This window comes from Leptosomus discolor, chromosome 19, assembly GCF_034619465.1.
Source record: "Leptosomus discolor isolate bLepDis1 chromosome 19, bLepDis1.hap2, whole genome shotgun sequence".
Taxonomy (NCBI): domain Eukaryota; kingdom Metazoa; phylum Chordata; class Aves; order Leptosomiformes; family Leptosomidae; genus Leptosomus; species Leptosomus discolor.
In genome coordinates, this window is record NC_141409.1 from 3,790,604 (window position 1) to 3,930,504 (window position 139,901).

The following is a 139,901-nucleotide window of genomic DNA, read 5'->3' on the forward strand; positions in this document are numbered from 1 at the left end:
CTTCTGCACCTGCCTGCATTAAAGGCAGCAGCCCAGAACCCAGTATCTGTGTCTTTCTGTCCTCCTTCTCCAGGTTCTGTGAATATCAGTTCCAGGGCAAGGAAGAAAGAGAATTCCTGTAACCAGCCATCCAGCTTGAGTCAGACTAAACCCTTGCTGGTTTTTGTGCTGTTGTCATAGAAAAAGAGCCGAGAACTTAGGAGCCAATTGTTATCACTTGTAGTTTTAATATTTTTATTTTCCCTCAGACTAGCATCAGTTTGCTGTGCCAAAGACGTGTTGTTTGATCAGGGTTAACAGAATTAAAAAATGGTGAAATGTTTATAAAATCCTACTGGTGAGTCATTAGCAAAGCGATCTGATGATTAAGAGTGCAGGTTTCATATTGCCACTTTTTCAGTCGCATTTGTAGGAAGAAGCAATTAAAAATCCTCAGAAGAAATATGTCTCGGAGCATCTGTTCTTTGTCTTTTATTAACTGTTGACTTGTATGAGGCTATGGAAGGCGCTGACAGATCCTGCAGTACCTCTCTAACTCTGAAAATCCATGTCCCTGTCCACTGTGAAGGCTGGGATCTGCTCTCTTCTGGCTCTGGCAGCTGTATTTCCACTTTCCTCTGTGGCTCCAGATCTGTTTGACTTCCTCGGAGCTCAGGAAGGAAGCGCTGCTGTGAATGAGAGAGGGAAGAGAGAGATCTGTCTGCATGTGGTGTTTATTCCCCTGCACCGCACATGAAGCCTCATTCGAGCTGTCAGAGTCACTGGGCCAGAGTTACTACTGACTTGTGAACCGAAGCCTGGGTAGCAACAACAAAACATCTGGTCCAGTAGGTCATAGCCAGATTTGTTACCAGCCCACGGCCTGCTCCACATGAGCACTGTGCTCTCTGTTTAATCTCTAACAAATAATCATATAATTACAGAGGGCTTTTTACAAGCACGCTCCTTGAAGAGCAGCCAAAGGGCAGAGAGGGGAATCTGTTTTCCATCTCGCCTGTCCTGGCAGGACATGGGCTTTGGCTGAGGACAAGTGTGTGTGGAGAAGCACCCCTGCAATTAACAGGGTCCTGCTTGTGGGATCTGAAGACACCAGACCCTGGGACCTCAGACCCAACTTCACTAGCCCTGTGTCTAAGTAGTTCCTTCCACTTGCAGATGCTTGTGGCCTGGCTGCTACCTGGGAGGCGGGGGATTGCTGTATCTTCTGGATGCCACAGGAATTTTGGACCATGACCCTGTGGCCTGTTGTGGGAGCTGCTTGGCCTGATCTTTGTTTGGCCTGTGTGTGTGAAGTTTGATGTTTCCAGTCCTTGACTACCCTTTTAGCTGGAGGGATCCCTGCAGCCTTTGGGCCTGTACGAGGGGAACGCAGATCACTGTGCTTTCAGTGAAGCTCAGAAGTTCCTTCTAAAAAGCCAATAATTGCAACAAGTTGAACGCACAGTTTTAAGTCAACCCTGATTTACTGTAACAAAACAATCATCGCTGACTTTCTGTGATGCAGTTTGGAGATTGTGAGTTCTGGGTCAATGGTGAGGGTGGGTTTTCTGGTTTGTCAGTCAGTTGCACCATGTTCCAGGTAGAAGAATGGGGCGATTGGTGCTTCCAAGGAGCCTAAAGAAAGGTGATCTTCGGCGTTGCACTGTGCCCTTGGGTCTGCAATGAATGTAAATACTAACCGGCACCTACCACCTCCATTTTTTAAAATCTTTTTAGCAGAGGCCTAGGTTGTCATCCAACAAAGAGGGAAACAGGCCCTGAGTAGCGGAGTGACATAGTCCTGCTCCTCACTGCCTTTGCTCCAATAATACACAGCTTGAACGAGTAGGAATGCTGCAGCAGTCAGGCTCACAAGGAATGAAGGGCTCAGTGACTACTCCAATATTCTGGGTTTTTCTTCCAGCCCAGCTAGCCGGACTGAGTGCCTTGGACTTGGAGTGGAGCTTGGCCTCTATTCCACCCTGTTTTCACAAAGGAGTTGCAAACCTTCACGTGCTGCTGCTGCTTCAGAGTGAGATTTTTATCAGTGCATCCGTGGCTCGGCTACATCGCCGTTCCTTTTGCATCTGCTTAAACTGTTGTCCTCTGCACGGGGTTCTGCCCCGCCAAAACTGGGGCTTTGTACCCCAGAGCTTGCTTTTCATTTCCTTCTGCTCTTCAGAGCCTGCCTGAGTTCTACCTCTCTGATACTATCTCAGGTCCTGCTTCCCTCTCACTTCAGGCTTGGGGAACTTTTTTCCACGCTGCTTCTTTCACACAGCCTCATCCGTATTTGAGATACTCATTTTTGTAGAGTTGTCTGGAAATGGTAGGAGAGATACACGATATATCTGAGGAGTGCTGGCTGGTAATTAAAACCCTTTGCAGATCAATGGACAACTCAAGAAGGGGATCAAGGCTCTGGTCTGCAGGTAAGGTCTGTTTCAGCACCCAGGTGTGATAGCCTCGTATACGTGTTTTATTGGCTTATCTGTCTTGTCCTGATGACTGTCGAAGTGTGCAACAGACCAGTTGTTAGTTGCTCCAAACCCTTAGGAGCCCCCGGGGAGTTTGCTGTAACTGCTGCTTGACTCTGCTGAGGGTATTTGCACAAACTGAAGGTCCCATGCGGGTGCTTCTGCTCCCACCTAACCCCTTCAGGACAGCACCGAGGCTGTGCCCTTGGGCTGAATTCGTGCCCCAGCACAGGCTTGGGGGCAGAGGGGAAACGCCCGCAGCTTTGTGGGGGATGTTGGGGCACTCTGCTGCTGGGGGGTGTCCTGTACCCCCTGTAGCCCTGTACCCCGCGGCCGCCAGAGGGGCCCTTCAGCACCACAGCTACCTCCCACCCTCACAAATTGGGCTTTAATCACCCCAAAATCGGCCTTTCTAGTTCCTTTTGTGAATCATTTGTCGAAGAACTTACTGCTTGTGACTAGTCACTGAGATGTTTGGAAACGAATTGCCGTATTAAGGGCTGTTGGCTCTAGCAATCACTCACGGGTTCTTGGCTTTTCTACCTTACGTAGTATTTAAGGATGATTTGGTGAATTTTTTAATAAAAAATTATGTGTTAAAGTTCAGGTAACTTTTTTAAGACTCAAGAAGACTTTCAGACCTAGGCAATGTTTGCCTGAGTACTGAGGATGGTAAAAGAGCAGAGGCAGTCTGTTGGGATTTTAAAAGGAGCATTAGTCAATCAAGCTGTAATGTTAAGCAGGTTTTTTAAATTATTTTGTATTGTTAAGGTGCAGCACCTAATACAGAACTAGGAGTAAGTTGTAATGGGTTATCCTGCCACTCTTACCCCAGTAATTTCTCTCTTTGGTTTTGTGTAAAAAGCCGCTCTCCCCGGAACAAAGGAGTCACGTTGTCTTTACTCATTAAAAATTGCATAAGTATAAAATATCAGTGTTGTCTGTAGTCTAAAATCCCTCGCTACATATGACTTGTGCCATACATCAGAACCCATCTCCCGCAGCCTGGCAACTGTCTCCGTTGCTATAGGAACGGCTCCACTATCCTTTCACGGAGAACCTCAAGTATTGCCATTTTTGTAGCTGCTAGAACACCTCCAGTCCTTGGTTGTTTCATTCACTTGTTCACTCCCATCCGTGAGATCTTCTCCTCCCAATTTAGAGAGTTACTCAGCACTTCTGGGCTCCTAAATGAAAGAACATTAGTGAGCAGACGGAAAGTCACACAGCACTTTGAGGTTCACGTTTGACTGGGACGTGGATACTGCTGTTGGGTTTATTTAACGTGCAGGCACCCTGTGTAACTAACATCCGCTAATGTGCATTCAGTTGGTACCGAAGAGAAAACCGTCAAAACCCCTGGCTTCTGCGCACTTGTCCACGGTGTTATACCAAAGGGCAAAAGTTTCTGAGAAACATCTCCCCTCAAGTGTTAAACCCACAGGTAACATAACCCGAGTTAGCTGAGAAGAAGCTTTCTCCTGATAAGTTTATGGTGAGGTTGTGTATTGTGTGGCTGTCACGCCTGCCCTGGAAGAATTGCACTGACCAGCATGTGGAACCCCGCTGCATGTTAGAGAGCAAGCCCAGCGGTCCGTGTGTTTATGTAGGAGCTGTGGAGTTGAAGATCATGAGGGTCGTTGTATGTGCCTCGTCTGGGCCTCCTTTTCTGCAAAGAACTGGCACTGCTCCATGGAGCAAAGGTAGGTTGTTCAATCTGCCTTCTTGCTTCTAGATGATCCTGATAACTAGATAATTGTTGAGGGCTTCCAGTTTCACTTTTGCAAAGATTTCACTGGAATAACTTGAATTTTACCTAAGATGGCCTTAAAAAAACAAAGGTAGATACAGATAAAGCTTGATTTTAAATAATGAAAAAGGGCATTTTTCTTGTTTGATTTATACAAGACCGAGCTATGCTTTTATCCTGCTAGAAATACCAGGCACGTGTATTGCATTGTGTCTTGGGGCTCTCCATGGGGGAAGGAAGGGCGAGGCTGAGGGGATCTGGTATCACAACCAGATCTCAGTTGAGCAAGATCCTACGCTGCTAAACAGAAAGGGGTGGAAAGGCTGGGAGAGGAGCTGTGGTGTGGAAAAGACTGGAAGCTGGGGTGCCAGGGTTTTCCTGCATATCAGGTACCCCACCAGAGCTTTACCACTGGGAAAACAGCAGTTGAAGATTTAGGTAAGGGATAATAACAAGGAGAACAAAATAAGAGTGTGAGAAAAGTGAGCAGAAGGAAGGATTTCTCAGCTGCAAAATACTCAGCAACACTCCCAATCACCATTGGCTCAGCGCAGCCCCAAATCCTGAGATGCTGGGAAGAGACAGCTCGGAGATTCCCTAGTCATTGACTGGGGGGTTTAATTTATTCTTTGCAGCCAGACAGTGCTCCCGTTGCCGACTTGCGGGCACAGCAGCCAACTCTCCCCCCGCCGCCAATCAAAGGAGCGCTGCTGAAGCGGGGCTGCTCCTGCGATAAAAGTGTAGGAAGCTCATGGCTGCGGAGTAATGCAGACAAAGCCCGAGTGAGAGGGAGACAAAAGGGATGGAGTCCCAGAAGATGTGATCCACCCCGTTAAAGGAAACGTCTGTAGCCTCTGCAGCTGTGTTTATGCTGCTTCACGCAATAGGCACCAGCCTCTCATCCCCCCGGGAGATTTTTACAGCGTTAATTCACTCTGCACAAGACTCAGCCTGCAAGGCTCCTCTTCAGCAGCGACCTTTCCATCCCTCCAGCTCCCCCCGTTCCCGAGAGCCCTGCCCGCAGGAGCTGCACCCCTCCGGCTGACCTCCCGTGGCTCTCGATCAAATGTCACCTGTACCCAATGAAGCAGACCCCGAAGTGCCACGAATGGATCCCAGGATTCTTATTTTCCTTCTCTACGTGATGATCCTTCACGAGCTGGTGAGTGGCTGGATGGAGTACCAGAAGCAGATAGCCAAGCCGAAGAAGCAGGCGGGGCCGGTTTGGTCTTCTAGGTGAGTTAATTGCTATTACCCTTCCAAAAGGTGAACAGCTCAGGTACGTTTCGATGGGGATGATTGTCTTTTGTGTACGTACATCGGTCCTTGTAGCCGTGCGCGCGTGTGTATCATTTGTTGCGTATTAATGCACAGAGGTAGGATTAAGGTCTTTAATCTTTTCAGCCTGTATTGTCTGAACATACTGTGCATTTGACACACTCACAGATAAACATGCCCGTGATTTGGGGTTGTTTTTTGTGGAAATGTGCTGTAACTCAGCGTATTTCGTGTGACTCAGGGTCCCAATCAACGTATCTGGAAGAGAAAAATGTAGGTAGCACAAGGAGCTACACTTCGTGCATGATCTTCCTCAATGAGGCACAAACCTCTAGAGACTCTTCGCAACCAGAGTGTTTCATGTTAAATCACTACCGTGCATGTCACTATCTCGCCGTCTCCTCCCACGCTCTGGGCTGTGCCCACTACACTAATCCCTTCCTTGTTTTCTGCCCAACAACAAAAATGAGCTGGTGAAATAAGGACGCAAAAGAAAAAGTCTGCATGTCCTTAAAATTCAGATATGTTTCTGCAAACATTGTTTACATCTTGTTCGCTTGTAATGTTTGGGGTGATGGTGGTCTTGATATTGCTGGGGGTTTATAATGAGAGCTATCCTGATCGCTGTCCATCAGCTGGGTGATTAGAGACTCGCACCCTGGGACCCAAAATTCACCTCCTGCCAGATCTCGGACAGTGGCATACCAACACCTTGTAGCTTTGGACCTAAAAAAAAAAATGCCTGTGACCCAGTTTGCTCTAGGTCTGACAGCTGCAGTGGGAGCACGCAGAGCTCACAGCTCGCTCCTTATCCTAATCCTCTGACGTGCAGCAATCCCAGCCGCAGTTACAGCCCCGCTGTGCTCGGTGCTGCACATGCACACCCCGAAGGTGTCTCCACAGATGAGACCACCAAGAGAAAACCGTGGTCAAGGATGCACCCATGGCTTGCTGAAAATCAGTGGCCAGCAGATACCAGTCTCTTCATCTGCAGCTCAGGGAGAAATTCACTGGCTGAATTTCCAGACCAGTGAAGCTGAGCTGCACCTTGCCCTGTCTAGTTGTACAAGTGAAATGATTAGCACTGGGAACACAGCCATGGGTGGAGACAGCTCCAGTGCAGAAATAGCTTGAAAGCGATGGGGCTGGCCGGATTATAAATGAGGTTAGAGGCAGATTTCCTCACTGTCTTCAAGGAGGAGCGCAGGGAGGTATTGGACAACAACCTGCACTGAGGTCTGAGGAACCCCGACACTAGCAAAACAATGCAATGCAGAAAACCCAAAGGAGTAATTTTATTTACTAGAGGCCACCGAACATCTTGTATCAAGCAGCCAGGATCATGCTATAGGACTGCATCAGGTCAGGAGCACCACAGCACAAAGCCAGCTCAGAAGTGAGGTTCACACCAGTTTGTTTAACGCTGGGCCAGGTACCATCTGTCCATGGCAGCCTGACCTGAGCATCACCAGTCTTCTCGCAGCCGATACAGCACCAGCACGAGAGCATGAAGAAAGCGGCAATATTGGATTCGATTTAATTGACAGAAAATGACACTACACCCCCACCCGCACCAGACTGAACGTACGGGTCTGGGGCACCCAGCTGAGCTCCGCCCTGCTGTCAGCGGTGGTGGAGTGTGGCGGCTGCTGTGCACGCAGCCATCGAGCTGCCTCTCGCTGCTGGGTACCATCTCTGGTATGAGAGCGAGGCACTGGTGCGATTCTAGATCCCAGGATTATTGACTTTTAGGAAGGATTTGCAGACATTGCCAAGGAAGTCACCCATAAAACTTCCTGTGAGAACTTAAAACTGAGATAACAGCAAGGCAGACGTCCTTGGAAGAGCTGGATGTAAGGCCACCTCGCTTCCCAACACAGCTTGGAACTGGGCCAGTGCTGTAGAGGTGAAGCTTCACCTCCTGCCACAGGGCCTGAGCTGCCACATCCCCAGCCCATTTGTTAAAAGTAATTAACTTGAAAACCAATTAGGAAATTAAGTTATAAAGCAGCAAGCTAATTAGGACATGAGAGAACTGTCTCTTGACTGTACCCTCAGCACAGGCAGGGATTTCAGGGCTCTTTCTCCTTTTGTGGATGTTGAATAGTAACAAGCTGTGTTGTAAAGCAGCTTTTTCTCACATTCACAGCTTTTCCCCAGCTCTGTCTTCCTCCGCTCCTGGAGTGGCTGGCGGCTCCCCCACTCCCTGCCTCCATTCATCAGCCACTTCTGGTGTCCCACGTGGCTTCTGCTCTCCACCAGCCTTTCCTCACTGTCCCTCTCCGCCGTGTATGGGCACAGGGAGAAATGATATCTGGGTGATTTTTATTGACAAACCCACTGGAGATCACAGGAGGAATGTCTCTGAGCAGGACCTAGGAAGAGGAGAGATCTTTAACTGACAGCCCCAGATATCACTGTCGCGTGGCCCTTTTCTCAGGGATGGGGAGGGGATGTGCTTCACCCCGTATGAATTTCACTGCAAATTCCTACAGACACTGTTGTGCCCCACATCACCCTTTGCACTGGCAGGAGAGTGTGCACGTTCACCGCACCAGTCTTTCGCAATCTTTGCAAAAGCTAGATATAAAAATGGGTAGTGAAGGTGTTAGCCAGGAGGAAGGAAAGAAAAAAGCCTGGGACACGGTGCCTAAGGAGAGTAGAAATGCCCAGGGCAAGTGGGCCTGAGCATTAAGTCATCCCAGAAGAGCCCTAGGTGAACACAGCCCTGCTGGTCCTGCAGCCGAGCCAGCTCTGCTAGACCATCCTGGATGTCTCCACACGTGGTGTGGCTGATCACGGTGGTTGGTTCATGGCACACCCTGGATAACCCCCTGAGAGAACGTGGGCTGTAACAAGGGTGGCAAAAGCCCGAAGAAGTGCTAGGTGTGCATGACGTTGGGTTTAGTGGTTTCAGTGACCCAACTGGCCAGAGGAGACGGTCCTTGGGGCTCTGACAGGCTGTTTACGGGGTCCTGAGCTCATGTTTGTGCTCTTGTCATTTAGCAGCTGTTTCCAAGACCTCCAGTAGCTGGGAGAAGGAGGGTCCCCATCACTGCTTCAGGTGCATAGGAGAGGCTCACCCCTGGGCTTCTGCTGTCCAGGCACCTTGAGCATCAGGGGCTGCAGCAGAATTCATCACTGGCCCCCCTCTTGGCAGCAGCAGGGTGGTGAACTCCGTCCTGCTGACCAAATTTCCCTGTCCTTTTAGAAGCCTCTACTAGATGCAGGAGATATGCCCTGGCTCTGACCCACACCAGTAACGATGTCTCGCTTTGTTCCTCACTAGCAACGCCACCAGATCAAACCACTCCAGCTTCTCCAGACCTCTGGTCCACTCGGTGCGCAGGGAGAGGTACAGGGACTGGAGGAAACCGGGGCGGATCATCCGGAAAGCGTGAGGATGCATCTGCTGGGGAGCGTGGGGAGAGATTGCTGCGCCAGGGGCAACCATCCCTCATGAGGTCTGCACCGACTTACCACCACTCAGCAGCAGCTGGCATGAGAGCATCCTCCAGGCACCGTGATCTGCAACCTGCAGCTTTCTCCTTTGCCCTGAGCCTGGCATGACCGAGAAGGAACGAGCCCCTTCCTCCTGGGAACCCCTCCCTGCGTGGTGAGGAGCTGGGGTGGAGACATCTCAGCCAGCAGCAGGATGGCTGGAGGTGGGATGAGGCTTTTGCCACTCAACACAGCAAAGTGGCTTTTCTTTCTTCTTCCCAAAGGGTCGAGTAGACGGAGAGTAGATTTCTTGGGAGAAGAATGAAATCTGCTCCTGCATGGGCAACCCTGGGAAGCTTCCAAATGGAATCGGTCTCCTCTCCTTCCGCCCAAGAGCTGTGTGGCTGGTAAGCAGCATTTCCCAAAGTGACTGGAAAGTCTTCGGTGTCCAGTTTGTCACCATTCCCAGGAGAACTTGCCTCCACTGGGGCACCCAGAAGTCCTACCACTTTGGAAATGCTGACTCCCTGCTAAGTCTGATTCACCGGGAGTCTGTATGTTTTTTCTGCTTTTCTTCACCCTTGTTAAATGAGTTACTCCAAGGTGGAAGGAGAAAGTGCCCTGAACCAATGACTCAAGAGTTATGCCACCAAATGCAATGTGCTGCAATGACCTTGTAATTAGATTTCTTTGGAGCGTTCCCAGCAGTCGAGCCAAATGTAAGAGCGACTTTCTAATGAGCAGATAGATGAGAAAGGAATACAGTATTGCTCTTTTATTAGTCTGCAATTTAGGCATAAAATTAGATTTTTAGGGCCAAAAGTCAGTTGTTGCATCCGCCCCACGCAGCAGTGGTGTGCAAGCTGGGAATCGCTGAGCGCTGTGGGGATCCTGACACCGAGCTCCTAACAGCAACTGTCCATGGCCGAACTGCCTGTCTTATTTGCTGAACATAATGTTTGGCTCAAACACAGCCTGTTTTTCTCTTTGCCAACCATTTATAAGCCTGACTCAGGCTCACAGGCACATTACCCAGAAGTCGATAGGGAAGGGAGTCAGAATAGATTATGCATTCATTATCCAGAAGTAGCCACCAGATACATTTGCGCATTTGTCTGCTGCTCAGTTGTTTGCAAATTGTTCCTGTCGGTTGACACTGTGTTTGTTCAGTCACCCCGGGCAGGAGTCACCTAGCCCAAGGCAGAGCTCTGCCCCAAGCTAGGTAGGCATCCAGATCCCTGTGCTGCGAAGAGGAGCATGTGAGGGGCTGTGATTTGTCTCCTTCAAGGTTAAACATCAAAAGAAAGCTGGTGAGCTGTGCTCCTGAAGTGCCCAATCCTCTGTCCCAGGCAGGCTGGGTAACTCACTCGGATGTAGACCTTTACAGCCAGGGGGGATGACGTTCATGCCTTGTGTTTGGATGTTTTTGAAAGAGGAGGTAGGAGTAGCAGTTACCACGTTCTGCACATTTCAAAGCATAAACTCTCTGCAGATGTGCCTCAGCTCTGTGACACTGTGGCTATTTCCTGAGGCAGCCCCTGCCCCCTCCCAATAGATGCAGGTACATCCACAAGTAACAGAGCAACAAATGGAGAAGGTGTTGGAGGAAAAATACTCAGAAAGCATTTCGGGGTGGTGGGGGACTTTGCTTTCCTAGAGTTGAGTCTGCCCTGGTCTTACAGGGGATGTGCAGCTGGATGCGCTTCTGCTTGAGCCTGCGTGAACTTGTTGGGAGCATTTGCTACGCAGAAAGTGTTTAAATTAGTTACTGCAGTGGGGCAGGAGAGGACTGGCCTCTCTGCACAAGCTGGGCTCCCAGCCTCAAAGGGGCAGTTGGACCTGAATGGGGCAGGCAGATGTCCTGACTGCTGCGTCCCTAAGGAACGGTGGAGGGATGGGAATGCCTTGCTCTGCTGATCACATGCTGGATTCATCCCTGTAAATATTGTTGTGTTTACTTCTAATAAACTCTTTTGTATGTACGGTGTTTAGCTTGTCTCCATTCTCATTCAGGCCTTGCATCTCTCTCTACTGCTTTTGGCTTTCACAGCCCGGGAGCCAGCAAAGGCAGTGGCTGGAAGCTACCCCAGAGGGACAGCTGGTGGTGCAAGGGGTGATTCAGTATAGCTAAAAACATCTTTGATGATGAACTTATAGCACAAATGTTTGTTCTCTCACCTTTATGCAGAGGAAGGCATGACTGCAAACCAGAGTCCTGTTTCCATGGTTGTGGGCTTGGTTTTGCTTTTGTTTTTGGTTTTGTTTTGCAAATATTCAGGGTGCCCTGAAGCTCTGTTGGAGAAAGTCCTGCTCAAGCAACACTCCTTGTGGTGGGAGCTTAGGATCCACCAGTCTTCAGTGATTTGGGCTTCCAGAGACCTGAGGGAGCGATGCAACCCAACAGCCTGGGTCCAGACGCCCTGCGGGCACTCACCTTCCAGTTGGTATTTGCACAATTAACTGGGTTGACCCTGGGGTCCAGGCTAACAAGGATGCAGTCAAGGGTGGCCAGCTTGCATCTGTCTGCTGAGGTAACCGAAGTCCCCTGGGAGGTTTGGCTCTGATTCTGCACTTTTCCCCCACTGTTCCCCCGTAGCACCCTTGGACACACATTTACCTGCTGTGCAGGGGAGGAAGGTGGTGACTCAGTGAGGAAGGGCTGTGCCACGATGTCATGATACACAAAAATAACTCCAAACAGGAACTCCCAAGAAGACACCCTAAGTACTGTAGCCAGCACCATCTCTGACACAAAACCAGCGCAGCCGCTGCACTGAGACCATGCTCTTTATTATTAAAAAAAAAGGACCCTCCCCCCAATAAAAGAAACGAACCCAGCACTCGCTGTAAGCCCTGCCGCAGCCCCTCGCCCCAGGCCACCATGTGCAGCGCTCCTCCTGCGTGGTGCAGTGGCAGGAAATCACCACGTGTGGCTTCAGACCACATGAGATGAAGTCCCGGGGTGGGAGGATGTGGGGGCCGTTGGCTCTGCTCTACACAGACTCCATGGGCGGGGGGCTGTACACTACACCACGCTTTTCTAAGAAAAGTTCCTTCTTGGCTTGAAATGGTTCAGAGAAGTTTCCAGCTTTTCCATGACAGCCAGTGAGAGCCCCGATCGCCCTGGTGCCGACTGCTAGCAGGAGGGTTCAGAGAGGTTTTAAAGTACCGAGTTTTGACCATCTGTGGAGAAACCTTCCTCCAGGGACTGTTTCCATCTGGTCCCAAAGAGGTCACTGGGATGGAGCATGAGGATTTCACCCTCTGGTAACTGGGCTTTTAATCTCAGCTGTGGATGTTGTCCTGCCTTATGAAGCGAAGGGTTTCTACAAGTTGGAGCTGGCGGCAGCGAGTTTCAGGATTTGGGCTTGGATCAGAAGACTGCTGGAGTCAACACACCAAAGAGCATCTTCTGACTATCTCAGCAAAGCCCTTTGAGGGTTTTCTTCTGCTTGGGAAAGAAGCAGGACAACAGTTTCAGAAATTCATTTTCTGACCAACAGTATGGTTCTTGTTTGGAGTATTTGGTGTGACTCGGGGACACATCTCCCCATCCCGATCTTACGATCCCTCTGAATCTGCAGCTTTTACTGTGCCAGAAGAGTAAACAGCACCCCAAAACTGCTGGATTTAAATGCTGCAGCTGAGGTCTTGGGCTGGGTCAAACCAGAGAGCTGAAGCCCTCCCTTTAGTGTCCAATTCTACCTTTGTGGTTACAGTTCCATTTATTAGTGTTTGCAGTACCTGGAAACCACGACTGACTGCCCAGCTCCCCCACTGCTGCTGCAGTCACCGATCTGCTGGCACTCCAGAGGTTTGCGGGAGCGGTGTCGCCTCAGCCCTGCTGAGCTCTGTGCCCCTCGATGCTTCCTGCTGCGGCCGGGCCCGGCTCCCTGGTGCTCCGTGGGGGTCAGGCTATGTGCTCCTCCTCAAAGCCACCACTTCACCTGCACCCTTGACTTGTAGGGACTGTGCTCCACTCACCGGCAGCTCCCAGACCTTCTCCTGGTGAGAGCAACCCCAGAGGCTTCTGCTTGTGGAGGATTTTGAGTAAAAGCACGCTGTTCTCAAATCAGCTGCTGCTCTTCCTGCCTGCAGTTCTCTGAGCTGCTGCAGTTTCACTACCCAGCTCTCCTTTCCACCATGCAACCAGGGGTTACCAGAGCCTCTTCCTGCCCATCAGTTCTTCTCTCGGCGAGTCTGAAGGAGCTCGGGTGCTTCCACTGCTCTGCCACCAGCAGCACCGTGGATTGACCCCCGTGGGAGGACGGGTAAGTCCCCCCTGTGGCTGCATGCAGTGTTTTAGTCATATTGTTTTAACAGGAATCTGTTTTGAAAGGCAAAACTCTCCGTGGATGTAATCCCATGCAATGCTGTTGAGGTTTTGTAAGGGCTGAAACAGGTGAGGTGGTTTTTTTTTACATAAAGAGTAAGTAAAATCCCTGTGGTGCTCAGAGATGAAGGGCTGGTGGTCCCAATTCCTCTCTTTCACATCTAGATTAGCTCTGATTCCACTGCGGTAAGTGTGTGGCCAATGGCTTGTGTGACTCGCCTTCAGGGCAGACTGAAAATTAACTCTTTTTTTCCTCCTGCTTTGACTTGTTAAGTTAAAGCAGATTTCAAATTTTTGAGTAATTCTTATGTGTTTTCTTCTTGCCGCTCAACATTTCCCCTCTCACTCAGAACAAGGAGCCCAGAACAGAGCAGTCCAGAGGGCCTGAGCAGCCTCGGGATGCTACAGACCCCATCCGGCTGCAGGGCAACACCCGCCAACCAGCCCAGGCGTTGCTTTCTACACCTATTCCCTGGACCCTACTTCCAATACATATTGACCTCTTAGATGCTTCAGGAGTTGCCACTGATTACAGGGGCAGTCCCTCATCGTGCTCGTGTAACTCCAGCGCACCCTGCTCCTTGGCAGGGAGAAGTCAGGACGAGCAATGTTGGCCCTCCTGACCTTCATGCTGTGACAGCTTTGCTTCAGGCCTACTTCAGTACATTCCCATCATCTCATTCGACCAAACACTAGTTAATAAATGTCTTGACACCTCAGGTCTATAAAGCCCTCCCTTCTAAGTGTTAGTCTCTGCTAATTTCCTGATCTAATTTCCCTCTTGATGTCACTTGAAGGTAATTTCTGTGGTTTCATTGCCTTTGTTTTTAAAGGAGAAAGTCGTCATACTGCATGGCTGGCTTCAAAGGTGTAACAGAGCACAAGGTGTGGGAAGTGTGACTCTGAGGATGGACAGAGGAGGAGGAAGAAACTGCAGATTATATCCATGAAGATCTTGGCGCTGAATATCCCCTTTCCCCCATTCAGGCACAAGCTGGAAGGTCACGACAGTGTGTGATGCAAACATGATAAACCACACCGTGATGACCACGGGCTGACACCTGTCACGCTGAAAAAGAGCGATGAGTCCAAAGCAAAGGCAGCACGCTGTAGCAGGAAGAAAAACACAGCAGCTTGCCCATGCCAGCAGAATGCAACTTGTGCCTTGTGCTGCCACGTGGGGAACAAACCCAGACTTTGCAGAAGTCCCAAGAATCACAGCCAGGTTGAGGTTGGAAGGCACCTCTGGAGGTCATCTGGGCCAAACCCCCCGCTCAAGAGGGGCCACTCAGAGCTAGCTGCCCAGGACCACGTCCGGGGCAATGGATGTCCATCGCCATAGTCCTTCTCCAGACTAGACTGACCCCATAGGCCTCAAGAGGTGCTACAGACGCCATCCAGCTAGCATGGCCCAAGGCACTAGATCATGTCCATTGCCGTAGCCCCTCTCCCACCAGACTGACCCTCTAGGCCTCAGGGTCCAGTGGAGCTGTGAGGAAAAGTTGGGCTGAGCAGCAGGAAAAGGGGGAGAAAGCAGCATGAGTGGGGATAATGATGGCAGCCTGTTGTGGTTTGAGCCCCGCTGCTCACCCCTACCCCATCCCCTGAGGGATGGGGAGGAGAAAACACAACCAAAAGGCCCGAGGGGCGAGACCCAGCCCAGGGGGGGCTCACTCACCAGCGATGGGCACGGGCAACAGGCAGACTCAACCCGGGGACAACAGCAGCAATTTAATGGACAACCGCCACCATCAAGGACAACGAGAGATACAACCAGCTCTGAACAACCACCCACCTTCCCCCCACCCCTCCCGCCTTCCCGGGCTCAGCTCTGCTCCCTCTTCCCCCCAGCAGCGCAGGGGCAGGGAATGGGGGTCCCAGCCCGGCCGGCACAAGGGCTCTCCCTGCTCCTTCCCCCGCAGGCAGAGGGGCCCTCGCAGCCCTCCCCTGCCCCACCGCGGGGTCCCTCTCCCGGCAGACATTCCCCCGCCCACCGCCCCAACGCGAGTCCTTCCCGCGGGGCCGCAGCTCCCCAGAGCCGCCCCAGCGCGGGGCCCTCCCGGGGCTGCCGCCCTCCCACCGACGGGCGGCTCCAGCGCGGGCTGCCTCGGAGCCACGGCCTGCTCCGGGCCCGGCCCCTGCTCCGGCCCGGGGCCCTCCGCGGGCTGCAGGGCCACGGCTGGGCCGCCGCTGGGCTCCAGGGGCTGCGGGGGCTCGGCCGCCCTCGTACCGCGGGCCGCAGGGGAGCCTTTGCTCCGGCACAGCCGCCCTCTGCCCCCTCACTGACCCGGGTGTCCGCAGGGCTGGGTCTCTCCCGTCCCCTCCTCTCCTCCGCTCACCAACAAAGAACCAAACAACTCCTCACCAGGGTCTTTCACTCTTAAACAGTTATTCGCAGAGGCGCCATTGATCTGGCCTTGGCCAGAGGCCGGTCTGAATTTGGAGCCGGGGGAACTTCTCGAAGCCCCTCACAGGAGCCACTTCTGCAGTGGCCTCCACCACTGCCAAAACCCCGCCAGACACCAAACCACCACACAGTCGCACTGTTAATAACACTCGAACTCTTTCTGTCATTGTCATGTCTTTATTTTCTGGGAGAGTTGGGTTTCTGAGTACTGGGCAGACCCTTCTGGTCCCCGTGAGGGTCAGCGCATGGCCCCACTGTTGGCCTGGCCCTCCTTTTGCCAGCTGTGGGGCTGCCTTCTAGCATCACCGGTGGGTGGCTTCTTGGTGGATGCAGCAAAGGCCTCGGAGCTGGTAGTGTTCCTCTCCAGAGGGCGCCGAGGCCTCCGACGTGAGTAGCCCTTGCCCTGGCTGGGAGCAGAGGCACCTGCCACAGCCTCCCTGGGCTCCTGGTGTTGCTCTTCTTGCTCCCCTGGAATGGGAGCGGGGATGGAAGGGGAGCAGCCGGGACTCCCGCAAAAAGCAACGGTCGAGGCACCTGCTGCGGCAGCGCTGCTGGAGGGGGCTGGTCCAGTCACAGGCATCCCCCCTCGGGAGGCAGCGGGGCTGGTGCTGGTCACAAGGTTATGCTTCTGCCACCTCCTGAGGACAGCAAAGCAGATGAGGTCCCCGGGTCTCTCCTGCAACCACCTGGCAGAACAGGACTCCCCACAGCGCAGGAAGCGGTAGGCTCTACTCTTGTAGCGTTCTCTGGTGAGACCAATGAGTCCTCGCACGAAGGCTGTCGTGTGGCTTTGGAGGTGAGCCCGCAGCTCCTCGACCAGGTGCTCTTCGTGCAGACCCAGAACGAGCAGGGCGCTCAGGATCATGTGTTCCAGCATGAGCACTTGAGCACACACTTTCCCAAAGATGCGCCCCAGCTCCTTACGCACCCAGGGCCACAGGTCCAGGAGGAGATATGGGAACTCCCTGAAAAACAGTCCCCAGTTGTAGGGATGAAGGCTACTCATTAATCTCCTCAGAGAGGGCCGGGGCCTTCAACATGAGCAGCCTCTGCTCTGGCTGGTGCTGGCCATGGGGCTGGGCTCCTGTGCAGTGGAGCTGATGATGCCCCCAGGGCTCTCCTGCAATCCCCCGCTACGGAACAGGAGGTGATGGGCCTCCCTCCTGCACTGTTCCATGATGAACTCCATGAGTCTTTGTACAAACGCTCTCACATGGTTTCCGAGGTTGTACTGCAGCTTCTCGACCAGCAACTCTTCCTTCAGACCCAAGATGGGCAGGAGGCTCAGGATCATCTTTTCCATCATGAGCACCTGAGGACAGGCTTCCCCAGAGATGCGCCCCAGCTCCTGACGCAGCCAGGGCCGCAGGATCAGGAGGAGATGTGGGTGCTTCTTGAAAAGGAAGGCCCAGAACCTGGCGAGAAGGCCACCCACAAGCCCTGCACGTGGATTCCATATCATAGGTCGACGTACAGGGAACTCTTCAAATTTGTCCCCCTGCAGCAGGTGCCAGGTGGAAGTCACACTCATGGTGCCCTCATCTGCTGAAGATTGTCACCCACCCTGAGGATGGAGAGCTTGGGGAGGGATTCCTCCCTCTGCTTAGGAAAGCGTCGGGGTTGGGGGGTCCTGATCCCATCCCAGGCCATTCCCCACTCCCAAGGGCTGCATCAAACTTGCCCCCCTCCCCCTGCTGCTGGGGAAGGTGTGGGTGTGGGATGGAGGGTGATCAGCAGCTGCAGCTGGAGGTGGGAGGTGCTGCCCGAGGAACCTTGGGACCAGCTCAGGGATGCTGCCTGGGGCTGGGCAGAGCTGTGGGCCCCTTGCTGTGAGCACCTGCCTGGTAAGCGCCGAACATGGTGTTATTTTGGCTTTCTGCAGAGGCGGGTGATGTGGGGAGGGTCAGAGGGGGTGCCCATGGTGTAGCTGGGGCTCAGCCGGCAAGTACCCCAGGGGACTGGCACTGTCCCACCAGCCCCAGCGTAGGTGTCCCAGCACTGGTTCGAGGTGGTAGCTGAGCTCCTCAGGGCCACCCAGCACTGCCAGCAGTGAGGCGCTGGTTCCCAGCCTCCAGCCTCCCTTGTTTTTCTAGCTCCACTCCCAGGTGGAGGCTGGTGGGGCTGCCAGGGATGGCACATGGATGGCTCCTGAGCAAGGGACCAAGAGGAGGGTCCACATCCATGGCCCACCTTTCCCCATTGGTCTCTCAGGATTTGGAGCGCCCTGTCAACAGTCCCCTCTAAACCTGTTGGGCCAGGGCTTGGTGGCATATCTTGATGGCCATGGGGTTGTCCCTTCCTCAGTAGGGTGCTCTGAGCAGTATCAATTTGGCTCCTGTGGGGATGACATTTCTGGGTGAAACCCCACTGGTGGTGATGCCACAGCCTGTAAGTTCCCCTGTGTTATGGCATGTTTTCCCAGGCTCTCCCAGTGGGAGACTGGGCTGCACTGGCTCTGCTGGGTAGGGGCTGCTTTCTTCCCACCTTCCCTCCCTCCCTGCTCCCTCCTGCCCAAAGCTGGGTCAGGTGTGAGCAAACACGGAGGGACAGGCAGGCACACACCCCTGCCCGAGGCATTGCTGGGAACAGGCTTCTGCCCTGCCTGGTTGGGAACGGGTGGTGCAGACCCCATTGTGGGGGGTGGTGGGGCCATGAGCCTCCCCTGGCTCTGGGTGGGCACCCACAGGGGGTCCCCCCCAGGCAGGATCAGGGCTCTGGGTCTCGCTCCAGACTGGGGCTCATCAGGTTTTGGTGTTTGGGGGGGTTGGATGGACACCCAAGGGGTAAGGATGACACTGCCACTGCGGGATGGGGGAAGGTGTCCCTGTCTTGAGCTGCCCTGGCTCCTGCATCCATCCCTCTGGGCCACTCTCGTCTTCCTCCTGCCTGGCCCCTGGGAGGCTGAAGCAGGTCTGGATCTGCACACGGGGCTGTCCTCAGCCCTCACCGGGGACCCTCTGCACACCAGGGCTGCCACCACCCAGCCTGGTCACCCCCGCCAGGGCAGCCTGAGCACATATTTACTTCAACGCAATTAAACGAGGAGCTGTGTCCTTCCCACCCTGCCGCAAGTAAGAGCGGAGGTGGGGAATACTGGAGATGCCATAGTTGCGGGTGTGTCCCTGTCCCCAAGCCAAGTGGGACATGGCTTTGCTGGCTGGGTTGCTCTGGAGTAGGGCTAATCCCCACAGAGCCGCTGGCTGGGGAGGAGAGGGCCAGCTGGGAGACCCTATTTACCTCGATACTGTAATTTCTCCTGCTCTGCACAGCACTCGGTCGTGTCGGGACAGGGCTGTGGCTTTCCTGCTCTGTGCCTTCAGTCTTGGGGCAAGGGGGGCGCTGCGTTCAGCCCAGGGTGCTTGCTTAAACCAGCGAGGAGGAAGAGGGGAAAGGCTGGGCCTTGGGGTGCCTTCCTCGTCCCCCCATCAGCTGTCCCTGGGCCGGATCCTGCATCGGCACCATCCTGCTCCCTGGATGCTGGCGGTCCCCAGGCAGCCGGAGCTGCTTAAAAATGGCAACAGATGACAAACTGCTGCGGTTCTTGGGGCAGTTTGGGTCAGCTGGTTGATGCCAACAGCAGCAGTGTCTGGCAGGCCAGGTTGACCAGTGCCGTGCCTCAGTTTCCCCCTCCATGCCAAAACCACCTTGTGCAGGGGGGGGTGTCCACTGGCCGCAGTGCCATAGGGCCCCTCTCCTGCTCTGGCTCATTAGTCCTGCTCTGAATGTGTTCCCCGTGGAAACAGAAGCAGCTGAAGTTCACCTCTGCAAATGACGCTTTGGGATGGGGAGGGAAAAGTGTCAAAAACTTCCCCCATTGATTTTTGCCTCCTGGATGACTCATGCTCAGCAAAGGCCCTTTGCTGGGCTGCAGGTGCTGCACTGAGTCATTCCTGCATGGTGTGGGCGATGCCAGGGCTCGTGTGGCAGCTCCAAAGCCCTTCTCCTGCAGAGCCCTGGTGGGGTGGCTCCCTGGGCATCATCAAAGTGTCCTGAGATACTGCTGCGCTGTGAATAAAACGGGACTGGCGGGGAATCCTGCATATCGGTGATGCTGCTTTGTCCAAGAAACTTGCTCTCCGGTTCCCAAACCCACCCAACGCTGCAGGACCTGCGCCCGCTGCAGGGATGGGCTCTTGCTGTGTCTAACCATGGCCAAGCAGAGGGAAAATCCTGTTGATGCTGAAGCAGAGCTCTGCTTGGCCGTGCTGTTTCTCTCCTTTCCCTCTGGTCGCTGCTGTGCGTCGCTGCTGCCCAGGCTCCTGCAGCTCCTCAGCCAGTGTTTGGCCATGGGCAGGACTTTCTGTTGCTGGTCTGGCAAGTGCCAGAAAGAAAATTGTTGCAAAGTGAAGCCTATTGGGGAGGTGCCTGTCCTGCATCCCTCTGCCTCATCCCCGCTCTCATAGCAGCAGGTTTTGCCCACAGGCAGTAAACCCCCTTGTGCCAGGAGCTGCTTTAAGATCTCCATTCACTCTCCTTGCCTTCGCAGCATGGAAAACCAGGAATCCTTTCCCTGAAGGTGCAATGGGATGGATGGATCCTCAGGCAGAAAGAGGCTGAGGTCCTCGAGGATGAGTCAGGATGTGCCCAGGTTTGGGGCAGGGGAGCTGGGGGCTGTGGGGAGGAGACCGGGCACTTCCATTGTCAGGGCCTCTCCTGGCATGGCGTCACCATTGTGGTCCCCCCGACGTCCCTGATGTGCCATCAGCCGAAGCAGGCGATGGAGCAGCTGGAGAGGGCTCAGCGGAGGGACAGTGTGTGCAGGAACAGGGGTCGGGTCTGGCTAAAAGGGGCAGAGAAAGACCCGGAGGGTTTGTCCAGGGCTGAAGCAGACTCTCAGTCCCACAGGACACTAATTTCAACTTTCCTCTGTGACTTTTTCTACTCTGACTTGTCCTGTGGCCACTTAAACCTCTAGCTAAGAGGGCAGCAGAGCCCCTGCCTTTGGCAGCAGCTTGGGCTCAAGCAAAATGACACCTGTAATTAGACCGTTCCTGCCACCACACTGGGAGGCAAGTGACCCGTTAGGGAGCACTGCTGGTCCCAGGCCACTTTGTATTCATGAGCAAGGAGTAATTAGTCACTTTGCAGCCTCACAAGGCCGGCGGGTGGAAGAGAGGGTTGATTTAAGGTGTAACAGCCTTGCTCTGGCCATATGGGGAGGAGTGCAATGGCCATCAGACTTGGAGACGCCAGGAGAAGGGGGTAGAAGCAATAAGTCTGCTCCTTGCAAGGGGGTTTTACTGCCCAGTTTGGGGAAGCTGAAGAGAGAGGTGCTGGAGGCGTGTTTTGCCCCATCGTGGAGGTAAAACAGGGAAAGGGAGTGGGGCTGCAGAGAGGGGCAGGGGTGGCCCAGGGCGATGGCTCAGGGTGTTAAGGCCGGCTGTGCCGCCTGCTCCAGTCGGCACAGGTTGGTTCCCAGGGACTGGCTCTGATGTGTCTGGGTGTCTCCAGCCATGCTGGGGTGTTGTACCCCCGCTGGCTGGGCTGGAGGCTCAGACCTGGGGTGCAGCCCCCCTGCTCGCACACACATGGGGGCTGCCAAGTATGGCTGTGCCCGCCCTGGTCTCGGGGCTCTTCTGCCTCGCACCATCGGTTTGACATTTTGGTTTCGGACAAATCTAAAGCAGGAGAAATCCATAGGCACGATGATGTCCCCAGTCCTGCCGGGCAGCAAGAGCCTCGAGGGGCAGGTGATGATGGGGGGCTGTATCGGCAGCTCACCTCAGGGAGACGTTCCCAAGATTCGGGCAATGTAAGAAGTCTCGGTACCGATCTGAGGGGGTTCATGTTGGGGGCGTGGGATGAGCACCCAAATGGGGCGATACGTCTGGGGTGGTGGTTGCTACTGAGAAGAGCAAATTTGCGTTGGCTTAATCTCTGCTGGGAGGGGATGGAAGCCAACATGGATGGGGATGCTCTGCTAGGGAACAAAAGTAGCTCATTTTTAATCAATCCACTGGCAAAATGGGTTAAACTAGACCAAAATGAAGTGCTAGTGGGCCTTTTCCCCCAGGGAAGGGAGTTTCTAGGGCTGGCAAGTTATTTTTAAATTCACACTAAAGCCATCCTGAGAGGGCTTCTGGTTTTAGCTCAGTAGGACATGAAATGAGTTACAGACTCTGCAAGTTCAAACCACGCTACCCAAAGTGCTCGAGCACAAGTGGCTGCTTCACTCTGGGTTAACTCAAAGTCAACTTTTGCAAGAATTTCCTTTTCCTTTGTGCAAAAAGCTGCAATAAGCTGGCAATGAGGTGTTTTTCTTTAAAAAAATCAAAGCTTTTGACCCTCAAATGTCTACCCAGCTGCACTAACAGCCTCAGACGCTACACAGCACCTCTTCAAGGCAGCCTTATTCTGTGTATCCAAGGCCAAATCCTGCAAACCGTAAGAATTGCCTTTAAACTGCTTAATGAGGTTTTTTTGTCCTTTAAAGTTCCAGCTCCTGAAAACACGTGATGGCAAGGAGATGACATTGCTTCTGCAGAGAATAGCACTGGTTTTGGGTAAGCACCAACATATCAAAAACCACTGACAAAACCCCTCCTCCTATTTTCTTGGGGAAAAAACCCATCATGACTTTGGCAAACAAAGTCACGCTGGTTTGAGTGCCCGGGCTGGCATCAGTGAGGGCTTGATGTGAGCAGTGAGGGAAGTGAAAAAGCTTTGCATTTGTGTAAGACTGCAAAATCAGGTTGCCAAACAGGATATAGGCTGGGAAACCAGCTGGGCGAGGAGGCTGCGGCGAGCTGGCCGTCTTGCTTGGGTGCTTCGTTTGCCGGTGCTTATAATCCCATTTACGATGAATGGGAGTTAAACTTTTCGGTGGTTCACTGCTTATTTAGAGACTCTGCTCAGAGCACTTTGCTGCTATGGCAGTTTTGAGGCTCATTGAGGTTTAGTTTTGCTAAAATAAAATACTGTCGGTCTAAAGGCCCCTGGCTTTGCGTCCTGGGAGGCTGGCTGGAGCCCAAGGAGGGATTTAACAGGGCGGCAATGGGACCCTTAGTCCTGTCCCCAAAGCAAACAGCTACAGAAAAAGCTGGGAGCTGGGCAAGACCCTGGGGGGACAGGGTGATGTGGGAAGCTCTGACTCATGAAGAGATGAGAAGGAACTACCCCCCGTGAGTCACATCTTGCCGGGCCCCTCTCAGCAGAAGTCACAGGGAAATCGGTCCTTCTCAATGGCCAAGACACCCTGGGGTGCCCCCGGACCCACCAGCTGTTCCCCAGCGAGCTGGGGCAGCCCTGGTCTGCGACTGCTGCAGGCAGCCTTTCCTCCCCTGCCTCTGGGCTGGGGGTGACCCAGGGGGAGGCTCAGGGGAAATTTAGCCTGGCATTTCCCCTATCTAATGAGTTTTGTGTTCCTACTTGTGCCGAGCCGCGCGGTGCTGCTCTTCCTGGCCCGGCAATCTGCAGCTTGTAGCTGCTTGGCTGGAGATCGGCCCCTTTCGCTTTGGCTTCCCAACGATGTGCATGTGCTCTACGTCCCCTTCTTTCCCCTTAATTTCTTTTCCTGCAGCCTGAAGTGACTGCCAGAGGATTAAAAAGTAATTTCAAACAAAAACTTTGCAGCAGGAAACTGCTTGGGGTTTATACCTGGGGTTTATTCTGTCTGTGGGCTGGAGGAGCAGGGATGCTCATGGGCTGCATGAGGATGCTCATGGCACCCCATGCCCTGTGCCCCTGCTCTGAAAGCCCATTCTGCTGCCTATTGAGAACAACCTTGCCCTAACAAATGCACACACATCCCTGAAGCTGAAAATAACCTTCAAAATAATTTATAAGAGCTTCCTTCAAAGAGACTCCAATGCACCTTCTGTGCTGAGAGGGAGCTTGGGCTTTTATGGGCAGCTCACACCAGTCCTGCGAGACTGGAGGGGAATCACGGGCTTTGCAACGGGGTTTCTCTGTGACCTTGAGCAAGTTCCTCGCTCCTCAAAGTCAGTAGGTGTTGCAAGATGTTGTTTTCCCGTTGCCAAGAGGAGACCTCCCTTCCCACAGCGGCGGCCCAGGGGAGGTGTGAGTGTGGGCAGGCGTCCTCCCAAACCAGCTGAGCAAGGAGCTGCCAAAACCAGCCCAAGTGGCACTTGGAGGAAGGGGCAGAGCTTCACCCCGCTGGCACTGAGCTGCTCCAGGATGAGTGCTTTATCTCTGCTTATGAAGGTGGAGAGGCAGCTACACTTGCCCTGGCCCAAATACTCCCTTGCGTGTGTGTGAAGGCTGAAGGACAGCAGGGACCTGCCTGAAATCCCTCCGTGCCTGGTTCAGAGCAGGGTTTGAAGCCTCCACTGTGCCCAAGGCAAGCCCTGCCCTGAGCTTCCCCTGCCTGGACTGGGCTGGCTCTGGCAGACCTGGAGCCACCAGTGTGTTGAAGCCCTCCCAGAGGGATAGCAGAGGAAAGTCACAGTTTGGGGTCTCCTGGGCTTCCTTCGAGGTAGGAGTGAGCAGTGTCCTGGCTGGGCTCTCCTGCCGCTGGCTTTGCCAGTGTGCGTGGGGGTGAGTCTGAGCGGGAGGGTCTCAGCCTTATAGGAGGGGCACAGGTTGGTGCTCGGCACTTTGGTGGTCACTGCTGTACTGTTCGAGCTGGGGCTGTGGTTTCCCCAGGCAGTTCTGGTGTGACAGACATAAAGAATTAAGTGTATGCATATATCTGTGTGTGTGTGTATGTACAGGAAAAGGTGTAGCAGCGCTACTTGCATGAAGAGAAAGTGGTTTGGGTGCAAACATGTAGACATAAGGAGATTTGCTGTTGCTTAAATGTGTTTTAACTGTAAAGGGAAACTGTCAGTTCAGCTGTTTTGTAGGAAAAGTGTAAAAGTGAGCGTGTGTTTGGGACAGTGAAATGCCAGCGCAGCCCCCCTGGGCACGGTGCTGGGTGGTCTCTGCTAAACCCTTCAGCACTGATCTGACCCACCTCAGCCACCTCCTGCTGCATCCCAGCGCCCCGCAGCATCCCCAGCCAGTCATTGCAGACCCGCTGGGTCGTGCACACCCACCCACGGGCCTTTCTCCACAACGTCCCCCTCATGTTTCCTCAACCACCTCTTCCTCAGTGGTGCACGCAGGAGAATTCCCACCGGCTCTCCCCCGCAGCCCCTCTAATCCCTTTATGGTGTTTGTGCCGGGCTCCCCCGCGCCGACCCTGCTCTTTGCCTTCCCTCTAATCTCGCCATCAAAGAGTTTGGGCAGGAGACAAACCACCAAGGGTTGTTCGGACCAAACCCTGGGAGAGGAAACGCTCTTGCCTGGGATTCTGTGGTCCAGGGTTCCGGGGGATGCTTTTGGGGTTTAACAACCAGGGTGAAACCCCCTCGGTTCTGAGCAGCATCCTGAACCCTGGAGGATAATTTAGAGTGAAAAACCAAACTCTCCATCCCAATACCTCTACTTTCCACTGTGCCCAGGGATGTGGGGAGGGACGTGACCACTAAGGCTGCAGGGTCCCCAGCCCCAGTCCCCTGCCCTGTTGTAGCACTGGCTTGTAGCAGGGGTGAAGGTGTTAAAAGTCACCCCAGGAGGTAAGTTAGTCCCTGTTTAACCCCTTCTTGGTAGAGCGCGTGTTGTTACTGAAGTTTTTCAACCTGAAAGTTTGCTAAGGCTTTCACTATTGCTGTGAAATCAAAGGCTTTAATAATGTCTTTGGTGTATTTTGGCAAGGCTGAGAAATGCTTGGGCTGATAAAGTCCCAAAGTCAGAGAGATAAAATATGAAAGTATTTAGGTCTTGGCCAAGTCTTCTCAGAAAAGCTCTCTGGGCATTGCTGGCTGCATGTTGATGGCCATTACCTGAAAAAGAGGTGCTGGCAAAGGGAACGGCCCTGCCACATTCTGCAACATTGCCTGCAGCTGCCAGGCGATCCCTGTGGGTACTGGGACAGCATCTCCACTGCTGCAGCAGCGGTGATGGTTGGTCCGTGCTGTAGCAAGGAAGCAGAATCAGCTTCTCTTCCCGCTGTCCTTTATCTTGAGAAACCCCTCCGTGCCATGCCGCAGCTCAAAACTCAAAATGGCCTTTAGCAAAGTCCTCTGGAGATTTAATCTGTGACCTTTTATTTCTGCAAGGACAGTCCTGCTCCCTTCCTGCCTTCAGCTCCTCCGGCCGCCTGACCTTGGGCCAGTCACTGATTCCCCTAGCCGGGTGCCTCGTGGTGGTTAATATTTACTGTACCTGGCGCGGAGGGGAGCGAGCAGGAACCTGCTGATTGCACAGACCGTGGGCTTGCTTGGGGGATGAAATATTATTCCAGAGGCTCGAGGATTCAGGTGTGAATTGTGCTCGGCGTTGTTAGTGTCACACAGCGTTGATGCTGGAGTTAGACTGTGGTGAGGTAAGACTTGATCCCAAGAAAAACTGAACGAGCAGGTGCCCGACACTATACGGCAGCAATACTTTCCTCTGCTTACTAAAACCCCTTTTGACATGAAAAAATTCAGCATCAATCATATATTTGGCATTTGGGCAGGGATGGGACCCTGGCCATGCGCCCACAGGCTGGTGTCGTCCCTGCTGCCCCCAAACAGCCGTAAACACGCGGTGTTTGCCCTCCCGGGGAGGGTGGGCTTTGACCGGGTAAGGGATTATCAGTGTTTGTTCTGTCTTCCCGATTTGGGTATTTTGGTGCTCAGCGGTTCCAGTCATTCACAGAGGAGCTCTGCTCCCCAAACCAAATCACTAGTGAGCATTAACACAGCCTGATTTTTTTTTTTTTTTTTTTTTTTCATTTCCCCATGGTTTTAAGCCCACTTGTGCTTTGGGGTGTTTCTGCACAGCTGAGGACACCCAGGAGGAAAGCTGGGGCTTTCGTTGGGAATAAAATCAGGCTCTCCCATACCCAGCTGACTCAGGGAGGTGCGAGGTCTTGGCCAAACCCTGGCATCTCATGTGAGCACACTGTGGCTGGTCCTGCTGCCTGCTGTGAAGGGCACAACGCATCAGGCTCTGGAGAGGTGGCTCACCTCTCCCCGGGCTGGGCTTGTGATGCTTCCCAAGGGATGCAGATCCAGCTCCCTCCTCCCTCCTTTTCGTGAAAGTTCAGCATCGGCCCCTACTTCGCCAGCCCCGAGGCCAGTCCCACGGGCTCCAGCTCCCCAGGCAGGATGGGGACGGGTGCACAGAGCCAAGGCAGAGCCGCGGATGCCTCCACCGCTTGCGTCGTCTCGGCCGTGTGTTGCAACGCCTCCGGGAAACGCCGCTGCTGGGTTGCACACCCAGGGGTACATTTCCTCCTGCGCTGCCCTGCCGCTCCGCTTGGGATGGTTTCCAAACAGGAATGAGGAAATGCTGAGCTTTGCAACCACATTTATGGATGTGTCCCTAAAATACCCCAGAGAGGGAGGTGGCTGCTTTCGAGCTGCACCCCAGTTTCAGCTACAGGAGACCCTACAGGACCCCCAGGCAGCATCAAGGACATGAGTGACACAGAGGAGACCTGTGCAGCTCTGCCACCGCTGCTCTGGGGAACCTCGGGCCTGTCCCTGGGTGCCGACCTCCTTCGCACAAGCTCTGCGCAGAGCAGCGCCCGCGGGCAGTGGGGGTGAGTGACGTCTGGCCAGCCCGCAGCCTGCTGCCACTGATGTCACCGCCCAGGGACCAAAATTGCTGGTTAAGTTTTGCTTCTTGCTGCCAATCTCATTTCCTGGTTCTTGTGCAATCGCGGGTGCTTTCGGGTTTCTTCCCAGTTGTTTATCCTTTTGCAGGACCAAAACACCTTCAGAAGAACAACAGAGCTGGAGGTTTGGGGTTGGTGCCCAGCAAGGAGGTGTGATGGCGGGCGGGGGGGGGGGGCAGTTGGTGGGTCCATGCCCAGCGAGGAGCTGTTGTGGGAGAGGGGCATTGACCGTGAGGGAGTGATTTTAGCTGCTCTGGTGCAGATGTTTTACTGTTTTAGAACAAAACATTCCTGGGGGTGAGTCAGGCAGCCGCAAGCATGAGTCTTCCTTAAGGACTGGGGGAATTAGCAAAACCCCAAACTGCTTTGGAGCCAGGTCATGCTTTAAAGCCTTTTCTCCTCTTGTAGCATTGAAAAACAGCTTAAAAACTGAGGCTGGAGAGTCACGGTGCACTCTGGGTTTGCTGGGGGTTTATTTATTGTCTTATCCTCCTCCCAGGAAAAAAAAATCTGAGTATTCGAGATAAGAGCCGGAGGTGTTGGCGTGGGCTGTTTGCGCTGCTCTGCGCTGGCACCCAGTTGTGCACTGGCACGTTTGAGCTCTGTCTGCTCTAACACATGTGAACCCTGTAACACAGTTTCTGTGGGAAACGGAGAAGGTAGCAGCCCGTTTAATTAACTGAATTGAGATTTGGGTTCGGCTTGATAGCTGGAAATTGCTGCTGTATTGAAATAATTACTCAAAGTCACACCTGTTGGCTGAGGGTTTTTTAGCTGACTGTAAACCAGACCAGAGCCATTGCTGCATGTGGATAGTTTTGGGTTTTAAAGGTACTTAACTAACTTAAAAAGGTAAAAAATCGCCCTTTAGCTCAGCAGTGTATCGATACGAGGGGCCAAAGTGGGTGATTTCAGTGGTTTTGCTGGTAGCTCTCCCTGCAGCCCTCAGCCTTTTGTTCCTTCAGAGCCCGGACACCCGGGAGGCAAACGCAGAGGGGCTGAAGCCAAGTGGGCAGGAGTCATCCCTGGGGTGTCCAGCACAGGGTGGGGGGGACAGGGGCGGTGTTCGGGGTGCCAGACATCTGGTGCCCCTGTCCCCAGGGATTGGGTTGTGTGTGTCCCCATGGCTGGCCGGGCACCCCGATCCGTTCCTAGGCATCACAGCTCCGCAGGGCATGGTCCCGGCGAGGCTTTTGGGGGGCCGGGGGAGCGCACCGTGCCGCCGGCCTCGCTGGCCCCGCGCCCCCCAGCGCTGCAGCCAGGCTTTGGGGCAAAACACCCGCTCGTGTGTAAGAGGGGAACCCGCCAGAAACAAAGTGCTGGAGGGAGGACACACGCAGCAAGGGGGCGGGAGGTGCTAAATAATATTTTCAATAAGGAATACTTGGTATTTTTTAATAAATAACAAGTTATTTAGCAAATAACTTTTTTTTTTTCTTTTTAATAAAGGGCTATTTTAACACTGTGACGCTGTTTATAAGGAGCAATATTTTGACAAGAAAAGTCACGCTCGACGTTTCCCACCGGTAACCCCCGGGGCCGGGGCCCTTCGCGCTGCCGCCCCGGGGCGGAGCCGCCTCCGCTCCGCCTCCCCCCCCGCGCGGGGCGGCCGCGGGGGCGCGTATAAAGGGCGGCGGGTGCGGCCGCGGGTAGCGCTGGGGCCGGTGAGCGGCGGGGCCGCGGGTTCGAGTCCCGCGCGGGGCCACTCTGCTCGGCGGGGACGGGGGGCGGCCGGGCCGGAGGTGCTTGTGCAGCGCCGAGCGGGCGGGGGGAAGGTTGGGGTGGCTTGTTTTGGGGGGGGGGGGGGGGTGATGCTTTTTAAACTAAACGGGGGGAATAGGCGGGGGGGCGATGCCGCACTCACCCGCGTGCCCTCGCAGGGCCGTCGCCATGTCGGTGTCGCACAGCTCCAGGCTGAACAAGCTGGTGCGGGAGCAGTACATGAGGCTGCCCCAGGACGGGCTGGTGCAGGTCACCTACGTCTGGATCGACGGCAGCGGGGAGGGCGTGCGCTGCAAGAGCAGGACCCTCAATAAGGAGCCCAAGAGCATCGAAGGTAACGCTGCTGCTTAGCCCTCTGGGCAATGGGTGGCATGGTGGAGGGCCCCGAGCATCGCCGGGGAAAAGCTCTGGGGTGCTTTGGGCGGTGGGAGTTGGCACTCGCTCTCCCTGGTTGTGTGGCACTGGTGATGCCTGCTGCGGTTGTCTCGTGGGGTTCTGTTGAGCGGTGGGGTAAATACCTGGCCTGCATCACTGCGGTTTGTTAATCCGTAACCTCTGTCATTAGCGCTGGGTGGGAAGGGGAGGATGAGATCCTCACCTCTTTCCACCAGGCAAACACGCACAGAGACTTGTTGGCATCCGGATGGGGTTTGGCACAGGGAAGCGAAGTGGCTGGGGCTGATCCTGCCTGTGCCCCGGTGATGCTGGAGGGCTGAGCACACTGACACTTGGGGAGCACTGCTGGGCGCCGGGGATGTGCAAGAAAACCTTTGTGGCTGTTGTCCCGTGGCACTCTGTGCCCTCTGGGTGCTCCATCCCGGGTCTAAGCCACCAGCACTTGGCATGATCCCTGTGAGAGATACCTTTCCCAATCCCGCTCCCCACTCTGTCCCCCTCCTGCCTCACAGATGTCCCCGAGTGGAATTTCGATGGCTCCAGCACGGCGCAGGCAGAGGGCTCCAACAGCGACATGTTCCTGGTGCCCGTCCGCATGTTCAGGGACCCTTTTTGCCTGGACCCCAACAAGCTGGTGCTCTGTGAAGTGCTGAAGTACAACAGAAAACCCGCAGGTGAGTACCTCCAACGTGCACGGCCCCTGCTCCCAAGGGTCACCCTCTTATTATTTAGGGTGCCATCTCTCCGAGGGGCTGCTTGCTCTGGACTGCTGCCACTGCGGAGCAGTTCAGCACCAAGCACTTGGCCTGAGGCTCCAAAATTCAAGTGCTGGTGGCGGCAGTTGTTTACAGGAACCTGTTTTCGTGGTGCAGGGCGAGGAGGAGAGCAGCGAGACGTGGAGCTCGCGGCGCTTGCCAACTCGAGTGTGCCGAAGGCGTCACCCGGTTTTTGAGCCCGAGCACACCCAGCCCCTGGGGCTGCGGGGTTACCACAGGGGAGCTGGAAGCAGCAGGGATTTTAACGTGCTGCGTTTGTGGCCACTGCAGAAAAGGAGGCAGAAGGTGCTGGGGCAGTGCAGGCTACCTCGGGGTGACCTTTTGCAAGCGTCCCCGCAGCACGCCGGCGCTGGGTCTTATCGCTGCAGGCAGAAGTCTGCAGTCCTGGTGTCTGTCCTGTCTGACAAAGCCCCAGATCGAGGAGGGGGAGCCGGTTTGCAGGAACATGCCGAGGGCCTCCCAGAGGGGTTGTTTGCTGGCAAACAACCGGTTATTTGCCAGAAAAGCGGGGCCACATCCCCTCTGGCTGTGGGGGAGGGAGATGGGGTAATGCACACATCTGCCTGGGAGAGGAGAGGCTGTGGGCAGCGATGGTGAAAGACTGGGCTGGTTCCTCTTCAAACAGCGTCATGCCTTTCAGCTGTGGGGGAAACGTCTTGGTTGAGTTCCTGCCCAGCAGCTGCTCTGCACTGGAGCTCCCGGTGCCGGAGCTGGGGCAGAGAGCTCAGCCTAGAGTACCCAAATAAGAGGGCTGTGCTCTCCAGCTCTTCCCAGGGTGGGTTTCTGTGGATATTAAGGGCTGTGTGGGCTCTGGGAGTGGGAATAATCTTCCCCCCCTTCTCCCATCAGTGCAAGGGAGATGTCACTGCTCCTCTCCAGCCCCATGCTCTGGGCATATGTTGTAGTGGCTCTGGGGTCTTTTATTGTGATTTAAAGGCAGAATTTTCGGCCTGGAGGCTGCTTGTCCCTGTGACAACTTTTTTTTAGCCTTCTTTTCCCCCACTGTTTCGATCCAAGCTCTCATTGCCCTTGCCTGGCATGTTGTCCCATGCCGAGGTGGTTCTCTGATATCTGTATCTTCCTAGCAAAGCCCTGGTTGCCCTGAGCAGCACAAAGGGCCAGACAGCCTGTCCAAAAACACGGAGCTGGAAAAAGATAAGGATAATTAAGCTGAGGCTGGTAGAAAGAGGATGAGGGTGAAGTAGTGTTGGGAGATGTACAGTCCCTGTTCCCAGATCTGGTGGGTGCCTGTAGGACAGGGCTGGGGTATGGCTCGTGGTCTCTTGCTGTGTAAGAAGAGGTGGAGAGTGTTTGTTCATGGACTATCAGCGGTGGTTTGGGGAGCAGGCCAATTAAACCCTCTTGGCCTGTGGCCTGATGCTGTGGTGATGGAGTAGATCTGCCCAGGTAAGCAGGGAGTGTTGCAGGAAGAGGGGATTTGCTCACCCGTTTCCTTAAGGATTTTGTGGGAAGCACTTGGCAGTGGTGAAGTCTTGATCTCTGAGTGGGATGGAGCAGAGCGTGATGGGTGCCCGCCCACGGCATGCACCTAACCCGGACCTCTCTGCTCCCAGAGACCAACCTGAGGCACACGTGCAAGAAAGTCATGGACCTGGTCAAGGACAGCCACCCCTGGTTTGGGATGGAGCAGGAGTACACGCTGCTGGGCGTCAATGGCCACCCCTACGGCTGGCCCGACAACGGCTTCCCCGGCCCACAGGGTAAGTGCTCCCTCTCTTCCCCAACCCAAACGCTCCCTTCAGCTCCCATCCTGGTGCTTGGGGGGTGCTGCCCGGCAGCAGGCATCCCGTCCCCAACCTCAGGTGCAGCTTTCTCGTCGTGGTTGATACCAGGCAGGAGCCGGGATGAGGTCAGGAGCTGTTTGCCCAGAGCACTGAGTGCCCTGCGGCTCACATGAGCCGGCCGGCAGTGCTGCTCCCGCCAGACCCCGGTTGCACAAACAGCTGAGCTGCACAGCTTGTTTGGCAAGGGCCTGAACTCGGCTGGAAAATCCTCCTCCCCATGGCTGTTCGGGGAAAGGGCCAGTGCATCATGCCCTCCTGCAGCGGCGAGCGAGGCGCAGCGCCTCAGCTGCCTCCTGGGAAAGAGCCAGGGGTTTCCCAGACTGACTTAATCAGCTTTTTGTGGAGAGCAGCTGCTTTCAACATCTCCCTTCCCCCAAGAGGGGAGAAGATCTTCGTCTGACCTGCTTGAATGAGGAAGAGCCATATAAAATGCAACAAGTTGAATTTTCTAGCCATGAACAATGTCGGCTGTTGTCAGAACAATCTGGGACGCTTGATGTGCTCAGAGGGTCCGCGAGGTGCCACGGGGCAGACCAAGCCAAGCTTTCCTTATCTCCTGGCCACCTCCCAGCTGATGCATGACAAGTCCTGCTTAACTGCCTAGATAAGGCTGAGGCTGCACAGAGGAACTGCTCACGCTGCCGATCCTGGAGTAGGGGTCGGTGGCTCGATGCCCTGTGGAGGGCAACACCATTTAATTCCTGTCAGTCCTCTGCAGCTGATGGCTGGTACCTGGGAGTGGTGAGATTATGCTGCAGCGCTGTTGTTGCTCCCCAAAACTTTACTTGGGTGGTCACTCCTCTTTCCTTTCCAGGCCCCTATTACTGCGGGGTTGGAGCAGATAAAGTGTATGGGCGTGATATCGTGGAGTCCCACTACAAGGCATGTCTCTACGCGGGGGTGAAGATCTGTGGCACCAATGCAGAGGTGATGCCCTCCCAGGTACGTGTGGACGGCCCCACTCAGACCCTGTTTTCAGTGGTGGATAACAGTTATCGTGTGGCACTCCCAGCTCCTCTGGGATGCCAAATCCAGTTACTCCCCACGTCACTTTTGTCTAGATGGGGGCAGTTGCACTGCTAGGATGGAAATGTGCATGTTTGATTTTCTCCAAACTCACCCCGGCGTGCAAATCCCTGCTTTTGGGGGCAAAATCACAGCTGAGCCAAATGGCGGGTGAGCTCCTTGCACAGCTCGGCCTGAGCTCACACAGCCCGTGCGGAGCTGGGTGCTCCCCTGCGCTTTCCTTCCCCCATGGAGCAGGGATGCAGGGGCCAGCTTGAGCCAGGACAGGCTGCGGGAGCAGCATGTGGAGCGACGGGTGTCTGTGTCCTGCTCCTCTACCCCAGGAGCCGGGAAGCTTGGGTGGGATATGGCCTTGGGGAGCGGTTGGGGGGGATTTGGGTTTATTTAGGGGTTAGCTGGAGGCAGTCCCTGATTGCATTAGCTGGGTGGGCAGACTGACCGGCAGCGACTTGGCCGTGCAGCCTGTGAATCGCTGACTCTCCTGCTGCTGATGTGGCGGTGATAAGCGGGGGGGTTATCTGCAGTGTAGCTGAGGCAGGACTTTTAACGACCCTGCTGTTTGCCCTGACTTTTTCAGGGTCCTTCTTGGCTGCTTTCTGCATCCTGGGCTTGGTCTCGGCCAGGCCATGCCACCAGCCGTAAATGTGTCACCCTCTGCTTAGTCATCGTGGGTGGTGCAACCCCGGCTCTGGCCAGGACGGGAGCAGCCCCAGGAAGGACTAACAGGCTCCTCGTTAGTCCCCTGCCCTGTTTGCAGTGTGGGTTGGGGATCCTGCACACCAGCAGCCCCAGCACCAGCCTCAAAGGCAGAAATAGTGCTTATTTACCTCTGTTTTGATTAAAAACCTTCTGATTTTGCTCTGTTTAGTCATGAGCAGTTTATTCCCACTTTTTTGCATGCCAAAGCTGTCCTGTTGCTTAGCTCGATGCTCCCCATCCCTGTTGCTGATTCCCAAGGGGTAAAGCTCAGCTGTACCCCAGGCTGGCAGCCCTCGCTAGGGGTGGCAGGGATGTGATGGCTGGAGAGGCATGAACCTTCCCGTCCTCACCAGCCCATCCTCTCGCCCCTTCCAGTGGGAATTTCAGGTGGGCCCGTGTGAAGGCATTGAGATGGGGGATCACCTCTGGATGGCTCGGTTCATTCTCCACCGTGTCTGTGAGGACTTTGGGGTTGTGGCTACTCTGGACCCCAAACCGATGACCGGCAACTGGAACGGCGCTGGCTGTCACACCAACTACAGCACCGAGGAGATGCGGAGAGAAGGGGGTCTCAAGTGAGTCCTGGGGGGATTCCCTGGGAGGTGCCCAGGAGGTCTGGGGTGTCCTTGGCCATGTGGCAGCTCCCCATAGCGCATGTGTCTCCCTACCTGGGTGGCCGCAGCAGGCAGGGCGGGGGCTGTCCCAGCTCATTTTAGTGAAAAGCAGCTGGAGAGTGTCCCCTGGGCTGTCCTTGTCCCTGCACAGGAGGAGGGGGTGACAGACTTCCTGGCCATGGGAACACCCCATCAAGGGACCTACTGACAAACCCAGCCCTGTTCTCCTCCCCCACAGACACATCGAAGCTGCCATTGAGAAGCTGAGCAAGCGGCACGACTACCACATCTGCGTCTACGACCCACGGGGCGGCAGGGACAACTCCCGGCGGCTCACCGGCCACCACGAGACATCCAACATCTTCGAGTTCTCTGCTGGCGTGGCCAACCGAGGCGCCAGCATCCGCATCCCACGCCAGGTCGGCCAAGACGGCTACGGCTACTTTGAGGATCGGCGGCCAGCGGCCAACTGCGACCCCTACGCGGTCACTGAGGCCATCATGAGGACGACGGTGCTCAATGAGACTGGAGTGGAGACCAAGGACTATGCTGACCACTGAGGCCATGGGGTGGGTGGAGGTTTTCGTTTCTACACTAGCTTCTCACGTGGGATTTGTGTCTCTGCGGTGTCCTCGGCTGCAAGCGCAGACTCTTTAGGAGCGTCGCTTCTGGTTTTGTGAAACGTCGCCTTAGAAATACATATATTTTATAGTAAGAGGAAGGGGCCCAACCTATTTTCCTATTTTCTCAACCACTTTTTTTCTGGTTCCTGGTTTTAGATTGTACATGGGGAGTTTTTTTAAAACTTGGATTGAATTTTTTCCCTGATGGACTTTACACTGTGATGTACATAGATCCCTACGTGGAAGCTGCAGCTGCTGCTGTTTGCACCTGGGGAAGGCGGGTGCTTTTTTTCCATATCTCTGTTGCAAGGAAATGCTAATAAATAATTTTCCTGGCTGCATGACAGCCAGGTTATGCTGTGGCGGGTGCATTTTTCTCTAGCTCCTAGAGCTCCACAAAGGATTTCAGTTGGGTCTTGCTGATGGGTTGCAGCCACCGAGCAGCCTGCACTGACCCTGGGCAGGGGCTGGAGGAGCAGAGATGCTGGACGATCCTTGGGGCAGGTGCCTGGAGCTGCCTTGCCCCATTTGCTGGCAGCCAAAAGGCCATCTCCTTCCATCGTGATCCCCCCGAAAGGCAAACAGAGAGGCACAGGTTGAGCAAACAGCGGCCAGGACAGCAGCTGGCGGGCGTTTACACAGGGTGTGAGCTGCTGAGTCAGCACAGCCGGCCTGGCGCTGGGCACAGCGAGTGGCAGCCCTCCCCTCTGGGGACACCTCTGGGTGAGGGAGGGGAGCCTGGGGACAGCCCCCTGCTGCACCCCGGGGTGATGCCTTGCTGAACCACAGCTCCTTGAGTTGGAGTCTCTTTACAAGGGAGGGGCTTGTGGATTTTATTCATGGAGCAAAACCCCCAGGTGGGGACATTTCCATGCCGAGGGGGTGCCAACAGCATCTCCAATGGCCAGGCCCTTGGGGTCCCTCCGTGTGTAGCTGTGGTGAAGAGCTGGGTGCAAGCACAGGGCCAGCTCTCTGGTCCCAGGGACCCTCGAAGAGGCAGGTCAGGGCTCTGGGGCAGACCTGCAGGGTACGACCCAGCTGCAGTCACCAACGGGGGCGTTGCCTGTAGGCGAAGGAAAGCAGCAGCACGGACGGACAGACAGGGGACATCATGTCCACTCCAGTGCAGTCATGGGGATTTTGAAACTGGTTTTATGTTTACCTTTGAATCTGATGCAGGTGACAAGCAAAACAAAGGACCCCCGAGTCCCTCCTGCAGGTCACGGTGCTGCCAGCAGAGCAGGGAACGAGGGCAGCGGGAGCCGGGGAGGTGGCCATGCCCCAGACCACAAGCAGCCAGGAGCCCTTGGTGTCTCTGAGCTGTTCAAGAATAAATGTAAGCCAGTCCCCACCCTAAGAAGGACAAATTTTCCTTCCAGAAAGCGCTGTTTGGGATGTTTAACGTTTTTCATCAAAACCACAACGCTGTCTTGTTTTCCTCTCATTTCTTTGATGTCTTTAATGGGCAATTTGAGCACTGGGACAGCGACTGCTGGATGCAGCTGGAAAATCAATAAAGAACTAAATCTGGAGCAGGAAGACTAATGTTTGTTTCCCTGACTCTACCAGTGGCTTGAAGTACTTCAGCTTTCATCATACTGTGCTGTACGGCCCTCGCTAAATCTGGGGAATTGTGTGAATCCACATTGCCAACATGCAAATGTCTTTGGCCGGACACAGCACCGTGGTACATCCAAACACTTTGTAGCTGTACCCTGTGATTCCCCTCTGATAGACCTCCTCTTCAGCAGTGGAGATCCAGGGGAGAGCCAGAGGAGATCCAAGGGGTCACCCAAAGCCACAGCCGGAACTATTTCTTGAGCTGGGATCAGCCTTGGCCACCATTTACTGGGGATGCTGCCCACCAGTCCTCACATGGCTGGAGTTGCTGTGTGCTTGGACACTTCCATGCTACCCTATGCCAAAACATAGATCTTCATGTACTTTGGGAGGTCAAAATGGGTTAGAAACCATATGCCAATTGTTTTGTTTTTTCCTAAAGTAGGAGTGATTCCCACCCACAGGGCCTGCAGCGCAGGGGAAACAAGGACACCAGCAAGTTCCACATGAGCTTGTCTTATAATTTTGGTGTGCCTGCTTCTGTCAAAGGTGGGTGGTTGGGCTCAGCCAGCAGAGCAGGCACTGGGGCTTGAGACCACGGCCGGGGACGGTGTCCCCATCCCCATCCAAAGGGTGGGCAGTGCAGGGAGGGGACGCACCCAGCACGGCCCGGTGCTCCGTGCAGGACCGCGATGGGGTGAGCAGTGCTGGGGCCCCCAGGTGGGATCCACCCCAGGAGGGGGCTGCTGGAGGCGCAGGCTGCTGCCACCTGGGTCATCGTTACCCAGGGCTTTCCCCACGGAGCACCCTGCGAAGACTGGGCTGGGAGTGCGGGGATGCTCGCATCCCGCGCAGCGTGCGGGGGTGGCAGGGGCTGGGGAGCAGGAGGGTTATTTGGGGTCTGGAGGCGCTTTTTGGGGGTTTGCTGCCCTCCGCAGGCGCAGACACAAATAACACGGAGCAGCGCTGGTGCCCAGCCCGGCAGCGGGGCGGGCCGGGCCGGCTCTGCAGCCCCCGGCTTTGCGCTGCCTCCCCCGGGGCTTTGCTGGGAGAGGGCGGAGGGGATGGTTGCCAAAAGGCTTGTTTCTAAAAGAGCGTTGGGTGGGCGATGCCGGGAAGCTCTTCAACTCGAGCTCCTTTTTTTTTAGGCTCTGACCGAGACTACCCCCCCCCGGGACCACCCTACACCCTCGCCCGCTGGACAGGCGCACCCGCCTTTACCAAATCTTGCATTTCCACACAAGCGCTCCCAGATAGTGGCAGATAAATACCCCTTTGGGCTCTGCCCCGTGCCCGTCCCACCCCTCGGCTGGAGCTGGGTGCTGCTGAGGGGTGCATTACCCCTCGGGACAGTTGTCCCCAGGGCTGTGACCCAACAGACGGGCGAGTGGCTCCAGCAGACGGCTCTGTGGGCTGCCAAGCTGGGACACACAAGGACCAGGCGTCTGCTGTGGTCCCTTCCTTCGTCGCCCACCACCGAGTACCCCAGGAAGGTGCTGCAGAGGGGGTCACCCAGGGCTGGCGAGCATCATGACCACCCTGTGATAGGGAGTGACAGCATGGGGACTTGCAGGTTTCCCTGTCTTCAGACCTTTTCATCACTATAAATTCCACTACTTTGAATTCAGTCAAGGCCTTCAGGAATATTTTTTTTCCAAGCCAGTTATAAAAAGGGCATTAGAATTCCAGTTCTGGTGCTAACAATAGCATTACTCAAAGCCGCTGGTCAGAAGTGGGGAGCTCTGGATAGGATAAAGACCTAAACTAAAATGTCAATAATAACTTCTTTTTTCCCCTCCCTATCTTCCAGCCTGCACAATCTGCTTGCGCCTCTCCATCTTAATGAGCGTTAAAATGGTTTCAAATTAGATCTACGGAAAATTGAATTTCATTCCCTCAGAAGCTTAGGCTGGCCTTTAAAGGCCAGTGATCATATTTTGGTTTTGTATAAGAGCATCTTTGATCTCAAAGGCTCTCAGCTCCTAGAGAGATATGGCTCATTACCAGCAATTCGCCGCTGAAGTGCAGCCACAACTGGAAGGGGACAGGCATCACGCTGCGGCATTCGATGTGCCAGGAGGAGAGTTAGGGAGAGGTTTCACTGGGGAGTGCTTGGTCCTGGCCCCCCACTAGCCCTGCACGGCTCTTCTGGACTAAGCCTCGCTCCCAAGGAGCCCGGCTGGCAGGTAGGTGGTCCACCTCCACCAGGCTGGTGCCGGGTGTGCAGCCAGCTGCTTTCAGCTGAGTTTGGTCCCTAAAAGTAAGGGATGAAAGAGCCCCTGCAGCCCAACCTTGGCTCCAGGAGGGCTGTTTGGGGAGTCCCTAGAGACACCCAGGGTGACAGCAGCGTCTTGCTGACAGGGTGATGCAGATGGTAACCTGGCAATGCACGACGGGTTTTCTCATCTATGTGACCAACCCACGTGGCATCGTCGCTGCTAAAAACCCTCTACACACCCAAGCGTGGGGCTTGGTCATAGGTGCTGTGCGGGGAAGGGGTCATGCTGGCTGCTGGAGACCTGCTGCTTGCTCGCTGCTGGGAAGGCAGAGCAATTAGGCTTTACAGGAAAGCCCATTACCCTGGCAGGGCACTTTTTACCTCATCCACAAAACAAGAGGGATTTAGTCTAACAATGGGCCCAGCAGCTGCAATTACACCTCCTGCCTGCTTTGCGTTGGTCTAGGTGGTGCAAAGCCGAGCAACCACCAGCCATGTGACGCCCTGTGGCAGCACCCACAGTCTGCTGGACGTTGTTTGTCGGGGCACTGGGGACAAATGACTTCATGGTGAGTGGCTAGGGGATAAGTTGGGGCTTGCATCTGGGTGTAAGAGGAGCCAGTGTGTCTGCCCTTCTGCTCCTGTAACGGTGCAGAGCAGATCAGCCCCATGTGCCCACCAGCCCCCACAGGGCTGCACCATCCCTGCTCGTCTCAGCCGTGCTGGGATGGGCAGAGAGTCCCCGGTGCCCTGGTGAGGATGGGGCAGGGTCTGCCTTGGTGCTCCCTGCTGCAGCAGAGGCTGCTGCTTTGCACGGACAAGACTTTTTCGTAGAGCAGTGCCATGAAGCCCACAGCAGGGGTTTGAGGGTCGGCTTGAAAAAGGTCTGCAAAGAATCCACCTCCCCCAGGTGTCCCTAGAGCAGCCTCCACAAACGAGTCCTTAATGACCTGCAGCAGCCACCTCTGCTCACCCCAGCACTGCTCCTGAGCACCCAGTCCTAATGATGGGTGAACAGGGCCAGGTAAACTATCAAAAGCACCCTCCCAGCTGCAGGCTGGGGGCTGCATGGGAACCAGGTGGGGTGCAGGAGCTGCACAGGGTGTCAGGGCACTAACAGGATTCAATGGCCCTGACCAGCCTCACCTGGAGCCCCAGCCCATGGGCCCTGGGAGGTCCATTTAAGCTCTGCCAGGGCCATCAGTCCCTGCCTGAGTTGTATTGAGGGTTGGTCTTCAATGTTGGTCATCCAGACCTAACCCTCGGACTGATTTCCCAGCTGATCTGTCTTATCACTGAAGATCTGCCAGAAGATCATCAGGCTCGGTCTCACCCTGATTAACCCTTTCTGAGCCTGATCCTGAACTGCAGGCTGATTTTTCTGGCTTGTTTTAGACCTGCCTCATTGCGGGGAAATTTCCTGATGGTCTGGACTCCTGGTTGAACATTATCTACCATCTCTGGATCTGCCATGCTTGGGAGCAGAGGGATGGGGCCCTTGCTGGTGAGACTCTGCCCTGTAGCTGTGGTGTATCTTCTGGCTTCCTGGCCCTTTGGGAGCCCCAGCCCTTGCTGTGCCCTGATGAGTGCAGTGGGGGGTTGTACAAAGGGCTACAGGAGAAAACACAATGTTGGGAGAGGGGGGCTGGGGGGGGGGCTATGGGGTCTAGGTGTTACATGGCAGTGTCTGCTGAGATGGGGTAGGACAATCTCCTCTGTGGTGCCCCTTGGGGTGCTTGCCAATGCTTCTTCAGTGCGAGGTCCTTGGAGACTGGTGGTACCTACAGCTGGGGTGCCTGGTGTAGGGGCAGGAGGTGACACATGAAGCTGTGCAAGAGTGGTTGAGCTATGAAGCTGCAGCTGAGATCTCAGGCACTGCTGGTGGGGGGATGAGGACTTTGTCCTTGTGGGTGCAGGACCAGATTCCTTCCTGGTCTCTGCCTCTGTCACTCTGCCTTTTGAAACGCCACTGCACATCTCTTTGGTTAAAGGCCACAAAGAGGCGGCCCTAGAGGGGGGACAACAGCCTTACATTTCCTCTGGCCACCCTTGGGGTGGGAGGACGTGTGCTCTGCATTGCCACAGTGACAGTCCCTGCAGGGCTGTGTCGTGACACCGAGAAGGCCACATTCCCAGCGCAGGGTCATCTCCCAGCGGTGGTACCTTGTGCACAGGCACCCATGGGAGGAGCTGGGGAACCAGGAACTTGGACCCCACAGAGCGTTCACACCAGAGAAGCCCCTTCACTGTGCAAGGGGACAGGCAGTGGCAAACTGGGTCTGGGGAATTTAATTTCTTCTTCAGACCTTATGTCCTGCAGCTGCTGAGAAGCGATGCCAATGATGGGACGCCACGAGCAGGAACGTATCTGAAGAGGATGGTGAGACAAAACTGCTGTGATGTCTTTCTGTTTTTCAAGCCCATTTTGTTTAAGCTCTTTGCAGCTCCTGCAGATGCTTGGGTTGCAGAAAGGAAGGTGAGCAGTGAAATTCTAACGTCAGAGTTTGCTAAAAGATGGAGGGACAGGTTGAGCTGCAGCTGTGCTGGAGTCAGGCAGGTGTCTCATGGAGAGATGATACAAACCCAAATGAAACGATTTCTCCTGGTGCCGCTCTAACCTGATAACTGTGATAACACAAATAGAATGCATTTATTAGCCTTGATTCACATCACGGCAGGTGTTTTCAGTGGCTGAAATGTCAATGTACCACAGGTTTTAGGAGGACTCTGTAAAAATAGTTGTAGATAGGGCTGGGCTTGGAATATTTGCCCATGGGAGGAGTGTGCAAAGGTGACGGGTGCTGTTGGGAAACAGCTGCTAGCAAAAGAACTGGTTTCATCCTAAACCATCTCAAGCTCACAGGATATAGGGAGGGTGGGGAAATGCAACTGTGATGTGGTAGCTCAGGGAAAGCAAAAGAAGTTTTGACAGATTCGGCAGCAGCTGGTCTGTAAGGCAAACTCCAGCCCCAAGGAGAATGGTGAAATAAGATCAGTCTGGGGAGATTGAGTTCTCTGTTTTCTTCATGGAGCTTAATTCAGGACATGGACCCACACTGTGCCCGGGATTTTTCCACCTCACCCACATGTTCACAGGGAACTGAAGCATGCTGCTAACACTCACCCTGGGTGTATTAAATCAGGCATACCATGTGTCTTCCCTCCTTGTCCTCAAACAAGGGTCCCACGGCTTGTTGCACCGGCTGTTTGGTGCCTAGCATGTCCTTCTCCCATCTCCCCAACCTTTTGGGGAAGGGAAAGGCCATCAGGTCTTGCACACAGCTCACTGCTGGTCTGCCCTGAGCTGCCTTTCTGTGCTTTCTGGCTAGTTGTGCTGTTGTAACACACTGATCTGCTCTTGGCTTTCAGTTTAATGAGTGAAACTCTTAGATCCCCGTGTGTGGCTACCCAAGGCATGTGCACCCACTGGATGTTTCTCTGCCTCTTTCTTGCCAGGCTGCACCCTCGTAACTCCCCTGGGTGCTGGAGGCTCTTGCCACTACCTCTGATGTGCTGCTTGCCTCAGCACCTTTGGGACCCTGTGCCAGGACAGGTCCCTGGGGTGGCACAGTGGCTTCAGCTCACACTGTCCCCATGAGTAAACTGGGTGACACTAGTTTGGCAGGTTTCCCCCAGAGGTGGGAGCAGACACGGCCATGCAGGAGCTCATCACACTCAGCTCCCACCCACGTGAGAGGTGTGGAGGCAGCCAGAGCAGCAAGGAGGTACCGACAGCTTTTTGCCTTCACTTACCCCATGGTGGCAGGTGCTGGGTGCTTCCCCGGGGCAGTTTTGCACCCAGGTCCAGCCCTGGCCACACCAAAATCATGTAGGTTTGTTTTTTTTCTGTCACCACCCTGCACCCCTGATGGGCCTGCGTGGGTGGGCTGGGCAGTTATCCTCCGTGCAGAGAGTTGGGGGTTGCTGGCAGGAACAGTGTCCCAGGAGTTGCTCCCAGAACCTGTCACGAGCTGCTCTGTCCTCTGCTTGTGGTCCCCTGGGGACAGTGGGTTTGATTTTGCCAACTGTCCCAGTACAAGGGCCACAAAGCAACCAGCTGTACCAGCATCATTATTGCCTGGTCACTGGTGAAAATGGGTTGTAGACCCACCTTCAACTGCTTTACTTGCCACCAGCTTGGCTGGCAGCATCACGGGCACCAGTAGGAGACATCCAGCCCACGGTTCTAGCACGGGCAGAGCCTCCATCAGCTCCTTGTGTGAGCAGCGCTGTGCCGATACGTGGCCGGGGCAGGCATCGCTCACGTCGTAGCAGTGGAGGACTGATGTCCCCTGCCCTGGCCGAGGGAGGTTTGTCGGACGTGACTCACCTGCTGCGTGACAAGTCTGGCTGGCCTCAAAGCAGCGACCTTTGGGTCTTGCATATTAGCTCATGGAAACCCAAATCAGCAGTGACTGGGGAGAAGGAAATACCTGACGAGGGACAAGCTGGGACAGCCCCGCTGTGGGCAGGGGCTGATGAACTGGCATGAACAGGAACAGCGAGGTGAATTGGTGGGGGATGCCCATGGCCCTCTGCTTTTCCACCCAGCATCCACCCATGCTGCAGCCATCCAGCCACCTCTTTTGGAAAGCATTACTTCACAAAGAAAAATGTTCAGGGCTGATGGTGCCCCCAGGCAGAGTGCTGCTGTAGCAGCAGCTTGGGCTGAGAGATTAACTCCTTCCCCTGCACGCCTGGGTCTGGGTGGCTTTCTAGTCCACCCCATGGGGTGTCCCTGGGGTCCGCACCGCTGGTGTGCTGGCCTTTCCCTCACCCAGGCCCTGGGTGGTGGGGAAGGGGCTCTGCACGTAGGCTAGCCTTGCGCCATGGAGGTGCGGTTTTGTTCAGAAGGGGACCCTGAGCTGTGCCAGCAGGTGTTGGGCTGCTCCTTCCGCAGGAGCCGCTTGCAGCAGCAGGTGGGGGCGGGTGGGTGGGTGAAGAGGGGGTGGTCAGTGTCACCCTGAGCCTTAGTCTTCCAGATGCATCTGCACCAAGGCATGGTTTGGCTCAGACATGGCACTCCAGCCTGTGCCAAGAGGGTTGCTTGCTGCGTTCCTGTGGGAGCAGCTGCGAGGACATGTTTCTCCACGCTGGGGATTGATATTTTTTGCTCTGGACACATGGAGCGACTGATGATGAGCAGGAAAATTAAGTGTTTCTCTCTGCAGGGGGGCGGGTGTGTGCTGACAGAGGGAGTGAGATTCTCCATGAGTTATCAAAAGCAGCCAAGTGTGGGAGAGGAGCATGGGTGTTGTGGGGTGCCCCCATCCCAGGGTTCTCAAGCTGGGTCGCTGACATGACCCTGGTGCGTGATCTCTCCCCGACACCTCCTCCTGGGCTGTGTGGAGGGTTGGGGGACTCTTGGTGTTCCTGGCATCTAGGGCAGGGTCCATCCCACAGCTTTTTATCAGCTAGAAGTGTGACATCTGAGTTGGCTGAGCAAATTAATCCTAGCAGGGGGCTGCTGAGCCACATGGAGATCCTCCTCTTGTTTGCAGCTGTGGTGGTCTCAGGTATCACCACTGCTGCCTTTTGTCCTCGATATTCATTGTTGCCTCTCTGCTGGAGGTTATCTCCACCACAGCTGGCAATGTGAGAGTGCTCCTCAGCTGTTTCTGGGGGGGAATTCAATGGATTTAGGTGAAAGTGCTGCAGGAGGTGAGATGATGGACTTTGCGTGGGAGTGGTTGACGAAATGTCACATCCCTGGTGGTGAGGTACCAAACACCAGGAGTGTGGGGAGAGCTGTTGGCTGGGGTCGTATTTGGTTGCTCTCCTGGCCAGCTACACTGTGACGTTGTTAGAGGGGAAAAGTGACATAGAAGAACTGGGCAGTGAAGGGGAGAAAGATGTGAGAGCCAGGTCAAACACAGGATCCAGATGTCTTGCACCTCAGGTGGTGATTGGGCAGGGTTAGTGATCTCACTGCTGTTGGACCCTCTGCCTGCTCAGGACGTCTCTTGGCATGGCAGACACCCAGGTGTGGGGCCGCCCTGCTCCCGCAGCACGGCATTTCCGTGAAGGGGTCCCCAGGAGCCTCGATCTCAGCCTGCTCATAGATGTTAAACAGCAACTGCCACCTTTCCCCGGCTCTGTGCAAACCTGAGCCCAAATACACGCCGTTTTGCAATGAAGGAGAAATGCAAATTACTGCGTGGGGCTGGGGGCATGAGAGTCCAGCCCTCGGTTTCAGTTTGGCCCTTTTCTCAGGCGAGGTCCTGCTGGGATCACCGAGGGTGAGTGAATCCTCCTGTTCCCAGAGCCTGCAGGCGAGCACACACAACCCCCCCCCCGTCCCCGCTCTGCCTGCGCAGGGGTGCTGAAGCCCTGGGGAAGGGAGGACAGGCGTCTCTTCCATCTGATCTTCCTCCCCAGTCCCACGCTGAGCAACAGAGGCTCTCCTAGTGAAGGAGGAGATCAGAAATCCAGGCAGCACAATTAGAATTATAATAATAGTAATTAATGCCTTGCCTCTCTCTAAGGATTTTCGAGTGAGAAACTAGAAACCAGGTGGTGGCTGAGCATCGACTAATTAAAGCAATAGCACCCATGTGAAGGGGATGGGTGCCAGCTGGGACACAGGGCTGCTGCAGCTCAGCTGGGGGCTTGCTCTCCCTGCCCTCGTCTTTCTCCATGGCTTGGGGGGAAGAGCAAAAAGGAGGAGCTGGCTTAGGAGGGGTGGCCCTGAATCTTCCCCAGGGGTGAGGGATAATCTATGGTGGGGAAAACAGTCCAGGAGCACCTATGTGTTACCCATGGATGTCCGTCGGGTCTCTAGTGATGTGAGCTAAAGGGTTTGCTTGTACCTCTGCGTGCGTTTGGGGATAAACACACTCTGATGCATCAATTCCTTTATGTGCACGTGTCTGTACATGAGAGGCTGCTCCTGCAGGCAGATTTCCATTGACACACAAATGCCAGTACATGGGCTTGCGTAGACACAAGCCAGCACAATAACACGAAGGCTGGAGAAAACGCTTTACAGAGAGACACTTGACGAGCTCAAATTGCTCGGTTTACCAAGGAAATTGAGAGGTGACTTGATTTTGGTGTGTAAGTACCATCACAAGGAGAAATGACTTGGCACTAAAGGACTCCTTAACGTCAGAGAAAGACAGAACAAGAACCAGCGGCCAAAGCTGCAGCCTGCCAAAGTCGGACTAAAAAGCAGATGTGCACGTGAGCAGCAAAAGGGATGAGCAGCAGAATCAAACTGCCGAGGGACATGGCAGGGTTTTCTGTCCCTTGATGAAGGGCAGTCTCATCTCTCTGGTAGAGGGGCCTCAGCCAACATAGTCTTTAATCAGGTGCATGGTATGGGGATAAGCAGATGACATTTGTTATGCTATTACAGGCCCTTAGATTTATTTTTTTTTCCTCACTGCTTGAATGAGGCCTGGGACACCATCTCAGGGTACAAGGTCACGAAGCATCCATGGGATAGAGCCCAAAGCTGCCACCTCACAGAGCCCCTGATCACTTACTGCTCTCTTTTCATTGACCCCAGGAGCGGGGCTGCAGTGGGGCTGGTAGCTCTCGTGTCTCGGAGGCTTGGTGCAACCATGGCATGTTGTTGCAACCATGGCATGTTGTTGCAACCATGGCGTCTCCCCTTACCAGGGAGATGCAGTTCCAGGAGCAGCCGGGAGCTGCTGCAGAGCCCCAGGACATTGAGATTCCAGAGCTTCATGCACCACTGGTGGGACACTTAGCACCAATGCCACCCGGTGCCCTCGGGGAAGCTCTCTGTGAGCTGCCTCCCCAGCCCACAGCTGAGCCTGTGAACCGACAGAACGGAGCGGGGGGCAGGGGGACAACACCACGAGGACCCTGGGGGACCCTGGCTGTGTCCTCCTGAGAGGAGAGGGCGGGTGTGTGGGCTGAACAACACTACCTAGTGTGACCTGGTGAAAGGTGTTGGCCTGGAACAAATGAGTAATTGTTGTTGCTGCTAGTATCAGGTGGCTGACTGATCAGCTGAGAAGCGGTGAGGTACTGAGTGAAGCAGGGAAGTGATTTGGGAAGGTAGTAAACGTAAGTGTACTATAAATATATCGGTGTTATGGATCTTATAGACATACATAGTTGTATAAAATAGCTATCGGTGGTGTATATAGTACAGTGATAACAGCAGCCAGCCCTCCATGGGCTCGCTGCTCCCTTGTGTGTGTTTTAGTCCAAGGGAAGCTTAACAAACCTCATGGCCGACTTCCCTGGCCGTGCTGCTCTGCTGCTTTATCTCTTCCTCCATCACAGCTGCTCCAGTGCCTGACCTGACGGGGTGTGGTGTGATGAGGTGGGGGGGAGAGGTTGGAAAAGCAAAAGCAAGAAAACTTGAGGGTTAAAGGAAAGAATCCTCATCGCCCTGTGACAGATGGGCTAGACAGCAGGAGGGACTAGGAGTGTCCCCGGGGTGCCAGCACCCTGCGAGGCTGGCCCGTCTCCCCAGCAGCCACATACCCCGAGAAGTGACAGAGCAGGTGGAAATGACTCTGCAAACTACAACTCGCCCCAGGGGTAACGTGCTGCTGCCTCACCCAGGAGCGTTCACATCATCAAACGCTTTATCAGTCACGGCTCAGGTATTCTCGGGCATTTCCGCGGTGCCTCCGCTGGGGACTCCTGTGCCCCTTGCTCAGCTCAGCCCCGCCGGGTGAGCCGATCGTGTCCAGCACGGGGCAAACTGAGGCACAGTCAGGTGGGGCAGTGCCTCGTCGGTGTCACTGGGCACTGCTGCAGGACACCACCTGGAAGGCTGAGAGAGGAGCAGATTTAAGTCACAAGACAATGCCTATAACTTAACTGTGAAGCCTTGGGTGTGTGTATAACAGCACACACCTAGGCAGTACAAGACCCGCAGCCACAGCTGACCCCTTCATGGACACGCTGTGCCCACACGTGAGAGCCCTCACAGCTGCTCTGCCAGGGCTGAAGCTCGTCTGTGCTGTGGGCAGAGCACAGCTCAGGTGCCAGTGGGGGTGTTGTAGTGATATTTTTTTTTTTTTTAATAACTACTATGTTCTTTGTCAAGAAATGTCATGTTCCTTGAAGTCACAGGAATGTGATGACATCGGAAAGGAAAATTTTATTCTTAAACTGGAGTTGACATTTCTTTTTCTTTTCCCTCTTTTTAAATTTCCCTTTTAATAAGGGAAAAAGGAGGAAGGGAGAGCGGACAGAACCTAGAGGAAGTGACATTTCCCACCACCACAACAAACCCTTCAAAACAATTTTTTAAAGCAAAACAATGGTCCAAAATAGCAGGAAAGTGAATCTTTTGCAGTTTACCAAACATCCTTAGCTTTTTTTTTTTTTTTACCTGCTCTGAATTTCAGTGCCAGGGACTCCGCACACAATTAGATAACAGGGGTGACTCCGGGGCACAGGCAGATGAGGAGGGAGGCAGGAATGCAAACACAGGTTTGACTCCAATGAGCAAAATCCTCCCAAGCCCAGCACCACCGGGCCCGTGCAGGGAGCAGCGGGTGCTCTGGCACCGCAGGCATTGAATATATTGAATTATACCCATCTAGTTACGTCTTACAAACTGCTATGCGCAGCGTAGCTGTGGTCGGGGGGATGCCTTAACGCTGTGGCCTCGCTGCCGGCCATGTCACGAGAAGGGCTCTCGTGTTTGTGTCTGTGCACACAACGTCTGTCTTGCAGTACTGTAGCTGTGCCACAGCGTGCACAGCCGCGGCCAGAGCCCGGGCGCCTTTGTTCAGCTCCTGGCGCAGGAATCCTTTTTATTCACATTGTGACCTTGGGTGAGCCACTTCGCCGGGCCTAAAATTAACTTTTCTGCAAACAAGGCGCATAAATCCCTTTGCGTCGGAGAGGCGCGGCACAGCATGAGGGGCTTGTGTTTGGCGAAGGGGGTTTTTCACCCCACATTGTCACGCGTGCGGTGTCCCTCTGGGGTGAGGGTGCCGATGCTGCCCCGGTGATAGGGTGGCCCTGACAATGCACAAAGCCCTGAGTCTTCGGCCACTTTCCATGGGGGAAAGGGGTTCAGTAAAATCTGCTCTAGCGCAGGGTGCTTTCACCCCCCACCTCCCAACTTGTTTTTGCTGGCAGAGCTAAACAGGGGCTGCAGAGACTGATGAAAGAGGCTGCAGGCTCGTCTTACACAAAAAAAAAAGAGATGAGAAAATCAGCATGCGTAGCCTGGCAAAACAAAAGCTAAGGGCAGCACAAGGAGAGTGGTGTATGGATGCATCCCAGGGTATGCCCTGTGGGAGGAGATGAGCTGCTGAAAGCCTTGGCACAAGACCGTAGGGGTGTACGTTGCCTGTGACTACACGCAGGCTGGAAACAAGAGGTAGCTTTTAAACACTGGAGGAGGATGTTTACACCGTGTGCGCTGGGAACTCGTTTGGTGCTTTATGAGGGGGTTTACGTTGTGACACCCACCATAAGGCAGCACGGAGGGTCCTGCAGCACCATGTGCCCAGGCTGGCATTACTGCAGGTCCCCAGGAGGACATCTTCTGTCCGGCTGGGTCTGGGCTGGGTGTGCTCTGCAGATAAACAGCCTCTTTTATACTTACTCATTCTGCCTGTGTATGCAGCCTGCTTGCCAGTGGCCAGGAGGCCTTGCCATGAGGTGCCTTCCTCCAGCACTGCCTTCAATGTGGGTTTTACAGATGTTTTTTGTTCAATCACGCAGCGCTGAAGAGGGGACACACAGCAAGTGTGACGGAGGGAAGCCTGCTGCTCACCCCCCAGCTCCCCAGGATGCCCCAGCTAGGTCGGACACCTTTACTCCGCTGATCCATGGGCAGCGCAGGGCCGCCATTTACCCCTCAGCCCCAGTCCCAAGCGGCTGTCAGGACCTCGCTATTTGCCTCTCGCTGGACACTTAAAGCGATTGGGGTTATAAAAATAGGAGGGGGAAGAGGTGACAGCTGGGCCAGGAGAATTACAGGGAGGAGATCAGATTAGAGGGAGCAGGGAGCACCGGGAGGCAAGATGGCCCCGTGTTGGGGCAGCCAGCTCCTTCCCTCACAGTCTGTCCCCACAACTGGCTCCTTCCCTCACAGCTCGGCCCCACAAATGGCTCCTTCCCTCAGTGCCTGTCCCCCAAACCGGCTCCTTCCCTCACAGCCCTGCCCTGCAACCGGCTCCTTCCCTCACAAATGGCCCCACAAATGGCTCCTTCCCTCACAGACTGTCCTCACAAATGGCTCCTTCCCTCACAGCCCTGCCCTGCAACCGGCTTCTTCCCTCACAGCCCGTCCCCACAAATGGCTCCTTCCCTCACAGCCCGGCCCTGCAACCGGCTCCTTCCCTCAGTGCCTGTCCCCACAACCGGCTCCTTCCCTCACAGCACACCCTGGACCCACAAGCTGCCACTTCCCTCACAGCCCCGCCGGACAACCGGCTCCTTCCCTCACAGCCCGCCCCCACCAGCTGCCCCGTCCCTCACGGCACAGCCCGCCCCCACCGTTGCCCCTTCCCTCAGGGCCCGCCCCGGCCCCGCAGCGCGGCCGGGCCGGGGCGGGAGGAGGCGGGGCGGGGCGGAGCCGGCCCGCCGGGGCAGGGACGTCGCGGGCCGGCGCGGCGCGGGGCGGCAGGTAGCGCTGCCGGCGGAGCGGGCCGGGCTGGGCTGGGCTGGGCCGGGCCGGTCGGGACGGCGCGGCCATGGGGAAGGTGCAGCTGTTCGAGATCCGCCTGGGCGAGAGCCGCGTCGTCTACAGCCCCGGCGAGCCGCTGGCCGGCACCGTCACCGTGCGCCTCTCGGGCTCGCTGCAGTACCGAGGTGAGCCCGCGGCCTGCCCGCCGCCTCCCGGGCTGGGGGTGCCCCCGGCGGAGAGGCCGGGCCGGGCCGGGTCCGCGCCGCGGCGGTAGGTGCCCGCAGCCCGCGGGGCCCAAGGGCGGTGCGGGTGTCCCGGGGGCCGTGGGGGGCGCGGGCTCCCCTCGCCCGTGGGGCTGGTGCCGGGGCCGTTGCGGGGAGGGTGGGCGGGGAGGAGCCGGGTCCGGGTGCTGGGGAGCGGGTGCTTCGGGGCTTGCACCTCGCTGCTCCCCCTCCTGCCGTGAGGCCGTCCGGGGAGCGGCGGGGCTGGTAGGAGCAACCTGCTGAATTATTTCCTTCTCTGCTTCCTCTTACTTTTTGCTCCCATCCCATAAAAAAGCAAACAAACCAGCCCCCCCCCCTCCTCCCCCCCCCCCCCCCCCCCCCCTAAACCAAACAAACCGCAGCACAGGCTTGTTTCACAGGAGCCTCCGAAGCTGGCGGGTGCCCAGGGCGGTGGCACCGGAGGTGCCTGGCCCCCGTGTCCAGCCTTTCCCGGAGCCCTGCGGCTCCCTGGGCTGTCGGCATCACCGTGGCCCTTGTGCTCCTGGGTCTGACAGAATGTTGAAATGTGTATTTTTTATGGCAGGGCGATGGGAGGAGGTCAGGAGGAGATAGGCGATGCGGTGTCCTGGCTGGCACCTGCCCCTGCCCCAGCAGGAGGGGTGCCCGCCCGTTTGCGAGCACGGTCCACGGCGAGCAACCGTGTGGTAACATGTTGAATGAACTCAAATGTTTTGAGTTGTGGAAGTAGCAGTTTGGGAGACGTCCAGGCTGAGTATGTGGTCCTGTGTGTGCCGGGGGAGAGAGTGCCGGCCTGTGAGGCACGCAGCAGGGGTCTCTGCTGTGCTGGTGGTGCAGCAGGTATCTGGGGTGCATGGGTGGCTCTTACTCCAAGTGAGACCCAGGTCCTGTTGGTGGCTGGTGAAGTCCTTCAGAGTGGGGGGACTGGGAGGAGGTGAGCTGCTGTGTCCAGATCTTCCAGACTGGGAACTTGCTCCCCCGCCTTAGAGAAGTCGTTTGCGTTTACAAGTTAGTTTTGTGCTTAGTGCTGTAGAAACGTGAACCAATTTGCTGTTTTCCCTGAGGTTGTCTTGCTTGCTTCTCCTATATGCATGCTTCTTCCTTTATAACAAATTATCGGGTGGAAAAAAAAAGACCAAAGAATGGAAAATGTCTCTTGAACAGACGTCAGCCTGGATGATGGTGTCTATGCTTGCTTATGTCTTGCTTTTGCGAGCACCTCTCCCAGTTGTCTGCAATAGCTTTTTGGGAGCTTCCTGAGGAAAAAAAAAAGTATCAAGGACAAGTGCAGACTTGTAGCCTGTTTAACTCCTGTTAGAGGAAAACAGTTGCACATCCAGCGTTTATCTCCTTGGAGGGTACTGCAGGACGTGCTTCTTCTGGCAAAGACATTCTTAACGAAGTGTGGCTGACTTCCATCCTCAGCCCATCCAGTTGACTTCCACCCCTGTTCCTGAAGGTGCCTCTTGAGTGAGATGAGTGTTTGGCCTCAGAGGGCTTGGTCGTGCTGGCCCCTTGTGCTGCCAGCTGGCCTTGGTTACACCTTGCTGTTGCCTGTACAACTCCCATCTTGGAGAAGAACTGCCAGGTTCTCATCTACACTGTATCTCCTTTGCTTCCCAGTGTGCTGCAGCTGGTTGTTGTGGGGAAGGAGGAAGTTGTCTCTTTGTGCTAGACCTTCTTTCTGCTTCCTTATGGCTTTGACTCTGAAACTTTGGGGTCTGGCATAAGTATTGGTCCTGAAGCCAGGAGAGATTTTGCTGTTGGATCTGGTGTTTGATGCTGATGCAGGGATTTTGATAAGAAGCTGGGACAGCTGAGCAGGGCTCTAGGAAAGCTGGCAGAAGCAGCGAGCCAAAATCTGAGGTGTTCTGTGTGTGGCTGTTCCTTTTGTGTCTGTGCAGAGGTGGCCTGAGTGGCTGTTTCAGGCAGAGATCCCTGCACATTGGCTTCACCAGCTGGGGCAGAAACTTCCCATAACTTGTGTCTGAACCTGCCTAAATGAGTCACGCTGGGATGTGACACCAACATCTGCAGAGCTCAAGGTGACTCTTCGATGTGCATCCTCCCTGCTGCTCTGTATCTTGTGGTCTCTGGTGTTTAAACGCTCCGCATTGGAGCTGGGGGTCTTTCTCTGGCTGAAGGAAATGTCTCGCCCTCAGAGGAGACATGTAGCTGCTGAAACATCCTTCTTGGTGTGACAGCAGGCAACTACCTGCTGGAAAGAGGTCTTAAAGGGACTAGTCAGCGCTGTTGAGTTCCACAGGCTCAGCAGCAGAGGGATCAGACAACCTTTGACATATTGTGGCTTTCTGCTGGGGTGTGGGGAGAGGGGGGTGGCATCAACTTCTCTTACATAGGATATACACCTACACCTTCTGTGACAGGCTATGGCTTTTCAGACTAATAAACAGCTCCCAGGAGAAGACACAAGGTCCTTGTGCATTGCAGGACTGGCCCATAGCCCTGAGGCTTGGTGCTTTCCATTTCCTGAGCCGGACCAGTCTGGTGTGGTGGCTTCTCTCAGTGTTGTGGTTTTTGAGATCACAAATGCAAACAACCCTGTAGATTACTACTTCACAGGGTAACTTGTTTCATGGCTCTTGAAAATTGCACCTTCTGAAAGGTGGACAATACAAACAAACAAAGCTTGTTCTGCCTTGCTAAACACATAGAAATCTTGGGTCATAGGAAAGCGTAACTGGAGACACACCTTTTGGGATCACAAATGCTCCCACTTACACTGGCTTCTACACCAGCCTTGCTGACTGGCAATAAAGGCTGTTCAGTGGCACATCTTCTTCAGGGCTGACCCTGTGGCAGTGGCACAAGTGATGACTGGCCTTTGGTGACCCACACAGACCATCTGGGGAGGCACGCTTCTCCCCATGGCTGTGCCAGGGTGAAGGTCCTGCCTTGAAAACTTCTGAGCCTTGGGGGAGAGCACGAATGGGAATGCAGAATTCCTAATCGTTGTGCCTGGCTTGCTGGGTAAATCATCAAAACGGGTGTACAAAGAATAATTAATCTTAACAGGAAGCTGGAGCTGGGACAGCTGGAGATGGAGTTAATTTGGGGGGAGGGAGGAGGGAAGTAAGTTTGTTCAGAGCAGGGCAGGCAGCCCCAGTCGCTGGCAGGAGGCTGCTGGAACAAAGGCTTGTGCTGCTTGGGGATGCTGGAGCACTTTCCTCTCAACTCTGTGGCTTCCAGGGGCCATGCAGATTATTTTGGTCCTGCTGCCTGCCATTCAGCAAGGCTTCTCATGGGCAGAAGTGTAATGTTAAAATAACAGCCCTCTCTCCCAGGTCACTAAGAGTAAAGAAACTGCCAAGTGCTTTTCGGAGCAGATTTCAACGCTTTGCTATTCTCTACTCTATTATTTAGCTGTCCGTTTATGCAGTGATGACTTGACTTAAAAATCACTCCCTTGAACTGCAAAGCTTCAGACACAAGTACCTACGTCTGTTCGTGCTCTGGAAATACCCAGGTACATAATTCCAATTTCTACAGAGCAGAGAGCCTGTGAATCATTATTTCCTTCTCTAATCTTAAATGTAGTAAATATTCTCACTGCTCCTATGGAGAACCGAGAAAGCTGGTGGTGAAGAAGCGGATTGAAAAGCAGGTCACTCAAATCTTGTGTCCAAACTAAAAGATGACTTCTGTTTCCCTAGAAGGGCAGTAGGAAGAAGTTTGGGTTTGGCTAACATGTGAGGTGGTTCTGACGTGTATGTAACCTGTGCCCTTCCTGAGGGGAAGAGGTGACATGGAGGGACTCTGTTGTCCACGATCCTATCTACCACTTGACCTCTGATACAGAGGAAAACACTGTTCCTGCAGAAAGGCTGTGGCTTGGGCTGATTGGGAAAGGGATGGTGAAAGGATGGATTCAGTCCCTGGTTAGTAGTCTGAAGCTTGCTCTATCCTGAGTCAGAAGTTTGTCTTCTGTAAAGGTGGACTTGAAATTTCTGTGCTTGGCAGCATAGGTCCCCTGTACATCATAGGGGCGGGGGGGACCCCACAGCTGGTCTCCGCTTCGGGGTGCGGAGTGGCAAGGGAGCGCAGAGCCTGCAGCGCAGAGCTGAGCAAGGGCCCGGTGGGTTTGGAAAGCAGGGGCGGATCCGAAGCTGTTGCCATCTCCAGCAATACCAGCAGTGCCTGGGGAGGTCCTCAAGCCCTCTGGCATCCTCTAGCAGCCATGGGCGCCAGGATGAGGCAAGGCTGGCACTGATGTGCAGGAATGCTCCCATATCGTTCTGCAGCATCGCTCCGGCAGGCTGGATGGCTCCTGCTACAAGGGAAGTGGATTAACTTTCTTTTCTCATTGTCTGGAGCGAGACAGCAGGGAGCTGTGTGGCCAAGTCTGTCTGAGGCTGTGGAACAAAAGAGGGATTTTTGCTCTCCTGGCTGGCTCGCTGCTAGAGCTCCAACTCCTCTGGAGTCAATAACTAATCATGAGATTGTTTTGTGTCTCTTGTTGCTGCAGCAGCGTGTGCTTCTCTCCGCTGTTCCCCCCGCCCGCGCACCACTTGTGCTCATCTGAAAAACTCCGTTGCTTTCCTTGGCGAGGAGATGTGCTGCGGCCTCCCATCTCTGGTTTAATAGAACGGGAGAACAAGTGGAGCAGAGTTCTGTCTGTCTGATTTGCTTCCAAGTGTGACAAACGGGGTGTGAGTGCTTATTCCTTCCCTGGAGCAGCACGGAGCTGGCAGAGATGGAGGTTGTCTTTCAGGGCTGGAGTCAGGTAGGCAGCAGGGAGGCTCCCTGGTTGGGAGGAAGAAATCTGTGGGTTTCCATCCCTCTCCTCCGGAGGCAGCTCCTCATTCCTAGCACAGCCCCGCAAGGCAGGGTCGGGCCAGGAGGGGCAGCCGGGGAGGGTGATGGCTCAGGCCAGCCCCTCTGCCAGGGGAGGTGCAGGTGCGTGGGCGGGCACGCTCTGCTCTAGTGCGTTGTGGAATACCTTTTGCTGAAAGTCATCCTCGGCGATGAGGAAGAAATATGTCTGTAGAAGACACGTAACTGTCACTTGACTTGGCAAGGTCTTGTTAGAGGCTCTTGCGGGCGGGAAGAGCAGGATGGACGTGCAGACCATCTGCTGCTGTCTGGAGGAGCGGATGCTCGGGCCCTTCCGAGAGAAGGGTGGCAATGGGGTGGTTGTGCTGCGAGGCTGCTGCAGACCTGACTGGTGCAAAAGCATAGAGGAAGGTGATCTGCCAGGCATTGGGGCAAGTCTTTCCTCCTCCTGCTTAGGGCAGCTGCTCCTGAAATGGCCTGGCCAGCATGCCGGGGGCTGGGTTTTGGTTTGGTGCCTCTTTTCTTGAGGGCTGATTGCTGAGATATCCAATGTACAGCCTTTAGGCTACTGGTGTGACCTCTGAAGTCTGGCAACATGGCTTGCTGTGGAAGTTAATTACCTCTTTGTGCTGCTCTTAAAATCTGTCGCTCTTCAAATCTCTTGTGTAGAAGTGCAAACTGCTTAGGAGAGGAGAAAATGAGCAAAGGACCAGACTGCTGCCAGTCAGCGGATTTTTGCCTCGTGCACAGTTGTGCCTGCGTGTGTTCTGAGTTCTGGGATCTGAAATGGGAGGTGAAATGTCTTCAGACCACAAAGATGTGCAGGCTTCTGTCTCCTTGTGATGGCTTTTAAAGAGTAGCTTCACGTCCCCCAGCTCTTGTTGACGGTAAATTAAAACTAGCTGATGGGGTGCCAGTGTCAAGTGCGAGCTGGGTGTTTTGCTGGGGATAAGCTTGTGGGGTAGAGGCCTTTCACCAGCAAGTGGGTAGCTGTGGCTGGGTACTGTGTTCAGAGGGAGGTCAGTCCATGTGGTTGAATTGAATGCCTTGAGCAAACTCCCACAGGTGTATTTGGACCCTGAGATGCTGGATGATGGTGGCAGAGAGGATATGGGAGTGTCTGAGGTAAGGATGGACGCTGCTTTTGACCCCCTTGAGAAGATGAGGGTGGCAAGCTACTGCCAGCCTGGAATTATTTGGAGACCTAGTTTAAAAACACCCTGACTTCTGAGCACCTTAACCTTGATTAAAAAACAGAGCTTATCAGATATCTGTAGCAAAAATGCTGTTTCCAAGAAGCATGAATCATTTCTGGACCACTAATGCTTATAACTTCCAGCCCTTTGTTCTTGCTGATGGAACCGTGCTCTCAGTTGTTCTGGCTCCAGCAGCTCAGGTCAAAGGTAACGCTGCAGCAGCTTGCTGTCCATCCCTCCTGAAGGCATCCGCTTGAATCCCAAATGCTCCCTGACATAAAACTTAAATAAAACTGGCTTGGAAGGCAGCATCTCCAGGGAGGAAAGCTCAGTGTGTGAGTATGAGTTGGTGCCTTCTTGACAGGGAGTGTCAGCATGGGACTGCATGTCAGGTCCAGGGGTTTTGCTCTCAGTCCTGAGTGCTTCGTTTTCTGTCTGCTTGGACCTCCGCAGGCGTCCAGCCTGACCGTGAGGACTGTCTTACCAACTTGTAGCACTCCTGGCATAGCGGGATTTGTTATGTGTCTTGTGCTCTGATTATAACAAGAACATAAGTCATTTTTCCAAACTGATGATCTTGCTATAAATAGAGAATCCAGCTGCTTGCATTGAATGGCATCAAAGAAAATCACAGGAGCAGCTCTCATGCAGAATGAAGTGGATTCTGGCTGCTTTCTCCAAAGACACTCGGGCGGGGACAAGGAGGATTTCTTGACAACTGACATGTGCAAAAGCAATGCTCGAGAGCTCGGTGTGGCATGTGAAATCTTCAGTGGGGAGCAGGTGAGGTGAGGTGGCTGGGATCTCCCGTCGTGCCGTCCCACGCTCTGCCCTCCTGCCTCCTCACTGGAGAATCTGCCTGTGCTGGTGCCCAGGAGGAATGAGGAGTCACTAAAGGCAGGGTTGCTTTACTGCTTATAAATAAGGCTCTTCAGGAAAAGGCACTTGAAACCTGCCCTCGTAGGAGGAGGTGAATTGGCTCCAGGCTCGTGCTTGGGAGCTGCAGCAGTGCTAAATCATTTGGAGGTGTCCCAGCAAATTCTACCTGCTGACTTGCAAGTTCAGTGCCTGGAGCAGAGTGGCAGGGCAAATGGGCATTGGCACAGTTACATGCGGTTGCTTGTCCCCCGTGCTCTTATCTCCTGTCCTTGTATGTGAGCTCCAACCCCTCAACTGAAACTGTTGTTTCCAGGATGGCTGAGCAGTCCTGAGTCACAGAACAGCAGGGGTTGGAAGGGACCTCTGGAGATCATCTAGTCCAACCCCCTCCTAAAGCAGGGTCACCCACAGCAGGTCACACAGGACCGCATCCAGGCGGGTTTTGAATATCCCCAGGGAAGGAGACTCCACAGCCTCCCTGGGCAGCCTGTTTAGTGCTCTGCCACCCTTAATGGAAAGAAGTTTTTCCTCATGTTCAGGTGGAACTCCCTGTGCTCCAGTTTGTGCCCGTTGCCCCTTATCCTGTCACTGGGCGCCACTGAAAAGAGCCTGGCCCCATCCTCTGACTCCCACCCTTGAGGTATTTATAAGCGTTGATAAGGTCCCCTCTCAGCCTTCTCTTCTCCAGGCTAAAGAGCCCCAGGTCTCTCAGCCTTTCCTCACAAGAGAGATGCTCCAGTCCCCTCACCATCTCAGTAGCCTTAACTTGCTGCTTGAAGTCCTTCTCAGTGCCTTGGAGGCAGAGGCTCACTCAGGACGCCTGGTTATGGCAATATTGTCTGTGCTGAATCCTTTCAGCCCCGGGTGCATGTGGTGGGGGGTGTCCAGCCTGTAAGAGGCCTTTCCATGGCTGACTGGGTGCTGGGCTGACTGGCTACAAATGCTCCTCTCTGAGGATGGGGATTGGGTGCTGGGGAGTTCATGTCCAGGAGCATCCCTTGAGCCCCAGAAGGGGGTGGAGGAGCATCACCTTCTCTCCTGGGCATCTGCATTGCATCTGCAGGGATGGCCGTTGCTGGGAAGACTGGGAGAACTGTGTCAGGCTGTGTTGTGGGTGGCAGTGAGGATCTACCGAAACGAGCATCAGCCAACAGGACTTGTTCTAGCCTTAACTCCTAGACAAGTGTATCTGAGAGTCTCAGAAGAAAATGAGTGTGACTCAGTCCCGCAGCAGAGTCTGGCCCACAGGAGCCCTTGTGCTCTGGCATTACAGTAAGCCTGTTAAGCATGAATTTCCAGAACTCTTTGAAGCCTTTATTTAGAAAGAGCCTGAAAAGGGAGTAGGCTTTCGTGAATCAACCTCTTTGTGGTAAGCAGAGAAACCTGATCAGTCGGCTGTTTATCTGCATGCAGTGGCTTTTGCACCCGGTGTGGAGAGGTGATGCTCCTGCGGTGGAGGCAGAGGGGTTCTCTGGGAGGGGAGAGCTTGTTGAACCTGCTCTGGGGTGTGGGAAGAACAGAGTGGAGCTGGCGGTGGTCGCAAACAGAGGTGTGTTCCCAGGACATCAGAGAGCTCAGCCTCCCTGGCTGCTCCTTGTGTTGTGTCAATTGCTGGCTTGTTCTGCCAGCCGGGTGGGAGAAGGTGCTTGGCTTTGCTGCTTGCTGGGAAAGAACAATCAAGTTTGTTAATGAGTTTAAAGGGGCAGTTTGTTACAGCACGGACCTGACTGGTCTTAAAGCACCCAGCAAATGCCTCCTGGGACCTGCAGCACTGTGTGGTAGACTGCAGTGGGGTTTCTTGCCTGGTTCTTCCTTTTTTAGACAGCTGAATCAAGTGTACCGGAATATCTGAACCGCTTTGCGCAAAGTAGTGCTAAGTGCTGGGTGGAAACCTATGTCAGTTTGGGCAAGCTATTAAAAAAAAAAAAAGGTTGCTATCTTCTGTTGCAGTGCTGCTCAGCCCAAGGAGGGGTGGCTGTGGTCCCTGGCTGGCTGAAGTGTTGAGTGCTGGCAGGTCCTGGCGTCCATCAGCATTCCTGTGAGCCGGGGTGAGCTCCTGGCTCTGCTCCACTTGTCTGGCTGCTCGTTTGGCTTCTGGGACTTGCATTCCCCTCCCACGGGGCTGTTTTAGGGGCCAAACACCGAAGATTAAGATGCTCTGACTGCATATGTATGTACAGCCTTGTTTTGCTTTGAAAAGCATAGCTTGCTTAAATTCAGGTTGCCCAGGACTCACAAAAGCAAGTTGAAGTTGCCCAGGTCCTCTGAGAAGGATGGCAATTAATTAGGATTTGTCTTGTTCAGGGGATCATGAGTAAACTCTGCTGGACCTTCCTGAGATCCTAAATACAAGATGTTTCTGTACCAAGCTGGCAGCACCTGCCGCTCAGAGGTGCTGGTGCTGGCAGGCAGCCTGCAGCCCAGCAGAGCTGGGTTTAACCGCCCTGGGCAGTGGGCCCTGGGCTATACTGAGCTGTACCGAGCTCTGTACAGAAAGGAGGGGGAGGGGGAGGGAGCACAGGCAGTGACAGAGGTTGTGTTACTTGCTGGGATCTGCTGGGTAGCAAGCTGAGCTGCTCTTAGCCAGCATGTGACTCATTGCAAGCCCTGCCTGGAGCTTGGTCCTGTCCTAGTAAAAGCATGGACAGCTCTCATGGATGGAGCGAACAGAAGTGAGTGTCGAGCATAGCTCTAGAAGGAGGACAGGCACGCTAGTCTCCAAACACGTCAGAGTTTCCCCCTCTGCATTTCTGTCCAGAAAGGAAGTTTCTTGAGAGCTGAAAGCCTGAAAGTTGGCTGCACACACCAGAGTGGTTGAAGATCCACATGAAACGCTGCTGCTATCTCCTCCAGCCTTCTGCTCCTCTGCAACCTCTCTGCATTTCCCCTCTGATACTCGGAGGGATGGATATTAGGAGAGGAGGCTGTGCATGCTGGCGGTGTGGCTGAAGTGGGTGGCTGGCATGGAGATATTCGTAGGGAGCTGTGAGATCTGCCTCTCGCTGCCAAACGCTTAGTTTCCTGCAGTGCCTCCTATACTGCTGTCTGATCTGGCTGTTCCAGCACACAGGGGTGCCTGCATCTGCCATCCTGCCTTGGAGGAAGAGGCTGGTCCCTCAGCATGCTATGGTGGAGCCCGATTGCTCTCCTTGCACGGGGACCCGAGGGCTGGCATTGCCGACCCCTGCCCCGTGTGTGGCTGCAGGCCTTGCATGGAGCAGTTGGGCTGGGCCATGCCACCTGTTTAGGATGGGGCAAGAGTTTGAGCTCCCAAAACAGGTCTGAGGTACAACTGCCTCCTTCCCCACTTCCTCTGTAGCCACCACTGAGGGATATTGCCTGTCCCTGCAGGAAGCCTGTGGGTGTGTTGGTTGGCAGCCTGGCTCCGGTGCCTCCAGCGGGGTGGCCAGGGTGGGTGGCAATGATTGTGTGGCTGTATGTCCCTGACAGGCCGTGTGGACAGACTCTGCGCTGCCCGGTTGTTACGGTACAACCACTTCTGCCCTTGTGGGCCCTCAAGGCTGAGTAACCCCCTTCCTCCCCATGTCTCTTCCCAGGCTGTTTGGGTGGCGCAGTGCTGGGACCTACATTGATCTGATGCTTAAAAAAACCCAAACTCGTCCCTTTTTTTTTTTTTTTTTTTGGTAGTTTTGGAGAAAGGGTAGCTGGGGGAGTGCTTTCTGGAGCATGTTTGGTGAGCAGCGAGGTGGTTGTGGCAGCAGCTGCATGGTGGGGGTCGGGGTGAAGGGCTGGATGGAGTGCAGCCCATCAGTCGGGCCCTGTGCACGGATGCTGCGGTGTTTCGTGCTCGTTGCTAAGGAGCTATGGTTGCCTTTGGCAGCAGGACTGGCAGATCAAGGCACAGGCTTTATGGCATGTGGTTGTCCCCTTCCTGCAGCTCGTGTGGCATTGTTCACGGGTGAGTTTTCCACCCACAGCCAGGCATGTGCAAAGACAGGCTTGTTAAGTGTCCTCAACTGGGGATTTCATTCCAGATGTTTGAGATGACCCCCTTCCTCCAAGGGCAGCCAGCGCGCTGATAGAACACTGTGATGCTATAAATAAACCTGTCAGCTCTACAAGGGAGAAAAGCCTTTGATTTGAACAGGAGTTTGCTCTAACATGAGTCCAAGAATTTTCTTTCTTCTCTTGGGAATGTACATTGACTCTTGATTTGGGGGAAGAGCTGAAAAAGGTAGGTTCCCCTGTTGCTCTCAACCATGTGGAAGAAAGTGCTTGCTGAGGGGAGGGGATCGATCTGCCTGGGAAAGGCCTCGGAGAAGATTTGATACTGCACTTTTCTACAGGCACACACCTGCCCAGTCTCGCTTTGGAGCCTTCTGCTCTGGCTAGAGTGAGGACATCCTCCGTGTGCCAGTACTACCTGCATGGATGTGTCCCTCCTTGCGCTGGGCTGGACTCTGGCTAAAATAACTTGTGCGTAGCCAAAATAATGGCTGTGGGTCGCTTTGCCCATGTGGCAGAGCTGTCGCTCCCCTGCTGTTGCTACAGGTGGAGTTTTTACAGGCTGTGTTGAGGAGCTGGCCCGGCCTTCCTGCAGCATGGGGCTGCGCTGGGTGGGGCTGGGCTTCCTGCAGGTTGTGTGGGAGACCCAGCTGGGTCCTCCTGCCTTAGCCTGACAGCAGGCAAATACAGCCCTGTTGCTACAGCAGGGGAGAAGAGGCACTTCTGGCCCTTAAGATGGGTTTTTCTGAGCTTGGGCTTGCAGGGTTGACTTTGCCGTCCTGGAAATCAGCTCACTGAAAGGTCAGGGCCACGAAGGGAGGGACTGTCCCTTCCACTGCTGTGAGAGGTTTGACTGGTCCAGCCTCCTGCAGGCTGCAGAGGGCAAGTGCCAACCTGGGGAAGGAATGGCTGAGCAGCAGATCTTGCTCCTGGCGGCTAAATGATGCTAAAGCTTGTGCCACTGCAGAGGGGGCTGCAGGGTGGTCCTGAGCCCCAGCTGGGCTTCTGCATGGCTGGGGCATTGTCCGCAGGCAGCAGCACAGGGACAAAGATGGGTCAAACTGTAGCAACGACTCAGTATTTCAGTGGGAGCCTGTCCGCAGCCTCCAAGCAGAGAGCTGAATTGGGTGTGACTTGTGTGGTGGGCTGGCAGGCTGCGGGAGGGGGATGTCCCCCTGGGTCACGGGGAGCAGCAGCTGAGTCCTTTGTGTGCTGGAGGCTGCTGCTGGTGTGGGAGATGCTGCTCCATGTGTCAGTTCCAAACAAGTCACCCCCCCGTGGCCTGGCTGTGGGCTTGGGTTTGAGTTGAGATGGAAAGCATGTACTAGTCTTCTAGACAGCTCCTCTTCTTCCACATTAGAGGGCGAATCCCCTTCCTGCCCATGTACTGGGCTCTTGGGAAGAAAGAAGATGAAAACCTCCCCAGACAATCCTTAATCTCATGCCTAACCCACCACTGCCTCCAGCATTCAGTGGGAGCTCTGCTCTTGCCTCACCGGCTTGTGAAATGCCCTGGACTATTTGTGTCTCAAGAACTGACAGGATGGACCCAGAAGGATGGGGACAGCTGAGAATTAATTAGAAGCTGTTGGTTTAATTAGTGGTGTCTCAGTATATTCATGCATGAGGGCTGGGCACTGAGGGAGTAGTATATCTTGAGCTTTCAGCCTTCCTGCTTAGAGGACATGAGCCCTTTGCGTCTGAGGTTGTACTGGTGCGTTTCTGTGAAAAGGCCATCAGTACAAAGGCCTCATCCTACCTGTTTTTGGGATCTCAGCTTCCTCCGTGTCCCACTTTTCATGGAGCTTTCCTAGGAGTTACCCAATCTCTACAAAATGGTCTACACTTGCTGTGTCTGTAGGTCTTGCTGTCTCCCAGGCTTTCCATTTTCCCGGCACCATCTGGTCCTGCTTTGTGGCAGCGTGGGCAACCCCAAACCCATCCTCTTCATCCAGATCCAGTGCAGGGGCTTTACAGGGCCAGAAGATCTTGGGGCACACCAAAGTCTTTGTTGAACCCAGAGGTTTCACTCCAAGGTGGAGCTGTGGTGCTGTGTATTGAGGTGGCCTCCTGCTGCTGCCGCGACAGCCCATCAATCTGTCAAGGGCAGGTCCTCACTGCTATCAGTCCGGGAGTGGTTGGGGCTCAGGGTGATCCATCACCCCCTTCTCCAAGGGTTGTATCTGGCCCCTGGGGTATGCAGGGCCAGGGGAGGGGAAAAGGCGACTCATTCCCAGCTCGTGGGATGCTCTTGGTCCCTGCAGCTCTGGGCGTACAGGCAGCAGCTTGAGGGAATCTAATTAAAATGTGGTGATAGCTGCCTGCTGCAGCTCTGATGGAGAGGGATGAGGAAAGGGGGCTCTGGCTTCCTGTGGCTGGTTTCCATGAAATGAAGACTTCTCCGATGCAGACTTGCTCATCTCCCACAGCACTTTCTCCCCTCTCTGCTCCCCCTCTGAATCCAGGCGTGCACAGGTTTTCCAAAGGGTATCTCTGTCTCCGGGTACCATCTGAACCTGTTGCAAACATGTGTCCAGGTCCCTTGTGCTGCGTGTGGTCACTGCAGATGCACAGGGTGGCTTTGCCATCTGCCTCGTCCCACGGTTGCAGGGATGAGCAACCCCTTCCCTATGGCAGGGATGGCCGGAGCCTCCGGGTCCAACAGACACAGCTGAGACCATGTGCTGACTCGAGCAGGCTTCAGCTGGCAAAAACCCAGGGCTGTTCGTAAGTGCTGGTTCAGACCTCAGTCCCCTGCTCTTCAGCCATCCTTGTGGAGGAAGGGGACCGACAGGACAGTCCCTTTGTCCAGCCTAAGTCGCTGCCAAATGCAATACCCACCACCCCAGGCTGTTACAGCTTTTTGCTGCTTCCCCTCCCCATGCCAGAAAACCTAAACAGAGCACGCTGTCAGCATCTCCTGCCCCCCACTGCTGGCTGTTGCCTGTACCTGTTGTGGTGAGTGTGTGACACAGACGGGACTTGACACCGGGGGGGAGGTCAGTTGGGACTGGGGCTGGCCCTGCTGCTGAGTGCAGGGTGGCCGGTGACTCTCTGCTTGCTCAGGACATGGCTGGATTTTGGAAGTAGGGATGTGCACGTACACCCTGCTGCTGGCAGGGGAGGGGGATACGTGTCCACTGCTTTCCTCTTGCCCAAGGTGCAATGCCAGCTCCCCCAAGGAGGGCAGCTCACTGGGTCACCAGAAAAAGTAATCTGAAGTCTACAACTGCTCTCCTTAAATCACCTTGGAAGGAGGCAGACGTGCCCAGCTCCTGGCATCTCTATTTTTACTTTGTGCAGGGATGGATATGGCTGAGCTGTCTCCTTTTATTTCCAGCATTTGGCGTGTGCTGTAGCGCATTGCTAAAGATGTGTCTGGCTGGATGCGAAGCTGCCCGCTTCCCTGAATCCCCGGGGGACTGCAGGGGTGAAGGGCTCTTGTCTTCTGTGTGGCTTTGTAATTCACTTCTCGTCTGCTTGCTGCTCTTTGCCTCCCCCTTCCACTTCCCTTACAGTTTTTTTGACTTTTTTCTTTATTTATTCAAAGCGGCCTGCGTAAACAGGGAGCAGGAGCGTGGTAACTGGGGCAACTGGTAGCACGGGGTTCCAGAAGTGTTTTTAATGGGTTTCTAATAACTGGAACTGGCCTGTTCTGATGTAGAAACTTCTTATTTGCTCTATCTGCAGCTTGGCACAGAGAATGCCTGGAAGGGAGGCCTTGGAAAGGCTCAGACGGTGCATTTCTCTTCCTGACAGTCAGGCTGACAAGCTTTGCACCTCAGGTGGCTCCAGTGGCAGCAGCTCTGATGGTGACAGTTTGCCAGACCTGTCCCACCGACACTGTTTTTAGCTTGCAGCTGCCCCCGGCGCCACGTGCCGGAGTTGTGCTTGTCAGCTGCCCGTGTCCCTGCTCCTGCCTGTGTCCCGTATGTGACAGACAGGCCAGTCCTCAGTGTCTTCCTCTGTCTGTGGGATACTCATGGAGAGGCTGATTTCATGGTTATCTGCTCCAAAACCTGGTTGGGAATAAGATAAATGGTTTGACCTGTTGAACTGGGCACCTCTGAAACCTCCTGGATAACCTGGGGGGGAACAAGAGCCTTGCAGCTGCCAGGCTTTCCTGCTGTGGCTGTGGGGATGAAATGGGGGGGGTGTCTCTCACTGCCCTGGACCCACTGCCCCCAGTGTCGGGACTTGGGGATCTGCTGGCTCCTCCAGGAGCCTGGGGAATGAGCTGGGACATGCGATCCCTATATCCAGCCACAGCCCGGCTCCCAGCCTCGGGGCAGTGCGTCTGCTCAGAGCTGTCATCCGCCCTGTTTCTCCCCAAGAGAGGCGGGGGGAGCTCATGTTTCTGGAGTAGGTTGGAGAAGATGCTTATGCCACCTGAACTGCTCTGAGGCTTGTCCTACATCTAGTGACTTGGTGTGCAGGGTAACAGTACGCTGGCAGCTTTGGAGAGCGTAGAGGAGAGGGGAGAGTTTCTCCGTTGCTGTGAAATGTCTGCTACTTTGGTTGCCCTCATGCATCTGGAATGGCAGCCACAGGGTGTGTGATGATCAGGAATGTGGCTGGAGAGGGCTGCGCTTGGTGGGGACGCAGGACTGGGACCCCTGAGAGCCCCGGAGCTCTCCCTCCAGGAACTGTCCCTCCTCCATAGGCACAGACTGGCTGTGACCATGCCAATTTGGGATGTTAGTGGTTAATTGAGGAGCCTTGGAGCTGACAGCTCCTACGCCTGTGATGGAGAACTCATTAGCTAGCTGCAGTGAGACTTTTAGATGTGGTCCGACTTCAGCCCTAATGGTGGGTTGTAGGGAGTTCCACCATTGCAGCAGGGACCACCAGCCAAGGGTTGGCTCTGAGTGTCAGGCTGCAGATCCACTGCTTTTGGTGGCTAAGTCTACCTGCCCTAGGAAGGGAGATGGTCCATAACACGTATGTACTTGAACATGCCCACCTCCTGTCTCCCAGGAACAGGAGTGCCTCGGCTCCGCAATGCAGCAAGCGGGCTTGAATTCAAGCCCGTCATCCCCTTATCTGGGCGTTGCAGCAGATGGTGGTGATCTGTAAACTTCTGTGGCGAAGGGAGGCTGAGGGGGAGCCTGTTGAGGGGCTGTTGCTCCTGAAGGATGTGAATGTTCTCCAGTTCTTTGTTGGGCTTTTCTTGCTCACATCTCCCATGTGAAAATGTGGGAGTGGAGTGGTTGAGTCTGGGCTCGGTTTGACTTGAGCCATCCAAGTAATCAGAGCTAAGTTGGAGCGGGACAGGCTTGTCGTGAGCCCAGAGATGTGATGGTATTTCTGAGGTGGGAGCATGAGAGCTGGTACCAACATGTGGGTATGCAGGATGCCACCCTGCTAAAACCGCTCCCTGCTCCTGATGCTGAAACCCCTCTGGTTTTGGCTCTACCATCTGGCAAAAGAGAGGATTGGATGTCACCCTGGGGTGTGCAGGGGGGATCGGTGTGATGGTTTGCTTCGGGAGGGGACCTGTGTCTGCTCCGAACAGGTGTGCTGTGTGCCATGGTGTGGGCAGCTCCTGCTGTGGGCCGTGCTCTCCTGTTCTCCCCCTGCCTTGGAAGTGCCGATCTACACATCGCAGACACAAACAAGCGAGCTGATGTGTCGGCCTTGCTGCTGGATTGATGTTTGGTTAATGAGAGTTGGCATCTGGAGCTGCTTATCCTTTGCCCTTGAGTATAAAGCAGCACTTTGCAATGGGCTCTGGTGTTCAAAGTCATGATCAGACTGTGAAGGTATGGCAGGAGATCTGAGGGGGGGAGGCTGTTCTTTGTTGTGGGATTAGAGACTTTAAGCCCTGAGGAGCCTATTCCACCTGAAGGCATGTAGCACAGTGCTTGTAAGGGGACTGGGTAAGAACTGTGTATTCCCCCTGCAGAGAGGGCTGGATTTAGGTTTCTTTCACCCTGTCCTGAGTCAGCATGGAGGACAAAGTCAAGCCGGCCAGGCAGGTGCTCTGGAGAGCTGTTTGAGGTGCTAGCAAGCAGCATCCTGTGCAACCTGCTCTAGGTGAACTTGCTGTAGCAGGGGGGTTCGACTAGATGATCTCCAGAGGTCCCTTCCAACCCCTGCCATTCTGTGATCACTTGCAGCCCGCAGTGTTTGGATAGATGGGTGGAGGTGGTGAGATCAGCATGGCTGAGAAGGCTTGTGAAGCGGGGAGGGGGAGAGCTCTTAAGCCAACGCGAATTGGCCACCTGCCTCCCAGGGAGATGCTTCCTGCGAGACATGGCTTGAATACACGGGAGCAGATGGGTGAAGAGGAAAGAGAGTCTGTCTGATAGTTCCTGCCACCTTCCTGCCAGCAGAACTATTCACCTGGCAAATCCAGCGAGGGAGTTCTGTGGGATCCGTTAAAGCTGTTGCAAAACGTGGTGAGAATGAGGATAGGAGATGTTCGGGCTGGGACAACCCTGAAGGCCCAGTTTGTGCCCCAATACCTGCCTGCATCCTCCCTGCAGGGGGGCAGCGCCACAAATCATCTCCTGTCTGTCACGTTTGTCTGTCTGTCTGGTCAAGTGTCGGCATCAGAGCTTGATTTCAACCTGCTGTGGATTGGCCAAGACTAACTGAAGATATCTTGTGGGTAGCCCATCTGAAAGCCACATAGCTCGTGTGAAAGCTGTGGTGCGGGGTGAGCTCTGGGTGACTTTCCCAAGGCAAGACACAAACATAGCACAAATTACTCTCCGTGCGTCGAGAGGGCCAGATGTCACCTCAGATGCTTCCAGACCTTGTGGTGTGGCTTTGCTGTGAGCTCTGTCTCATAACAGGAGGAGGAAGCCACTCACTTGAAGTGGTGTCTGGCTGCTGAAAAGCAATGTGCTTATCAATGTGATCAGAGATCCCGATGCAGGACAAGTGTTAGTGGGCAAAGTGCTTCTGCTGCAATCCTTTGAAGTAGAGACTGATCCTGGGACGTGGGAGCAGGCTCCCAGGGGCTGGGGATGTCCTGTGAGGGTGGGTGGGCTGTGAACTGAAGCAGCAGCCCAGCTTATCCAGGCTGCACTAGGGGTTCCAGCTCTCTGCTGCTGCTGCAGACGGGGCTGTACACCTTGTTTAGCTGGTTAACAGGCTTGTGCCAAACATGTCGCTCCTCCCAGGGATGGTGGGATGCTCGGCAGGATGCCCGGCTCCGTGTGGGGTGGGAGGCAGCAGAGCCCCCTGCCGCTCATCCCTGTCTGGACAGGGACACCCGAGTGTATAGGAGAGCATCGCTGACACAAAGGTCTCTGCTGTCAGCCTGACACCCAAGGCTGATACATATATTGGGAGGGGATATTGCTTCATTTGGGAGAAAACTAGAGCAAGGGTTACCTCTCCAGGAGCTGAAATCACTGCTGTTAAGGGCTTTCACAGTGCAAGGAGGCCAACTCGAGACTTCAAAGGTGGTAACGTCTGGGAATAGCACTGGGGTAGCAGGAAGTGTGCGATAGTACTGAGAGTAAGAGGAAGATGTGCTTCTGAAATCAAAGTGTGACCTGATTCCTTTGCTCCATTTTTCCATCCTGTGTGTATTTTCATGAGGCACTGCTCCTGCACAAGTCCACATGCAGTACCTGAAGCAAGCCTGAAGCTGAGATTTTGCTTTTTACTGGTGCTTATGTGTGTGCTTTCTCTCAACAGCCATCAAGGTGAGCTGTGTTGGATCCTGTGGGGTGTCTAACAAGATCAATGACACAGCATGGACCGTGGAGGAGCAGTACTTTAACAGCACGCTGTCGCTGGCAGACAAAGGTAAGGTCCACAGAGATGTGGTGGAGATCTGTGATTCGGAGTTGGTCTACAGAAATCTATCACCAAGACTCCAGCATCTTCTCAGTGTGAAATAGCCCTTCACAGGCTGCTTTGGCCTATGCATAGAGGGTGGGAGCCAATATTTGAGACTACAGGAGCTTAGAAGGAGCTGTGCAGAGAGGCATCCTGAATAGCTGCAGAACTTGGCAGCCACTCCTCAAACACTGCTTGTATATCCTCTGGCCCTGGTCTGCCTGAAGCGGAGCTGCCCGCAGCAACTTCTCTGCTGTTTCAGGCCCTGTGGGTTCAGTCTGCTCCGCTTCCTATGTATGCTGTCTGTGGCGGTCACAACACTGATCAAAGCTGGTCAACAGAAGCCAGTTGCAGGCCAGGAGTAGTTTGCACTGCAAGGAGTGTGGAGGTGTTGCTGGTCCTCCCAGAGGAACATTCAGAGCATGGCAGGAACAGCCCAGGACAGTTACCACCACACCTCCTGCAAGCAGAGATGCCCAGAGATAGCAATGGGGTTGTATTATCCTGTGGGGTAAAGTGACACCAGCAGCCTCTGGGGAATCTGGGCTCAAATGAATGCTGTCTTTCTGCTGTTAAATAGGTCAGCCTTACCACAAATAATTCATGCTGTGCCCTGGCCCCTGTTGAAATCAAGACGTGCCAGTATTCACCTGCTGAAGGCAGTGGCTGTAGCGATAACTGTAACGTGGCAAAAGCCCAGGGTAGCAGGAGCTCAACGCTCTGATGCTGTTTTATCTAACAACAGGAAATGGGTAAAACTGAAGTGGCAGTTTCTGCCATCTCAGCAATTTTTCAAGCAGAGCTTTTAGCGTTGAGGGGAGACTGACCTCATCCTTGCAGCAACTGGCGAGAGCACTGCTTGCTCTCAGGTCCTGGAGAAGGGAGATGGCTGGCTGGCTTGCCTCTCAGCTTGGCTTATAGCCTGGGGGCTGCAGTTGGAGGTAAACTGCCTGGGAGGGTAATGAGGAATGTTCCTGCCCAATTTTGGATTCGGTGCTGAGCACAGCCAGAGAGCCCAGCTGTGAATGTCAGGGCAGCAAAATCCCAGAGGCTTTATAAGGTGCTGGAGGCCACTGAGCTTAGATGGGTTGGGAGCTCAAGGATGTGAACAATTGTGGACTTCGGGAGAGGTTTAAACCTGCAACTGCACTGAAAAAAGCACCTTCCAACTTTTGTTTCTAATATTTAATGATTCACGGGAGAGCTATGATACTGTGGTCAGTTCTGTCCTGGTAAAGCTGAGCAGTGGCAAAAGCCAACCAGGAGATAGGAGTGGGAAGGGGTGGGTGTGCTGTTCGTTGGTTTTGCAACCCCTAGGAGATTTTCGTAGCTGCTTTGGCAGTCGGTTCCTGTGAGTTTACCCTTGGGAGGCATCCCCTTGAAAACTAGGACCAGTGTGGGCTGGGAAGGATGGAAGGAAAATGCATTGATGCCTACACACTTTCATGGCTCTGATGTGTCCCCTTTGAAGGCCTGAATTCAAAGACGGCCAGCGTTTGGCTTCGCAGCTCTTAAACTATTCATGGAAAGCCCTGGTCTTTTGGCACTTAATTTTCTGAGACCCAGACTCTTGTATCTTGCTCAGTGCAGTGCTGCTATCTGTCAGCTGCTGGTGTTGCAAACTCTGCCAGCCTGAGACTTGAGCGGGTGCCCGGGGCTGGGGCGGCAGGGCTGGGTTGGGCTGCTCGCTCTGCGCTAGAGCTGGTCATGGAGCTGGCAGATGCCCAGCTGCGTGCCTGCGGTGTGATCGGGACAAAACGGGCCAGCTGAAGTCTTCCAAAGCTACTGCAGCAAGTGAGGTGAGAATTGGTAGTGCGTGACTCACCAGAGATGTAATGAACTGAAGGGAAAATCTGTCCTTTAGGACTGTCGAGTCCTGCGCTGGAAAGCCGAGGTGTGCTGTGGTGTCGTTACTGTCCTGTCTTGCAAAGGTGCCGTGTGATTGTGGGCAGAAGCCTGGTACCAGCTAGCAGCAATCAGGCTGGAGCAGCGTGCCAGGTACTTAACAGACACTGACCTGTGTTCTGCTTTTTGTGTCAAAGTGGATGCAGCCACTGGGAGCTCTCGGCCTCTGGCTCCCAGCTGCAGGGAAGCAGATACGGAGAGGGCGGGCAGTCCCTGTGTGTGGGATTGCAGCCAAGGGCAGCGCTCGTGGGGCATTTGCCCTTCGTGTGACTGGTACAAACTCAGGAATTATTGACCTGGACTTACCATGTTTGTCCCACGACTTTCTTCCCATGCCCCTAGGACGCAGGGGAGTGAGCAGTGGGATGTGGGTGGGAGAGGGCAATGTCAGCGCTGCCTTTGGAGCAGAGTCCTCTGCAAGAGACAGCTTTGGAACTGTCCCTTGCAATTGCTGCTCTGGCCTGTGCGGATATGGAAACAAAAGCCCTGGGGGCTGGCACTGCTCCAGCCTGCAGCGCAGGGAAGCGAGCTGACTGTCTGCCGTCGCGGCCCTCGCCGTGACATTGATGCATGTCTGGGCTGGTGGAGCAGCGGGGAAGCTGGGCTGCTTCTCCATGGCTCTGCCTCCGTGTGTGCCTGTCTCTGCCTGCCTGTCTGTCTGTCTGCCTCCTTCGACGAGGCTGCTGGCAGCATGGCACGGCCCTGCAGCGGGGTCACAGCCGGGGTTTGCTAGGGGAGTCGTGCAATGGCTTCATGGACTTGAGCAGCAGGGTAGGGCCTCGACACTGACTCAGTCCCGGTGTTTTTAGGTTCCCCAGGAATAGCTCTCAGCTTCCCTGGCCTTTCCTGAACAGAGTGCAAAGGAGCTTCAGATGGACGGACTGTCCCTTGGTGCCTGCTCTGCTCAAAGCTGTCCCTGTCCCCATGACTCTGGCCAAGAGCGTTGGGCAGGGATGGGCTCCTCTCGTGTCTGGCAGCAAAGCGGTTTGGGATGCAGCTGCCTCTGGGGAGGGACACCCAGTGCTGGTGGGGGCTCTCTGGGCTGCCTCCATGCAGGTGTGACACCCGGCTGGGAGGGGAAACTGAGGCAGTCTTGTGCCCTTGAGACATGGGGCGTTGAGATGGGCAACGGCAGGAGCCCAGGGTGTGGGTGAATTAAGGGAGTCAGAAGTGTTCCCGAGCAAGGACCCCCAAAAGAGTGTGGTGCCAGCCAGGCTGCTGGCCCGTGACTCCTTCCCTGGCCAGTGTCGGACAGCCGCAGGTAAAAAGCGATGGGCACCGCGAGCAAAGGTTACTGCAGCTGCGGACAAATCCTGCGGTGGCACGTGTGCCCAGGGTGAGTACAGGTGAGGCCTGGCTGTGCCCACCCTTCCTGCTCACACCTTGAAAAGCAAACAGCAGAAGGGAGGGCAGGGCCATGGTTCAGGTTGGGGGGCTGCCTTTCTGCAGTCCTGCAAGAGCATCTTACCCACAAAGGGGGATGTCACCTCCTAAGCAGCACAAATAGAAAATGAATGGAGGAAGGGGAGGAATTTGCTTCTGCCTCAGAGGACTCTTCTGTTCCTGCATTCCCCTCCCCGTACAGGAATGCTGTTACTGCTCCTTTTTGAACATGTGCATAAAAAAGGCAAAGCAAGGGGGAGCAGCCTGTCCCTGCTGTACTGGGCAGGGGCCAGCGGGCAGGCTGTGGGGCCGGGCTGGGGGAGAGGGTGATGCCAGGCTCCCCGCTGGCCCCATCCCCAGCGCTCTTGCAGAGGGCTCATCCAGCCCGATGGCATCAGCTCGGGTTGAGAGAGGATCCCAGGTGTCCCCAAGGCCGCACAGCCCTGGCAGAGCAGCTCGTGCTCCAGCGGGGCCGCAGCAGTGCAGGCACCTGGGGGGACGGTGCAGGGAGGCAGGCTCACCCTGAAAAACAACCCGCCTCACGCTCTCCCTTCCCACATCCTGAGCAGTAACTTTAAAAAGCCAGCGAGCTAGGCTCTTTGAGGACACGTGGGGGGGAAGGGGAGAGGAGGTTTGCAAAACTATTGAGGCTTGGATTGCTCTTTAAGCATCTAAGAGCGACTCCACGCTTCTCCACCCACCCACCTTTGCATTGAAGTAAGTGAGGGGGCAGCTCATCCTCTGTAGCATCAGCTGTTGCTTGTATTGCATGCTGTTTGGGGGTTTTTTAAGGGTGTACATTGTATGAGATAGGACGCAGACCCTGAAATAACCCAGATGCCTGCTTTGCAATGTAAGGTACTTATTTAAGGCACTGGCCTCATCCTTAACTTCCCTTCTCGCTCCCTCTCAGAGCATCCAGGGTGTGGAGGGCTCAGCCTTGCTGCTGGAGCACCCGCAGGTTGGTGACTGGTGATTTTTGCTGCAGAGAACCCCGCTTGTGGCTGTGCTGGCGTGGTGCTTGTCCCTGCTTGAGTAGTGCAGCATCCATGCTCTGGGAAGGCCTCTCGCTGGGACTGGCCAGGGCTGAGCAGCAAGCTGGAGGCAGTGGGCACCCGTGAGCTGCTGTGGGATCAGGCAGGGTCTGTGCTGTAGCCTTGGTAATAACACGCAGGCCCGTGGTTTAATGAACTCAGGCTCTTTCCGTAAAAGCTGCTGGAAAGCACTGAGTGTACCTGCTGTCGGGAGCCCCTCGCTGCTCTGTTTGCTGGAGGACACAGTACCGCACCAGGGAGGTAGCTCTTGGGGGAGGATTTGCTTTTCTCACTTGGCCTGGGTTTGACTTGGGACGCTTGCTTTCTGGTGCTCTTGGGTCATCTTTTTGCAAAGAAATGCAATAGGGGTGGGAGGAACCTTGCAAGTAGGGGGGTGTTGGGTTTCTCCAAGTGTCAGCGGTGCAGAAGATCAAGTACAGCAGTTGCAGCAAGTACAAAATAGCACCGCTTGTACCCGCCACTCTCAGACAGAGAGATGCTTCTCTTGATCCAATATAATGGAGTAATTCAGCTCTGCAGAGGCCTCCCACTCCTCTCCCCCTCCCCTGCTGCAGCTCTGGCCTTACTCAGCCAGAGAGGAGCAGGTCCATTGTGTGCCTGTACCCACATGGGGCTGTTTCGTTTGAACACCTTGTATCTGGCTACACGCTCAGCTCTTGTCCTGTGGACAGGTTCTGCATGCAAAGGGAGGCTTTTGGTTTTTTCGTTCCCTTTAAATCCTACTTGTACCTGAGTTGAACCCGTGCGGGGAGCTGGCTGTAATTTCCAGCTGACCTTACTTTTGGCAGCTTGTTAGTTAGCTAGAAGGCACTGCAGGGAATTCCTGGCTGCTCCACGTGCTTCCTCTGCTGGCACATTTCTTGCACAAAGAGCTACAAAGGGGCAGCTGTGCATCACCTCTTCTCTGGGGTGGTTCTCTGCCAGCCTGGCACAACACCTTCACAGCCAACGGTTGGCACAGGGTGACGATCCTGTCTTCCAGCTGAATTTAAAAAGCTTAGTGACCTGACTAAGCAGATACTGAGAGACTTAGGTCACTTGTTCTGTGCTCAGGAATCACTGTGCGAGCAGGAGGTAGCGAAGCAGCAGGTGAGAGCAGGAGGGTGCCCATGGGCAGTGGTGAGCCGTTAAGATGTGCTGGTGCCAGCTCCTGGCCACACTGTGCTGCCAGGCTCAGGAGCAGTAACTGCAGGGCCAGCCCAGGAGAACCATGTGGAAGGAGCTGCAGTTGCCTTGGGTCACAGCAGCTTCCTCAGCACTTCCCAGTTTCTTGCCTCAATACATCACTGTTAATCCTGGGAGCTGGGAGGTTTTTTGCAGCTTCACCATACTGCCAGATCCTGCTAATTCATTGAAAAGGTCACTGAAAAATGCTGACACAGGGATTTGTAAGTGGTGGAGTCTTTACCCTGGCCTCAGTGCTGGGCTTTCTGGTGTGTTTTCTTCCTCTCTCTTTACCTCCTGTCTTACAGAAAGGTTTATCTCGGTTGTATTAACTGTATGGGAGCACTGGAGGTTGTTCCTGCTGCGTGTTTGCGTGCATGCAAATCTGGTGTGAGCTTTGCTGCTTTGGACGGGAGCCTGGAGCCTGCTGGGGACTGCGCTCCCTCGGCTGCAGCGCTGCGTGGTAGCAGGAGAGCTCTCATTTGAGCAAAACTAAGTTGAGCTAAATGCCGAGTCTTTCCCTGGCAGGTCTGGCTGTGCATGCTGGTAGGTTGCTCTTCTGCCTGTTGGCTGCTCCCTCTGAGGCGCCTGTGTCTGCTGCAGGGGTGGCACGAGCAAATGTGTGCATTTACCCTCATTTGTTGCAGGTTGTAATCCTGTATATTAGTTTAATCCACCAGAGACTGAGTTGGACTCCTCATGCTAGAGCTGCAGCGGCCCGGCATTGCCTGAAGTGCCCTGGCACTGACAAAATTAATACTTCCTATCTGACATCTCTAATGCAGCCTCCTGTGAGCTAGAAGAGCTCTGACCTTCTTGCCTGTGTCTAATATTCAATTTTCTGGGCTGCAGAGGTGGGTGAAGAGAGCCAGGAGGGCAGAGGTGAGCAGGGTGCTGGCTGCCAGGACTACAGCGAGTGACAGTTCTTTCAGTAGCTGGGGAATCGGTATCCTGGAGCACAGCGCAGAGGCAGAGCTGCCTGTTTCTCCACCTGGATGTGGAAAACACAAACATGCTGCCTTCCTGCTCTCTGCCTGGAGAGGCTTAAAAGGAGAGTACCTGAGTGTGCGTCAGCAGCACTGGTGTCAGTCTAATTCGGCACCTTTGGAGGAGCTCGCCTTCCCCAGAGCGGATGGAAGGCTGATTTTCGGCAACCAGAAGACTATATTGCTACAAGCAATGGCAGGGAGACCAGCAGGCACCAGGTACCTTTCTGTGCTACGTGATTTGGCCAGCATGGTTAATGCATCGCTCGCTGAGTAGCCAGAGAGAAATTGCCATATGGCCCGGCCTGCTGTTCCTCTGCTAGAAGAACCAAAAAATATGTGTCCTCTGAAGGCGCAGCTTGTTCCCACTCTAGTGTCCGTGCGTGCAGCAGGAGGGAGCAGAGCCACTGCTTCTGCTTGGTGGGTACTGGCCAGGAGAGCTGGGGGTTGGGGCAGGAGCCCCAGTTCAGCCGCTCCCTGGCTCCTGTGCCTGGGGCGCAGGGACACCTTCCAGGCTCCTAGTTGTGGCTACAGAGCAAATAGCACCCTCCTCCTTGGGGGATGGAGGGAGCAACACTTAGAATATTCATCTTTTTCACCCTAGTCTAGCCATGGATGAAGCCTGGTGAGGCAGAGGTGTGTGTTGTACCGCACACTGCTGTTGCCTGGCCCTGCTGACTGCTGTGTGCTCAGATGTCTGGGCTGTCTCTCCCAGTGCATGAGAGCGTGACATTTCACAGGGGTGAGTGATAAGGCTCAGCTGAGTCTGTTGTGTTTGTGCATCAGTGACCAAGGCATCTTCCAACCCTCTTCTGGCTTCTCTTCCTCTGGCACTGACCTGGAGGTCCTGGCTTTGTCGTGGTGGTGGTCAGCCTCGTGGAGAGACGGCTGTGACTGCCTGTGGCTTCCAGCTCCCGAGGGGTGGAGGCGCTGGGGCTGGGGCAGCCAACCTGCGAGGAAGCATTTGGCAGATGTCCCTGCAGTGGCACTGGTTTGAACGTGCAGCCCAGGCAGATCTGGCCCCACCAGTGCTGTAAGACTGGCCTGTTTGCATGGGCCACTAACAGAGAGCGCTGCCAAGGGGAGATGCAGCGGGTAGGGCTCTGTGTCCTCGTTCGTGTGTGGTTGGTTGCTCCTGAACCCCAGCCCTGCCCTGTTCTCATGCCAGGGCAGAGGCTGCCAGAGGACCTTTCCCAGCCCTTGGCTGGCTGCTGGCAGGGCAGGGTGTGGGCAGGCAGCTTCCCCTGGCTCCCGGAGGGATGATGACTTTGAAGGGTTGGTGACTTCCTCTGGCTGCCGGCTCCGCCTGACAGCACTGGCCAGGGAAGCTGCACTGTTTGGAAAAGAGTCCAAACCCTTTCAGCACCTGAGCTCGGCTTGGATATTATGTTTATTAGAGTAAATACAGACATGAGGTCGCTTCACCCACACACGGTTACGGTGGTGTCATGTTTTCCCCTGGGTGCAGCAGCGTGCTGGTTTGCAGCGAGCCAGGGAAACCTTCAGGGATCAAAGCAGAGCTGTCTGCGGGGAGAGCAGGGCGCATCCAGCAGCTGGGTGGGCTCAGAGGCATGGTCAGCTCGAGCTTTGTGTGGGAACCCCATACGACCCTGGGAAACCCCCATGGATTTCTGTCCCTGCAGTGCACATCAGGGTGACCACAGATGCCTTGAGTGCAGTGGGACAGGGCTGCAGCACTGAGGTCTGTTGTGCTGTGCAGGGCTGGGCTTGGGGCTGCGCTCGTCGTTGCTGGCGGTGCTTTGCAGGCTCTGATCATGCAGGGGACCCCCGCCCAGGCCTGGCTGCTTCACCAGGTTACCTCCTGGCGACCTGGCAGAGGACTTGGCGTCAGCACTCTGGATCAAGGCATATCTTTCTGCACACGATGAGTCCTCCCAGGGCTCCTCCACATCCACTGGTACAAGCGAACAACCCCTGTCCCAGTGTGGAGCGGATGGGAGCAGCAGAGCCGCCAGTGGGAGAGTCTGTTTGCTTCCAGACAAATCTCCGCTGGATTCCTGGAGATCTCCAAGGTCACTCTCTTCTTTGCACTGTAAGATGGCTGTTCTGCACTGTTAGTGTGTTGTTGCTGCTCCTGCCGTCTGGGTTTGTTTTTTTTCTGGGCTGTTTGGGGCAGCAGCTTTTTTCCCTCCAGGAATTTTTAGGGAGGATGTTTCCAAAGGCTGTGCGGGGGCTGCTGATCTCTGCTGACTCGGCTCCTATCAGGAGGAATGGCTGCTGCAGGTACAGCCCCACAGCAGAACCCTGCTAATCCAGCTGCCTCTGATGCCTAATGACTTTCTCAGGGTATTTTTAGCTGCACGTAAACTTCAGGAAAAGCCTTTTTGCGGCTGAGCACACTGTGGCCTTTGTTCAGGCTTCTGGGAATGGGGAGGTAACAGCTCAGTGTGGCTGCGGTGGCTTGCACAGCCCTTTCTCCTCACAAGCCCTTTCCCCTCAGCAGCATTGCAGCCTGGTGCGTGGGGCTGTCGGAGACCCCTGAAGCGATGCTGAACTCCTGCTGACCTGCCCTTGCCCGTGCATGGTCTGCAGCTTGCTTTGGCAAAGCCTCTGGTTTAGGAGCAGCTCAGAAAGGAGCTTTCAGAAAGCGCTGCTCCTCCCAGGTATCTGCATGTTAGGGTGGCCATCAGAGGAAGCCATCTCTCCTCTGCCTGCTGCCAACAACTGTCTCTGCAAGTGAAATGAGCACATTAAATGTCCTGGATCTTTACTTTGAAAGATCTCAGGGCTGGAGGGACAGGGGCAATGAGTGGCTTCCCACAGGCTTTGTGTCCCCCCTCGCTGCTTCGATGCTGGAGCTGCGCAGCAGATGCAGCTGGGCAGGTGGAACAGCTCTGCATGCTGTCACGATGCCGTGTCTCTCCTGCTGTGATCTGTGGATCTATCCAAGGCACCTGCATAGCTAGTGGGGCACGCATCACCCTGTCCCGCTGCTGCAGTGGCTGTGCGGGACAGGCGAGCGCTGCAAGTGTCCCTCACGGGGAGCTGAGGTGCCTTTTGCTGCTGTTTTCCACCCAAGAGGTACCTGGGTGTTGGCGCAAGGTCAGACTGTGCCCTGCCTGTGCTCACGGGGTGGCTGGGACAAGGGAAATTGCAGATTTTCCCCATTATAGCAAGACTAGTCAGCATTTGGAAGCGGAAGCTCAGCCTTTAGGAGGGGAGCTGCCAGCTAGAGAGTTTAAAAATAGTTGCCACCTCCCTTCCCACTGTAACGGGGGACTCGGCTCGGGACTCACCAACTTTCCACCTGCCAAAGGCCCCAGACATGTGGCAAAAGACCAAAATGGCTTTATAATCCCAGGCAACTTGGACATGGAGCCTCCACTGTGTAAGTGCCGGAGGAGCTTCTGCCAGGAGAGGCAAGCAGAAGCGTGGGTAGCAACTCAGTGTGGGGTTACTGCTAAATATCTGCCTCTCCTCCCGGCTGCAGCAGGAGGCAGGCAGGACCCCAGCTTGCCTGCAGTCTCTGCTGCCTTGTCACTCCGCCAGGCTCTCTGGGTCGTGCCTGTGCTTTCGCGGGAGTCTCCTGTCTTGGTCAGGATCATCTGGTTTTCTTCATCTTATTTCTATTAACTCTTGTCTCTGAAATAGTTCTGGTACTGAACTCCAACACCCCTTCTGCTTTCCATGCTAGCAGCCGCCTTGAAATGCCTGCTTGGGGCTGCTGAGAGTGCCTGCAGTTGAGATTGGGGGTCCCCAGCCAGACGCAGGGCTGAGGGTGCTGCTGCCCACTGTAGCCCCTCCAGCAGCGACCGGCCCAAGCAGTTTCTGTGCTTGCGATAAGGGTAAGAAACGCAGGCGTGCAGCTGGGAGTTGGGGCTCTGCGAGCAGCTGGCTGTTGGTCAGCTGTGCGAGCAAACAAAGCTGCATGCGGTGATGTCTGCACCTGCGGGTAGGACCTGGGTGCTTGGTCCAGCCTGCTGGAAAATTCCCTGTAGGTGGAGGATCTCAGGGCTGGCATAAAGATGCTTCTTTCTCTTTAGAGAAAGGAGAGTGTGGGTTGGAAGGAGCAGGTCTGGAAGCAAGAGCTACTGCTAGTTGCCTGCAGCATCTGTCTGCTTAATGGAATGGAGAATAGAGCTCGCTGCATTTCTCTGGCTCCCTGCTTGGCACAGGGCTGAGGTCTGGGCTCTTGTGGCCACGAGCCAAGCACTGCTGTGACGCTCTCGGGCCATGTGAGCTGTGATGGAGCATGACTTCAGTTTGGGGTAGCTGGTCTTGGAACTCATCACTGGCTGTGAAGAGCAGGAATGGCTTTTTCTGGCCCTCGTGGGCAGCTTGTTGCAGGCTGGAGCTGCAGGAGAGATTTGCAGGTTGCTCCAGGTCGGGTCATAGCAAGTCTGAGTATGCTGTGAGCCAGCAGGTCTCTGGGTGCTCGGGCTTCATCTGAGCTATTGGGGTGGTCTGACCTGTGGGCAGTTCTTGTCTGGTGACTTATTTGGAGGTTGGGCTACCAGTGTGGAAACTGCATCAGTGCCACCAAGTCACACGGTGGCTCTGACAGCTGAACCACATCCTCCGCAAGTGACGCTGGCCACGCGTGTTCCTGGGAGAGTGTATTGCCTCGCTCGGTGCTCCTGTTGGAAGCAACCTTCAGGACCTCTGGTTTTCTGCAGGGAGTTAGGAACTGTTCACTTCCAGCCCAGCTTTCTGTTGGTGCACGTGAGCTGGGCAGGACCTTGACCCAAATGACTTGTTGGATCATGCCGCCTGTAGTGTAGAAGAGGGACTTTCACTTTGTGGAGTCTGTGAGCAGGGTCCTGGAAAGGCTGTGGAGTTTCATGCTCCTTACAGGAGACCTGAAATCACTGCCTGCATCTTCATCTGAGGCTCTGCAGGTCAGACAGCTGGAGAGTCTCCAGGTCTTGGTGGAGACTCCATGGCAACTACCCCCTGGGACTCCCATCTCCCTTCCTTCTGCGTTGCAATAACATGACTTGCTCCCTCAGCCTTTCAGATGGAGCAAGTCCCCTTACTGCGATGCAGAAGCTGCGCAGGAGAGTTGATGTATTCCAGTTTATCGATTTGCTTTCCAAGAGTAAGGATAACGGGTGCAAGACCAGCACTGAATGGTGCCCAGTAAAAGGCAGAAATCCTTGGAGCAGGAAACAATCGCTGGGTTAGTTGAGTCGTGCATCTTAGCCCAGCTTTGCCCCGTAACCCACAGGCAAAGGCAGCTGCTACATCTCAAACTTCTGCCGTTAACTGGGCGAGGCTTCCCAAGAAGGGACTAGGAGAGGCTGCCCCACGCCCCTGTGCTTGTCCCAGTCTGCAAGGCATCAGGCCTGGCAGCGAAGGCCGTGACTGGCTTTGTGCCTCCACCTGGTGACAAGACCGAGTGTTGCATTTTAGCCTACATAATTGGGTTGTGTTTGGGGGACAGGGAGGGAAATTGCCAGGGAGGTGTTCTGGGTGGGATGATGGGAGTGAGCAAATCTTGCTCCTCTCTGTGAGGACAAAGTGTATAAATAGACATCTCTTCATTTTCTCCTGACTTGCCTTTGTAGCGACATGCAGTGGGATGCTTGTCGTATTATTTATTCCCCCTGCCTGCGCGCTGCAGGCGGGGGATGCACGTTAACCGGGGTGTCCTTAGGTCCCCGTGGGCTGGCTAAGCCAGAGCAGGGGCAGCTTTTCATAACGTGAAGGACGCACAGAGTCAAACTGCCTCCCCTGCCTCCTACCTGGATGGCACTGTCAGTGGGGGGATTTACCCTTGTCTCTTCCCCACCTCCCCCTGTCACATAATCCACTTAATCCCCTGACAATAGGACTCTCTTACTGTCAGCTCTGCAGAGCCAGCATTGCTCACGGGCAAGCTGTCTCCTTCGTCTTGCATCAACAAAAGAGCCAGCCAAATCTAGAGCTCAGTACCTCCAGCAGTGATGGTACAAAGCAGAATAAACACAGCTTGATTGAGTAGGTATCCAGCTCTCCTCTTAGTGCTGCCACTTTAAAACCAAACCCTTTCGTGTTTACACATATTTAACAAATGTGGGTAAACCTTTGTGATTTTCTTACTGAAGGCAACTTTGGGAGCTGCCTGATGTTACTGGATCACACTGTGAGTCCAATTTGGCCGTCATGCTGCCCTGGAAGGGAATCCAGAATCTGGATGGGAGTGCAGATGGGGTCAGGGAGTCTGAATCTGTAGCTGTTGTTTTAGCCATGTTGTGACTGCCTGTAGCCTACTTGAGGAAAGATAAACACACAGCATCCCTTCTCCATGCCTTTTGTCAGCAGTCTGGGGCCAACCGCTTTCTGTGGTGCTGGGAATCCTTAAACCCTGCCCAAAACTACCTTATTTCCAGGGTATCTAAACGTAGAACCAGCCATTGGGAATGGAGACATCTCCTGTCCCAAGGAGAGGTGGGTGGCAGCAGATGCTCCTGTTGACTCAAGCACTGCTCATTGCATTTGGAGTTGCCGAGTGCGCCATAGGTAGCTGAACGAGCTGTGTGTTGTTCCCCAGGTGGTGGCCCCTCTCTCCAGCAGATCATGCTCTCCAGAAGATCACGCCATTCCAAAGCAATGGCCTGTCCCACTTACCTTTCACTCTTGTTTCCCACAGGGGTCCTGACAGCTGGAGAGCACAACTTTCCCTTCCAGTTCCTGCTGCCAGGTATGGTGCAGATGAATGGCTGAAGGCATTCCCGTGTAAACCTTGGCTTTTGCGCCTTGAGGTGGGCTGGATGGCAGAGGCAGGCTGGCAGTTTGGGCCGGAGACTCTAGAGGGAGCGTAAGGTCAGCCACAGCCAGCAGAGGTATCTTCTGCGTTGGCGCAAAGCTGGGTCTGAGCTGTTGCTGATGCCTCTCCAAGCGTGATCCTGCGAGCAGTCTGGGTGTGTGCAGGAGTCCTGGCCTCTGGCTCGGCAGCTGTCCTGCACACAGAGAGGATCTCTGTTCTTGCACCTGTGGTTGCAGAGGATCCCTTTTGTAGGGAGGTTGCAGCAAGGTCTCTGAATGACCTAAGTGTTCAGCTCGAGGTCTTTTTTAGGGGAATGCCCATGTGCTCTGTCTCTTGGGCACTTGCAGAACTCTTCAGGTGAAGAGGAAGGCTGTTTAAAGGAACCATACTTCTAGTTCAGAAATGCTTGGCCTGACTCAACCTTATCATCCTTTTCTTTCTCTCTCGACCCCAGCCTCTGCTCCTACGTCATTTGAAGGCCCTTTTGGCAAGGTCCTCCATCAGGTGAAAGCTGTGATAGACACACCTCGCTTCTCCAAGGACTACAAGTGCAACAGAATCTTCTACGTTCTTTGCCCTCTCAACTTGAATGACATCCCTGACATTGAGGTAAGAACAAGGAGGAGTGTGGCTGGGAAGTGCCAGGGCTTCAGCACTTGTCCTTGTCCTGTGTGCTGACTGGGGAATAACTTGGGTGGTTGGACATCTCTGACTGCATGCCCTGCCTGTGCAACAGCAGGATGAGGACTCCTGATCTGTCCTGACTTGCCATCAGTCCCTGCTCTAAGGATTTTTAACTCTTCCACGTGTTGCTTTGAAAGATTTAGGTACATTTTCAGCACACAGAGAGAGGTGTCAGCCAATAGCACCAGGTGCTTCTAGAGACCTGGGTTTGGGGAACTTGCTTTGGAGTGAAGAGCGACTAGTAGGACAGCAAAACAGGGAGGGGGTGTGGAGAAGTGAGAGCTCTTGTCTGTGGCAGTGCTGTGTTGCTGGTTCTTTGTGTCCTTTTAGACTAGATAGTTCCGCTTGCTTGTTTTGAATCTCTGAGGGTTTTCCTGGAGGCTCTCTGACTCTCTTGAGCCAACATCTCTGTCTCTCTGCTGTCCTGCAGCAGCCCAACACTATGTCAATCACCAAGAAGTTCAACTACAAGCTTGTGAAAAGTGGCAACATTATCTTGACCGCCACCTCAGATCTGAAAGGGTACATCGTGGGGCAAGCAATCCAGCTCCGCACGGACATAGAGAACAAATCGGGCCGGGACACGGGGGCTGTGGTAGCCAGTCTGCTCCAGGTAAGCATCCAAGAGGGTGATTCTTCAGCTTGTGCTGGTACTCCACCCCCGTGAGGTTTCACAGAGGCAGTTCTCACCAGTGTGCGTCTCTGCTGCGTGTGGCTGGGAGGTGGCAGCGAGGAGTCCAGACCCCTGGCTGACTCTGTTCCTTTCTACCTTCCTGGGGAAAGAGGTGGCAGAACTTGTCTTGCTTATACCAGCTCAGTCTCTTGTATGATGATGGGTATTCCTGCTCTGTAATATGTACGTTAGGTTTGTGCTTGTGCTTATTTGACCAAACAGTTGGGTGGTTTTGTGTCCTGACGTGTTTGTGGGAGACAGAAGACCATCTGCAGCCTTTCTGCTGGCTGTGTTTTCTCCTGTCTGTACAGAAAGTGGCTTATAAATCCAAGCGCTGGATTTACGACCTGAGGACCATTGCGGAGGTGGAAGGCTCAGGAGTGAAAGCCTGGAAACATGCAGAATGGAAGGAGCAGATCCTTGTTCCAGCACTGCCCCAGTCCATTCTGCAGGGCTGCAGCCTCATACATATCGACTACTACATCCAAGTGAGTACATCCGTGCCCCCGGGGAGCTCCAGCGGGCTGTGCTGCAACTTCTGTGCTCCCTTCTGGGTTGAGCTCAGTCACTGAACTCCGTAGCTGTGTGGTGTGGGTGGCCCTCGCATCAGGTGGACCTTCCCAGTGCAATGTATAATGAAGAGGATGCCGCTCTTTCCTTCTCTTCCAGGTTTCCCTCAAGTCACCGGAGGTTTCAGTCACTCTCCCCATTTATATTGGTAACATTGCTGTGAACAGGGTGCCCCTGAGCCCCTCCCGGTCCATCCAGCACATACCATCTGCAGTGGTCCCCAGTGCTCCTCCGGAGGAAGAGGAGACTGCCAGCGGTTATCACCCGATGGACAATGTCTCGATCCCCACCAAAAGCCATTCCCAGCAGCAGCCATTTAGCTACGCCCCAGGACTGAGCTTCCAGGAGTTAAGGGTGGACTCGGAGCAGACGGGCTCCCCAAACCATCCCACACTCTGCCTGTCGACAGGAGCCACTGTCCCTTACTACGCTGAGGGGAACGTGGTGCCAGTCCCCACGGCCAGCTCTCTCATTTTGCCTCCGGAGTACAGCACGTGGGGATACCCGTACGGTGAGCAGCCTGCTCCGGAGATGTAAATGGGCTGGCAGGGTGGCAGTAAGCGTCTCCTACCACAAGAGTCTCTTTGCTAGCTGTGAACTGGGTGGGAACAGAGGGATGTCAGCCTGCCGGGGGCCGATGTCAGAAGGGATCATGAGATCTCTCCGCCTGCTTTAGCCTCTGGAGGAGTCCCCTCTTGCAGCTGTAAAAGCTGTCTGTCTGTTCCCACGTCTACGCCCATGCCTGCCCTGGGCTCATCGTGAGAGGATCTCCCTGTTCTTAAATGAGATTTTAGCCTCCCACTGATAGAAAAACTTCTTGGCTTGTGGTGAGCCTGGTGGGAGCAGAGCCAGGAAAATGATGTAACTGAAATCTTCTGTCTGACTTGGAGCGGGCCTGCAGCTGGTCTGAACACACAGGCTGTGGGGGTGGGAGCTGAGAGACTGTCCAGGGTGGAAAAGCTTGGGAAATCCCAGCATGCTGGATTCCTGGAGCTGTGCTTGTCCCAGGCAGCTGGGGTGGTAAGGACCAGCGGTGTCTGTTAGCACAGACCGTTAGCACTGGGGTAATGAGACGCTCGATGTGTCACTTCAGCCCTGGCTTGGGACACAGGGAGCATGGGTCACCTGTGATCTGGAGGTGTTGGAGCACATGAGGATGCTTGTGAAAGAAGGGGAGGAACAGAACAGGACTTTGAGGTGCTGATTTTAACCCCTGTAGGCATCAGGACAGGGGTGTGACTGGCTGGCTTAAATTCTGTGTGTGGAGACACAAACTCCATGTATTTCAGTGGGGCAGGTTGTAGGGTCCTGGAGAGAGAGTGCCTGTGGGTATGACACATGTACCTGTTACCAGTTTGCTTTGCTCTGCACTGAGTTGGGGTGAAGGGAACCTCCCAAACACCCACCATAACGACTCTTGCTCTTTCTTTCCCCCGCAGAGGCGCCTCCATCCTATGAGCAGAGCTGCAGCAGTGCCAACTCCAGCATCAGCAATGGCAACTAGCCGCCCCTGCTTCGAGCCCCGCTGGCGCTGCCCGCCCCCAGGCGCCATGGTTCACCTGCCTGCTGCAAAGTCTGGTACAGCACGAGGCGTCTTTTTATCTCTGTGGCTGCTTGGTGGGGTAAATGGCACATCCCGGCCTGGGCTTTTTAAGTTCTTTCTAGGGAGGGTGGGAAAAACCAAAAAAGGGCAGCGAGAGCAGCCTGTCTGTGTGTGTGCGTAGGGGAGGTCTGGGAAACTGAACCGTGTCCTTCTGCTGCACCAAGAGCTGGAGAACTGGTTTTGCCCCAGGGATGCCCTCTGCAGCAGCCTGTGTTTAAAGTACTGTAGCCAACACTAACTGCTTTACTATCGAAGCACCTGCGATGCCTTATCTGAAATGCTCCTGACTTGGCATGTCTGCACTGTAGGTGAAGGCTGGGCTGTGTGGACTTTCTCTTCTCTTTCAAGGGGCCATGTGCTCTCCAGAAATGGTTTTGACAGCCCTTCCTCCTTGTCCCCATAGGTCCTAAGGGTAGCTGAAACAGGAGGTTTCTTGGAGTAAGCAGGTTCAGAAGGTCAGGGACTCTTAAAAAGCCAAAAGCACAAGCCCTCGCTCTACCTGTGTTGTGGGGTGAGCGACTGGCAGCCTTTGGTCCTCTTGTGGCAAGCTGGACCGCTGCCTGCACGCAGAGAGAGGAGAGCAGGCTCTGGCAGCAGGGAGCTCCCTGGGGCACTTCCTTATAACCCGCGAGTCCCTGCTGAGCTGTGGAGGGAGAGCCTGGTGTTACCGTGGGGTGCCCACTCGTCCGCTTCTGGCCTTGCTCAGCAAGGGTGACTGCTGTCCGAAAAGCCCTGTAGGAGACTGTCTGTCCTTGCTCGCCGTTAGACCGCAGTGCCCAGGGTGAGCAGCACCAGCCCGTTTGCGAGCCGGGGGACCAGATCCCCTGCGTCCCATCTCCCACCCCTGCAGGGCGTCCTCTCCATCCCAGCTGCCGGTGCCTTCGGCAGGCCAGAATTCCATGACAATCAAGTTACAAAAGTTTGTCTGATGCTACCTCTGAGTCTGCCTGAGGACCCTGTCCGTGGAAGCCCTTCCCTCCGGGACAGCCGCCCCTCAGGGCTCAGCCGGGTGCCTCTCGCAGGAGCCGTCAACGCTGCCAAGCCAGTGCATGAGGGCACTTGGCCTGGGGACTGTTCTCTCCACGAGCCAGTACTGGTTCACCGCTTGTCTCCTGAGCCGCCTCTCGAGCCCCAGCAGGACAGGAGAATGAGCGAGTGGGAACACGAGCTGCTGCGCCTCATCTGCAGCCTCCGCTGGACCTGGCAGGTCGGGGGGAAGAAGCTGATGGATGTGAAACAACATTTTTCTTTTGCGCTTTCCCCCCCCCCCACCCTTGTTTAGCTTTTTTAGTATTGACTGCCCAAGCTGAGGAAACCACAAACCAGTTACTTCAGAGCCGCAGGCATCCAGCCACGGCTGCAATCGTGGACTGCAGACCTTTGGCACCTCTGAGAATTGCCTCCACAGTGCCTCACGCTGGGCGGGCAATATCCAGCAAACCTGTTAGGAACACTGCAGCCCCTGCCTCCGCATTTTAGCCGGCCTCTGCACACCCCTGGCAGGCAGCTGGGGACTAGCCCTGCTTTGCACTCTTTCTTTGCAAATGCTTTTTATTTTCTTTTAATTTTGAACTGCTTTAAGGATAGTGTAGAGAAGGTGCCGTTCTGAGAAGTGCTGGCACAACATGCACCAATGTCGATAAAAGATTGTCGTCCCTGAAAAAAATATATATATATGAGATGAAGTTTTGTTTTTAATGATTGAATTCATACATACAAATTTTAATGCTGTATTTAATAAATTATTCTAAGAGAAACGCTGTGCTTTTTCATCCATTTCTGATGTTTATCCATGTGCCTGTTCATGCCAAATCCAGGAATGCACATTGTTGACTTCTTACAAAACGAAGCAAGTTTTTTGCTCTCACAGGAAGGATGGCAACTTCTGCCAAGGTGGCTTGGGGAGAGCAAGCACGGTGCAGCCTGACCGTGGTGCTGGGCTCGTAGTTCCAGGTGGTTGGAGGGAGCTTGGCACCACGTGGGCTTGGCTCTGGAGAGAGCAGCCGCTGCACTGCAGCTTCCCCAGCGCTGTGTCCCGAAGCTGTGGTTTGTCCAGGTGGCCCTTGGTTCTCGGGCAGGGCTCAGTGTGGCTGACTGGAGAGGCGGGCTGGTGGGGAGGGAGAGTGGACTCTCCATTCAGCAGGATGGAGATGGAAGAGCCGAGGCGTGGCTGGACGGGATGGAGACCACCACTCCGTGCCCTCTCCTAAAGAGCCATTTGGAATAAACGTACTGAAAATGGAAGAAGGCTCCTCCCCACACCCACAGTTTGGTGATCCCATGTCTGAAGCATGTAGGTGTTGCCTAAATGTTGTCACTGCAAGTAGCCTGAGGCGTGATCTGTGTCTTAGACATGAGGATCCTTCTTCACTCTCTGCTCAACTTAGGCTTCTGCCCAGCTTTTATCATTTAAGCCTCTCTCCTTTGCCTGGTGGTCTGTGCCTGCTGTGAAAAGCATTCTTGATAGCAGCGGGTCAAAGGCAGGTGCTCGTTTGTTTGTAATGGTGTGTCTCGTCCCCAGTGCTCTTCCTCCCAGTTAGTTGGACCTGTTTTGCCAGGCTCGGCCCGTAGCTCCTGTGGCCTTCCTTGCTGCTGGCAGCGTGTACCCCTCCTTTCAGGCCTCGACCCAAATCTCTTCCACACCTCTGGAAAAATTCCTATGAGCTGCCAGTGCTTCTGGATGTGCTGGGTTGGGCTACAGGCTCCTGACCCACCTGGGGTCTGGGAGAGGCAGCCAGGGCTGGGACTGGGTTCCTGGTTCCTTGTTCTCCAGCCTTGAAGCTGAGCTGTTGGTGACGTGTCCAGCCCATGTTTCTTGGCTGGAAAACTTGAGTGCTCTGTGGTTACTATGGGCACAGCCACCGGAATGACAGCGTCTGTCCTCCTCATTCAACCTTTACAGCTGGGCACACACCGCTCATGGTGGAGCTGGGGAGAGGAGATGCCGGCCGTATCTCACGCCGCCCCTGTGTGAGGTGCCGTGTGTCTCTGCAGTACTCCCGTGCGCCTGAGCTTGCTCTCCCAAGTTTTATTCGCTGCAGACTGGTCCTGCAGCACCTCTTGCTGTACACGGTGTCCCCTTTGGGGCACACTCTTTGCTGGTGAGGAGTGTCCATCTCTGCTGGCTCCTGTGGAGGGAGCAGGAAGGCGTGGGAGCTGGCTGTCGTGGTGGTCCTCGTTCCTTGGGACGCTAAGGCTGGGCAGGTACAGCTCCTGCAGAGAGGCCTCGCTGAGGCGGCTCCGGCCAGGATGCAGCAGGCTATCACCCCAAGTTTGTCTCTGAGCAGCCTCGCTGTTGTGCAAGCGGGCAGAAATAACCGGCAAAGCGCTGTGGTTTTCAATGTTCCTGCCCAGCCTTGCCTGTCCCCCAGCGCTGTCACCAAAGCTGACACAAACAGCCTTGTTGGTGTTTCACAGACCCCTCTGAAAAGGTCCAGAACTGCAGGATGGAGGAGTTAGCTCAGCTCTTCTTAAACTTACCCACAGCTGGGGCCCCAGGGCGCTGTGGCAGTGAGGTCCTCGGGGTATACGAGTACTTTGGATGAGCACGATGGGGCAAACCCCAACGTTTGGGTGTGAGTGTGCTCCCCTCCGCAGAGGGCGAGCGGACAATCCCTCTGCCCTCTGCCTCGCTGCTGTCTCTCCTCTCTGCAGCCTCTCTGGCTCCAACCCCTTTAAGTCCTGGGAGCTCCTGTAGGCCCTGGGTCATCCCTCTCTCCTCTTTCTGAACTCTGGAGTAACGAGGAAAAAAGCTCAATTTTTTGAACCCAGCTCTGGGTAAAGTCTTCAGTGTGCAGGAATTCATTCAACTTCCTGGCTCAAATTTGTAAGCAATTGTTTTTTTGGTTTTGTTTGAAATGGGCAGGGGAAGCAGTGGGGTGCGAGGGAAACTTCTGAGCTAATTGTTTCCAAACTCAGCATTTAATGGAAAATACAGAAAAAATATAATTTGTCCTTTTTTTCCCCCGCTGCTTCTTTTTCATCCTTCATGGCTTTGTTCTTGTCCTGCTCGCCACATATGCCACCTCCATATTTTTGGCTTTTTAAGTGTTGTGTCCCACTAAACTCCACGTTGGCGCCTGTCATCCCACTGCCTGCAGGAGATGGGGAAAGGGGAGCCGGGGGACATGGAGCCTCTTGATTTTGTTGGACAGTGATTCTTCTTTAGCTTTCCACTGGACTTTGAGTAGTTTTGTAAAAGTAAATATTTTCTGCTAGGAAGTTTTCCTGTTGGGCTAGCACAAGAGAGGAGACAAAGGGTGTTCTGGAGTCCGTTTGGTTTTTATTCTGTATTTTAAAATATTTCCAACTATCTACAACAGGAATGTCCCATCCCTCCTCCCAAGAGAGACTGGTGGGGTAAAACCCTCAAAACTTGTGCCCTTTCTTGTACCAATACTCGTGGCTGTAATTCTTTATTCCTGTGGTTCTCTTTACAGATTTTGGGGTTTTATACAACAATACTTGTGATGGCTCTGTACAACCTAAGACTTCTGCGCAATTTATTACCGGGTTTTAAAATGTAAACTCGCTGTTTTACATGTTTGCTGTGGCTTCTGGGGAGTATTTTTGTCCTGGGTTTTAAACCACCAAATGTAAAGAGCTGAAAAATGTAAATAAAGATCTGCTTTTTTAAGATCATGTGTGCTTTTGCGCGAGGTAAACGTGAAATGAGCCGTCTGTATGTCGAGACCCGCCGGGAGGGCCTGGCACAGTGGTCGAGAAGCAGCTCCTGGCTCCCAGAGGAGGCATCCACGTCTACAGCTGAAGCTCAAAAGCTCATTTATCACCAACGCTAACGCAAAGCCACGTCTCCTCCAACCCAGCAGGTGAACCGCTGCGGGGGCAGCCACTGGTGGGGTGATCTGACCCGTCCCTTGCTCCCATGATAGAGGAAGGCCCAGCGGGAGGGACCCCGGCTGCCGGCCGGAGGAAGCGCTGGGGCGGTTGGGTTGTTCTCTTCCTGCTGGCAGGAATCCCAGGATGTGGAGGTCGGTCCCTGCTCGCCCCGCTCGGTGCGGGAGAGGGCGATGTCAGCCTGGCTGGAGGGCCGGAGCGGAGCCGCCATGGCGGAGCTGTCTGCTGGCTCCACGCTGCCTGGGGCTGAGCCCCTGCCCGGCCTTGGCGGTTCCTCTCGGGGCTTCGGGAAAACGGGGAGGTCGTGGCAAAGCAGATCTCGTCCTCGCCCCGCTCGTGTTCATTAGGGCATGAGGCTGACCCGGTGGGGCGGCAGGGTTTGAGGTGGGATGAGAGCTGTGGCAGGTGATGATGGGCTGTGAGGGCTCTGCGTGTTCCCAGTGATTTCGGCTTCTTGCGGGAGCTCTTCCTTCTCCGACGGCTCAGGGAGGTTTGTCCCAGGGCCTGCAGCACCCCTGGCTCCAGCTGAGAGAGATGGAGCCCCAGCAGACGCGAGGGGAGAGGTGCCACCAGACCCACCAGCCCGATCGGCCGTCCTGCCCTTCCAACCTCCCTCTCGCCCCCATCCCGAAGGCGTGAGGGGCCCCTGCGGGTGCTGGCACCGGGGTGCTGGTGCTTTGTGGGAGCAGGGCTGAAGGCGGGCGGTTCCCTCGCTCCCACCTCAAGCTGGGCACCCCCAGTGCAGGATGGTGGTGATGCTCCATGGCCCTTGCTGGAGCTGAGGCTTTCCTGACGCGCCATTTTGAGGTGCTGGTAGTTTATTCTTTGTGCGGGGAACGGTCGCTCCACCCTGGAGGGAGCCAAGGGGGATGGACACCCATCCCTGCCACCACCATCCTCAGCCGGCTCCGCTCCCGAGGCGGGGAGCGGTGAGGCCCCCCACACAGCGGGAGGCACCGGCACGGTGGGGGGCTCCGCGGGGATGCTGCCTTGGCCCCGCCAGAGCATAAGGGGTTCTCTGGGGCGTTAATGAATTAGCTGCTGCTAAACTGGGGTAGGGGCAGCTCTGATGGGACGAAGAGGGCGGGGGGGGGGGGGCAGAGCCGGGCAGGGCCGTGCAGGCGGGCCCGGCCTCCGGCCCGGGGACTCTTATTTTGACCGCGGCGCGGCCGGGCGGGGGCAGCAGCAGCCGCCGCCGGGCCGCGCTCTGGGGCCGGGCGGGGCCGCTCCCGCTCGGCGAGGCCGCGGGGACAGGCGGCCGCTTCCCCCGCCCGAGGGCGGCAGCGCCCGGGTCCCGCCGGGCCCCGGGACGGCCCCGCTGTGTCCCGCCGCGTCCCGCCGCGCCCGGGGGAACGGGGCAGCCGGCTTTCGCCTCTCGCTGTGTTTTGGGGCCTCGCCTGAGGCACCGAGGGGGCTTTTGGGGGTCTTTCACGCCCCCTCCACCCCAAAACCTCTATTCCCCGGCGCTCGTGGTTTGCTGTGGGGGAGGCTCTGCCGCGGCAGGAGCGGCTGTGGCCGGGCCCGGGCTGGGGCTCAGGGGTGTCAGCCCGGCGGGGTGGCCGGGGTGCGGTGGAGGAGGTGGCCGGGGCTGGGCTCCCCGGTGCAGCTCGTCTGGCAGCAGCACGGTCACTTTGTCGTTAAGACTTGGGCCAAATCCTGAGTTACGCGGGTTTGTGCTTGCTCTGCCGTGCTCTGCCGTGCTCTGCCATCGCAAATCCTCCCGGTTTCGCTAAATGCATCTTTTGATGCGGTGCTGCACGAGGAGGTTCCGTGGTGTGAGCATCCGTCCGTGCTGCGAAGGTGTGGGGATGAGCATGGTGGTAATCCCAGATGTAACCCCAACACCATACCGGGGTTTCTGGAGAAGGTCACCAGAAGCAGACGGTGGCCAGGGCCCCTCAGGGCTGCTGCCCACACGACTCTGAGGGCTGGAGGGTGAGGGTCTTGCTGCAAAGCAAGGAAAACCCTGTGTCAGTCTGCCTGCCGAGAGGAGCAAGGCGTCCGTGGTGGGGCTGCAGGTAATCGACCCGTGGACCAAGGGAGGGGGTGTTGTTCCTCGGGAGAGCTGGTGATAAATGTGTGGAGTGACATCAGGGCGCTCGACGGCTCCCGATACCCTCTGAGAACCAAGCGGTCCCCGGCCTGGGGAGGCCGGTGCAGCGGTGTCCGCACCTGCCTGTGTCTCGCCGGTGCTAGTGTGATTTCCCCGGTGGCAGCTGAAGCCCTGTGGGGCCAAGGAGCCTTTGGAGGTGTTTATCTCCCCCCTTGCAGTATCTTCTGCTTTATTGAAGCGCTATAAAAGAGCTAATTGTTTTGCAATCATGGATTTACGGGGGCCTGGGCATTAGGAGGGGCCCTGTGGGATCTGGGAGGGTGCAAGCAGCTGTGGTGGGTGCTTGGGGGGTGGGAAAGGGAGAGAGGCAGTTGGAAAGACCCTCTGGGGCAGGACCGGGGCACACCGCTCCCTCCTTCGTCAGGTCCATCCCTGCCTTTAGCTAAGGCAGACTCCTAACGGCTCGCACGCGTGAAAATAACGCGAAAGTGGGAGAAGTGACACCAGGAGGTGGTTTATTGAAGGATGGCTTTTCGGCAGGACGATGGAGGGACTCGGGCGCTTTCCGAGGTCGCCTTGCCCGGGTTCGGTTTAGGTGTTGGGGCCGCCCCTGACAGCTCGGGAGCTCACCGTCTGCTCAGGGACGGCTGGCGCTCCCGCACCGGGGGCGAGAAGCCGCTGCCGCGGGCGGCGGGACAAACCCCGCGGTGCGGGGGGCCGGAGCTGCCCTCTGGGTGCGAACCGCAAAGCGTGTCGGCGAGGCCGGGCCGGGGAGCGAGGGGCCCCGCCGCCATCCCTCCCCTGTCCCCGTCTCACCCCATCCTCAGCCCACCCCCAGCCCGGCGCCGGCTGTACGGCAGCCTCCTGACGGGCGCCGCCATGACGCCGCACGGCCAGGGGAGCCCCGCGGGGGCCGCCATGCTGCCGCACGCATGCGCGGTGGCCGGCGGAGCGTCTCCATTGAGAAGAATGAGGGGAAAGGGGCGGAGCCAAGGCGTGAGGAGCCGCCGAGGGGGCGGGGCTACGCTCCGGGGCTCCGGCCATGGCCACAGTGGATGCCGAGGTGAGTGAGAGCGGCGGCGTCCATCTACCCGGGCGGGGGGAAGGAAGATGGGGGAGCGTGGAGTGGTATCGCCCAGGGCCAGGCGGGTTCTGTCGGAGGCCGGGAGGGGGGCCGTGCCCCCGCCGCCCCATGGTTCAGTCCAACTCCTCTGAGGGGAAGAATGTGGGAGCTGCTGCCATTGTGTGTAGGGGGGCCCGGGACTCTGTATAAGTAACACCCCTCCACGGTGAGTCAGTGGTATGGGCCATACAGGTTCCGGGGTTCCCCCAATGGGAGCGAGTGCGTGTGGCGGAGGCGGGGGGAGCGGCGAGGGCGTCATCCATGTTCCGGGGCTCCCCATGCGTCGCGGCGCCGGGCGGCGCTGGCGCGGCTCCATCCAGAGTCCAGGGCCGGCCGGGCGCGGCGGCGGCGGCCGGGCCGCCGCTATGAGCCATACAGGGTCCCGGGCGGCGGGCACGCGCCCGTGCGGGGGCAGGCATGAGGCATGCAGGGTCCCGGGCCCGCGCGGCGGCGGCGGGGCGGCCCCGGCCCGGCCCCCGGCCCGCCCCCGGCGGCCTGGCCCCGCGCGGCGGGAGGAGCTGGCGGGCGGCCCCGCCCGGCCCCGGCGCCCGCCGCGGGGGCGGGGGAAGGCCCGAGTGGCCGGGCCCTGCCGCGCGCGCAGCGCTGCCCCCAGAGCCCGGCGGGCGGGAAGCGCGGGAGCCCGCCGGCACCTCCCCGGGGCGGCCGCGGCGGTAGCGGCAGCCTCCGCCGTTCTGGGGGGCGGTGGCCGAGGCGCGGCCCGGGGGGGGCTGCGGGGCGCTGGCGAGGTTGCCTGTGGGGAGGAGGGCGCCGAGTTTTTTCCCCTCCCCGAGTTTCCTCCGAGGCCGAGCGGCCCGGGACGGCAGCGCAGCTCCCCTTGCCGGGCCCGCGCTGAGCCTCCCCCGGCTCTCCCTCCCCGCGGGCCGCTGGAGCAGGCCCGGCACCGCCGTCAGGCGGGACAAGCCGCCCTCGCTGGAGAGCTGAGGGGTGTCGGGGGCGGGAGGGGGGCGCTGCGCTGTGCTCTGCCCGTGCGGGAGCCCCCGCGGCCCGCCGGCGAGCCGGGGCTGCCGAGGTGCCGCCGGCCTCCCCAGAGCTTGTGTTGCCCTTACCGGTACAGTGGTTTGAAACGCGCTGGGCGCAAGGCCCGAGGAAATACCGGAATCGCATCCAAAATCCCCAGAGAAAATGAAGTTTGCCACGTAATGGCAATTAGCCGTAATTAGCCAGATCAGTAAATGTCCCCAAAGAGCACAGCACGCAGCTCAACGACCCCATCGAATTACGCGGAGCTGAAATGCTGCACTTGGAGCGGTTCTTTATGCCACAGTGAAACTTTGTTTTGGTTAGAGAATAGAAACTCTTTTTATAAAAGTCTGTTTGCCCTCAGGTAAACACTAGATTGCAGCGTGCTGTCTGCTGAGCCTTGACGTGCACAAAGAGAGCAACGAGATAATAACACGTGTGTGCACTCCTGTACAAACTACCTCCGAGCCGGAGATGAGCGGGCGCTCCGTAACTGTAGCCAGACGCAGTTACCAACCAGTGTGTCCCGGCGGCTGGGTTACACCGTGCTGTCCAGGCGTGACTGGCTGTGCTTCCAGCTTGCCCAGCTTTCCCTCTGAAATCCTGTGTTCAGAGGGTTGTGCCGCGGCAGGGAACTTCTGCCCTGCGTGGGTTGAAGTCTGTGGCACGGCCGCGCAGGTGGCAACAGCAATTCTTTGCAAAGTGCTGCAAAGGCAGCTTGAATTTGTTACTCAGACAAGATTCCTGTCATCTCTGGTGGGAGTTTTGTCCAAGGCTTTCCTTATGCTTTCTATTCCGTCACAACTCCTTCTCAAGGCTTGATCCTGCTGCCCTTTGTGCTTTTGAAGAGGATCAGGTGCTAATCTTGCCTATGATAGAGGAATCAGCCCTCAGGTGCTTCTGTGACTCCGTGGTCTGGTTTTACCTTGGCTACCCTCGTATGATTGCTTTCAGGAGAATGGCATGGCCGTAGCTGGGGCAGGAGTTGGCTCCTCACTCATCAGCTCTTAACACACAGGTTAGTCCCAACACTACAGATGCACACCTTTTCTTTTGAGGCCTGGCTGGGTCTGCTGTATATGCAGAGCATAAGAAACATTGCTCTTAGAATCAGGCTTAATATCCACAGATGTTGCCATGGATTATGGAGAGGGAACAGTGACTCATTTGGAGTTTAATTCCCCCCCTCCCCCATAAACTCAGTTAAATCTGAGGCCAGATCTGCCTTTGCTTATACCCCTCTGAGGCCAGAGGGGAGGAAGTTGGTATAAATCAGGCTGGAATTTAGAGACCGGAGGAGATGCTCTTTGCTCCCCAGCGCTGGTGGGGGAGAGCAAGGACTAACATCCCACAACTGTGGTGTTCTGCCACGTGCAAGACGGAGCAGAAAGGAGGGATTATTTCACTTGGTCAAGAGAGGTGCAGAGGTGTGTTCCTGGGAGGAGGTATTTGCTCCGAGCATAGAGCTGGGTGGGAGCGGGTGGGTTGGAAGAGTGCTGTCTGGGTGTCTCCAGGGAGTGTCACACCACCTCTGCAGACATGCTTGTTGGCAGTCAGTTAAGACAGAATCTTCCAGTATAGAGTAGCTTCTTGCAAATCTTAGCGTTTATGGGTGAGGGAGAATCTCTCAGACCACCAAGTTCTTCAGAATTTCTGAGCTGTAAACTTTGGTGGTTGTTCTCTTCTGGCTGCCTTACTCAGAGGCTGCCCCAAGTAATCTCTGTGCTCGGGGAAGCGGTTGAGCTGCCAGGTGAGTAGCCGTGCTGCAGTCATTAGGTGCAATAACCACATTGCTGCAGAGAAGCCTGGTTTTGCTGGTGGTTTTCTTTAGCAGGTGTCTTAGATCCAGTCTGCTTTGGGGCTTTGACATATTTTGGACCTACTGCGAATACAAGCGCTAAAGCTTAAAGTTTAAGGAATTGAGTTTGTCTTGCTCAGCCAGTTTTATGATAGTGCAGGTTCATTGAATTTGATGCTGCTAATCCAGTTTGCATCAGTTTACCTTGTGTTTGTGTGTTTCCTAAAGTGATCGTTTGGTGTGAGCTTGAAAAGGGAGGCTTCAAGCCACGGTGTTTTTCCTCAGGCTCGTGCTAACCTCAGGAAGGCTGATGCCTGCATGCTAAGCAGGAAGTAAGGTGTGTGTGTGGCTTTGAATGAAGTGGTTCTCTTCAGAAGTCACACTGCATTTGTCATCATTTTTTCCCCTCCTATCTGTTCTGATCTGTAACATCTTTTTTTCTGGAGATGCAGCTTTGATCTTTAAAGTGAAGAGACGGCGTGCAAGCCACATAGAGGACAGATTTCCCCACTGCTCAGCACCCTCAGCTGAGGCCGGATCTCCGACGAGTTCAGCACCCAGCAGCTCCCCGTGTTTTAGAGGCGAGGACTCAACGGGCTGAGCAGTTTCGCAAATCAGGCTCGTGGTGCCAAGGCTTTGCCCTGACTTTGATCCTTGCTCTCATCCCCTCAGCCAGCTGGTGCCGGGAGCTCTGTAGGCAGCCCTCCGCCTGTTCAATGAACTCCCTACCGGATTAAGGGGCAACATTCACTCATGTCAAAGCGCTTCCTATTCACGGGTCCCTGGCTGGAAGGAGCTTGCTGTAATAGGCCACCGAGTGCAGGAGTGATAATAGGGAAAGCCAGGACCTAATGAGCAGTGCCTTTGAGCGGCGAGCACAGAGATGATTTCTTCGGTTTCCCACTTTCTGTTTTGCAGGTGACGTGAAATCCAACGCTTCTTTCAGGCCTGCCCTGCCCTTCCTCCTCTCTCATTTACTCCCGCAGCTGGTATCGCAAGTGAGGAGAGGGATTTGTTTTCCCAGGGCCGTTGCTGTTAATACAGAGTTGTTTCAGTAAGCTATGTCAGGAAAACTTTTTTAAAGTGCATTTTAAACCCAATTGTCTTTTCTCCTTTGTGAGCTGTCTGGAAGCCTGCATGTTCTGGCGGCTGCAGGACAGCTGCTTTCCTCAGTCTCCTCGGCGCAGTCAGGGATCTTGATAGTGCATTGGCGTGAGATTGTGAACACGGGCAAAATATGTGTGTTTCCAGTTGTTGTGTTAAATTTCTTCTGGGGTACCAGGGTTAATACGTTTTTCAACGTTTTGGCTGTGTCTTTGTGTGAAGAAAGAAGGTTTTTTCCCTCTCTGATACTAAATGCCTAGTAAGGAGAGTTTGTAACTTCATCAGTTAGGGGCTTTCGCACAAGGGTTGCTTTGTTAACGTGTTACAGTTACACGCTGCCCTGTCCGTGGCAAAATTTTACCCTGTGTCAAAAGGATGCTGACATCTACTTTCTAACGTGAATTCTTGCGTGCTGAACAAGCTATGGCCTAGCAAAAACCCTTTGGGAACTCATCCTTTTCTTCCACATAGAGAAACTTTAAATAATAACAGTGGGCAAATAGGACTTCTGAAGTTAGAAAAGAGCCTTGAAAGTGCCCTTCAGTTGGGCTAAGCTAATGTGGCTGAGCCAACGTGACTGAAGAAAGCATCTGAAGAACGTTTTGTCAGTCAAAGCAGAATCAAAGGCCTGGTTTATACTTTAAAAAAGCTCTTCCAATATAATTATGCTGGCTGGAGAGGATGATTTTTCATTTTTCCTTACTGAAATAGTCATATTAATAAAAGTCCTTGCTGTGAACATAGCTGTGTTAGTTTAGAGGTGATTTTAGACCAAGGTAGCTTATTTTTTTGCTTTCCAAAGCAGAGGCTTGGTCTACATTTGAGAAGTTTTGCCGGCTTAGTTATCTGTCCACGAATGCAGAGAAATTGCTCTTCCCTCCACCATAGCTGTATCAGCAGAAGTGCTGGTAGAGATGCAATTACCAGCAAAAACCCCAACAACAACAAGAAAAACAAACAAACAGCTCTTCCTTGGAGGGAACTGATTCGAGCTGTGCTGGCAGATAGAGCTGGATGGGCACTCGCCTTGCAAACGGCGGGGCCAGCTGATGAAGCGTTAGCATCCCTCAGCGGGTCAGCGCCGCGGGCGGAGAGCGACGTACTGGTACCCTGGGGTATCGCGCCTCCAAGCGCGCTTGAGAGCAGCTGATACCGAAATGATTAGGGACTGATCCTCTGGCGTTGCCGCTGATCTGAAACGCTAGTCTGGGGCCTTGCTTTTTATCAGCTTGCCTGGCGTTTTGTGATCTGGCTCTTCCCCTCCTGAAGCTGGGGCCCGTGTGGCCTCTCGGCTCCAGAAGTGGGGCTGTGGAGGGGATGGCAGCAGGCCGTATTGCTCTTAGCTTTTCCCTAGCAAAGTGTGTGGACCAGAGCACAGCTGGTGCCTGTGGTTTGGGTCACTGGGCCCCAGAAAAGGAGGAGGTGAAAGGGGGTTACGTTTTGTGCAGGACTGTGAGAGGTTCAAGGGGTCTGTTTGAGTGCTTCAAGACATGTTTTGTTGGAGATTTCCCCCTCCTTGACTGTCCTGGAAGCCAAAGGTCGCTACTGAAAGGCTCACCTGGCTGTTTGTGTCTCAGGTGGACCAGAGAGAAGTCGTGTGAGTCCATCTTCCCTCGGGCAGGCACGTCCCATTGGTGATGGCTGGTGACTGGTCAAAGTGGTAAAGTAAATCCGACAGGGAGTGGAAGAGTTTGCTGTAGCCCTACTGGCTTAGCTTGGCTGCCAAGCTCTGTGAAGGGCATATAAACCCAGAATAAACTGTACTTAGAAAAGCACTCGATGCTGGTATTGCTGCATCTAAAATAGAAAGGCTTTCCTGCTTTTAATTAAAAATTTCTACCATAGGCAAAGTATCAAGGACATCCAGCATATCCTCTTTTCAAGTAGGAACTGTTCTTCCAAGAGGATTCCTGTTTCCTTAATGCCCAGCCTGATCCCCGCCATTGTCTTGCCGTCTGCCTCCGTACCAGCTCGTTTTGCCCGAGTTTACATTTAAGGTAGTTTGGCTCCACGGAGGAGCCACCGTTCAGACACGCTGCCTGCCATAAACTGCAGCCAGCTGCCGAGCAAGGTGAGCTGACACGGTGTAGGGCTGAGCTGCTTGTGAGTGCAAGGGACTGGCTTGGGGGTGGAGGTGGGCTATTAAATATTAAATCCATCCTTTTCAGTGTCCTATCTCCTTCTCAAGGGAGAGCTCTCCGAGGCAGTGGTGAGCAGTGTCAGTTTAGGACAGGGAGACGGGGAGTGGGATGGACTGGTAGAGCAGAAAATTCAGGTCCGCTTCTGTTTGCATACGGCTAATCATCCTGCAGAGCCAGCATGCGGGAGCGGGAGGAAATGTCAGGTGGCGCAGCTGGGGAGGAAGTAAGTGCAGAGCAAGATAACCGGGCTGACAGGGAGAAACTCAGAATAAAGCCAGGTAAGTGACTTATCCCGCTCGTTACAGGGAAATGTAAAATCATGCAAACAGGGATAAAAATAAGAAAAGTGCTTGTGGTTTCTTGGGTCGGCTAGGCCAGTACGTGACCCAGGAGATGGCGGTGAGCTTGCCGTGGCTACAGCATTCAGAACCCACAGCAGAGAACTGGGGAACTGAGCAGGCTGAGGTGAGCGGAGATAATAGTGGTGCCCAAAGGCTACACAGCAGGGCCGTTACCTGTGATGTGGGGCAAAGTGTTTCAGCCAAGTCCAGGAGGCTTGTGGTGCCGCAGAAGAACGTGCCTGCTTGTGCTTGTCTCAGTGCTAAAAAGAAGAGGAGCGTGGTGCTTACTGCTTCTGAGAACGGAGGGCAGCCAGGATGGATCTGATGGCTTGAGCCATCCGTGGGGCTGAAGGAACACTCCACGAGGGCACGGGCACCTCCATGGAGAGGGAATTGCGGTCCAGGTGTCCGAACTGAAATATGCTGTGCTTTGGCCATGGTTATGTGAAGAGGAAAAGTCTATGCGTTGTTCAGGGGGCTACTTCAGCTTTTTAATTAATTTTAGAACTCAAGTGTGGATGTGGACAGATGTATTTTAGCAATTAACTGGCAAAAGGGAACCCTGGTCTCCCCAGCACTATTGGTCATGACCTACTGATGCATTTGAATACAGCCCCGAGTGCAGTGAAATACTTCCCCCGCCTCCTTATTTTCCTTTTTAAGTGTGAGCTTCTGGATTCTTGAGAATCTCAGCTACCTTCTTCCTCTCCAGTCAGACATTTATAGTCCTTGCAGTTTCAGAGGAAATTTTAATAGGTAATTTCTCCCAAAGGCTCAAAGCCAGAAGGCAAGTTACCCAAATGTTTTATCCAATTCGGTGGTGACTGGGGATGTTTCATACTGCTGACCCAGAGCATTCAGAAGCTATAGTCAGGTTCTCTCAAAAATCATAATACTGTTTCGAGAAGTGGGAAATGAAACATGCATATGGTAGAAGACTTAGAAAGGATTAATGGGTTTCAAAATTACATGCTTCATCCAGCTGTTCATTTGGGAATTGAAAGTACGCCTGTCGCAATATCAGGAGGTAGTTATTGAAACGTGACGTTCCTCAGTGTCTAGTGAATGCAAATGCCCAAAGGCCTTTGACTTCAAAGCCGTTCCCTACCTCTGAACTGACGAAAGTTTTTGATGCTGCGTTAGCTCGGCCCAGGTGTGAGCAGCTGGGCAGCAAAGCCATGTGTGTTTTTTATTATTTCTTCCCTGCAGTTTAATTTATCCTCTCTTGATTATCTCAGTTCCTGGGGTGTTCCCCAAGGCGTGTTTTTATGCTGCCCTTGACTGAAGTTCATTCCCTGTGAGTTTTGCTTTAAGCACGTGGAAGGGGCTGGGGGGAAAGTGCTGGAGGCCGGCAGTGCCGTGCAGCGCATGTCGGCTCCGCGTGCTGTGCGAGTCGCCGGCTACAGCTGCACTAGTGCCGGGTGGAGGGGAGGATTTGAGGGCTGGGGAGGCAGCGCCTCCAGCCTGGAGGTCGTCAGGACCTGCACTAAATAGGAGATGGGTCTTTAAGTCACTTGCACTGAGAAATTAAGTTGGGGTTTTGATGCATTTCTTATGTCATGGGAGGTAGGTAGCAAATTTGCACCCTGTCAAATGTGGCTTCATCAGTGTAAAGAAGAGAGTACCTGTATTCAGGAGATGAAAGCATTAACAATCAGGCTGCGAGCTGGTTTATGTGATTCCAGCTAGTATCCTGTTGGCCTGCAAGTTTGAACATAAACCTCCAGATTATAAGAACATAAAGCATGAGTCTAAATATTTTATTAATTGAGGAGCATTATTAATATTTGATACACTAAATCAACACCCAGAAGGCTTTGCTAAAAGCCTCACTGCTGAACTGGTAACCAAGACATTAGATGTTTTTAATTGCAAACTTGTCTGTAATAGCTTTTGTCAACTCTGTGTTTTAAATGTTGAGGATCCGTGAATTCCATACATTAGAAATCCTTTTGGTCTTTGGAGTAGGAGGGGTATTTTTTAGTACTGCTAGGATGCATTGTTTCAGATTGGTGCTGTAGTGCCTCATTAATAGGCAAAGATGATTGTTTATAAGCAGGTGTCCTGTAGGACCTGGAGGTGACATCTGGAATATTTAATCTTTTTTGCTGCACTTTGAGGAGAAGCAAGGAATGTTCCTTTAAAGATGGCCTTCAGATGAGATGGAGTATTTACTCTTGCCTAGTGCCAGATCCTGTAGCTTTCAGAGCATGTGTGGAGAGGCGAGGTGAAGAGCCATGCTGTCTTTTAATCAACCTCCCCCCGTACCGGGGAGACGCCACCGGTGAGCAAACAAACTGCTACCGAGCACGTTTGCTGAAGATTCGCCTGCTTTGACTTTTGAGTATTTACAGTGGGGAGAGGTTAGCGCAGCCTCCCTCCGCCTTGCGTCGTTTGAAAAGGGCAGTGAGGGGGGATCATATTCTGCCTTGGTTACTTCCACTTGGTTTTCCAGTCACCGCGAGCTGCATTTCCCATCTTTTTTTTTTAAGATTTAGACCAGGTGTCTGTCACAGTGTACGCCGTGCCTAACTCCCATGTTTTTGGGATTTGTCTGCGAGTTTTATCGTCTCCTTCCCTGTTGAAAGTACCCTTCGTGCTGGTGATACGAGTTCTTGGGTTTCTAAGAGTTTAGCACCTTTTCTCATGCAGCTCTATGCTGATAGCATGTTGGTCTTAATCACTTGTGGCATTTATTAAAAAGTGTTTGATGTCGTTGCAAATCCACACCTCATGGAGGCTGTTTTATAGACATAATTTATCTTCTGCCCCTGCGTGACAGCAGACTAAAATTTTACCTACCGCTGCGGATGTGAATGCTGGTGCTTTATGCAATTACCAGACGCACGTGACGTTGCTGTCGCTGCTGTTTGTCCTGGGGTTGTGGCTCGAGGCTGCCATCAGCAATGACATACGACACAAAGATCCTCCTCGCCCCCAGCCAGTGTGCGGGCTTGAATACAGGTCCCGGAGCGATCCCAAAGGCAGCCTGGCTGTGGAGGAGAAGGTCAGGAGGTGATGAGGAACGAGGGGTGATTTGTCAGGTCTGAGGCTTGGCTAGCGCTAGGAAGTTGTACCAGCCAACTTGCCTTTCTTCACCGGGCCTTTGTTTCCAGCCACGCTTCTGATGAAAGGCAGAAACGGCAGCTCCTCCATTGGCTGCAGGAAACCACCTCCCCGTGCGGCACGAGCCCCTGACGAACACGCGCTGCGGCCCAGTGCCAGCGTGGATGTGCTCCAGCGTCGGAGCTGCGTTGGCAGCTGCGAGCCCCCGGCTCTCGCTCGTGGGGTGCTGGCTCCTGCCAAAACAGCCTCCTGCAACGGAGAGGCAGCACGCAGGAGGAACAGCTGGGAGAGGGGTTTGCCATGATCTGCCTTGAAACGCACCTAGCCGAGACATGTGGCGGCACACCGGTCTGAGCCTGCGGTGCCTCTGCGCTCAGCGAGGGCAGGCGGGCCCCAAGGAAACGGCTCGGGTATTCTCGGCGAGCTCCCAGGAGCGGGGAGGTTTGATAGGGTTCCCCCCTAACGTGCTTGTGATCCAGCGGCACGGTTGTGTCAGCAGCTCGAAGCCGATGCAGGCTCTGTCGGCAGAGCTGTCTGTTTTGCAGACGTGGCCAACGAGCCGATTGCAGGAGGCCCCATTGTCTATGTGCATTTGTACGTTGGATGCCCAGGGATGTTTTAAATTTTTCTTTAAATGACAAAAACTCCACAAGTGGAAGTTGGTGTCGCTCCTGGTGCAACAGTGTCTGCTTTTAAAGAGAAATGTAGATGGTGACACGAGGCCCCCACGGTTCCTGCCTGCATTCCCTGATGAGTCAGATATCTTAGCTTGCACTGGGGTGGTAATGCTGATGCAGTTGCTGATTGCTGCCAAAGCAAGGAGTCCACACAAGGAGATTAGACAACAGTCCTTTTCCCTGCTGGGTGCTCATTAACATTTTCTTGCTGATGTATTATTAATTAAGCTAATTTTTATTGCCCTGTAAGTATGGATGGTGCTTTGCAAGCACAGAACATAACCTGCTTGTTTCCCAGAGTTTCTGAAGTAAGTGTTGTGCCATGTGCAAAGTGAGAGTATTGGAAAAACTGACTGTGTGGTTGAATATTGAAGTAAGGGAGATCTCTGGGTTTTGTTTTGTTTTTTCCCTTCTTAGCAGATGCCAGGCTTCGTGGTTGACAGGCTGGTGAATGTGGAGCTATATGAGCAGAGAGCTAAGGACCTGTAAATGCCCTGTATGCAGAATTAGTGCAGACAGATAATAGGACTTAAGTGCAAGGAGAGTTTGTAGCATTGACCCTCCATAAGACAGAAGATTACATAGACTAAAGTAAAGTATTACATTAAAAAGAGTCTTGGGACCTGATCCAAACCCACAGAAATCGGGGAGGGATGATGGATTTGCCATCAGCTTCAGTGCGAGCAGGCTGCTTGCAGTGTACCCAAGCAATGGGGCAGTCAGCAATTTCCACAAAAGAAGTTAAAGGACTGTCCAAGCAAGGCTGGTTGGCGGAGTCTGATTATGAGATTTAGAATTTGTCCCTGCTGAAAAGCCGCTGTGCCCAAGACGACTTTGTAGTCTTGTTAAATACCAACGAATTGAAATTCTGCTAATTGGCCTGGCATCACTATTGTGGTGCTTTGTCTACTGCAAATTCAGCGTCCTTGCTGTCAGCAGCCTGTGTGCCTGCTGCCGGTGCTGCTGTATCTGCAGGGGAAAGGGTGTGCTGTCACCTCTGAATTTGCTGTTTCAGATCAGTTTGGGATCTGTGTGTTTGGAAGTCCCTTGAGTCTGCTCCGATTAGGTGTGTGGATCTGAATGGGTTGCTTTCTTGTGAGGTCTGCGAGGTGGCCTCTTCATCCTAGCACATCCCTCAGTCTCTTTTGTGCTGGTATTTCCCTGGGGATGAGGAAAGGTTCCCACTCTTCAAGTGTCCTGGTTGAACACCACGGCTGGGTTCTGCAGCCTGTGCTGCTCTCCAGGCTTTGTCCCTGGGCTGGCTGGTTGATGTTTTGCTACCTGTGATGTTTTCCCCTCTGTGAAACAGAGGTAATATTTTTACAAAGTTCTAAGGCTTGACTTGATGTTCTAAGTCTTTAACTGGAAGTGGTGTAGAAATGCAGAATGTTCATTTTTAAATGTACAGGTTATCTTCACTGGCTAGGAGATGGCAAGTTACGTAAGTCAAAATGTTCACAATTTTATAGGCTCTGGTTTATGTGCTCTTGTTTCTGGCTTCATTCCTTGAGAACATGGGTGGGCCTGATTAAGAGAAATAGAAAACTTCTTCTAGAAGCACTTTGTAACACACCAACTATTTGTGATCAAAGCCAGTATGACTCCAAATGTCCAGCACCTCTTCTTTGGTAGCAGCATTGGACTTTGTCTTGAAAATGTGATCCATAATCTTTCACATGTTTTCTTATTCCATTCTAAAATTAGGCTAATGCATCCTGTTCCAGCCTATGCAATTACTAACAAACCTATGCAGTTATAGACTCTATTGTACAGTCAATCCGTGCTCCTTGCTAGGAAAAATCCACTTTTAGTAAACAAATCCACTTTGACAACCTGTCAGTGACTTTTCTAAAGCAGAACATTGGATAGAAAAGTGTCACTTTAGTGAACTTTCCTTTTTTTTTTTTTTTTTTTTTAACATCTGTTTGATTTTTTTATGTGGTTTTGCAAGAGCGTGGCAGTTGCAGCTGGAGGTTCAGGCCTGGTTTCACCGTGCAGGTGAGTGGAGGAAAGCAGGGAGGGGACTGAAAGAGCTGGAGCCCCCCATCAGCATCCTCTGCCGCCATGCAGCCCACGAGCGCCCGGCGCCGGTGCAGGTTCCCCCTAGCCGCAGCCTGGCTGCAGCTGCACTGACCTTGCAAAGGCACTGGGAAAAGCTCTGCTCTGGTGGTTGATTCAGCTGTTTTATTTTTTTTGAATGAGAAAAAGCCCTTAATATTTTGGCATGAATTCACAATGCTTTCTTTTATTCGATGCATGACAAAACCATGTGGTTACAGTCTCTTGCTCAGCCTGGGTAGGATCCACTCCATGGATTGCCATCAGAAGTTCAAGGCATATCTTAAATCCTACTTAAACTGCACTCTCCAGCAGATCCACTTTGTTTGGCTCTGGGCACAAGAGTGGGAAGGAGTGTGTTATATTGGGTACTAGAAGTTAAATTGCATGGAAGGAAAATCAACCAGCATTGTTTTTTCACTGCACTATCAGAGTGATATATATATATATATCTATCTATCTCAGCTTTGTGAAGGTTTGGCCAATGTAGGCTATGGTTTCTGTTAACTGTAAATATCCCTGCCTGTTACATCACCAGAAGAGTAAAGGCAGGAGGAGAGGGTTGCCTGCCTCTGCCAGACGACATTACCTGTGCTTTGGGTTTTCAGCCGTGTGTGTCTCAACAGATTGCTCTTTCAGCATTGCCGCCTGGGGACCATTAGACATAGGCCACCTCTGCAAATGATTTTCCAAGCATACAGTCATTTCCTCATTTCTTTCTACAGGAACACTTGAATCAAAATTTTTGTTATTCTCCATGTGAATTCAGGGGCTGTCTTCCCAAGCTTAGTTGTAGAGCTAATCTTCTCTCAGACGCTGCCATTATCTTGGTGATGTGTCTCCTCCCCTTAACTCAGCAGCTGCACTGTGGTATTAAGCACGTCTGTCTCTCTTGACACAAGAATGCTGTATCGGGTTGCTGCCTTCTGGGCTGGGCAGCATATGGGAGGACTAGTTAAAATCTCTATCTTTTCTACTAGATCCTATGAGTTGCTTATGTGGCAGCATCAGCTTCTCCAGGGATGTGATGCCCAAAATCAGACAAAAACCCTTTCCTGTCCTGACAGCCCCCCATGAGTGTGCCAAGTGGTCTGCCTGTGGCACAGGTTGTTTGTACGAAGGTGACTCGATGTGGGAATGAGCCCATGGTGCCTCTTGTAATGGTACGTTGCAGGTCCAAATCAGGCAGAAGAGGAGCACAACTGTGTGCTGCCGAGTGCTCTGCTCTGTAATTACAGAACGTGGCTGGACAGGTAGGTTTTGATCTTGCAAACATTTATGCATCTGAGTAATAATTACCGGTGTCGTAGTGCTCAGCGTTACAGGGAGAGCTGTTCATCGGTGACATAATGGCTCGGATGGTGGTTGTGCCTTGGATATAGGGTTGCACATCCAAACCCTAGATGTGTGGGTAGGCGTGAGCCATGCCTCCATCCAGGAATGCTTCCTTGGTAAGGCTCTGCTCGTGGCTTGTACTGGTTGAATGACGCAAGCTGCTTCTGTGGCGTAGGGACCTCTTGGCTAAGGGCTCCTGCAGAGGTGTGCTCCTCACGGCCCTCCTCAGCAGAGCAGAGAAGCCAGGAAGCAGGAGATGGTGGCAGCATGTTTTAAACAGCAGTTGCAGGTTTTCAGCCGCGAGCCATTTGGTTTGTGGAAATAACCGTTGGCAGGATGATCACGGCAGTTCCTTTGCATGTTGAAAGCCATGACTATTAATTAAGATTGTAGTGTGAGAGCTCATTTACATACAGCTCTTAGCATATACAGACTGAACCTCTACAAATCTATTACAAACGGTTAAAGTTAGCACTTCTGTATTGGTATAGCTAATTCCTGTGAAGACACAAGGCTTTACCCATGTTGATATACGCACATCTACACTGGTGTGAACGCGGCTGTGCTGCACGTCATGTAACTGTGTTGACCAGAGTCATAAAGGAGTGCATTTATGTTGGTATAACTTTGAATATGCTTTGAATTGTCTCGACAGCACTATCATGCTATAAAGGATGCTTCTATCAGGGATAGCTAAAAGGATGCAAAAATTGTGGATGGACCAGTAATCAGGTCCTTGAATTAATTATTTTTTTTTTTTTTTTACATTATACTATTTGTCATTCCATGTGTTTGTGTTTCTCTGTGTTTGGGATTGGTTTTTGTTTTTGGTTTTTTAACGGGTCAAATGGGGAACAAGCTATTTTGGAAACAAATGAACGAAAAGAACATAGATGCCAGTCGAGGTGAGGCTGGACCATATCCCGCTGCTCATTTGCTTTGCATGTCGTGTGAAAGGGATGTTGAGCAAAACAAAGGAAGGCTCAGAGCGTGGAGGAGGCCATGATTCTCCCAGAGTTGTGAGCGGGCACAGTAGGAGGCATCTGAGCGTTGATACCTGGCTGCTTTGGAAGGTCACAGTCACAGTCTTGTGCTATCAGGGCCTTTGGATCAAGTTGCAGCAAAACCCTTCAGTTTTCTTGAGGTCGGGATTCTCACTGTGTGTTACAGCAGGCTTGAGAGCGTGGGGCTGGGCCATCTGTTCCCAGAGCAAGGCAGTCTCTCAGTGCTGTGATCCTCAGCAATCCATGTAACTTCTCCACCTTTGCATTTTAATCCAGAGGGTGGATAAATAATGTTCATCCTCTTCGCTGCTTGGTTTGTAACCTGTGCAGGTGCTACAAGCTGGAGCTGAGGCCAGCTCAGAGCTTTACTTCCTTGAAGCTGGTACTGCCTTTGCTAGCCAACATACTTATTTTCATAAGCCACCACGAGAACTTTGGTCTTTGTCAGCTTCATTAAACCATTTGCTTAAGCTTTGAAAAAAAGTTATGTTTTTTTTTGGTCTTTCATACTTAAAGCCAGACGCCTCCAGGACTTTGTCTCTGATACTTCTGCTTAGTTGTCTGAGTGGTTTTTAATCCCATGCCAGTAGGGTATAATGTCTGTATAGCAAATATGACTACTGCAAGCGGCTTGCTTTTCTTAGCTACCTCTCAGAGCCTTCTGGAAGCAGTTGGCAGACTGAAAGTTGAAAGCCACTGGTGTAGGTGAGAGGAAGAGCAGGTGTGGAGAGACAGTTTTTGCTCAATGAAAAAAGGACGCCCTTAAAGTCAGCTGTGAGGTCTCGGACTGCAGTGGCATGTTTGTGCTGGGCATGAATAATGGATCATGAAGAGAAGCAATGCCTTAGTCAGTCCTGGGGCTCCTGATAAGAAGCAGACACAGGGCTCAGCTGCCACAATTTCTCACCAAGATGATGGACTTGTTACATTATCATTCTACCCACCAAAAATATTGGGGATGGCAGTTCCCTGCTCTAAGGGAGGTCTCTTGGTCCCATTTTACATTCTTGCTGTCTCCTTGATAACATCCTTGGTGGGACCGTGGAGCCCTTTTGTTCTCTGCTCTAGTTTCTAGCATTTGTGCTCTAGAAACACTTTCAGATCCAAAGCAGTGGGATCCTGGTGCTAACACAACGCCGTGGTTTAAAAGAAGGAAGCAGAGCACAAGAGGTGATCACCAGCTTTTGTATGAAATAGTCACACCTTGAGATGGGAAGGATGAATGACAGGTTGTGATACCTTGTTGTCTTGTGAGCGGCATTGTTTTCATCGTAAAAGATGAGAAATAGGCTTATGTTACCGCCGCATTTATGGCTTGTAACGTTGCTGTATTATCTTCCTTTTGTGGAGCGGGAATGATGACAGCACAGGTTAGACTGAGGCTGTGTATCCATCGAAGCCAGGCTAATAGCAGGCAGCATGGTTGCTCTCCTTTGTGGGGAAACAAATAATTATTTCAGTGGTCAGCAACTCCAGCAGTTTTGCAGGCTCCTCTTTAGAGCTGTGCTACCACTAGACTGTCCTTACAGCGTGGATGCACTGACCTGCCATTCATCTGTATGTTGGAGGGGGAGAGAAAAGGGCACCGTATTTTTTACCAGAAAAATGTGTGAAAATAATTCTGGTAGGCTGCAAAACTCGGGAGCCCGCTGTTGCTCTGCAGTGCGGTTTGTGGGATCCTGTCAGCCGCTTTGGCATTTTGTGGCTTTACTATAAATGGTGATAGTGATACAGTATTTTGCGTTAACACTTTTTTTTTTTCTCCTGAGTGCTCTTCCATGCTTTGCCACGATGCTGCAGACTAGACTGACTGTGTAAAAGCCACCTGTAGACACTCTGTGGGTACGAAGAGGAGAAATTCTTTTCAGGTGTTGGGCATACATTCCCACAGCTTCCTGCTGTCCCAGCCGCTGATGAAACAAAGAACCAAGTGCACTGTGTGTAGCTAGAGGTGAAAACCTCTGTAGGCTCCTCCACAAGAAGGCTGACCCAGCTGGAGAATACGACTGAAGTAATTTTGTCTGCTGCCTTTCACCTGACCTTCCCTCCCAGACCTCTGAAGGGTGTTGAAGGCTGAGGACATTTAGACTCCGTCCTCAGATGCCTGCATTTTGTGGCAACTGGAGTGTGGACAGTGAGTGGCAGCCATGGGGTTGATCCTGCTTCCAGTGGGTCACCCCTTGTTTAGATATTGGGCTCAAAATCTTTTTTCAAGCTAGTGTGATTGGAGATCTCAGTCTGCAAGATTTGATCATCTTTCTACAGATACGTTCCTTCCTGAAACCAGGGGTCATGTCAAACGAAGCAAGAAGCCTCCGTGCTCCGTTCTTTGTCAGCTGCTGGTAGGATGTTCCCAAGTCATGCTGCCTTCTCCTCTTACATATTTGGCATTGTTTAGACCGCAGGCAGCCTGCCTAGATGGAGTCATAGCTACACTGCAGTATGGTGGTGGACCTGCCCCAAGCTTCATGAATCTGGAACACTTTAGCAGCATGAGCAGAAAGTTTCACTGGCTCCAGGGATCTTGGATTTACTCTGCTTGTGCAGCTTGTTGGTACCTTGTTTACCTTCTCCTGTGCCAGTGGTTAACACCCGATGTAGAGGATAGGGCATCCTGTAGGTCACCTGCCTCCTCTAGCCGAAGAATCAGAATTGAGTATTGCTGTGTTTTTTCGGTACTTTGAGGCTGTTTCCATGACTTACACAAGAAGCAATGGATAAACAGTGAAGGTACCAGAGCTTCTAGTTCTGCAGTACTAGATAGAAGGTTGCCATTGCCCTAGGCTTGCATTCCAGCTGTGTGGTCTCCTGCAAATTATAGAGGCATTTCTTAGCTCTTTTCGTACAAATGAGTCTTTAAAAGGAGTCTGTACTGGGAGAGTAAAATGCCTGCATGAGTTTTCAGCAAGGCTGATTTCCTTCTCTGTTGCACTGTGTTGGCACCGCTGGATTTAACAGCATCCCTCTGGGTCACGCTGAAATGCACAAGAGGAGCCTTTGGCTCTCGTTTTGTCTCATGTTTAGCCCATGAAAGAGTGAAGAAGGGCATTTCCTGGGATGAAGTGATTAATTGTATACCTAGGGTATGGAGGTCACAGCACAGATATTAGAAAGGTGCCATCAATTTGCTGTCATGGTGTTGTTAAACACGCTTCCATTGGTATTTCTGAGGCTCCCAGGGAGCAGTGAGGTGGGTCAAAGTGAGCCAGCCAGGAACCGTGAGCGTTTGAGGAAGGCTGCCTGCTCTGCTTGTTCCCTACAAGTAACAGTTTGAAGGAGAAAGGTTTTGCTTCCTCCTCTCTCTCATCATCTTCATCCAGCTGCAACTTTCATGCTACTCATGACAAATGAGGAGTGTCAGAGGTAGATTTCACCACATCACGTACTGTATCTCCTGTTCGGTAAATTAGTAATACACCACCATACTGTTCTGCAGGAATCCTTCTGTCCTGGCTGGTGTTTCAGCCAGGTTGAAGGCTGGGTGGGTTTCTAAATGATGATATTTTAAGATTTGAGAACAGCTTTGATTTATTGACCTGCTGCCTCTATGAATCGAGCCGTCTGGGCTGGCATCTGGAGATAAGAGGCTGTCGAGTAATTGCTTATTATTGACTGATTGCCAGCTTGGGCTGTTTGCTTGAAGAAGAATCAATAGCAGTCAATCTTCAAAGTCTAAAGTCTCAGGGAGTATGACTGGTTTCCAAATTGGGAATGACAGGTCAGGATAACTCCATATCTGATATCCCAACTTCATGTTTGGGTGTAATCCTGCAATGGAGGAGGAAGTGCAGGACATGATCTTCCTGCATCAAGGCTTTCACATCTGCCTGCTCTAAAGTCTGGGATTTTTCTTTGCAGGGATTTTCAGGGACAGATCCCACCCTGGCTCCAAACCAAGAAGTTGGAGCAGCCTCAGCGCCACCTGAGATGGGTGGGAGGCAAGGGCAGGATGAGTGCTGGCATCATTCATTAAGTCCCCAAAGGATAGAGCAGGGAGGGGTGGATGAACACCCTGTGCTATGACACAGCCAAACCAACCAGTTTGGATGCTTTATAAATAAAACAAAGTGTCTATTTTAATGCATGGTAACAGAGATTTCCTTTCTGTGGGTGATTCTATTTAGGTGACAACAGAACAAAATATCCAGTGTCACCATACGTTTTATCGTTCCTTACGGAGACTGTCGCTATGGTGAGCGTTCGTTTTAAAAAGCAGACATAGCCCTTATTTAACACTATCATGACATGTTGCCTTTTTTGTGGATTCACATGTAGGGCTTCAAACATAAAAGGGCCTTCATGGCATCAAAGGCGTTCAAGAGGGTTTTTTTCTTAAAAAATAAATGTTTAGATCTTTGTAATGGCTGGGGTGAAGTCTGGATTTGAGAAGCAATCTCACACCTTCGGCTGTAGCCCACTCTGGATTTTCCCCAGTGCTCAGGAGCTGCAGTCTGGGCTCTGTGTGTCCTGGACTCAAGCAGGGTTTAAAACTTGAAATAAGAGCCTTTTGTGGGGGAGGGGGAGGCTTGGATCTCTAGCAGCTACAAAGAGCAATTAAGCAACAGGACATAAAATAGATAAATGGGAAAGGGAACAGCAGTAACCTGGGAAGATGAAAATGGAAGAATCTCCTTCTAAAGTATAAATATTTGTCCTTAATTTTGGAGCTTTATTTTCACCAGGAAAGCTGTGATTCAAGGTGCACTGTTTGGGGTGAAGGAGAAATACCTCAAATAGAGCTGTTTAATCTACAGTGGTCTAGGAGAGAGTGGACAAGATTACTTGAACAGCCTTGTTTAGATACTGGATTTGTTGTCTACTAGCAAATCCTCATTTGCATGGGTCCTTAATCTGTGGAGTTAAATGTGTCTCAGGATCTGTTATCTACTGTGATACAGAGTTGAGAACTAGATTTTTAAAGCTGTTCCTTTTTATTTGAATGTTTCCCCTCCTTCCCCCCCCCTTGCACCCCAATTTATCTTCCTGATTTTTTTAAAAGCAAAGAGGAGCCAACAAGTGATACAAAACAAAAATCTGCTGGTGAGAAGAAGCTATTTTTGACTTAAGATTCGGTGGATGAACTGTCCACCAGCTTGTAGAGAAAAGCCAAGATCAGACATTTAAAACGTGTGTCGCAGGGAAACCACTAGCCCCCCCTCTTCCTGAAAGGGCACATTAACGTGAAATCTTTAAACCTCGTTGGAGGTGGAGAGTTGGACAGAGATGCCTTCTGGAGCCCTAGGAAGGGATTAGCCCTTATTTTGGGGGCTGTTTAACTTTGCCTGTAGTCCTGAAATGGCATTTCCTCATGTCTGCAGCAGCCCTCATTTCATGAAATGGATGCAACTGCTGAAAAAAGATCTCGCGTGAGCATGCTCACTGGAAGATTAATCCTTTAGAGGGAGTTGGAGAGTTAAGCTACTGTAATTTCTCTGCAGTTGGCTGCAGTAAACAACTGCTCTAAAGACACGAGGAAAAAAATTGACGGAGGTATATGGGATTAATGTACATATCTTTTTGTGTTTCTACTTTAAGGTTGAGGGTTTGATAAAGGTTTTTCTCTAAGAGCTGGGGAAGAGGGATCTGTGTAATGATTTTATGGGTGACCTTCATGTTGTGGTTTCTTTTTTTCCTCCAGGCCAAAGTAATCCTATTTCCGTGCAAGGCCATACTGAGGCACGGGCTGACTTTCTAGAGCTGGGGTAGAGCACCAGGGTGACTTCATGTTGAGTTAAATGATTATACGAGGTGAGGCCTGCTGCACGTTGAGCTGTGTTGGCAGAAGGGAGCTGAAAACACCTAGTCCTGTTGTGATCAGAACCCAGTGGGACTCGATGTATCATGCTTCTGTTGGAAAGAAAATGTATAAAGGGATTAGCTTTGATTGCCTACAGAATAATAGTCTTTTTTTTTTTTTATTTTGCTCCCCCTCCTCCCCATGCCTGAGGAGCTGCAAACCTGTGTCAGATGGGGGAAGAAAAATAATTGTTGAGATACTTTGGCTTTGCTTTAAAGGATGATCACTTTTCGCATGTTGAGGAGAGAATGCCTTGCCAGCCAGGTAAGTGTTGCAGGCACACGGATCGCGTCAAGGTGAAACCGAGCTCCTTCCTTCCCAGTTGCTGCTTTGCGGGTGCATCCTGGAGGAAGGCAAACCTCTGTTAGTTCCCAGTGAGTGAACAGCGTTTTATCTACTCGCCTCCAGAAACCGTGGGTGAAGGACGATGTGATTTACCGCCCTTGATGCTTTATATCAGCTTCCTCCAAATACTTCCAGCACAAGCGATGGAGGGCCCACCTGGGGGCTCCCAGGACCTCAAGCAGAAATACCTGGGTGTCTTGATTTTTCTCAGGCTGCTTCAGCGCAGCGCCTGAGCTGGCAGAGGCGGTACTCACTAACCACGGCTTGCGTCTCTACCTCTTAAAAACATCCAGCTAATCCTTCTGAATGATGAGGAAATGGAGGTGAACTGTCAGCAAAACTTGCCTGGCTTGGGGGGGGGTGGGGAAGGGCATCGTTGTGAGCATTATGTACCTAACTGGAATTAATTGCTCCCCTTGAGCGTGAGTTGTTAGAGATCACTCCTCAGCAAGTCTCCAGGACTGTGTATGAGTGGAAAAAGGGCACACCCTTGCTCCTTCGAGGAGTGAATAATAATAATAGATGCAACTCTGCCTTTGCCACTGAAAATTGATGTTGCATGGCTGTGACAGTAGTGCTGGTGTTACCTGGTGTTAAATTTATGTCCAACAGCAGTAGGATCTGTTTGTGATGTTGTGTATTGGAAAATGGCTTCGTATTTCCTTGGAGTGGTGTGAAGAAGGGAATAATAATTCAATAATTTTGCAAATGTCAGCAGCTCCCACTAGATTTGTCCTGTGGTAGCTGTCAGCTTACATGCGATACACAGGTGGATGCTAATGCTGTCAGATGAGTTCAGAAGGGCAATTCTATTACAGACTTGGCTGAGCTTGAGATGCTGCGTATTTGAAGAAAATTTTGCCACCCCAATGTTGAGGTTTTTCACTTAGTCCCTCCTTTTCCCCTCCTTTCCAGAAGCTCTGGCTAGCACAGATTGTCTGTTCTGTGGATGGTTTTAGGGAACATTGATGGCTGTGTGCGTGGGGGGAATAATTAGCTACCAAATGCAAATAGGTTGTTTCTTGCTGTTTCAAAATCATTGTAATTTCTATTGAGGATGGGTTAATTATATCTTCGTTTTGATGGGTGTAAGGAAAATGATAGAGATATAGCAATATAAATCTATATAAGGAGGGGCGTTGTTTTCAGAATACTGTTTTGGAAATTGTGAGAACAAAGACTCATCTCTTGGAGGACCGTGGTTCTGTCAGGATCCAGTGGTGTTGCGTGTTTCTCTATTTCAGATATTTATCTTATGCCAGCGATGTATCTGTCACCATGACAAGGGGTTTTCAGTTCAGAGGAAAACGATCAATTCTGGTTAAAGTGCATTTGGTTGAAGAGCTGGGAAATAGCTTTTTGAATAGTTTTTTGGAGGGCTGCTTTACCAGTACAGGACCCAGAGGTCCCATGGCACCAGGACTGGTCCATATACTGAAACGAGGTGCTTGTCCCTGGCTCTCCTGCAGCGCAGGTCATGGCTGTCTTTCCCTTTTGCAGTGGGTGACTTTAGGGAGCCTGGATCGGTTATCTCATTCTTTACTGCAACCTCACTGGCAAAGGGAATCAAATTCATCCCTAAAATGGTTCGGACCAGCTTTAAGCTTCTTCCTTTGGTCTCCCGTACCAGGACGGGCATCTCTGGCACCAGCAAATGGGGCAAAGGCTCAGCAAAAGGACAAAGGTGACAGTGCTTCCTTAGCGCCATGCCTTTTGGCTCAAAGCCAAAGAGTAAAGGCCTCCTCCTTTTCTTGCTTTAGAGTAACATGGGGAAAATGAGCTATTTTCAGTGGCTGGGGAGAGCCCCTAGCATGGAGCACCGTGCTTCAGCCTTGCCCAGCCTTTGGTGGCCTGGGGACTTTGTGCCTCCGGATTGGAGCAGCTTTTGCGAGAGCCTCAGCCCAGAGCTGCTTCCCTCCTGCGCCGGGCTCCTCTGCTGGGAAGATGGTCACCTCCTCTCCATCAAGCCCTGCAACTGCTAAGTCCGACAGGAAAGAATAGCTACGTCCAGATTTAATTTCCGTTTGGTTTAAAGTCTCTGGATTTCTTGGGCTCTGCCGGAGGAGCTCTGCTGGGCCGTGCCCATGGAGCGGGCACCTCGCGGCCCGCGCGAGCCGCCGGGCCCGCCGCTATGGCTGAAGCGAGCCGGGGGCGGCTCCCCGGCCCCCGCGGCGGGCGGGATGTCTGCCGCGAGGCGGGCGGGAACGCCAGCAGCTGGGGACTGGGGCTGCCCGGCGGGGCGGCGACAGCCAGTGTCGGGCCGGAGGCGTCTGGGCAGGGCCGAGGTAACCCGGCAACGTCCGTTACCGCAGTGTTGTGACTCCCGAGTCCCGCAGGTCAGCGCGGAGGGAGCTGTGCGGGCTGCAGGGGACTCCTGGGTGCTCTTATTGAGGCAGGTAACTTGGGCTTTTCAGGAGGATTCATTGCCTCAATTTGCAGGCTCCTGGCTTTAGATTTCTGTGAAAAATTCTTGCCCGTATGGCCAGTTTTGTCTCTTTCTCCATCAGCATAAGTTTGTTCAGTCGTTCAGGCTGGCTCACTTAGCAAAACTTTAGGCCTCAGGCTAAGCCTGAACCACTGTCCCCGCAATCAAGGACTGCATTCAAAACAGAAAGAATAAAAATGGAACTAAATCTTACAGGTGTTCTAAAGAAGCCTTGTGCAGCCCTAGCAGTCAGAGGGAGGAGAAAGTTACTGTGCTGGGTAATTGCATCGAAGTCCCAGTCTTTAATAATCAGATGATGACCACTTCAAAGCCTGGTGTCTTTGCTTCTCTCCCTTCTAACTGCTTCAGCCAACCTTCAGTCAATTGGCAATGACTTTAAAACCAGACATTATGATATAAGCCTTGTAATTATTTGCTGTGATGAATCCTCTTTCTGCTGTGAAGCTGTGCGGAAGGGTTTTCTGTTACATGCAGCATTTCTCCACCTTCATGCCTTACCGAAGCTCACTTTAGAGGAGTTTTATCTCCTGCTCTCCTGCTTTCCTCACCATTTTGAAATCCAGCTTATGGCTGCATTTCAGCTTCCTTAACACCCTGAACTAGCTCCTTGGTGCTGCAGCCTTGCTTCGTGCCCTTTGGCAGTGCTCTCCCTCTGCCCCAAGCCCTCCTGCCGGGATGCCAGGTCTTCTGCGTGTCCTGGGAGAAGCAGGGAAGGGCCTTGTGGCATCTCCCCAGCAGACGCCATGGGAGCCCTGTGCTCCTGGGAGGCTGGTGGAGCCCTGCTTTTGAGAGGGCACTGGAGCACGCCTGAAAGCAGTGGGGACTCCCAAACCCCTTCTTCCTGAGGATTAATAAATGAAGTTGTGGGCATGGGGGGAGGAGCTGCATTTTTTAACCTGGCTATGAAATTAGTAGCATAACTGTATTCCCGTGGTGGATGAGGCTTAATGAATTGATCACCGTGGAGGACGTACATTTGTGCTTCTGAGTGTTAGAGAAGCAACACAATGCAGTATGTTGTGGAGAAAATATGGTCTGTGGTGAAAGGGAAGATGGAAGAAAAATCCTGCTTTAAAGACCTGCATCCACCTGCACGGGAAAGATGGAATTAAACAGAGCAGGGAGAGAGCAAAAACACAGGAGACAGGGCTGTGAGCATGGCAGTCGGAGGAGGAGAGGACCGTGAGGGCTCTGCTGGAGGAGGCTGGTTTTGAAGGTGGTAGTGAAGTGCCTTGGTGGCTCCTAAAAAAAAAAAAAAAGAAAAAAAGAAGAGGAAATGAACTGCATGTGATTCTTCAAGCGCCATCTAGTCCGTGACCTACTTGCTGCCACAGTGATTTGCAGCCAGAGAAGCAAAGAGAAGAAATGGCTGTTCCCTGTGGGAAGGGCAGGGATGCCGGTATGTGCGGGAGCTCTTTCTGGTGCTGCCTTCTCCAGCTGCTCCGCCATGCCCGTGCCTGGAGTTTGGAGAGCCACTGCTGGAGAAAGCAAAGCGAGCAGTTTTGAGCCGTGCATTTCCCTCTGGTGTCACAGCGGTGAGGGGAGACCGTGCTGGATCGTGGAACCAGGCTCAGATTTATGAGGTGGCTTAAACACGGGGGCTCCTCGATGCATGAGTGAGCTCCTTCCCCGGGAGGGGTGTGGGGCACTACGGAACTGGCCTGCCTGGGGACATGGCTCACCAGGACACGATATGAACAGTAGAAATAGTTCATCCCTAACCTCCTTAATAATCCACTGCAAACTAAAACTGCTTTCTCCTGCTTCTGCTCCTTCAGGAGCCCCTACTAACTTGATCATTCTTAATCTCATCTTATTTTCCAGATCATCAATTTGATTTCTCAGTACTTTTACAGTCTTTAGTGTTCCTGGGAATCTGTGCCTCCATCAATTATCTGTTTCTTTTTCGAGGCTGTAGCAACCTTGAACCACAGTTTCCATACTATTTTTACAACTCACACTGCTTATTAGATGAGTCCTTCAGAAATAACTGTGCAGTTCTTACCAAGATATCCCAACATTTTCTCAGTAAATAATAACTTAATCTCTTGCTAATACGAACTTGAAGGCTCTGCTTTCCCTCTTGTTCACTTCCACTGGGGTTTGGGAGTTAAGTGCCTCACCTTTAACTTAAATCATAGATGTAGGTATACATGCATGTCGCAGTGTATCAGATACTTCTTTAACCCTATTAATCGGGATGTTGAGCATCTAGTGCCACGGGCTGGCGTCAAATAGTGGCATTGATGAGGCAGTTGCTCTTCTCCTTTGCATTCATCAGCAAGCATTGACATATAACCTTCCTTCTCTTGATTTTGAAACGGGTTCCAATGTCTTCTGCAGTGCTTGAAATCCAGATTAAATTCATTAATCTCAACACACTCAATGGGGATTTACTGGGGGCAGAGCCTTGGATGGGAGGGGACCCTAAAAAGCAGTGCCCTGCTGTTGTCAGTGCCCGGTGCCATGGCTGCTCCTACTCCCGTGACACTTTTCCCACTCGGACTAGGGATGTGTCTAGTCTGGGGCTGCTTCACATTTACCTCTGTACAAAACGAGATTGGGAAGTAGCTTTTGTGTCTTTTTTTTTGGGTGTTCTGAGTTGCTACATTGAATAAATAAAAGAAGAGGCTCTCAGAGTGTCTGAAATGACAGTCTTCCTCCTGTTGATGGCATATAGGGAGTTACTTGTGAGTCAGCAGTCCAAGGTTATTTAACTCCAAAACTTCTGCACTTGCCTTGCAAACTCCATCCAAGAAAATCTTTTCTTTGGAAAGAAAAATGAAAAAAAGTCCTCTGTTTTTCATAAGTTGTGAATTGTGCTCTTGTCTAAGCTGATTGTTTTATTTATTCCAATAATCCTCTCTTCCAGAATAAAGGAAAATTAATTGTCTTCCTATTTCCATAATGATTTGCCCTTCCGACAGTTGCCAGGCAAAGTGCTTAAAACCTGACATGAAAAGATGGTGAATGTTTAAAATCATCGAGCTGCTGTAGGAACAAGTTTGTATTTTAATAGAGCGGTATTCAAGTAGTCCCAAAGAGTGCTATTTGCTCTGTGTTCTGTAGGATTATGAGGGTGGTTTTTTTTTTTTTGCTTCTGCATATGAAAATGGGGTCAAGCCTGCTGTGGTAGATAGTGCAAGTCTTATGTAGGATTTTGCTAGCGATATGGACTGCTTGTAACTGAAGCCCTAAAATTATCCGGCATTAATGGGGAGCGTTGTCCTTGGCCTTCTTTGTGTTTGGTTGCTGGGAAGGTGGCTTTGCTGCATTTCAGGGCCTGCAGATGGCCAAGGACTCACTTCCTCACAGGTGCGACGGGACAAGATTTTTCCCTGCGAGAGCTTTGCACTGACACCTACCTGGCTCTTGGTTATTTTTAACTTTGGCTGGCTGAAAAAAGTTACCAGGTTAATTTGGGAAGATGCTGGAATGCTTCCTTAAAAGGCTCAAAAGTGACATAATATTCAGTGACGAATCTCAGAGCTAAATTAGAGCTTTTGTGGGTGTGGTGGTTGAGGAGGGGAGTTTCATATTTTATCAGCTAACACATTTATTTTTTATACCAGCCTTGCGTTCAGGGCTCCTGACTAGCCGGGCACACTGGCGAAGCTGCTGTGGAAGCAGTGGCACAGCTCCAGATCTAGACCAACGTCAGGGGAGTGGTGGATCTGCCCTTCACTTTGCTTTTCAGTTTGATTCCAACAAGCTTTGAGAAATACGTAAAAACTTGGAGCTGGGGATGGCCCTGCTTCTAGTGGGGGCTTACGCTGAGGGCGGTCAAAAACAGAGTCCTGCACAACAAGAAGATTTGGTTGCCCAGTCATTCATGTCCCCAAAAGTGCTGCACATCCAGGTGTGGGCTCCCAGGTGTAGGGACAGTGGAGGTGGAGCTCGTCTCCACTGTATTCAGGGTAAAGGTGCTGGCACCAGACTGGATGTGGCCCTGGCTCTTTCCTCATCTCACAGCATGACCGCAGGCGTGGGGGACAGTTTCAGTGCTGTGTTTCAACATAAGAAACCACATGGCAGTAAACTCCTCATATCTGTTGTAGGTTTCCCTCTCCCCTTATGTGAAACTGCTCCAAAGGAGCAGAGTATAATCCATCATGGAAGAGAGAAGGGTAGGAGTTAATTCATTTTCATGATCTTTCTGTAGCACTTAGTCCAGCTAATAGTCATTTGTCTTACTTGGCTGCTGCAGTAATCCCATAAGGGACCTACTGGGAGAAGGCTGGGCACAAAGGACCTGTGGCCCCCGGGTATTTCCATTAGCTGAAGAGCTCATGTGATCATCTGTTGCATCTGTAAAGCCAGAGTATTGTGCTGCCATCTCAAGCAGAACAATGGAGGTGTGGTAATACCGCCCACCTCCAGGAGACTGCCATACCCAGGTGAGAGAGCGGTTGATCGCCCAAATATCCCTTAGCACAGGGGAGGGAGGGACACTCTCTCCTGGTTAGAGTGAGCTTAGGGAACATAAAACCAGGTGTGTGAATATCCTCCTCAGGCGTCACCTGCTATGCTGTGCATACAACAGTCTTTTCTGTTAAACATCATAAACCTGGCAGGGCAATTCATTAACATAAGCCCTGACAGACTTCGATTTTGACAAAGATTGATTTTGAATCACTCTCCCTACCTTATAGGAAAGATCTCTCTCCTCCCTGTTCAGAAGTCCCAGGAGGGTGTAGGTGTAGGCAGCAGCGTGAGACTGCCCAGTTTGTTCCGTAGCTGGTCTGGATGGCTATTGCACTTGGCTTGTGCGCATAGCATGGAAGAAGTTATCCCAGACAGAGAACACTCAAGTGGCCATCTCCTGTCTGTCAAAAGCCACCATATTTTAGGCTCAGTCTCTTAAATTGCAGATGGAGCTGTATTTCCAGCTAGTACAAACGCATACAGTTCACTGAAGTAGGTGAAAATACTCTAATTTACAGCAGTTATGGTCCTGATCTGTAGGCAGCGCAAGCTACATATGCATGATGTGGAGGGAGAAGCCTGAATTCATCCTGAATTCATCAGTCACGCAGTGTCTTGTGTAAAATAGCTCCATGCTTGCTGGCGTGGTTGCCAGAAGGGCTGTTGAAATGGCGTTGTGAAGGTTGTGAAATAGAGACAGGGAACATCAGAGGATGGGAGCTGGGCTAGAGGAGGGCTCCTGTCCCTTCCTACAGCACAGCCAAGACTGGAAAAGTGGGTGTTAATGGCTATATTTTGCAAGGCACCTTCCTCATGCTCCAGGCATTTTGTGTGCTAGGCAGTGACCTATAGGCCTTTTTCAAATGAGAAGAGTTTTATAGACACAGCCTTTTCTCCTGATCTTTTGATGGCTCTTTGCAGGAGCAACTGTGTTTGTTAGCTGGGGGCTGTTACTAGTCCCGTGAGACAATGCTGCTTTTGAAAATTAATAATTTTTTTTTCAGTCGCCACTACTATACTGATGATCTTGTCCTTTTGTCTCCTGTTCCCCGAGGGAGTTTTTGCCCTTCTTGGATCTCATCCTGATCTCTGCTTGTGAAAACAAATCCAGGGTTGCTGATGAAACCAGTTGTCTGATGCAGTGCATCATCTATGATTGTGCAGGGAGGGAAGGAACCAGTGCCCTGCCAGAACAGCAGCGCGTTAAACGTTTTGTTTGGCTAGGGACATCCAATCTTCCCCTCTCTGTAGGCCCCGTCTAGCAGAAGTAAGATAAGTTTATCATATTCAGGTCCTCAAGAGTGTTTTCTCTTGTCTTGTGGTTAGGATTGATTATTTCACGGCATCAACAGTCTTTCCTTCCTCTCCCCTCCCACATCAGGTTATATATTACATATGCAAAGGAGGTGGATTGAAGGGGCTAACAGATCTCCATTGTTAACGAGGAGCCTGTAAATGAATGTTTAGTGCCGGCAGTATCACTGTGTGTTCTGGTCTTTCATCCTCCAGAGCTCACGGTCAAGAAAACTGCGAGAAGCAGGTGATGGTAGGTGCTGCCTTGCTTGTGCTGCCTGTCCAGCTGCTCCTGGTGAGCAGCTCCCCCAGGAAACACTCTTGTTGTCCTGCCTTTGGTGGGAAGCACTTGTTTCGACTGTTTGCTGCGAAGTGGGCTGGGCTGACTGTTTTTTCTGGTGGGCACCTTTGTGATGAACTGCTGTTCTGAGGTGGTGGCTCCAAAGGCATCTCTAGGTCCCACGTGTGAACTTCAGGTGGAAGAGGAATTGACAATAACCATGCATCTAGTAGTCTGCATCTGTGTAAAAAAAAAAAACAGATCTTTTTCTTCTATTTTTATAAGATTGGTGGCATTGTTTGCTTTGAATGTCCTATTTTGCTTTTTCATGGCTGTGGTTTTCTTTGTCTCCGTGCACCTCTAACGTCACAGCGCTGAGCACAAGTGTTAACTATAAAATTAGAGCCATCTGTGAGGTCTGGGACTGGGGGTGGGGAGGAAGGGGAGGCGTCGCTTCCAAAAATCAAGTTAAAAATCAAACTGCTGGATTTTGAGTGACAGTTCAGTAGTACCTGCTTGTCGCTGTTTACTTTTCCTTGGGATTTGGAAACACGCACAGGCCCTGTACGCTGCAGTAGTAGACGGACACGTAAATTTGCCGGTGGGCTTCGGCTGGGGTGTATCTGGAGGGCTCATTTCTCAGCACTGCAGATTTGTTGCTTTCCCCACGGAGCTACTGCCTGAAGAGACACCAATAGACGTTTGATATTGATTCTTTGTCTGCAGAGAGAACTGGAGTAATATATATATATATTTATGGAGTATGTGTGTATATATATATATATATATATATTTTTATACATCAGATTGACTGAACAAACTTTCCTCTTACTGAGTCACTGCTGCATTTTGAAGCAGGTGGAAGAGTTGCCATGGCTGAGATGATGCTTATTGGGCCTTTTTGAGGTTTCCAGGGCTCAGGAAAAAATGAGGAATGGACGATTTAGATTTTGGGGGGACAACGACAACAATGAAAGAAATACCCAAACAAAAAAAATCTTTATCACTTGAATCTTCCTTCTTCCCCCACTTCCAAATGTGCTTTTTAAAGAGTTACAAATGCTTGTTGGCATAGAAACTACAGAATCTGAGTGAAGCATGCAAATGTAAAAGGAGCCATTCTGCCTGAGCAACATGGACTGAGCCTCTGCAAAGCTGGCTACAGTCTTTCACGAGGCAAAGAAAATCGTCCAGATGTTGCTCAAATTATAATGGCACTAAATATTTAGGTTTTTCAATTTGCACTTAAGTCCAAAAAAGCTTGAAATGTAGGGAATGCAGGTCCATTACCAGTGGGCTTTCTTTTCTTCTGAAAGAAATCGTAGTCCAAAAATATTGTTAAAATCTGTTTGGCTCCGAGTAGTGCCAAATCCTCATTAAAACATGTGGATATTTCTGTGGTTTAATCTGTTAGAAATGCATTCAGGATCCAGTTATGTTAAATTAAGCAATAATATTGGCCTGGATGTTGTTTGAAATATTAAATGTGGCAGTCAGAACACCAAGCAAAATGTTTGCACATTTTTATCGCTCGATGAGTAATTTTTTTCATTTTATTCCGAGGAATGATTGAGAGCACTTAAAAACTGTCCCTGCTCCCCTCGATTTGCCTCTTTCCCCCTGCCAGGCTCCGCGAGCGGCGCAGCATCCCGGCTCCTCGCTCGCCCTTCCAGCACGAGGCCGTGATGGGATGGAGCGGTGGCGCGCCAGGAGGATGCTGCTCGCTTTGAGCCTGCTCCTCGCCACCTCCCGGGGTGCGGAGTGCGTGGACGCACCCGTGAAGGCCTCCAAAATCCTTGATGGGAATCTAAAAAGCCAGCGTGACCAGAGGTATGCCTCACGCCAGGCTCTCCTTAAGAGGTTTTTACTGCTGATTCCTCACTCTGTTGGGGTTTCCTAAAGATTTTCTGGGACAAAAAGCCTCTAAACTTGAATATCTCAGTGGCACAGCCGTGGGTTGTCTCCCAGGTAGTTCATCCCCCGCGCCGGAGGCTCCGGCACATGGAGGCTCTGCGCTTGCCAGCTGCGCTCCGCCGAGGGCGCTGCTGCTGGGAGGGCTCCCTCCGCGCCGCTCCCTTCCCGGCAGGTAAGGCCATGGATTGCAAAGGCGCTTCGTCTTGCCGAGTGTTTATTCATTTATTTATTTCCTCCAAATGTTAATTGCCTCGTGGTAAGGCAGGCCGCCGGGGTTTTTTTCTTGCTTTAAATGCAGCCGTGCTGAGGAAGGGCTTCGCTGTTGTGCATGTCGGAGCGGGTGGCAAAGGGAGCCATGAAATGCTGCTCGCAGTCTACAGCGCCTTGGGACACATTCATAATATATAGTATGTAGAAAATATCACTGCTGGGCGGGTTTTTAATGGGTTGGGGGGACTGTTTGTTTTTAAATTTGACACACTGCAGAAGTAGTTCTCTGTTGGTACCTTGTTCATTGTTGAAGGTTAAAAATGAGGGTAGTCCGTTATATTAGCAAGTTTTTCTGCAGCCTTTTGTTTTGGGGCCTTTTAATTGCATGGCAGCTTGTGTTGTATTAAAATGAGCACCTAGCTGGAAAGCGGTACAAAGCAGGATCGTGTTGCCAGTACCCGTGTGTGCCTTGATAGCATTCACGCCTCTTTGTTGTCAGACATAAAAAGGGCAGTGTAGAAGGTTGGTAGGCTCAAAATTCAACCATGCTTTACTTTTTCACTTTTCCTCTTTAGTATAAAGTGCATATTTTTCTGTGGGATAGTTTGCTTTTTGAAAAAACCCCAACAGTAAAGCTTCAGTGCAATTTCCTCTGTTTTAATTTAAAGAATAATAAGTATATGATGATAAATGGGGATTGTTAATGATTCATGATGGAAGAAAGCAAGTGAAAATATAAGGTGTAATGGAATGGAGGTCATCGCTGTAGATGTCGCCTGCAAAAGCAAACGGGCATGCTGGGGAGGGGAGGCAGAGGTGCAGAGTCAGAAGAGAAATCAGCATCAACCTTTCTTTTGGCTAGTTTTTTGTGGCTATGAAATGCACCACACGGAGGGTCCAAGCCCCAACAAGGTCATTGGGAGAAGGTCTGATGGCTCAATCATTGCTTGCTTGTTTGATTGCTCATCCTGTTGTCCCTCTCTTGGCTTTGTCAGCTTTGCTGTAGGGACCCCATAGCACAAATTAACTTCAAGCAGGTGCTTAATTTATTTAAGCAGGTTTTTTAGTGCTTAAAATGTGTTGATAACTTGAACTAAAGTGCCTTGGAGTCTGCAGAGTCAAGGTTATGATATGTGGGAGAGGCTCAGAGGCACCCTTTTCCCCTGATTTGTGTGTTAGCTGTGCAGGGCTGGTCGAGACCCCCTTCCCCAGACCTTTGCCTATGGGGTCCTCACTTTTCAGAGTAAGGATGAACTTTGGGAGATGTGATTAAGCAGTAAAGCCTGGGTTACTTGCAATTATGAGTGTTGTATGAGAAGGGGTATCTGATACTGCCTGAGCCTTTGGCTGAAAACTGTGGATTTGCAAAGCTGTGGTGGTGTGGCAGGATGGGCAGCCAGGGCTCCCTGCAGGCTGTGGTGTGTGAGGGGAGGCTTCAGTTCCACCCACCAATTTTATTTGCAAAGGGATGTTTCTCTGTTGTGTGTCACAGTACCAGGTTGGAAGGGACCTCAGGGATCATCTGGTCCAACCTTTCTTGGCAAAAGCACGGTCTAGGTAAGATGGCCCAGCACCGTGTCCAGCCGAATCGTTATTCCAATGGCTGATTGTTCTCATTGTGAAAAATTTTCCCCTTGTGTCTGATTGGGATCTCCCCAGAAGTAACTTGTACCCATTACCCCTCGCCTTTTCCACGTGACTCCTTGTAAAAAGGGAGTCTCCATCTTCTCCAGTATTTAAAGACCCTTTAAATCCTGGAACATGGTGATAAGGTCTCGCCGAAGCCTTCTTTTCTCAAGGCTGAACAAAGCCAATTCTCTCAGCCTTTCCTTGTACGGCAGGTTGGACTAAGTTCATATTTTTGCTGCACTAATACTTGTTTAACAGTTCACCTTACAAGGGTAATAGGGGCAGCTGCTTAAAACCTGAATTTTCAGACAGGATCCAATATGCATTTAATAGAGCAGCATTGTTAGCTGGGCAGGACAAGGTAGGCCAACCTTGGCCTAGAAAAACCTTAAATAAAGGACAGAGAAGCAAGAAAACTTTTCCTTGTATTTCCACGTATGTGGATGTGTGCACATATGTGTTCAGTTACCCACATTATTGCTTTTCATTGGTCAGGCATTAATAGGGAAGAGTATTTAGATTTATCCTTAGGTTATATTAGGATACCAGAGACTATTCCTGCATCAGCAGTACCTTCCTATCTGTTGGGTCAGTGGAATGTGTATCTATCTTTGGAGTGAATTTGGTGAGTTTTGAGATCAGAGCAGGGATCTTGGCAGGGTTTTTTGGGTTTTGGTTGTTTCCATATAGGTTCACTTCCTTTCAGAGTCTGCAGAATAAGGCAGTTTAGCCTCATTGCTGCCTGCACCTCGGGGTGAGCAGCAGCAGGATCTTTGTTTTAAAACCTGCCCCAAGAGGATAGTAAGAAAGGAGTAGAAAGATAGAAGTGAGATGAGGAGAATAAATTAGAAACAGAGAAAAAAGAAAATAGAGGAATCAAAAATGGAGGAAGAGAGTTCAAAACAGAAGAGGAAAAAAGGCGTTGACGATGAAGCTTTGAAACGTGAAGGACTGGGCATCTGTGCATCTCAACAACTGCAAACAGGAAAAGCTCTGATCCCAAAGCAAGGTTGAAGGAAAGGCACCTGGATATGTAGGCAGGAAGATGGGAAACAGGTGAAGATGGCAAACAAAATGAGGGATTGGGAGGCAAGTACTGATCATTATCGCTGCAGCAGGCTGCAGAACACTTGCTTTAATGGTCCTTGATGCCAGTGACCAAAAAGTGATACAAAAAAGTGCCCCGAGCCCTGAATGTGGATGGAGTGATGAATGGGAAGAACTGACCCTTCTGTTCTCCATGGGGAGGGTCTCCGGTTCCCATCGTTTAGGAGAGGCTGGAGAAGGCAGTGCTCTGCCAGGCTGAGAAAACCTTCTGAATTTGAAGATCTCCTACAAAACCTGTGAATCGTTGAAGGGAGAGGAAATTGAGCACAACTTTACCTGGCTAATGACCGAAGAAATTGTGTAAGTCACGTCTCCCGTATCTGTCCTATAGTTATGTCACAGTCTTGCACTGTCCACAATGCTGACAGCTCCACGTTTGCATCAGGACAGGTGACCGTTTCAGCACTGCAGCCCAGTGAAGACAAAACCAAGGATTTTTTGACCTTTTTATCTAGTTTAAGTTAATTTGCAATTTTGTCCTGTGTATCCTTTAGCAAACTCCGAGTAATGTAATTTTAACCTTCGTGTAACCTATCTTCAAGTAGCCCTTTTAACACAGACGTGCATTGGCTTTTGCAGTGAAGATAGATCCTCCATTTAATTATCAGTTACATGGCGAGAAAGAAATTAATTGTGTCATTGAGAGACACTGTAAGTCCAAAAGGCGTGAGCTTGGTGGAGTTTGCTTTGTACCAAGAAATTTGGCTTTCACCTCTAGAAGTGAGTCATATGTACCTGACAGAATATTTGGTGAGTTTTTCTGATGAGATACAGGCTGAGTTGACCTTAATTCTGTAAGGACCTTGTTGTAATACAGCTGTGCAAATCAACACAGTGGGATCCATTGGGCTGTAGCTCTTTAGGACAAAACGATGGCCACAACCTTCCTTCTTCCCAAGCAGACTGACAGGCTCCTGAAGGTGAAGTTAACTGATGAGTGCAAGGCAGTGTTACAGGGATTAGAAATGAGGTATAAGAACCTGGTAAACATAAACGGATAAGAATCCTTCATATTACTGGACTCGGTTACTTTATATAGACCTTGATGTCATTCCTCCATCACTTGGATCTGAACAGGAGGCCCCATTTCCTAGCATCCCTCCCTGCAGAGTTAGTCTTGCTGTATAAACACGTGGGACTGTTTATTTGGACTGGTGTGTATGAACTACACTGCTGCAGGAGAATTTGTGTGTACTTGTGTTACTTATGAACAACGTTTCTCTTCTTTTTTCCTTTTGTTTGCTTGTGCATTGCAGTGGATGCAGCCTCTTCTTGAGTTTTTATAGCTTAAATTCAAACTTTGATTTATGACATCCATGCAGTCTCCTTGGGAATGGGGCATGTATAGATGAGCAGTGGGATATGCAGGGCTTTACAGGAACTTCTGCAGTGCTCTTTTCAGTATGGAGAGGAAGAAGAGTGTTAAATGCAGTTTGAAATGACAGGCATTTTGGGTTGCTTTACAGCTGATCCTTTACTCTGTTCCTTCTAAAGAAGGACTAAGAAAAAGAAAATGCTGCTCCAGGCATGTCACAGCATATTGACCTGTAAATATCCACCTTTGCAGGTTTTCACGCCAACATCTGAGGCATATCAGGAAGGGGGAATATCAAAAATATTACTGTGGTGATGGCAGCACCCAAGGGATGTTCCCATTATAACCATCTGGCCTCATGTCATTATGATCATAATCTGAGTGGGCCTTTGCCTCCCTCTTTCTTAAAGGGGGGGGAAGCCACAGAGCAATCCTCCTGGTAGGATAAGAATATTGTCTACCTGCAGTCAAGGCTTAGAAGCATTTGTGTTTGTATTTGGTGTCCTGATCTGGCAAGGAGAAGCCAGGACAGCTGGCTCCAAGGCAGGCTGCAGACTGATGGTGCTCCCGACTGGCTGGGAAAGTCCCTCTCTTGCAGGCTCGGGACCTTGCTTGAAGTCTGTACTGTTTGGGCTGTAAGTATATCGTGGGCAGAAGAATGGTGCAGGGTACAGAGCTGTGCAAAAGACTCCAAAAGACTTTATTTCCTTTCAGAGTTTTTGCTTTGAACTGATATATTACTAAGCCTAAACGAGGGCACGTTTATTTTGAAGCAGTCCCACGCATTTCAACGGGGACTGTTTTGGAGGATGGGTGTCCCCGTACCTGCGGCTCCCAGGTGCTTTGCCAGACCAGAGCTGCAGCTCCCACACCGACGTCGGGCTGTCGCGAGAGCTGAATGCGCCGAGGAGGCAATAGAACAGCTAAGTGATGCTTGCCAGGTGATGCAGCCGCCCTTCGCTTGACTCTCACCCGTCTGGGGAAGGATCATCCTGCAGACTGTGCGAGGCGTAACGAACGTGCCATGGTAACGCGGTGCAACCCCCTCCCTCCGCTGACGGTGTCTTGCTGTATATTGTCAGCTGCTGACTAGCAGGGAATCCTGGAAATCTTTCTTGGAGGGCCATATTCTTCCTGGCTGGCTGTTTTTTTCTTGGCTTGTGCATGAAAACAATGCTGAAATTCAGTTCCCCGAGTGCAGCAGGAGTCGTTAATCAAGGGCACAGGGGAACGAGCTGTCTTGGTGCGATGCTCTGGTTCTGGGTTTTGAAGTCAGGGATGGGGATGATCCAGCTGTTAATAAGTTTCATGTGAAACTCCAAAGCTTTCAGCTACCAAGCAAATGTCTTACAAAACTCCTCCAGGAAAGGAAGCTGACTTCGGCAGTCCTTGAGTTTGTTTAATTGAAGCCTGAAAGCGATCAAGCGGCTGCTGAAGACTGGCATTTGGCTTCCTGTCGCAGAAGAAAAATACTCAGGATTTTTTTTTTTTTCCTGTTGCTTGTGCACTTTTATTTTATTTTTGGTAGTATTAGCGAACCAGAACCAACCACTTCTGCTTGCCTTTTCTCTGGGGTAAGGCTGCGTGAGAGCGGAGGAGAGGCTTCCAAAGGTCCATGATGCTTTTGATGCACATTTGCATTCAGGAGATCAGCACCGGGAGGGACAGTCTGGGCTCTGTACAGAGCACTGTTCCTTGTATAATAAAAATAGTGCAAATGGTCTTTTTTCAGCGTGCAGAACTTCTCCCCAGTAGACTCCTGCTTTCCCTGCTTTGCCTCCAAACCAGATTTTGGTTGCTGTGGCCAAGAGCAGGCAAAGGAGGAGAGGGGCTGCTGTGTTCAATTGCAGATGTTCTGCAACATTCATCTTTCCCCCATTCTCTGGTTCATGTCTCTGAGAACGAGTTACATTGTTGCGGCATTTTGTGGGTTGTTTTGCTGTATTTTGCGTCTTTCAGTTTAAAATGTTAACAAAATTAAGCTGTATGCCTCCTTGTGAGGCAAGTAAGTGGGTATTATACGCAGGGAGGGGAAAGGGTGGGAGAATTTGAGGGAAGTCATTGTTCTGAAATAGAGGTTTAATTTCTGATGTGAAATCAGTGCTTAATTTTCAAGCGTGCTGACCATTGGCATCTTGCTGTAGTGTCTCTACATCTCTAGGAGATGCAGGCTCTGAGCAGGTTTGAAAAACTCGGTCTGAGCTGGCTATCCAAAATCAGTGTGTGACTCTTGATTTGAAATTTGTGGGTTTTTTCTACAAAGCTTTCATGTGGGAACATATCAGAATGAGCTCATCAGTCTTAGACTTGACCTCTAAGTACCATCCTCACGTTTGTCCTCTTTAATACAGCAAGTCTTTAGCATTGTAGCTCTGGGACCCCAAGCAAAGAGGATGGTTTAATGATTTGGGCATTAAAATAAATCCCATGACTATCATCCCAAACTTAAATCTGTGTTCAGAAGCCTCCAGACATACGTGGGGCTCACGGCATCCATCGGCTCTTTGTTCCTCTGATACCTGCAAGCAGCACGCTGCAGTGGCTGCCGGGCTGGAGGGCGAAGAGAAAGGGAAGGGAAGCAATAGTTAAATTTGTTGGTAAGTGGTGTAATCTCACTCTATTTCCACATTTGCTTTTGTTTCGATGCAATATTTTCACTTAAGTGCTTGCCAGGTGTTTAATGTGTCTGCATTAAAAAACCTTGACGGAGCTCATTGCCCTTGCCTCAGGGGCTTTGACTTGCAGCCCAGTTACCTGACAAACAATTTCTAAGTAACTTCTCTGAATTTATTGCTCCTGTTGGTTGATTCAGATGTGACTGATGAGTCTGGACTGTGTCCTGGTGTCACAGATTCACCCACATGGCATGCGCCTGCTTTTGAACTTGGCAATGGGCATAAAAAGCTCCTTAGTGATTGCGAGTTTATTGCTTTGGATAAGTATTTCCCCTCCCCTCCAAAAACATGTTAGTTACAGGGAATATTATACAGAGGGAGAAAATACCGATGTGTTTGTTTTGTATATTGATGTGGTTTGCGTTGTTTTGGTTGTTTTTAAATAAAGGAGGATGAGATTTTTTTCAAGGGAGCTTAAAGGGCTCAAAGTTCTGATTCAAAGTCGAGTCATCCCAAATGGGCTGTCCCGACACATTCTTTGCTGCCCCAACTTGGCCAGCCGAGGTGACTCAGTAAATCAGCAGTAGAGCATGACTTCACATCTAGGTCTCCTGTATCATGTTGCTCTGCTCCACACATTTGTGAAAGACCACTCCAGAATTTTTTGGCAGTTGATTCTCCAAGCCTTGATTTTCCCATCTGTAAAATGGAGACGTTAATATTGCTTACTATTCCCATCTCTTATTGTGAATTGCTTTGTAAAAAGTCCTAAGTGTTTTTATTGTTGCAATACATTTAAGCAAATCACAATCTATCTGTCTAAAAAATTAGTCTTTTTTTACATGGTGATGTTTAGATGCTTTTCTTTCAGTATATGCCTTGCTTTTGATCAGGAAGAACTAGATTGTTTTCCTCGCTTTTCCCCCAGAATTCATGGTGGCTAGAACAGTCTCCAAAACTCCCTAAGACTCTGGCATTGGTTGGAATGAAACTTAAGTAATCACAATACTTGGTAAAAGGTGCACACTGTTGCAGAGTGCAGGCTGGGGGACTTGCTTCCAGGATTACTTGATTGCAGCAGGAATGGAAACGTGTGTTAGTGGTGTTGAATGCTCTTCAGCCACATTTGAAAAGTCAGTGTTCTGAAGAGAGGTTAATTTTTCAAGCTCTAGGGTGAGACCCTCTGGCAGTTCTGCTGGGCATTTGCAGGGTTTGGGTTTTTTTTTTTGGTGCTTTTTGTTTACAGTTTACCGGCCAGGGGACTGCATTGGTCCTACTGTGAGCACGTTCAAGAGGACAGCAAGGCTGCTCTGTCAGTGAAATGGCATTTGCAAGCTCTGAACCTCTTTGGAGTATCTGGCGCATTGGAGTCCAAGGCCTGGCTTTCAGAAGTGTGAAGCATCCAGGGTTCACATCAGTGGTAGTGCTGGACATTTGCTCTAGCAATGGATTCTCCAGGGGCAGGGAGCTGCGAGGCTTTGTCCTTCAGGTGGAGGAAGGAGGCTTTTCTTGCTCCTGTCTGCTTCTGTTCGTGCAGCTCCCTTGGCTTTTTCTAATGGGGTGATGCTAATAGGAACAAGAGAAGTTTCAGGCTCTGCTCCCTTGGATATGAAAGTAATCTTCTCAAGTAGAGATTGCAACCTGGCCTCAGCCCAAGCATGTTGGGAAATGAACTCTGTGCTGAGTCAGTCTCTGGTAGGGCACATTTAAGGAGCCATAATTTTATTTGCTGTTCTCATGTGTGTCCATTTTACGCCATATCTGACAGATTTTTGAAAGGTGCTGAGCTCTTGTAATTCCTGATGAAGGCTCTGAAGGGTGGAGGTACTGACTGCTTCTGCAGATGAGACTATGGATAACTTGACACTTTTTGCTCTCCCTCCTCTTTCTTGCCCGCACAGAGAGGTTCTGTTGTCACTGTAGGATTTACTGCCTTCAGCATGAGGACCTTTGATGTGAGCAGGCTCTAGGAGAAGCGTTACGGCTGCATAGAAAGGCTGGCTTCCCACTTAAGCCCTAATGCATGCCCTCGATGGGAAAAAGCTGGGCTTAAAACCGGCAAAACATATCTAGAAGATGTTATTGCTTTCTTTTTTATTAAGCTTGTTTTGACTTTTCAGTCTGTGTTGAAAGCAGGTGTGTTTTGAGCAGTACTAGTGTATCTTTTGGAGCGATGTGGTAGGAGCAATACAGGATTTCCCTCTTAGATTGTTCCTCCGCTGGCACCAGCGTACCTAGCCTAGGGTAAGCAACTGACTCTGGCTTTGCTTTTTTTTTTCTACCTGTCCCCAAGGAAACAATATAAATGGCATGTCTCGAGTGTATATCTATTGAGGGGAAAAGGGGATTTTTAAATAGTGATGAACTGTGGTTTTCCCTTAGTGCAGCAATCCAATTGTTCATTAGTGAAATATATTAATAATTCTTTTATGAACCTTGTTTGTAAGTGAATCTGCTTTAATTCCTTTGTATCAACAAGAGCTGCAGGTATGTATGTCTTCGTTACATTAAAAAAAAAAAAAAAAAAGGAAGAAAGCAATGCTTGCAAATTGGTCTTTGTTTCCAAGGAAACAAACTTGACATGCTTGAGCTGTGCTAGATGCAAACACTGCTAGATTCAGCAGACATGCCTCGGGATTATATGGTCTGAATATTATTTTTAAAGTACTTCCAATTTAAAGGCAGGGGAGAAGATAAGAATAGAATTTGTCAGCAGGGTTTACCAATCTGTGCTTAATGAAAGCACTGTGAGGTATCTTCGAGTTGCCTAATGGGGTGTAGAGAGAATTGCATCCTGCGCTGAAAACGGAGGTCCCTAATGAACGTCCCCAGAGCAGGGGCAGCTGGGGGCCAAACGGCTACCGCAGGGTACCCAGCCCGGGGCTTTGGTGAAATCCTTCAGCAGAAGTAGAGGTCTGAGGGGAGCTAAGCACCCGCTCTCTGTGCCAAATTATTATGGTTTACCCTGGGTCACTTTACCAAACATTTTGTGCTCTTAAAAATATTTTGGTAAAATGCAACTCGCCAGCACTTGGCATGAGAGGCTGCCTGGTGTTCAGAAGTCAAATGTGAATACTGTCCCAAATAATTTGCTATAAAGCTGTAGCTTGATGTTGAGGACTGGGCTGAATTTATCAGGAAAACATTATGGTTTGTTTGCATAGTGCATCTGACGTGAATGTGCTCTGGACTGATGAAAATCTTGACTTTAACTTGGCTTATTGCATTGTACAGAAAGTCTCTTAGTGTTTTTGTGATTACCTTGGAAGTTTGGTTCAGGAAAAAAGCTGGGTTTTGGCATTCGTCTGTCACCCTGATTTCTTCTGAAATGCTGTATGGATAAAGTAACTTGATAAGTAACTAGATTTTTTTTTTTAATCTTCCTTTGAAGAATCACAAGTTCAGCACTGAAGCAGACACTATACATACATGGCAGAAACATTAGCTATGCGTGCACGGGAAATGAGCATCGCTCGGCAGAGTGCACACACAATTAACGGATTTGGACATCCAGAGGTTTTTTTGGCTTGAGCCCAACATGAGGAATAGGGTATACGTTAAAACTTTGTTGGCATTAAATGACCAATTTTTGCCCTGGCCTGCAAAGCTTTACTTCTGCAACAACTGTCTTTGCTCTCTGGAGTAGTTCTGTGAGCTGGTAGGGATCTGTAGGGGATATACAAAGGATATGTAGGGAAATACAAGTTTTTAAGGAACAGTCAAGTTCCATGTGCAGATCGCTCGCAGTGTGCAGGGCTGTCGTCCTCCAGCAGTGAAAATGCCTGGTGGACTTCAGCGTTGTGTGTCTTTTGTGTCTTTTTGTTATTTGGAAAACTGGAAAGGATAAAAAAAATATTAATTTTTCTTTGAAATGGTCTTACTGCATTGAAGATACAAGGAAATGATGGAGTAATTTCAGGGCTGACTAGTGAAACACAAGCCTGTCTTAAAATTCAGGTCCTTCGGAATACATAGCATGAAGTGTGTTGTACTTTAGTGTCTTTCCCCCCCTCTTTCATCCTGCAAATGGCGTTAAAATAATCTTCAAGGTGATAGAGGGTAGACTGGGGTAGGTTAGCTTTAAGATGAATGGGAAGCACTATTTGCATTGCGAGCTAAAAGCCTCAGTTGAAGCCCGTTGGGGGGAAAAAATAATATTAATGGCATTTCATGAAAATATTGTAATTTGTGGAAGGCCCAGAGTGAAAAATCTACTGGTTTGAGTGTCACTAGGAAATGCTCCTTTTTGCACAAGGCTTGCCTGAGACAGGATCCTGAGACAGGATTTTCCTTGCTTTTGTTCTAAAACGAGATGCTTGCTGCCTAAAAACGCCTGCGATCCCCGCAGCGAGAGCTTCAGAGCTTCACCTCCTTGACAGACGATGGAAACAGGAAGGTTGGCCGGATCAGGATGAATCCTGCACCTTTTTTATTTTTTTTCTTTCCTTTCTTTTTTTTTTTTTTTTTTTTTTTTTTGCTAATGACACTTCCTTATGCTTACATTTCATTAAAGCTCTGAAATGGCTGAAGATCAGCCGGTACTGAGCATGCTCCGGGGTGGAGGCTGCACCCATAGAGTGAGATGGATTTGTGGCTGGAGGAGCGATAGGCCTGGAGTCAGGATCTGGAAGGACCCAGCAGCTCCCCACAGCCGGGACGGAGGTAGGGCAAACCCGGCCGATTCCTTCCCGTGCCCCGGGGCCGGGGGAGCGAGGAGACCGGACGAAGTAAAAACTGTTGGAATTGATTCAAAAGCAGCATAGTTAACCACTGACACGAGATGGCTTCAAACCGCTTCCTGCGGATCAGCGGGGAGGGCTTTTAAAATACTGACCTTTACTGGCTGGCGAACCTATATAAAGAACGGGCCCATCTCATGTTAGGGTGGTGACATAAAGTGACAGCAGGCAGGGGCTGGCAGCGAGGGCTGCGGGGACTTGCTGGGTTGTGCCTTCATATTGGAAGGCATGTGATTGCATCTCAGTCGTGGGCTGCGTGGCTCGGTCGCTAATTATTATTAATGGGAAGCCTTGCGGGGCGCAGACCTGCTCTGCAGTTTAAATCTAGATCCGTCTGTGATTGTGGGAGGGCGAAAGAATGTCAAACTCAAACTCCCTTTTTAAGGCTTATTTTGCATTCCAAGGATTGCAAACAAACCTTGCCACATCAGGTCCTCCAAACTGGCAAGGAGAGGAGGGAATATAGATATGTTTATTCCTTTGGTTGAGAGATTTTTCTGTGCTTCTTGCAGAGGTTTAAATGTGTTGATGAGTGGGTTTGGGGGAAGGAAGGGGGCTTTGTGAGCTGTGCTAGGTTGGGCTCCTGGATTTCATCTGTAGTTGCCAGCTTTTTACAAGGAATGTGTAAGCACCAGCAGGTATGTGCTGCATGAGCCGATTGACTCCAGTTGTTGTACAAGCAGACCGTGTGGTAAAGTGCCAATAAAACATTTACATTGGCTCTTGATGTTTGTATTAGTGAGGTGTAGGGAAGATCTGACTTTACGTGGGTCAGGGGGGAGACGTCGGCCGTGAGCCTCAGCCCTCGCAGACCCTGTCTCCTACGGGAGGTGCGTTACTGGGTGTCCCTGCTTGTTTCAGCCTGGCTGTAAGCAAAGGTAAGGCAAGAGGTTTGCTCTACTTAAGGCATTGTGAATATGTTGGTATTACCAAGTTGTTGTGTTTAACTTTATTAACAGAAATCTCTGCGATCACGGTCTATCTTTAGCCTGCGTGCAGGAAGGTACATGGGCTCTTTCTTCAGGGCAACTCCGGCTGCTTTTCATAGCGCGGTTCAGGGGGCGATAGGTAAAGAGCAAAACATAGATTTTTGTTTTACTGCTGTGTCACAGGTGATGGTCTCACACAGTTGGGTCAATCTGCATGATGAGTCACTTTATTACCTACAGGAACTTGCCCGTTTATTGCCCGGTTCTGCATTTCTTGCGTACCCAAGGCTTCCTCGGTGTTTTCTGAGCCTGTTTGATAAGTCAGCCCTGCACTGAGTTGGTGACCAGCGTGCTTACTGGTGTTGCTTTTGTGGTCCCTGCATAAAAGTCTGCTGGAGCCCCAGCTTGCTGGCTGTGCAGAACTTCTCTTACTCGTTAATGGACACTGGCTTGTTTATGGTTGGATGAATGCACAAAGAAAAGCGTTTATGTAAAATAAACGGCATTGTAATTGTACACTGCAAGGAAAAGGTTTTGATTTTCTTTGGCTCAGATGGGGGCTGCGTTTACAGCTTTTCAAAATCGATCCTGGTGGCTTTTTCTCCTTGTGCGACTCTGGTGTTGAGGTGATCTCAGCCTCAAGTTTTCATGTAGGGTCTGGCTTCCTTGATGAGGAAATTTGACTTAAACAGTTTCAGATGCTGGAAAACCACTCTTGTGATAATTTCCTATTGTGCTTGTGTGAAAGGTGTAAGGTAGCCTTAAAGACCCACTGCCACCTTATGGCAGTTGCTGAAAAGCAGCCTCTTTAGAGCCAATTCTGTACACACATCATGCTTGCTTTATTTCTCTGCTCTTCTTAACCAGTGATATTTGCATGAATGCAGGAGCTTTGTTTTTAAAGAGTTCATCTGCTCCTTCTGTTCCTCACAGAAATTTTATAAGTGGAATTGCTTGTAGAGCCATCAGCTGTGATATTTCATAGCCCAGTTCATGATGGGGGAGAGATACAAAAGCATCATGAAGCACTGATTCTCCTCCAGTGAAGAACTTGCTTATTTTCACGTGAATGCCCTAATCCTTAAAAAAAAATAGGTGTGAGGTCAAAGAACAGGGACACGTTGAACACGGGAGGCTCATCGGCAAAATCTACACCCGAGCTCCAGCGTTTGTTTCAGTGAAGTGTTGCAGCAGAAGCAAGATCGAATGCGAGCAGCCATTTTTACAGCCGGCTCTGCTGGCAGACGACTGCTAATAGGTAGGATGGCTTTGCACGGACATGGGTCTGGTTCCCACCCCATCTGCTGTCCCCCCAATAAAACAACACAACATTTTCCTGGGGAGTAAACGGTGAGTGTGGTTAAAGCGATGAGCTTGTTCGCTGTTACTGAGATGGGATGCTGTGTATGTACCCTTCTCGAGCAAGCCTGGCTTTGTATGGTAGAAGTTCTTGATATGCGATTGCTGAATGAAGGGGAGAAATGGTGGTTTTAGATTTCCAAAATAGAAGGAACTGTGGTTAAGACAAGTTAAAACTGAAGGAGTTTATAATTGGGAACTGTTAGGAATACAGTATGTTCTAAATTACAGCTGTCTGGCCAATATGCTTCTAAATAAAGTTCTAGGATTGCCCTGTAAATGAAATACTCAACACATACTCTTATCAAAACATAGCAACATCTCCCAGAGAGCTTACATCTCAACATCTGTTGCAACAGCATCTAATTTTTCTCTTTTTTTCTTTTTTCTTTTTTTTTTTCCTTCTTGGTGTGTGTGATGTACTCAGTGCAGCGTCCCAGGGAACATTTCGTGTTTCCTATTAAGTAAAAGCAGTTTTCAGCTTTGCTGGGGAAAGAGGGGGAGGGAGATGGCTTGGAAATTTTTTGGGGAAAAAAAAAAACAGGTTTTGAAAGGTGGAGAAAGCTGTGAGAAGTGTGCATTAGTGACTGCCTGCTCCTTCAAGACTGTTACCTAAGGTGGATATTTGGGCTCCCTTGGAGGATGCTGAGGACACTCAGTGTGTCCTGGGACATTCTGGTTAAGAAATGTCGTACATAATGGCTGAGGAGGGAAGGGAGGCATTTTAACAGCTTGCAGTGGAGCTGGGGAGCGGTTCATAGCAGTGCAGAAGTAAATCAGGATTCCAGCAGAAATACTCATGCAATATCAAAAGTCCCTTCAGTTTGTCATGCTTTTGGGATCACTTCCGAGGAGGCTGAAAGGGAGCTTCAGATTTGAGCAACTGGAGGGTCTGGAAGAAGAGGAGCCTGACTGGAAATAAGGAAAACCCTCTGTATTTTGCAGAGCTAAATATTGTTCTTCTTACAGAAAGAAAAATCTCCCCTTGCCTCCCACTTGTGCTTCCTCTGCAAGGGAGCTGTGAAAATGCCATACATAATGGTGTAATTAAGCAAAAGCCCTGA

At 52.5% G+C, this 139,901-nt stretch overlaps 2 protein-coding genes across 2 annotated transcripts; both read left to right on the top strand.

Annotated features, from left to right (window-relative positions):
- Nucleotides 1-29,124: 29,124 nt before the first annotated feature.
- On the top strand, nucleotides 29,125-35,292 carry LOC104340818 (glutamine synthetase). Its single transcript, XM_009946038.2, has 6 exons — nucleotides 29,125-29,329; nucleotides 29,904-30,065; nucleotides 31,742-31,888; nucleotides 32,787-32,914; nucleotides 34,073-34,272; nucleotides 34,550-35,292. The coding sequence occupies exons 1-6, from the start codon at nucleotides 29,125-29,127 to the stop codon at nucleotides 34,869-34,871; spliced, it is 1,164 nt and encodes a 387-aa protein (XP_009944340.2). The 3' UTR covers nucleotides 34,872-35,292.
- Nucleotides 35,293-50,357: 15,065 nt separating this feature from the next.
- Nucleotides 50,358-85,852, top strand: ARRDC1 (arrestin domain containing 1). Its single transcript, XM_086475653.1, has 8 exons — nucleotides 50,358-50,475; nucleotides 69,021-69,131; nucleotides 82,250-82,300; nucleotides 82,821-82,975; nucleotides 83,481-83,663; nucleotides 84,035-84,211; nucleotides 84,393-84,804; nucleotides 85,733-85,852. Exons 1-8 carry the CDS (start codon nucleotides 50,358-50,360, stop codon nucleotides 85,795-85,797), a joined length of 1,272 nt encoding a protein of 423 aa, XP_086331779.1. The 3' UTR covers nucleotides 85,798-85,852.
- Nucleotides 85,853-139,901: the final 54,049 nt, after the last annotated feature.

Excerpts from the sequence above, each read along its gene's own strand:
- LOC104340818 (XM_009946038.2), top strand. The coding sequence starts at position 29,125 with ATGCCGCACTCACCCGCGTGCCCTCGCAGGGCCGTCGCCATGTCGGTG. Across the intron at positions 29,330-29,903 it reads GGAGCCCAAGAGCATCGAAG|ATGTCCCCGAGTGGAATTTC; the intron begins GTAACGCTGCTG and ends CCTGCCTCACAG. Across the intron at positions 30,066-31,741 it reads GTACAACAGAAAACCCGCAG|AGACCAACCTGAGGCACACG; the intron begins GTGAGTACCTCC and ends CTCTGCTCCCAG.
- ARRDC1 (XM_086475653.1), top strand. The coding sequence starts at position 50,358 with ATGGGGAAGGTGCAGCTGTTCGAGATCCGCCTGGGCGAGAGCCGCGTC. Across the intron at positions 50,476-69,020 it reads GGGCTCGCTGCAGTACCGAG|CCATCAAGGTGAGCTGTGTT; the intron begins GTGAGCCCGCGG and ends TTCTCTCAACAG. Across the intron at positions 84,212-84,392 it reads ATATCGACTACTACATCCAA|GTTTCCCTCAAGTCACCGGA; the intron begins GTGAGTACATCC and ends CTTCTCTTCCAG.